At 42.2% G+C, this 127793-nt stretch overlaps 1 protein-coding gene across 1 annotated transcript; it reads right to left on the bottom strand.

Annotated features, from left to right (window-relative positions):
• Positions 1–8187: 8187 nt before the first annotated feature.
• RBM20 (RNA binding motif protein 20) lies at positions 8188–85555 on the bottom strand. Its single transcript, XM_030568859.1, has 14 exons — positions 85461–85555; positions 46713–47916; positions 45784–45845; positions 45531–45622; positions 45078–45175; positions 37496–37639; positions 34765–34896; positions 32289–32368; positions 29699–30386; positions 25886–25984; positions 21724–22387; positions 19357–19476; positions 18343–18464; positions 8188–12222 (listed from the first exon to the last, which is right to left on the bottom strand). Exons 1-14 carry the CDS (start codon positions 85553–85555, stop codon positions 12112–12114), a joined length of 3711 nt encoding a protein of 1236 aa, XP_030424719.1. The 3' UTR covers positions 8188–12111.
• Positions 85556–127793: the final 42238 nt, after the last annotated feature.

Raw genomic sequence — 127793 nt, 5'->3', positions numbered from 1 at the left:
AAGCAGCTCACAAATCAGAGGCACTTCAGCACTGGAAGGAAGAGAATGCAGCACGTACTGTGTGAGTATAGACATCAGCGGAAACATCAGATGTGTCCGCTCATGTGTGGAAAATGGCCCTTAATAAGCGTCCTGCCGATCACTTTCAGACTTCTTGTGCTCCCAGAATGCACATTTCTGTGCTGATCACATGAATATTTGGACACCTTGTATGATGGGCTGCTATGTTTTCACGCACACACAGCAGCAGCTCTTCTCAAAACACTCCAGTTAGACATTAACTCTTTACCTGACAAAACAAGATTGTTCTGTCAACGGGCCAAATAAAGCCACGGAGACAAAGTACAGCTTCACCTCCTCACCTGTTTCAGTGCAAGTCACTTGCAGGCTTCTCAATCCACCACTCCTACTTTCCTCAATTAGGTGAGTGCAACCAGGTGCAAGTGATGGGGAAAACTGGAAGATTCCTACTTGAGCAGGAGTATGTGGTGAAGGGCTGGAGATGAGGTGCTGCCCATGAATGGGTGTGCCTAACAGTTCTTCTGAAAATCAGAAACACCAAAGTAAAAATCAGGACTAAATAAAGTCCTTAAACACCTTATTTTTGGGAGCAAAGGGACAGGAAAGAAGGACATGCCTCTGGGGCCCTTGGCTTCATCACTGACCTACTGCTGGTTTAATATCCAATATATCCTCTCCCTGGGGCCCAAACCACGAACTGGATAATTAGTTAATGTTTCCCATCTCTAATTTCTCTGACTGATGTGAGGAGCTGGAAATAGACATTGGAATTGCCTGTTCAAGACAGTGTCGATCTCCTTGAACTGGAAGATAGGCCTGCATTTTGTTTGCTGTTTTTCATGCTATGTTCCATGTACTTTCTCTTACACATGTCTAATTGTTTCTCTACCTCTGGCCATACCTGCTTTGGGATGAGGTTTGCTTCTGGTTACCCAACTCCTCCTGTGGTCAGAAAGCACAGACACCAGTTCCTGGTGCTCTCTCCTTGTGCATCGAGACAGCAGCCACAGGCCCATCCAAGGAGTTTGGCACTATGCAGTGTATCTATGGGTACAGAACTGGGGGGAGGACCAGGGGGAGACCAGGCAGATTCAGAGGTTAGAAACTTAGCCAGTAAATGTTTCTTTCTTTTCTGAAAGAGAGAGTGAATTGAGTACTGGTGAAAGGCAGCAAACTGGCAAGCCCTCAAAGACTAAATGCCCTAGGGGCTGATTCCTGGGGCTGAGAGTATCTAGTGCATATTCCAGCCTTTGGAGAGGCTGATTCGAATGTCTCACCAATTATCTGGTTTCCTTGTTTCCCGTCACAGGTGTGCAGAGCACCATTTTGCAACACCCCCTGGTTCAAGGTGAAAGTTTGCTGCCATCAGCATGTTGCTATCTGCCACAGATAAACTGGAGCAGACCAACCGGCAGTGCAACCACCACCCAGGCAAGAAGAAACCTGTAAACAAAGCATGCTTCCCGTGCCCTCTAAAAACACATAGGCACTATTTGCAGATGGTGGAACAAAAGAGAGATGTGTTAAAACAAGTCTGAGGAAAGAGGGGGAGAGATCTTCTAATTAGGAATCAAGGGCTCCAAGGCTTTGGGAGTAAACCAGTTAGATAAGCACCATACTAATTAAAGGTCATGCTGTTGTTACTACAATCCCAAGTAAAGGAAAGCTGACCCAGGAATGCTCCTGGCAATTATTTAAAGGTTTAATGAGATGAGCTTTGTAGAGATTTCTCCTGCATGAAAAGCTTTTGAATGTGCAGACGACAGCCAGGTCTACATGCAAGTTTGCAGGAGTTTAGTTAAACCAATTTAGTTAAATGGGTGTAAACAGATGGGGATAAACTAGCCAGGAATAAATTTAGGTTGGAATTTAGAAGAAGACTGCTAGCCATCAGAGGAATGAGATTCTGGAACAGCCTCCCGATAGGAGTAGTGGAGGCAAGACACCTAACTGGTTTAAACACAGACCCTGATAAATTTATGAATGGATTATATGTCGGGATTGCTTATGACAGCAGGGGACTGGACTCAGTGACCCAGAAGGTCCCTTCCAGTCCTATATCCCTATGATGAAACTCTTATTTCAGCTAAAAGTCGCTTATTTCAGGTTAGCTAAAACTTGTTCCTAATGGATTTAAGGTCCACCAAAATAAACCTGGTTTAAGCTGCAATAATAGACTCCATGCAACTTTTTGCATCAGTGTAACTCACTAAAAATCACACCCTACGTTAAAACAGAGCACTTCTGTGTGCAGACAAGCTCCAACATGAGCGTCTTTGTACTATTCAGTTCAGCTCCTTTCCCCTCCTAATCACTCACATAACTCCGATATCACACTTCCACTCCTCAGTGAGCCATTTAGCAGGGAGAAAGCAGAGGAGGAAGAAGACAGATAGGCAGAATGGTGGGGGAAGCTACTCTCTTGGGTTAAGTTCCATCAACCTATGAGTATCAAGTATAACTCCACTGAAGTTATGCAGCTTATGCCATGCACAGCGGATAAGAGCACTCATTAAAAGACGAGGGGGCAAATCCTGGCCCGACAGATGTGAATAGGTGCTTTGCCATTCACTTCTATAGGACTAGGATTTCATCTGTTTTTCACCTCTTACGGCTGCACTACTCTATTGCAGCCCCACCACTACCAGCAATGGCAGGAGTGCTGCTGTGGCCAGGCTCAGGCATTTTCACCACTATGTCATCTAGTTCCACTAAGAGCAGCTCTAGATAGCACAACAAGAACATCTGTACCCTGCCTACCTTATGGCTCCTGCCATTCTTATCAGTGATGGGAACTTTCCTAAACAAATACTAATATACACAAGGCTTAAATTAAGACTTTGTCAGTATGTAACTCATGTGGCATTGCAGATAGCTCCTGATCTGGGGGTGGGTTGAAGTACTTGGAAATATGCCACTTAAACATCCATAGAAAAGCAAAGATAGCATTTTCCCTTTAAAAACCACCATGACTTGTGATTGATAAAATCAGGCCTCACACTTCCATAGCACCTCCTATCTGAAGAGCTAAATGCACTTTAAAAGTGTTAATGAACCAAGCTTTGTATCGCCTCTTTAAGGGACATACTAACACCATTTTACAAATGGGGAAACTGAGGCACTGAGTGGTGAAGTGACTTTGCCTAAGGTCCCGCAGCAGGTCCGTGGCAGAGCTGGGAATAAGTCTGTGGCAGAGCTAGGATTAAGACCTAGAACTCCAGACTCCCATGCTTTAGCCCCCTAATATACTATTAATATATAATATACAATACTAGCCCCTTAATATAATCCCCCCCATCCAATTTTACACAGAGATTAATGGATTTTTCATCAGGATCTTTGAGAGTATTAAGCCAGTCTTTAGTAAAGACTATTTAGAACTCAACCCTGTAGGCAATATGCCCTTGACCATTGTAACACCACATGCTCTTCCAATGGCAGTGTGTCGGGTACGTTGTTTAGCAAACACACCATGAATACCAATCCCTTGTGCTTGCATAGCATTCTGAGGCACAGCCTAGCATAACTGATTTTAGTAGTTTCTGTGTTGGTTGTTCGCTTTCATTATCACCCATAATTAGTGAATACCTGTACAGCGTTTTGAAGATATACAGACTTATCTAAATGCTATTGTTCTTTTCACTAACTCAGGTGCTCATGACACATCTACAGGGTGGAAGGGCAAATGCACGGTACAGATTCATATGTCTACGCTGGCAATTGAACGACAAAACTTTTGTCTTTCAGAGGTGTTAAAAAATAAAATAAAAACCTCCCTGAAAGACAAAAGTTTTGCTGATGACAAGCGCTACTGTGAACAGCACTTTGGCAGCCGCACTCTCCTGCCGACAATGCAAATGCTGCTCCTAGGGGTGGACGTTTTTTGTCCGCAGGAGAGCCAACACACAGCGGCTACACAACATGACTTTTAGCGGCATGACTGTAGCTTCAGAGACTTCTCAGTTTAATCCCTGGAAGAACCCTCACTTGTAACGCCGACAGACCCCGGTCGTCACTGAACCGGGAGCTCTGGAGCTTAGTGAATAAGCCTCTACCGCATGAGCTAAAAGCCAGCTGGCTGTTAGCTAAGGCTGTAGAGCAGACTCGTTTAACTTTCTCTCAATGGTCTCAGTGCCACTAGATGAGACGGAGCACCACACCAGGAGACATGTGGGTTACCCTACCTCACTTCTAAAGCTGCTTCCTAATGTTCTAACTTCCGGGGAGATATCTCTGAGAGTGATGTTGTGATGCTGCTACTGGATTACTTGCTGCTGTGAGGTTATTTAAACATACACAAGATCTTACACTTACGCCGTGCATTTCATATAAGAGGATCCCAAAGGATAATACACTGGGCCAGGGCGTTTGAGTATGTCTCCCTCTTGTACCATGCCCCAATGACTAACACTTACTAGCTCTGAGCTAAAGAAAATGTATTTTAGCTCAGTTGGTAGAGGCCTGTGATTTTGGTCTTGAAGACTCTTGGGTCAATCCATATTGACGACTGTGGGTTTTGTGTGAATGCAGCCATGGTTTACAAGCAGCTATAAAACTTATGCATATACTTATACATACACAGAAAGAAATCCTTAACCCACAAAGCTACACCTGGCATAAAAAGCCCCAGCTGTTTAAGAGTTTAGGATGGAATGTGAAGAATACACCATCCTAATGAAAGTGCAGAGGCCTTTTCAGGAAAGAGCATGTAATTATCCAAAGTGGACTTCAGCCAGGATACCAAGGGCTAACTACTATTGTCAAAAGTGTTAGATTGCCTGGCTAACTTCCAGTCCAGATTTGCACAATAGGACAATCACATTCCTTGCAGCATGAATGAGTTGATGTTGATGAGCTAATTCTCAGCCCTGCTCTTCGAGATGCCAATTCCAAAAATATGACTTACGGGTCTAAACAAACAAACAAAACCTTCCAGTTATCTCACTAATAATAACTCCTTGGATTTGGCTCCAGAAGTTTTGCATCATAGGGCTGATCCACTAGTAATTCAGATGAATTGCTGAGTCTCATCCAAGAGATCTCTCTGGGTCATGAGGGTTAAGACCTCTAAAATATAGATACTCTGGAGCAGGTGAACATAATAGTTCCTATAGAATCATAGAATATCAGGGTTGGAAGGGACCTCAGGAGGTCATCCAGTCCAACTCCTTGCTCAAAGCTGGACCAATTCCAATTAAATCATCCCAACCAGGGCTTTGTCAAGCCTGACCTTAAAAACTCTTGTGCACCAGGCTCTACATTTAATTCCTTGATTAGACTCCAGAAGGAGAATCTCCTGAACCACACTGCAGTACAGTCTAGAAACTTTCAAATGTTGATTGATTTGTCTCCTTGTTGATCTAGGTTCTTATATGGCCTCTGTTGCCATAATTTTGGAATGCCGAAGTAATATTTTCCACATGTACAGAGATCAGGGCAGGAGGAGGCGCCAGCCATTAGAACCAACTTTAGAAAGAATGTGTTAGACATATTGAAGGAAACAAATGAGTCACAAATGGAAGAGTGAGCAAGGATACCTGAGGGCAAACCTGTTCTTCTAGGCTAACCCAATCTTTCCCTGAATGACCTGGCAAAACAGCTAACTAATCCCAGAAGTAGTAACCCCAGAAATAAATAAAAGAGCAAGATTGGATGACTAGCCTCTCTCAAACTCCTTCTTTAGCGAGATTTGCTAACCTGGATCCTGGCTTTATATCCACTCCAAGTGAGCACAGAAAGCCCCTGGTGTAAATCAGAGAACACCTTTGTGGCAATAACAACTAAGTGCTGACATGAACCACAGGAGTACTTCTGGCTTGATCATGCTGGCCTAGCTTATCCATGGAACAAGCATTGATTCAGTACCAATTTGGAGAGAAAAGCATCATCTATTGTGATTCACCAACGTGACTTCCAGCAGAACCTAGGTTTTCCTTGGATGTCTTCTGTTTCATGATCGGCCAAGCCTGGCCATGCTTGGCTTGTGCGATCAGACAAGATCACAACACTTAGGTGACTGCCAAAATGCACTCAATTATAATTGTAGCCTTACTTTTTAAGGCAAAGCTGTCATTTGTAGCTGTGTGCGCACTCGTATTTGGAGCCTATCAGCATTGATAATGTCCCTCTAAGCACAGCAAATAGTGCTGGAAACATGCCAAAATAGACTGAATTTTCAACAGTGCAAACAAGTTGGTTCACGCTCCAACAATGTAGGCATTAAAGGAGTGGATCTGAATAATGCAACTTTCAAAACAAAATGGCAACACACCTAAAATATGACAATAACAACCAAATCACTGATATGAATGCTCCAGCACTTTAGCAAAAGGAAGCATATTTTAAACCAGGGCCAAAATTCTCTTTCAGATTCTTCACTGGAACCACTCTCTGGAAGCCATCCCTGAGAAAAGAACTGAAAATGTTTGTGCTTAAAATATATTACTCCTGTGCTGCAGTCACAAGTCCATCCTTATTTAAAAGAAGTGAAGGCAAAGGATTGAGGAGTAGACCTGGGTTCTAATTCCTGGCTTTGCCACTGATTTACAGCATGATTATGGGCTAGTCACATCGTGCCTCAGTTTCCCATCAGTAAAATGGGGGACAGTTTTATCTAACTACTGGGATGGTATGAATCTTAATATATTCTTTATTTATGCTCTCTACTTTCCCACGCAGACAAATGCTTTCACATTATTTTTCCTGGCTCCACAGCATGGCCACTAGTTTTCAGACCTGGAGGAGAAGGCCTGCCAAAGGGTTTATTGATAGATGACACGAGACACTTCCTCTTTCCCAGTGGCAGAGCACTATTTCTGAAGCACTCCCAGTTCAGATCTCTCACATGGCAATGGGGATCAAGCAAGACTTGCATTATATTCAGTGGGAATTCTGTGAATAATGGGAAAGGAATCCTGGACCTTGAGTTAATTGAATTTTCAGCCTGAACCTCCATGCTCCTGAATGACACAATGAAGAACACCCTTGAGGTACTGTGTCTATTCAATATATTGGTATTATACACATTTATGATGTCATGATATCGTTCCAAAGGATTTACACAGCATGCCTTTTAAGGTGTACTTATGTTCTACAAAGATACTCCGTAACCAGGACAACGGGGTATTCAGACATATTATCCACAAGAAATCTGGCTACTACGTAGAGTGAGTTTGTATTTCAAAGTCAATCTGTATGCTTTGTACATCATCAACTTTTGTCACCATCACCCCACTGATACCGAATCTGCAATCACAACTTTGTGTAATAATTTACTGTACAGCGGAGGCAAACCTGTCTCATCTTACCTTCCCTCTTTCTGTCTTCTTCCTAGCCTGCCCCTTTGTCCTGTTTTTGTCCTATTTTTCCAATTTTTTCAACAGTACAGAAAGACTTATAGATTTCCCCACTGCTTTTGTCCTTACAGCTTTCTTTAACTATTCAGTAGTGATAATAGTAAAGAACGGTTACTTACCCTTAAACTAACTATGATTCTTCACTGAGCATTTTTCCATGTGGATCCCACTTCTGGTTGGTGAAGTTACTCAGAGAAAGGGTTTAGTGAGAGAAGAGGGTGGGACCGTGGGACTTAGGATAGAGCACTGTGGAACCAGTAGGGAAAATGGGAGAGGGGAGTATGATCAACCAAAGAGACCTGGCAGGAGAGCCAGGGAGAAGACCATGTCATAAAAGCCAAGGAAGGAGATGTCAAGCAGGCGAGTCTAATCAACACAGCAGATGGGACAAGCAGGATGTAGGTGAAGTAGATACCTTGAGAGTTGTCTAGAAAGAGATCAGAACAGTTTCAGAAAGTGTGGCAGGGAATCCAGGATGGAGATAGAAAAGAGGAATTCAAGAGGAAACAGCTGTAGATAGCTCACTCAGTAAGTCTGGAGGTGAAGTGTAGGAAGGGAGATGGAAGGGCAGTAGGTGGGTAAGGAATGGCTTCAATCATAATTACAAAGAACCAAATTCTGAGAGGAGCCAATCTCCTTGCAAGTTATTGTGAAACTGGCACAACTACCAGCCATTATTTATGCTCTAAAATTCTCTTTATTAAAATCCTTTTTATGAAACACAACCTGAAACACTTTGCAATCAGTTGCACAGATCAGTTAATACTGGTGACACCACCTACATAACTCAACAAGTTCTAACAAATTCCAATTGTTTACAAGGCAAAACTTAAATTAACAAGATTCTATAAGCTCAATAAATAGTATGTCTGGTCCAGTTCAAGTATAATTAAACAAATCACAGCCTTAATAGAGAATAGAAAAACCCTGAATATAACCAGCCTGACACTAATTTAGTGTTCAAGCCAATATTAAAATGTATTAAGTCTTATGGGGCTAATGTTTAGATTTTTTTTTAAAATTTTTAATCTTGAAGAAAGCAAGATGCATTGTGACATTAAAGACTATTTGAGATCAGCAGATAAAAACATGTTCACTGTTCAGAAAGGCTGCAGCCTTTGTGAAATCTTTGGCTGAGACATGTTGAAATGATTCATAAAGATCATGGAAGCTCTTCTTTAAATAATAATAAATAATTTTTTGGCTAGACTTGAGACTGCCTGGTGCTATACATATATTAATCAGAAATGTAAATTATTGAAGAATTATGCTGACTAGAAAAATACTGCATCTTAGATTTTAAATATAGCAAGTCAAAAGAAAAACAGCACATTTTACAGCAGTTCAAAGAGGCAAATAGCTACCTGTACAGGTGCAGTGCCGCTCAGCAGAATAGGTATTAGAGTGATGTCTAGGAGTTAAATGCCTGCAAGCATTGCCTCTATGGACTGTTTTCATGGAAAGACATTACATTGCAGGTCTCTAATTGCATTGGGATGAAAGCTGATTGCACAGATTGTTAGGCTGAATACTAAGACTTGGAGGTTCTTTTGAATACAGGGATTTTGCAAAATCAAATAAAATTTTCAGGACTACAGCTGCCTTTTTGGCCACACTCACGTGCTGTTTTGTCAGTAGTTAGTCCTTAGGGGCCAGATTTTAAAATCCCCCCTGAAAATACCTGGATTTCATCACAGTTGTATGCTTGTGCACACACAGATCCCTTTCTGGAGGCTCTAAATATTTGCCCCTGCACCTCAAATACAGTAATTAGGCCAGCATCACCCTTGGTTTCTGCCAGTGGAACTCGGGTTTGCAGGCTGTCAGAGGAGGAAACTCCACATGGAAAGGGTTGCCCCCACTTTTACAGGGGGGATTAGGACTAGCCAGCACAAGCAAGGCGATCCTGGCTGGCTGAGAGTTGTGCTGACTCAGCACAGCTCCTGGGCTGCCCGTCAAGCCCCCAACCTTTGGAGCCCTGGCTGGAAACTGAAGCACTCTTCCTCAGGCAAGATCTCTGGGGAGGGAGCTGTAGGATACCACTACCAACCCACAACACAGACGGATTATGCACTTCTGATGCAACTAGCCCTGCGAGCACAAGGTGAAATATGCAAGGAGTGCAGCACAGGAGTGAATCTGGGCCTTAGCGTTTAATATTTTGGGGGTAATAAGTTGAATCACTCATTTAAGTCTGACAATGAGCCCATGGGCAAACACAGGTTTAGTGGTTTTACTCCTGCTGACCAGAATGGTTTCACTGTCACCTCCTACTCCCCCCATTTGTTTGCATCCACCTGTTGTCTCTCACCTTGAGCTCTGATTGTAAGCTCTTTGGGGTTTGGGAAAGTTTTTGTTACAGTGCTTAGAACAATGGGGCTGGAACTTCTCGGTGCTACTGATGTACAAATGGATAATAATAATAATAATAACACTCTTTGTACTTGAGTTTGGCTGGAGATAAGTTGCTAGAGGCGTGGAGATTTGGGGCATTATCAACCCCACCTCCCATCCACTTTAAGCGTAACCAGGTGATCTAAAAATCTACCACCACTCTGGTGAGTGCTCCAGTTCTGGAACAGTCTGAGATCTAAAAATCAGATGCTTGCATCTGGGGTGATTCCCTTCCCCACTTACATCATGTTATAAGGCAATGAGACTAATTCTTCACACTCAATGTATGCATCACTGCCTTAACAGCTATGCCTTGGACAGTAACTACAGAATATTTACTTCCCTTTTCATGATTTTACATCTTGCAATACAAATTTTGACCTAACAAATCTCATCAAAATGTAATAAGAAATCTTGTAGCAAGAAGAATTTGCTTTTCAAGATTTTTTGTTTCAATTAATTGAGGAATAAAAGTCATGTTTTAAATAAAGATGGGCCCAAATCCTGTCACACTTGAAATCTGGTGATGCTCAGATCTATGCCTAAATAGTGTGTCTTCCCTTCTTTCTCTCTGATGCCCCAAGCCAGACCTGGAATCCACAGAATCTCTGAACTTTGGAGAAAAATGAATCCAAGATTTGCAGCTTGCACCCAACGCTAGTTGAAATGAATGGAATGTCTGCACCATCTAACTGAAAGTGAACTTACCAAACAACAAAATGCAGCCCGGAGATATGATACTGAACTGAAGCCATTTTCAGAGAAAGAAGAATATGGCTGTTGGTGCAGGTGATATGGAACAGGTTTTTTGGTGGGAGCAGTTTTGGCAGATTGGCCATTTTGCATTATTTTGCAACATTAATGTTGTTCTCTGTGATGGATAAGCCATTCTGGGGAAAAAAAATTATTTACTGTACACAAAGTCCTATTGTATTAAGTGAAACACCTAATGCCAGAGATTTCAGTGGCCCTTAATATGGTCAATATCAGAGCTGGGCAAAGAATGGTGAAAAAAATCTGTAAATTCTCCCATTCTCCATTTTTCAACCAAATTTCAAACATTTCAAAAATTTTCCTACCACTTGCCTGGAGACATGGTTTGTGGTGCATTTCCTAAAAGCATAACTCCAGGATCAAATCTGGCAGCAGTTTTAGTACATATTCACTTTGCTACACAAAGCCCATTGAAATTAACCAGAAATCTAAACAGTGCATTTCAATGGGACTTTACATTATATTAAGCAACAACTCTGAGTATAAACAATGCCATATAATAATATTTATAGTTGCTGATGCATCCTGTGTTCTCACTGCAGCATTCTGTGAACAGTTGCTGCACTTGCCATAAAAATTCAGGGGAATGAATACAAAAACTGTTAAAACAACATTAAGAGTCTGGCTTATTTCCATAAAGACCAGGAAATTCAAGATGGCCAAGATTAGAAAAACATGTTTTAAACCCTCCCCCCGTCCCCCACAATGAGCATGGATAAAGAATTCTACAAGTTACATAAGCGAAACATCTAGCAGTTATAAAGCTTCTTGTGCGACTTTAATCTAAGACACAAAGTGGACACACTTTTAGAATTTTCCCAAGGAATATTCCCAAACACAGAAATTACCAAAGAGCATCCAGCCCACAGGATATAAAGCACTGGAGAATGAAGGCAAATAACTTTCAGCCTGAACTGTTCTGCCTGTACAGGATTTCAACTGTACGCTCCTAGAGACAGGGCTGCGACTTCCTCCATCTTTGTACATCTTTGTAACATCGAGTACATGGACAGTACTCGAAAATTTAAAAATGATGACGATTATCATCACCAAGCTCTAGGTGCACATATTCTAAGGCCACTGGGGTTTACCTTATGCCATCTAACAGTTAGCACTAGCACAATCGTTTTAGGTCTCTTAAACAAGGCCTATTGTTCACTATACTGAGTGAAGTGACTTAAAATATATTCATGTTAAAAGCTTCATTCAGGACATTTCTTTTCAGATCATTTCCACTGGAGGATGCTAACCTCTTCTAAATACTCAGCCTGACCTACTGTGTGGCATCTGAGAATCCCTGAGAATTCTGAGTTAGTATAGGAAGCCGTTCCAAACACACAGCCTGAGAAAGAATAGCTGCGCTTGTTACAGATACGCCAGGACTGCTTCCCTGTGGGAAACTATTTCAGGCATTATGGTTTTAATGGCACCCTGGGCACAGATGCATAGAATATGCTGTTTATTGTGCTTTCCTTCCTCCTGCACAGTGCGAATTGATCACCACATCATGTAGCTCAACAATGAAATATCAGCATTCACTCATTTACAACTCTTCTAGTTGAGCACATCATAGCTTTTTCTTCTCAAAGTGGGGAACAATCCCAGCAACGTCCTGTGGCAGATTGCTGTCTTCTTCATTCATTTTCAGACTCTCTTCTGCAAGCTGGGATAGATACTTCTGTGACCAAAGGAAAACCAGAGGTGGCATTAGCAAGACTGATAATACTCAGCACAGAGTGCTTTATAGCTTCAAAGCACTGTCACTAAGCCCGTAACAACCCTGGGAGACAGAACCCACAGACATTCTGTCTACACTAAGGAAATTTAAACTGGTGTATCTGTATTAATGTAGATCCCCCAGAGCAAATTTCCTTAATGCTGACAAGACCAGGGAGGTTAAGTGACTTGCTCAGTGCCACCCAGGAAGTCAGTGGCAGAACCAGGAGGACTACAGTTCAGGATATCCTGGCTCCCAGTCCCATACTCAATCTACTAGACCCTTTCTCCTGGCAAATAGAAGCTGATTGCTCAGTTCTGCTCTCACATTGGGGTAAATCAGCAGTAATGCTGCAGAAGTGAACAGAATTACACTGGTATTGAAGTGGTGTGATTGCGGGCAGACACAGTTCCTGATATGACTTAAAACATATGTTACATTTGCAAAGCGTCTGACTTAGATACATACCTTTTGATGTATATAAATCTATTTCTTTAAAGTGGAACGAAAAGTGAAGCCAACAATCATCACTGATAGGATTTAACAATCTGGCTGGAGTATTTGCCTGTACTGACTTGTTTTATTATGATGGCGTTCAAGTGCCTTAAATATCAATAATATAGTGCGATCCTAAAATCTATTAGCAGCCAGTAAAGCTGCTGACTTACTGGCAATGCCCTTGGATGGCAGAGGTGCACACAAAATGGAAGGTGGAATGACACGGGCATAAGAGAGGCATGCAAAAATTTTATACTCAAATTCAACCCAGGTGAATGGCATGAGAGGCAGAAGGGAACAAAACGTCCTCATCACAAGTAAATGTGGTCAGAATCATGGGAGATACCTCTATAATAACACAGAAGGGGTTTTATTAAAGATTTATACATATAAAATCACACTCACATGCATGAGTAACTGATCTGAGTGTTATTAGAGACCATAAATCCAACAAATGGAAAAATGTTCCTCTCTGTGGATCCTGGCCAAGCAAATGCCAGTTACTCAAACTCTTGAAACAGATTAATTAGCACCATCAGTCTACGTACAGCTGCAATGAGAAATCACATGCATCTCTAGCTACGAACAACTGCTCTGGTCTAGGACTGGTCATTTAAAAACACTGCCCCAGGGGGGAAAAACAGAATCTCATTGCAACACTGCAGCAGGCACCCTATTGCCTGCTTTGTGTCTCTCCTTTCAGTGATGCCTGTGTGTGACCTGCTGTTGCACTGTCTATTCAGTACACTGCATAAACTCACAATATGCAGGGCAGGATTAACCTTTTGTGGGCCCTGGAGCCCGCCCAAAGGCCTTGCCCCTGCACTCTGCCCCAAGGCCCCGCCCCTGCACGCCTCCTGAAGGCCCCATCCCTGCTCTCCACTCATGCTCCGCTCTGAGGTCCCGCCCCTGCTTGGCCTCTTTCCCGCCAGGCCCCGCCCATCGCTCACACAGGGGGTGTGTGGAGAGGAGTGAAGTGGGGAGGCGGTGGAGAGGGGCCAAGAGGCGCAAGCGGGGGAGGGGAAGGGTGCGGAGAGGAATGATTGGGGGTGGGGCTTCAGGGGGAAGAGACCAAGTGAGGTCGGGGCCTTGGGGGGTGGCCACAGTCCAGGTGACAGGGCATCTTCTGAGTGTGGGCCCAGCACTATTGTAAACCGAGTACTGACAATGTGGTCTTCCTTTTCTAGAGAAAGGGCAAAACTCTTTATGTTTCATGTGTACAGCTTAGCAGGAGGTGACTCAAAACTATTCTTCAGCTTCCACAGGCAACCTTCCCCCCCCCGCCCTTTTTCCTTTTTTTTTTTTGAGGGGAAGGGGTTGTAGCTGGTCCATTTTTAAACCTCAAACATTGCCTGCCAAGATCCTTAAGGTCAGAAGGGACCATTATGATCGTCTAGTCTGACCTCCTGCACAACACAGGCCACAGAATCTCACCCACCCACTCCTGTATCAAACCCCTAACCTACATCTGAACTACTGAAGTCCTCAAATTGTGGTTTTAAGACTTCAAGGCGCAGAGGAAGGCGAAACCCCCCCAGGGCCTCTGCCAATCTGTCCTGGAGGAAAATTCCTTCCCAATCCCAAATATGGAAAACAGCTAAACCCTGAGCATGTGGGCAAGACTCACCAGCAAGACACTCAGGAAAGAATTCTCTGTAGTAACTCAGATCCCACCCCATCTAACATCCCATCACAAGCCATTGGGCATATTTGCCACTAATAGTCAAAGACCAATTAATTGCCAAAATTAGGCTATCCCATCATATCGTCCCCTCCATAAATTTATCAAGCTTAATCTTGAAGCCAGATATGTCTTTTGCCTCCAGTGCTCCCCTTGGAAGGCTGTTCTAGAACTTCACTCCTCTGATGTTTAGAAACCTTCATCTAATTTCAAGTCTAAACTTCCTGATGGCCAGTTTATATCCATTTGTTCTCATGCTCACATTGGTACTGAGCTTAAATAATTCCTCTCCCTCCCTGGTATTTATTCCTCTGATGTATTCATAAAGAGCAATCATATCTCCCCTCAGCCTTCTTTTGGTTAGGCTAAACAAGCCAAGCTCTTTGAGTCTCCTTTCATAAGGCAGGTTTTTCCATTCCTCGGATCATTCCAGTAGCCTTTCTCTGTACCTGTTCCAGTTTGAATTCATCCTTCTTAAACATAGGAGACCAGAATTGCACACAGATTTGAGATGAGGTCTCACCAGTGCCTTGTATAATGGTACTAACACCTCCTTATCTCTACTGGAAATACCTCGCCTGATGCATCCCAAGACCGCATTAGCTTTGTTCATGGCCATATCACATTGGCGGCTCATAGACATCCTCTGATCAACCAGTACTCCGAGGTCCTTCTCCTCCTCTGTTACTTCCAACTGATGCGTCCCCAGTTTATAACAAAAATTCTTGTTATTAATCCCTAAATGCATGACCTTGCTCTTTTCACTATGAAATTTCATGCTATTACTATTACTCCCATTTACAAGGTCATCCAGATCTTCCTGTATGATATCCCAGTCCTCCTCTGTATTAGCAACACCTCCCAGCTTTCTGTCATCTGCAAACTTTATCAGCACATTCTCACTTTTTGTGCCAAGGTCAGTAATAAAAAGATTAAATAAGATTGTTCCCAAAACCGATCCCTGAGGAACTCCACTAGTAACCTCCCTCCAGCCTGACAGTTCACCTTTCAGTACGACCTGTTGTAGTCTCCCCTTTAACCAGTTCCTTATCCACCTTTCAATTTTCATATTGATCCCTATCTTTTCCAATTTAACTAATAATTCCCCATGTGGAACCGTATCAAATGCCTAACTGAAATCAAGGTAAATTAGATCCACTGCATTTCCTTTGTCTAAAAAAATTGTTACCTTCTCAAAGAAGGAGATCAAGTTGGTTTGGCTTCTTTTGTAAAATCATATTGTATTTTGTCCCAATTACCATTGACCTCAATGCCCTTAACTACTTTCTCTTTCAACATTTTTCCAAGACCTTGCATACAGGAGCACCGCCAGCTTTTTTCCAGCCGAGGCTGCAGAAGGTCCCGCCCTGAAATGCCACCTCAGACAGAGGCAGCCAAAGGTCCCGCCCCCGAAATGCTGCCCCGGACAGAGATGATGGAAGGTCCTGCCTCCGAAATGCCGACAATGACCAGGGGGGCCGAAGATCCAGCCGCCGCAGTTGCCGCCCCCCAAATGTTTAGTGTCCTAGGCGACCACCTAGGTCACCTAATGGGTTGCGCCGGCCCTGCTTGCATACTACAGATGTCAAACTAACAGGCCTATAGTTACTCGGATCACTTTTTTTCCTTTCTTAAAAACAGGAACTATGTTAGCAATTCTCCAGTCATACAGTACAACCCCTGAGTTCACAGATTCATTAAAAATTCTTGCTAATGGGCTTGCAATTTCATGTGCCAGTTCCTTTAGTATTCTTGGATGAAGATTATCTGGGCCCCCTGATTTAGTCCCATTAAGCTGTTTGAGTTTGGCTTCTACCTCAGATGTGGTAATATCTACCTCCATATCCTCATTCCCGTTTGTCATCCTACCATTATCCCTAGGCTCCTTATTAGCCTCATTAAAGACTAAAGCAAAGTATTTGTTTAGATATTGGGCCATGCCTAAATTATCCTTAACCTCCACTCCATCCCCAGTGTTTAGCAGTCCCACTTCTTTTTTTCTTCTTATTTATATGGCTATAGAACCTTTTACTATTGGTTTTAATTCCCTTTGCAAGGTCCAACTCTACATGGCTTTTGGCCTCTCTCACTTCATCCCTAAATATTCTGACCTCAATAAGGTAGCTTTCCCATCTTCCACTCCTTGTAGGCTCTGCTTTTTCTTAATCACCTCTCTGAGATGTTTGCTCATCCAGCTTGGTCTACAATTCCTGCCTATGAATTTTTTCCCCTTTCTTAGGATGCAGGTTTCTGATAGTTTCTGCAACTTTGACTTGAAGTAATTCCAGGCCTCCTCTTCCTTTAGATTCACAAGTTCTTCAGCCCAATCCACTTCTCTAACTAATTTTCTGAATTTTTTTAAGTTAGCCCTTTTGAAATCAAAAACCCTAGTCACAGATCTATTTTTGTTTATCCTTCCATTTAGTTTAAACTGAATTAGCTCATGATCACTCGAACCAAGGTTGTCCCCAACAACCATTTCTTCTACGAGGTCCTAACTACTCACCAAAACCAAATCTAAAATGGCATCCCATCTTGTTGGTTCAGCAACCACTTGGTGAAGGAATCCATCAGCTATCGCAGCCAGGAAAATCTGAGCCCTATTATTATTACTAGCACTTGTCCTCCAGTCTATATCTGGGAAGTTAAAGTCTCTGATGATCACACAATTCCCATTAGTATTTACTTCATTAAAAACATTAAAGAGGTCTCTGTCCATATTGAATTCAGATCCTGGTGGTCTATAACACACTCCAAGCATAAGTGTCAACTTTCTCCAGCGCCAGTGGGTGCTCGCGCCCTCCTAGCCCTGGCCTAACTCCACCCTTTCCCCACCCTCCCTCGCCCCCCATTCCAACCCCTTCCCCAAAGTCCTGCCCCAATTCCGCCCCCTCCCTGCCCCTATTGGACCCCTTCCCTAAATCCCCGCCCCATCCCCGTCTCTTCCCCGAGTGCGCTGCATTCTCCCTCCTTCCCCCTCCCTCCCAGCCATGCAAAACAGCTGTTTTGCAGTGCAAGCGCTGGGAGCTAGGGGGAAAAGGTGGACACACGACGTGCTCAGGGGAGGACGCGGAGCGGAGGCGGAGGTGTGGGTTGAGTTTGGTTTATTTTTGGATATGCCAATGATCTTAGTGCAATATTGTCTAATGTGTGCTTTTATATTTGGAAAAATACCTAGAGCAATGGGTGGGGATTTAAAAGTAAATCTAAATAAATACACAGGACATGGCATTCTTCTTCACTGCCTTCTACAATTGTTATGTAGCATTGTGCTGCACTGTTGGACAGCTGCCACATTCCACACGAGAGATGGCTGCATTTCAGTGGCCTATGAAGCCATCCTCAGATCATTTATGTATCATACACATAATGCTTTGAAATTCCTCAAGTTGAAACATACTATAGAGACTTAAATTGGCACAGAAATAAAATTATACAAATTCTAAAAGGGTAACAAATTTAGCTGCCATGAAATTAAGAAATCACTAGTGGTGGCAGGCTCTGTGCAATCTGTCCCAGAAAAAACTGCCTATGCACTTCAGTCCTCACCTGAAACACTGCTACTATTCCCTAATTTTGGGACTCTTAAGAGGAGAGACTCAGCTGGGCCAAATTGTGTGCTAGTATTTTTGTGATGTGGCTTTCTGACCTCATTTCACTTGTGAGCCATGATTTGAGCATAGGGATCAGAGGTGACAGGCTAGTGTGCTGGCTGGCAGCACTGCACAAATCATTTGATTTCTATACATTTGTCAGCTTAAAAGATTTAAAACTGTCCATTTCCATGCCACTGAATTCTGTGTGTACCATGAAAGTCCTTTTTATAGCACCAGAGAGTTTTACTCAGTCTGACCCATTCGTTAGTAGAAGCAGGACTAAAACTAGTTACACGTGCGTTTTACCTGAAGATTTTTGTAGTGAACAGTACTCCTGCAGTGGCTCGTCTTAGCTGTCTCTTCATTCGTGTAGAAAAGTCCACAAAGCTTGCAGTAAAACCCAGTTCTGGGCACCACAAATTCCACACCTACCAAACAATTTAGAATCACATTAACATGGTTTACTTTCAAAGAGAAAAATATAATTTAGCTCAATGATAAAGAAACAAAGGCTAATCCCAAATCTACTACTTTCAAGTTCACCTGACAGGACATCAAATTCTGTAACACTGATGAATGACAGTGAAAAATTACAATTTAAAACATCATGTACTGCAAATACACATTGTATACATTCTCATAGGTATTATATGTATTTATATATTATCTCAGATAATATATGCATGTATGTTTATTGAGAATACATGACAGTATACCACAAAGGGTTGGGATAGTCCCAGAATTTAGTAGGGGCAAAAGTCACAACTGAGTTATATAGGTCTTTCCTAGCAAGTACCAATAATAGCCTTACATTAGATCACACCACACTGTATTCTGTATGTTCATGATTTATGGTTGTGTAGTGTAATCGATCCATTCGGGGCTAATCACTCTAATTTTTCATGTTACATGCTTAGAAGCTCCTTACTATACAGAGAACTCCCATGAGAGACCTCTCTGCCCTCAAGATTTCCTTGGCACTGACCAATGCTTCTACCAAAGCCCAGATAATTTCTTTATGAATGTGTCAGTCTCCCTATGTTTTAGACCTTGGAATTCAATGGCAGTTATTTCAGCTGTTCAGTGTCATTAATGAATGCATAGTCCATTTATCTGGAATAATAATCAATGATCTGGAATAAAAATCTCAGTTGTTTCAACATTTAACCATGTTTTACTTACTGTTTCTTTTGATTCTCCTTGCATTCATTCTGAGAAACAAATACAATAAGTAGCCTTAAAGTGACACCTTGTTGTATATTCAAGGTATTGCAATGGACAGTGTCTCATGCAGAGAGAGACCTAAAAGTTCAGACATACCTAGAGGAATGCTAAGTTCAGTGAAAACATCCTCTTGTTCCCAGGATGGTGAAGAATGGGGTCTTTTAGATTTCACCTCGGAGAATTCAGGAGATTTCATTTCCAGGTACCTAGGATTTACTTAACAAAGGAATAAATGCATTGAATGGTATATTTCCATCCAATCTGGTTGCTTAATACAGTGCAGCTGCCAATAGCTAACCAAAAAGAAACACCACACACACAGTAAGTACATTTTTTTATCTAGAGACATTTGCATGTTCGTTACTGCTCTTCTGTTTATATTTTAAACTTTTCCATTTTGGTAATTGCCCACTTTCATTAGAGAGAGTGTGTTAAAACTGGAGCTATACTTTATGCATGCCTCAGTATTACAGAATACTGACAAACACTTTTCTTCTGTATTTATGTTAAATCAGTGCAGGCAGTAGATTTAATGCATGAGAAATATTGTGTTGATCTACTGGGAAGGATTAAGGCTGGTAAGAAAGATATCCTTCCTCCCCGTTCCAGACATGTGAATTGCTTATATATTATATATAAAATACAGAGCCACTCAAGATAACCAGATAACCGTACTCAGAGAGTAGTTATTAATGGCTCCCAATCCTGCTGGAAAGGTATAACAAGTGGGGTTCCGCAGGGGTCTGTTTTGGGACCGGCTCTGTTCAATATCTTCATCAACGATTTAGATGTTGGCATAGAAAGTACACTTATTAAGTTTGCGGATGATACCAAACTGGGAGGGATTGCAACTGCTTTGGAGAACAGGGTCAAAATTCAAAATGATCTGGACAAATTGGAGAAATGGTCTGAGGTAAACAGGATGAAGTTCAATAAAGATAAATGCAAAGTGCTCCACTTAGGAAGGAACAATCAGTTTCACACATACAGAATGGGAAGAGACTGTTTAGGAAGGAGTATGGCAGAAAGATATCTAGGGGTTGTAGTAGACCACAAGCTTAATATGAGTCAACAGTGTGATACTGTTGCAAAAAAAGCAAACATGATTCTGGGATGCATTAACAGGTGTGTAGTAAACAAGACACGAGAAGTCATTCTTCCGCTTTACTCTGCGCTGGTCAGGCCTCAACTGGAGTATTGTGTCCAGTTCTGGGCACCGCATTTCAAGAAAGATGTGGAGAAATTGGAGAGGGTCCAGAGAAGAGCAACGAGAATGATTAAAGGTCTTGAGAACATGACCTATGAAGGAAGGCTGAAGGAATTGGGTTTGTTTAGTTTGGAAAAGAGAAGACTAAGAGGGGACATGATAGCAGTTTTCAGGTATCTAAAAGGGTGTCATCAGGAGGAGGGAGAAAACTTGTTCATCTTAGCCTCCAATGATAGAACAAGAAGCAATGGGCTTAAACTGCAGCAAGGGAGGTTTAGGTTGGACATTAGGAAAAAGTTCCTAACTGTCAGGGTAGTTAAACACTGGAATAAATTGCCTAGGGAAGTTGTGGAATCTCCATCTCTGGAGGTATTTAAGAGTAGGTTAGATAAATGTCTATTAGGGATGGTCTAGACAGTATTTGGTCCTGCCATGAGGGCAGGGGACTGAACTCGATGACCTCTCGAGGTCCCTTCCAGTCTTAGAGTCTATGAGTCTATAAGATCCCAAATCACTACAGCATTACAACAGAGATGCAGGATTAAGAATAAAGGGCTTGATTCTGATTCTGCAGTTCTTCCAGACACTGCTGTCCTTACTCAGATATTTTTCCTGACAGCTAAAGTTTTTAATAGGCAGGTATGATTAATCTTACCCTCTGAAAATATTTTCTGGCTTTGTGTTACCATGTGCCTTGCAACGTCAAGTTATATTAGAGGGAACATATAAGAAATAATGGTACTTGGTTAGTACCCACCCAAGTCCCCACACAAAATCACGTGCTTGCATGAACAAGGACAGAGAACATCTACAAACAATTTTCATCTTTTTGTATAGTGGGTAAGAAACACTCATCCTGAGTTTCTTACGTTGGTGGGAGCCACATAGATATAAAAGATCCCTCGGTTATGTGTTGACCTGCAGGAACTGTAGTTTTTCTCATTGACCATTCAAAGTACTTAGCAAGGGGGCTGCAAGAGTTCAGCTCAACTCACATGAACCCAGATGTGACTGCTACAGTTGATTATTGCAAGCTGGTTATCGTATTTCCTTTACACCATTTGACTAAAAGCCTTTAATGGATTAATGGATTAACAGGGCTCTCATGGCAGCAGGGCTCTTTTACTGAGCTGCTCCTAGGAAAATCTTGACACTATTAGCAACATTTATTCTTGTTAGCAGCAGATTAAAATCTAATGCATCTTGCACAGATAAAAGCTCTTCACCAGCAGAAAAGAAAACACAGAAGTAGTTACCCCGGGTCTCTTGACACTCTTGGCTTCCACGCGTTGTTTCTTCACTGGAGTTTTTTACAAGCATTTCCATGACGTCTCTACTCTCTGTTTCTTGTGATCCCATCAGCTTGTAATGATCCATAAAAGTGTCAGAGAGCTGGTGAGTCTCTCCTTTCATTTGATCAGAAGGTATCCGTCCATCCTCCAGCTTCATGTGAATATCAGAGCTCTCCTCTATTTTTCCTTCCTTTTTGTGGTAATTAGAATCCCTAAGAGCTCTGTCTTCTTGTGATTCATCTGGCTTCTGTTCAGTGTCCAGATTTAGGCTTGATGCTTCTGTAACTGCATCATCATCATCATCATCTTCTGGACAGCCACCAGAAGCAGCTCTGCTTTCCTTTGCTGATCTGAAGCTCGTTTCTGGAGCTTCCTGGGCAGATTCGCCTTCACATCTGTTTATCTGGCTATGGTCATTTTCCAGTTCTAATGTGCTAGTTACAAACTGATGCATTTCTGAGCATGCTTTGTCTTTTGGATCAACTGGAACAATTTCTTCAAGTTCGGTTATATCTGGCTCCATAATAAAGTCATCTTCTCCCACTTCATCCACTGTGACCAGTTCTTCCATGTTAGCTGGATACCAGGCCTCGCCTTCCATCTCACTTCCACTTTCCCAGTCTTGCTCCTGCAACAAAGAGGGAAACGAGTTGGGAAAGATGTCATAGTTATACATCATCAATATTAGGGAATGGGCTTTGGTGTAGTGATCACAAGTGATGCTTTGGACTGACCATCCCTCATGTCCTGACCATCTCTCAAGTCCTACCATGTCCATAATTCCACCATGTTTGATTTATTCTGTGTACGTGTAGGGGGTTGTATATGTAATCCATGTGCTAATAGGGAGATATTTCTTTAGAGAAAAGCGGGAGAGGAGTGAGTTGTGTCTGGGTCATTCCTGCTAGGCAGATGCCCAATTAGCACTCCACATCCAGAAGTTTCTGGAATTGGGTGTGGTAGCTGGACTCATAGCCTCCACTGAGGACAAGTAATCAAGGCAGCTTCTTTACAAAAGCACATGTGACCTGCTGGGAGAAGCTTAGCCATGGCAGCAGAAAGCAGGCTGATTTCCCTTAACTCTGAAGCACTGTACAGCAGGTTAGGAGTATTGTTAACTTTCCAACACTGGGAAGCCCCGGCCATGTTAGAAAGAGGAGACTAGGAGGGGAAACTAATGTCTTTCATTTTAGCGACACACCTTGAGTGTGATTTGATTTTAGCCAAACCGTTTTAGTTCAATTGTCTTTACCAGTTCGGTTCAGCAACTTTTTTCTTATTTAAATGGGATGATGGGTAAAGTCGTCCATATCTGGCTATTCTCTGTTTTGTATTTTTCTTGTATAGGGTTATTGATTTATATACTTAATACCGATTGGCTGATTAATTAGCTAGCTAGTTGGGTGATTCCATAGTCCAGTAGAGGAGGAGAACATCTGCTTGGGTTCCAGTTGGAGATTTCTACAAGCAAGGGGAGGGATGATATTGCTACAGAGGTTTTGGCTTAGCAGACTGTATGGAGTCGATAAACAAAGACTCTAACTGAGACAGGTAAACTCAGCCTAAGCTGTTGGAACTCTGAGTTACTTCTCACTGTGTGTTTGTGGGGACCGAGCTGTTTAGATCTAATTTGTTTCTTTTTTCTATATTTATGTATAATTGTGAAGCTAGCATATGTGGATTCTGAAGTAGCCTTATTAGATAGTAGAAATTATTATTGTTTCTTGATTATTATAAGATTATATGAAGTTGGTACTTAAGAATTAAGTTCATTCCCTTTGTTCTTTTTGGACTTGATTGTGGGGAATCCTTGCTGAAAGACCTCCATGGCTGAACTCTGGCTCTGCACGTGCTTTTCTATAGGAGTTGTGTTTAACCACTAGGAGAATTCCCCCACTGTTACATATGCACAGACCACTTTACAATAGCCATATAAATGCTTCAAGCACTGCACTTCTTTGGGGATATTTTGTAACTCTCTGGGCTGCTGAAATCTCCTCATCTCACTCTTTTGTTAATTACCACCATGTGAGCAGTGCCACAGCTGCCCAGAAATCCACAACCTGTTGTACCTAATTCTTTGAATAAGTCTTCCTTCAGGCTCAGAGGAAATTCACTTACCTACCCCTCTGGGGACATAGGAGCCTTACGAGCAGAGACTGCTGGGGGAGTGTGCTGAATTTGTCCACTCCCCATCATCACCATGACCAACCTCTCCCCAACCAACGCAGTCATTTTTTTTGCTTGGCTGCACACTACCTCAAGCTGCTACAGAGAAAGGAAACTTGTGGTTACCTACTGCAGTCACTTCCTTCCACATGGACCCTCTGCCAGAGACTCTGCTGGCAGAAGCTGGGGTAGACCTTGAAGGAAGTTAGCCTTTAGAGCTACACTAAGCTTTTAATCTCCTGGAATACTAGATAAATGCCAAATAAAACCACAGGATGGTACTAATTATAAACTCATTATCCGACAGTGGAGCTTCCTTCCAAAACATTAGCACTGGCTTTCAGAAGTGCACATACAGTAACTCCTCACTTAACGTTGTAGTTATGTTCCTGAAAAATGCGACTTTAAGTGAAACAATGTTAAGTGAATCCAATTTCCCCATAAGAATTAATGTAAATGGGGAGGGAGTCAGTTCCAGGGCAGCTTCCCTTACTTTGCAAGCACCAGGGGCGGGGGCCTCAACCCTCAGCCCGCCCACTCCACTCCTTCCCCCAAGCTCCCACCCTGGACCTGCCTTTTCTCTCCCACCACCTCCTCCCCCTTTACTTCACATGCTGTGTCCTGGCTCCTCCTCCTCCCTCCCCTCTCTTCTAAATGCTGCAAGCCAGCTGATTGCTGCGTTTGGAGGTGGGGGTGGGGATGCATGCTGAGTCCTCGCTCCTCTCCTCTCCCTCCTGCCTGGGGCAATCAGCTGGCTTGCGGCGTTTAGGAGGCAGGAGGAGCAAGGACTTGGTGCAGGTTCCCCCTCCCTCCCCCACTGCCTCCTGCCTGGGGCAATCAGCTGGCTTCTGGCGTTCGGGAGGCAGGGGAGGGAGGGGGAGCCTATGCGCTGAGTCCTTGCTCCTCCCCCTTCCCTCCTGCCTCCAAAATGCCTCAAGCCAGCTGATTGCCACAGGCAGGAGGCAGGGGGAGGAGTGAGAAGACACTGATCTGAGGGGTCTGTTGACAGGCGGGAGGTGCTGGGAGGGGGCATAGGGAGGCTGCCAGCTGTGGAGAAAGCAGGCATCTGACGAAGTGGGTATTCACCCACGAAAGCTCATGCTCCAAAACGTCTGTTAGCCTATAAGGTGCCATAGGATTCTTTGCTGCTTTTACAGATCCAGACTAACACGGCTACCCCTCTGATACTTTAAGTGAGGAGTCACTGTATTAATTACAATGCCTGTTTACTTTTAATGCATAGCTGGAATAAGTTAGATTTCAACTCCCAGAATCATTTTATGTGCATAAGAGATTAAAAATCTGTGTTTCTCTCCTCTTTGGTCATTTTCTAGGAAGCCTGGCAGTGTCCTAGGGTAGACAGACTGTTCTTGATCAGGAGATCAATTTTCTACCGCACCAGATATCGATAGCTACCAAATTCAACCATCAGCTCCTAACTGTAAAGGTATGAAGCTGGAGCATTTCGAAGAATATGTCTCTGTGCTACTGCAACAGGAAGTTTGGAGTGAAATTATTTAATTAAAGAGAAATTTTTAAAAAGAGGTTGTTTACAGTTCATCTAATGCCATCAATCTGAAAAGGCTTCATCTCCTGTCCCATCCTTTGCTGTAGCTCCAGAATGACTGCTTCTTCTATTTTTGGACACACTGTACGGTTATGTGGTCTTTTTAGGCATACGTTCCTTCACATGCATAGCACTTGGCAGCAGCAATTAAAAATAATCTATATGGGCATACAGCAACTAAAAAAATAGTCTCTCAAAACCCTGTCGGGAAAAGCTGTCCATAGAGGCAGAGTTCAATACGAGGTAAGTTAATTTAGACATCCCCTCTCAGAATGTCTGAGAAATGGCATTCAATGGGAGTGTAATATTTCTGTCTGCAAAATTTGCTGACAAACTCATGTGTTGCTTCATTTTATAATAGAGACTAAACCCAGTTAACACACAGTTTACCTTCTCTTTTCTTGTGCTTTCCACAGAATCTGCTGAATCTTTTCCTTGTTTATTCGCTGAAGGTGAGGTCTTCTCTGTAATATGCTCCTCTTTCCCAAGCTAAAACAAATACAATATGTATATCTGTAGTGACACTCAGCAGTAATCCTAAGCAGAGAGATTTCCATTATGGTTCCATTCTGAGTCTTTGTAAGCAAAGGCATTCAGCATGGTCCATTCCTTATTCATCAAATCTGTATAACTGAATTGTACTCTGGGGAAACACCCAGAGTCTGGAGACTTCTATCTAGCACAGCTGGACAGAAAATTGAAAAAAGAAAAGAAATTTTGAGAAAAAAATGGAAATGATTGGAAATTCATGAATCTTCCTTCTTCAGTTTTCCAACCAACCCTGGTTTATAATGATTGAATGGAGTGTAAGCAGAGGGCCCCAACCCATTGATTTGTTATTGTAGGACTGCTCAGGAATACAGTTCCTTGCATAGGTTATATTTTGGAAAAACAAACCACAACATTATATGGTGTTTAAAAAAAAAAAAAAGTAGATGGACTGGAAGTTTGGATCTTTTAAGCTTGAGGGCGTCCCTTTAACCTGATGAGTGACCTTAACCAAAGATTCTCAGAAGGTCTATCGCTAACACTGTTCGTTTAAGATGATTATGTACGTGTGTCCAATTACTGCAGCTTCTCTCCAAGGAAGCACAAAGCGACCACAAAAGGACAATCAAGCCACATCATCTTGGTTGTCACCAGGGACTGAACCCAGGAGTTAAAAGCAGGAGCCTCTGCAGCTTCTGCAAAAGGATTAAGATCCACACTCGGCAGCTGCAGTGGACTCATATCCTCAAAGGACCAGGACAGACGTATGCCTAACATAGAGGAATGACAGCTTTGATGTGGGCTCCTCCCACTCTACTTCTCTGAGACTCCAACTGCATGAGCTTCTGTCGTTAGCAGTCCCTGCAGACTGCCACAAGAGGAGCACCACAGGGCCAGGCAGGAGGGTGCCTGACTCCATAGGGTTACACCTTAGAGAGAGCCCTGCTCCGAGGTATCATTCAGCCACGCTGAAATACACAGGGAAAGAAAAAGGGGACACAAATCTGGTGCAGATAAACAGATCAATTGGACATGGCAGAGCCATCGCCTGCTTGCTACAGAGACTGCTGAGCTACAACCCGGAAACCTGGAAATGGCTGCCATTTTTTCCCTGGCTGAGGAAGGAAAGCAAGGTCAACTAAGGCTTGCTCTGAGCTGGCTACAGATTTTGAAGTTCAGTGGAATCAACTCAAGTCATTGTACCTGGGGAACCAGAAATAGGATATCCAGCAACTTCTGCAAGTAAACGCTCCCCAGCGAGAGACACTGACCACCTACCCATTTTCAAGACTATTGTTAGTTAAATACATGTAAAGCCTTGTTTGCATTCTGTGCAGCATCACACTTACACACCTGTGCTGCAATGTTATCAACCACTGTACACCATGTGGCCGTCATACTTAGTGTCAAAGTAACAAAGAGTTACGATTAGAACTTTTCAGAAGAGCTCAAATAAATTGTGTGCCCAAATCCCACTGGTGTCCCAGTAGTCTCCTTTTAGTCAATGATTTTTGGGGAAGAAAGCCAAAGGTACTGGAGTGAATAACAGAGCTCTCCATAATGCTATTTCTGTTGATGTGGCAAGTTACAAAATGTCCAAGTGGCTTTTTCTCCCTGCTTGGTGTTAATAATGTGAGTTCAAAACTGGCGGGGGTACGTTGCACCCCTAAAAGTGCAACTGCTCCCCAAGAAAGCCTAGAGATACTACACATGACAGGTTCCCGGGTGCATGAATAAGGAAAACAAACTTTTGCTCTCCAAGTTTCCTACTCAGTTCTTGAGCTGCTGTATAAAATGATTGTTCTGTGGAGGGCTGGTGCCGAGAGAAAGGTAGCCCATCCCCTGCTGAAATACACCTTGGACAGGTTTACCTTTCACTTCTATTAAACCTGATGATCTGGATTTTCTGGTCTGAAGCAACACAAAGTGACCTTAAGCAAGCCAGAGATAGCCACTGAAGAATTCCCTCTATGCAGGGGAACACTCTGCAGGCAGAAATCTGGTGGTGGCAGCCCTGCTGCCTCTTATGCCAGCCGTGTAAATTCTGTAAGGACCTTATGCCAGTGGCATACATAGGGCCCTACCAATTTCATGTCAGTGAAAAACATGTCATGGAGCATGAAATAAGCTCTTCCCCATGAAATCTGATCTCCCCAAAATCAACTGGGCTGAGGAAGGACAGGACTTGTTTTTCCCCTGCACAGCTGTTACGGGGGCAGATCAGACCCACCTCCACAGGCGGCGCAGAAGTGAGTGTGATAACTCTCACTTCTGCACTGCAGCAGCCTCAGAGCTAGGCTCCGGACTGCTGCCCCCCATGGCTCTTGTCGGGCTTGGGGCACCCAGGCTTGGGGCTGTCACTTCCCGCGGCTCCTGCTGTGGCTCAGGGTACCCTAGTTCCAGGGCTTCCACCCTCCCCCTGTGGCTCCTGCCTGGGCTTGGGGTGCCCTAGTGCTGGGGTATTTGCCCGCCACCGCTCCTGCAGGGGCTGGGAATTTAGTGGCTGTGGCTCCTGCCCGGGTTTAGGGACCTGGGCTGGGGGCTGCCACTCTCCATAGCTCTAGGCCCCACAGCTCCTGCCCAGCTCGGGGCTCCCCTAGCCCCGTGGCTCCAGCTGGGGCTCAGGGTGTCCGGGGCTCAGGGCTGCTGCCCTCGCAGCTCCTGCTAGGGCTAAGGCACCCATTTTTCAAACTGTCTGGGGCCCCTGGGCATGGGCCCCATGGGTCCATACATTAATCCACCACTGGCCCTGACTAGCAGCTAGGAGCTCCCAGCTGGGGCATTTCCAGAAGCTGGGGAGATCAGACCCACTTCCAGGAACCCCCTCCAGCTGCAGGAAACTCCACAGCTGCTGTCTTCAGAAATGGGCTCTGAAGGCAGCACAGAAGGCAGCATGGCAATCCTGCAGCCCTTCTTCAACAGCTTTGGGACACCACCTCCTCCGGCCCCCACAATCACCCATTGGATCAGGACCCACATGGTTACAACACCTGATTTTCAGATGTAAATATCTGACATTGTGAAATTGACCAATTTTAAGACCCTGTGGCCATGAAATTGACCAAAGTTAACCGAATTTGGTAGGGCTCTAGGCATAGGTTAGGGCAGCCCAGAATATAGGCTGTGAATTTAGGAGCTGCTACCGGGTCCATGAAGCTTTTCCTCTCCATTCCATACAAGCGGAGAATCAAGCCCAGAGAGACTGTAACTTTACCTACCAGCAAAATTTGCTAAGGAATTTAAAACTATGAAGTAACGTGCAAACTGATTCACTGCTTCTGCCTAGAGAGGATAACGAGTCCCTGCCCGGCCATTACATGGAGTGAGAAATTAGTAATATTCATTGTCACAGTCAAGAGTAGGGAATTACAAATACAAGTTACCGATTGTTCTGCCTACAACACCAAGAAAACTGAGTCATGAGAGCCAAAGGTCATTCCCATGCTGACTGCACCACAAATCACAGGTGGCTGTATAGAAAGAGAGTTTCTAGCTAACTGTAAGGGGAGCAAAACAAAACACTTTGCATGCATCCCTTTTACCTGCAAACATCACTGCAGTTTCATTGCAAACAAACAGACAAAGGACAAGTTTGGACTCGCTTCACAGCAATCATAGTAGTTATGAGCCCATTAGAAAAGCCATTATTCCAGCATTACAGCTTTTCACTTTTACATAGTTTCCCCTAGTCTAACCGAAGAAGCTCCCTGTTACCTCATCCTCAGGTGCGTTGCCTTCCTTCACGTCACTGCTTTCAGCCACAGCAGCAGCATCAACTGGGTCTTTATCAGCTTTCTTGATTTTATATTTATCACTTTGCTTTTGCCTGCTGACTTCAGATACCTTGTTGGGCCTTTGTTCGGAAGTTGCCTCCTTATCTAGGTCCTCGCAGTGAGAGTGTTTGTGCTCTCTTAACCTGGCCTCATCTTTTCTTTTAGACTTCATGGGAGCATCCTGCAGCTGCTTTTGGTATCTATCAGATTTTGACTTAGCTGCTTTTCTGTAATAGTCATCTTCCCTGCTCTTATATCCAGGTACAGCATGAAGGGCATTGGGTGAACCACTCTTTAAGTACTTTTCTCTGTGCCCTCTGGCTCCTTCGATCCGTCCATCTAAGTCTAGCTTATCCAGCTGCCGTATATAGTATTTTCTCTCGTGAACCCATGTGTCAGTCCTATCCCTTTTCTCCTCCCCGTTCTCTCTCCAGAGTGCTGCATCTCTTTCTTCCTCTCTTCGGGAATAAGGGGACTGATCCCATGACTCTCTTCCATTTCCCCAGTCTGTCCTGCTGGCACCCAACGGACTGTGAGGTGAGCTGCAGGAAGTAAAGCTCGGGGTGTGGGACCTTGGTGACAGAGAGCGACTTATGGGGCTGCGAGACCGGGGCCTCTCACTCCCATACCTGCAGCAGAAGGAAAGCACACTATTAATCATCTCTGTCTGGAGGAGACCTAGGAAACCTTTAACCTGTTTGGATCCAGCCATACTAAATACTGGGTTTGTACACTGAGGCCAAAACAAACCAACCTGAAAAATTGCACCCACAGATTTTCAACATGTACCCATTTGCACATGCATCTATTTGCACATGTATTGCTCCCTTGCGTGTGCTGGAGCCTGGTTAGGACTGTACTAACGCTCACAGCATTTTCAAAAACTCCACACAGAATCTGTCATGCGAGAACATACTTGTTCTTCCTTAAGAGTGTCACACGGTGTCAGTTTCTAAAGCCTATGACATGTTTAATACAAGCCATTTATGCATCCATGACATCACTAAGGTGATAAGAAATGGCACATGTACCCTGAGTTTTCATGTTTTAAACTTTGTTCCACTTTGTGACTATCCCTCCTACAGAACTACTCACAGCGCAAGGCCCATAAATGCACACAACAGAAAAGAGACATATGGAAACTACCAAACTGGGAGGGATTGCAACTGCTTTGGAGGACAGGGTCAAAATGATCTGGACAAATTGGAGAAATGGTCTGAGGTAAACAGGATGAAGTTCAATAAAGATAAATGCAAAGTGCTCCACCTAGGAAGGAACAATCAGTTTCACACATACAGAATGGGAAGAAACTGTCTAGGAAGGAGTATGGCAGAAAGAGATCTAGGGGTCATAGTAGACCACAAGCTTAATATGAGTCAACAGTGTGATACTGTTGCAAAAAAAGCAAACATGATTCTGGGATGCATTAACAGGTGTGTTGTAAACAAGACACGAGAAGTCATTCTTCCGCTTTACTCTGCGCTGGTTAGGCCTCAGCTGGAGTATTGTGTCCAGTTCTGGGCACCGCATTTCAAGAAAGATGTGGAGAAATTGGAGAGGGTCCAGAGAAGAGCAACAAGAATGATTAAAGGTCTTGAGAACATGACCTATGAAGGAAGGCTGAAGGAATTGGGTTTGTTTAGTTTGGAAAAGAGAAGACTGAGAGGGGACCTGATAGCAGTTTTCAGGTATCTAAAAGGGCGTCATCAGGAGGAGGGAGAAAACTTGTTCACCTTAGCCTCCAATGATAGAACAAGAAGCAATGGGCTTAAACTGCAGCAAGGGAGATTTAGGTTGGACATTAGGAAAAAGTTCTTAATTGTCAGGGTAGTTAAACACTGGAATAAATTGCCTAGGGAGGTTGTGGAATCTCCATCTCTGGAGATATTTAAGAGTAGGTTAGATAAATGTCTATTAGGGATGGTCTAGACAGTATTTGGTCCTGCCATGAGGGCAGGGGACTGGACTTGATGACCTCTCGAGGTCCCTTCCAGTCCTAGAGTCTATGAGTCTATGAAAGTATGCAAAATAAATACAAATAATTTTTTATTTAATGTGTCTCCTTCCTCTGGGTCTTCCAGTGCATTTAACCTGTCTGTCTTTAGATAAGGGAATGTCTTGTAATCTGTGTTTTGTACATCATGCCAAGCATATGGGCAATGCTCAGAATAATAAGTAATTAATAATAAAAACATTATTTTCTTTCATAACAATCATTCCATCTGTCATTGTGTTTCATTACCCAGGTTCTATGATTTACCACAGTATCCATCTGTAATTTTTTCCAAGCAGCAGAAATGAAATATAAGAGACTTCCAAAACATGAGAGAGAGAGAATTAAAAAAGAAAAGTAAATAGACATGCAGTGATTATCCTGCTTGCCAGTCAGCAGGGTTATCAAACCCCCATTTCCAAACCATCCAGCAACAAGGATAATGACACAGTATTCAGAATGTACAGAATTTGCTTTCTATATTGCTCTGAATCAAGTCATTAAAAACAAAGTATGCCCAGCTGACATCATGAGTTACCTGTCGGTGTCACGGTACATATCTCTTTCCTTTTGAGAATGGATGTCCTGGATGATTGCTGCCACATTTTTACCTGGTTTCTAAGCAAAACAAAAGATATCTGTTTAGAATCCAATATGACTCTAAGCTATTTTACGTGCAACATCATCTATGAAGTGACATTCCATGTAGCATTTCATGACACTACACCGCTACCTCGATATAATGCCACCTGATATAACGCGAGTTTGGATATAACGTGGTAAAGTAGCGCTCCAGGGGAGCAGGGCTGGGCACTCCAGTGGATCAAAGCAAGTTCAATATAACATAGTTTCACCTATAATGCAGTAAGATTTTTTTGGCTGCCAAGGACAGCGTTATATCGAGGTAGAGGTGTATTTGTGAAAAATGTTCTGATACAGTGTGTTTCCTACAGTCTTCTCTAAAGTTGGTAGCACGGTGACTGATGCATTAAAATTGTACTGATAGAAGACAGTGATCTGTTACACTACCCCAGGCATCGGCAACCTTTCAGAAGTGGTGTGCCGGGTCTTCATTTATTCACTCTAATTTAAGGTTTTGCAGGCCAGTCATACATTTGAATGTTTTTAGAAGATCTCTTTCTATAAGTCTAATATATAACTAAACTACTGTTGTATGTAAAGTAAATAAGGTTTTTAAAAAGTTTGAGAAGCTTCATTTAAAATTAAATTAAAATGCAGAGTCCCCCAGACCGTTAGCCAGGACCCAGGCAGTGCGAGTGCCACTGAAAATCTGCTTGCATGCCGCCTTCGGCACAAGTGCCGTAGGTTGCCTACCCCTGCACTACAGCATTGTATCTTTATATTTTTTGGCTTATATGATATGACCTGAACACTAGACAATCTCTTTTTCCTGGGCATTCACTATAGAATATTTGCTAGGAATCTCCATGTAACATTAGGCAAATTAGGCCTCTAGCCTAAAACATGGATTAAATAGACATGTCATTCATGTTGCTGCCTCCCTAGGAATAGATTGGTATGGTATTTAATTTCACTGCTTAGCCCATTCAGGAGCATGGTCACACAACAACACGTGTAGCCATGGAACCTTCAAATAAAAAAATGCAAAGAAAGCTTGTAAGTGAAATTTCAACAGATGAAATTTTTTCAAGACCATTTATAAAACATGGATTACAGCAGATCAAAGTGGGCATACCTCTTTAAACACTAACAATAGCTGAACAATATAGTCATATGGGCACTGGCAGCAGTTCATAGCAGTATAAGCCACTCTTTCCTGGATTAAAAAAAAAATCACTTTTGCTACCTCTGAGGGAAAGACTCAGGAACTTCTGAGCCATAAGGCTGCATGCAATTGGAACTGCAAGAAAATTTTTAGAGTTTTCTGAGTAGTTCACATTCAACATCTATCTACCTTGGATGCTTACCAGATCTCCATTACCAAAGTATGTGAGCACCTCACAAACTTTGATGTATATATACCCACAACAGCCTGTGAGGTAGGGAGGAACTATTCTTCCCATTTTAGAGATGGGGAACTGAGGCACACAGAGACTGAAGCATCTTTGGTAGAGCAGGGAATGGAACCCAGGTTATCTGAGTTCCAGGTTTGTGCCCTAACTACTGACCATCATTTTTCCCTAGTCTACCCCCAAACCAATGCTACAGCATACACACAACTCAGCCTGTATACAGTGAAATGAAACCACATGCTATGTGGCTCAGAAAGTGGGTAATGAGCTATGGAGCTTTTCACCTCTACATCACTAGCTCCTTCCCAGGTTAGTCATCATGAAAGTAATTATTCCCTTAGTGTTGGTGGCATATGTGAAATGCATTAGGTTTTCTCAGTCCAGTTCTTAGAGTACAGGAATCAGTACAATGACACTCTCAGTAGAGAGGCCAAAGGCTGAATGATGATTCGGCATGATGATTCCCCATGACAGATTCTGCACTTCAGTCAGATCATCCGCAGAGAGAAAAAACAAGCCGCTGATAAAAATGTTTAAGGTAGCACTGCCACCATAGTTATACATGGAAATTGTAGCGTGGCTCCAGGGTACAATTAGTGAAGCCATATTTAGTAAATCATATCTGAAGAATGACAGAAAGAACAGTAGCCTCTTATTTCTGCCACCACACGGAGTCTGCAATGTTTCATGCGTGGCTGGATATTAGGCTTTCGTTAGACTGAGCAATACCAATGTCTGGCCATAATAAGACAGCTGGGGAAGGAGTTTAGAATTAATGGTGTGACAATTAGATTAAGTAGAAACTCAGCAAATAACTCAAATACAAGAAGAAAGCCAAACAGTCAAGTAAACGTGGCTTGTTAGCATATGTTGGTTAACTTATTTGCTATCATTTCATTTTTTAAATTCTTACTATGGTAAGTAAAAATCAGTGATTAGCAGAGGATTTTAGATGGGTTTCAGAGGGCGTGCCAATAACTCCAGAGTTATAGTACAATCCAGAACATGTTTATCGTTTACCTTCAGCTGAAGCTCCTTGTATCTTTTAGACATTCTGATGAGTAACTTGTCATCATTTATCATAGCGGGTTTCTCTTGGTAGTACTGCACCATTGCCTGTGCAGTCTCAGTGTAAGCCATTTCGAGAAAGGCCTATCACAAAAAAGAAGCAGCTGGTGGATGCTAGACAATATGCAATGAAAGAGAAAAATGTGGCACACCAACTTTAGTTCATAATATTTTTAAGTAATAGTGATAATAAATTGTAAATGCATGACTACATGCAACCGACGAAGTGGATATTCACTCTTTGCTGTTTTTACAGATCCAGACTAACACAGCTACCCCTCTGATCTTAGAGCCATGTAGCTTTTCAGCTTTGGAACTGAAATTGTAATCATGATTATTTTGATCAGTATCCATTTATTTAAAATAAAATGGATTGCCAATTATAAAAGATGAGACCCTATCGAAAACAGAAATGAAGAAACCACTAAGCAAAAAAATAAAAATGACTAACTAAATCTTTCTTGGCATGTGTAAAAGTTAATTCACTTTCTTCCCTTTTTTTTCGTCATCTTCCAACTTTGTGGTTAGTTGGTGAAAGGAAGCAGAGGAACTGAAATACTGTGAGGTGCTGCTCTTGAGATTTCCAACTGAGTTTTGCAGACTCAGTAAGGATCCAGACTTTGGTAGTCAAGACAAATCAAATGTCAAAAAGTTAGGAGATGTGTCTGTCACCATCAAAAGCCAGAAAGAATTAAAAATCAGAGTGATGTTAACAAGCAGGTATATAACAATTTAAATAAAAATATATTTATTAAGTGGCCAGTGTAAACTCATGAATGTAAATTTACTGCATTTTAAAGTATGGTTATGATGAGAAGACTATAAAATCATACATATCCCACTTAAGTGATTTACTTCCATATGATTTTGATCAGTTTACAATTTAAATACAACATAAGATTTTGCTGACAGCCAGAATTATGAGCTCAACCTATGATCTAAAAATCCAGGCTGTGCTTTGCTTTCTGCTTCACCAAAAATGAAGATTCTGTAACCAGCACTTAGCTACAGTGGATGATGAATGAAGCAGAATAGAACACAACTCATTCTTTCCATGGCTAAATCAGCTCTGCAGTGATGAGTAGAAAAAATAAATAGCACGATGACAATACAGAGGGGGCTACTAAGGGTAATAGAACAAGTCAAAATTATTCCAATTTCTAAAATGATAAAGAATCATTTTTGCAAAAATGTTTCACTTATTAATACAAAGTTTTCACCTGTTTTTGCCAGTTAATAGGCAATCAGAGATGCCATGAGCTACAGACACATTTGTAACCCTGATCACATTTTAAAAAACACCTCTTTGTACCTTAATAGCAGATGTAAGCAGAGTCAGGATGAGCTCTGCCCTGACATCTGGTGGTGAATTATGGCGAGTTGTGCAAAAGAACTTCAGGGGCTGATCTTGTTTGCATAGGCACACCCACCCTGACCATTTGAGCCTACAGCAGCTCAAATGGTCACTTTGGCTGCTGTGGGATCCCCAGTTTCTCTGTTATTGAGGCAGGAAGAATAAAGTGTTGTTACCCTGTGAGTCAAGGCCAGTGGAACTGTTTTATGATAGAGGGACTTGCCATCAACTAAGTAGCACTCGCTAGACAAGGGACATGGGTTCCAAAACCCAGTGAATTGAGAGAGGCCTGAGACAGGTATTTGTACCTGGTGGTGTGGTTCTCTCTTTGAGGGCCTGGAACACCAATTGCACCATCTCCTCTCTCCACTGTTGAATATCAGAGCTAATTTTGATTCCATTAAGAGTCTAGTTACAGGCTGCTGAGCTGAATTCACTTTGGGCCAATAGTGCACCAGCACTGGGGCTCCCCTACTCCAAGCTGAAATCACTGAGTGCTGTGTTAACTAGTGAGGGGGCTGAAGACACATTGCTAAGCAGCTGACAGAGCAGAGCAGTTTGTGGGATGGTTGGAGTGGCTCATGGGATGGCTGGTAGAGTTGAGTGGAGTGGAGCAGAGCAGTCTGCGGGGAGTCTGGAGCGGCTCACAGGACTGCTGGTGGAGTGGAGTGGAGCGGAGCAGTTCACGGGATGGCTGGAGCAGCTCGTGGTGAAGGCTGCAGCAACACCCCGCGGAGAGGCAGGGCAGTCGGCCTTGGACCATGTAAGATGCCCCTTAACACCCCCCCCCATTTCCACCCAGGCTCAGGGGGTAAAAACTCTGCTGATAAACTTTTGAACTCTGGGGCTGCACTGACCATGGACAGAGACTTTTGGGGTGTTGGAACTTCGGGGGATTTTTGGGTTGCTGGACTCAAGAACCAAAGTGAAAGGAGGGCCCAATTTGCTGGAGTGGGTCTTTGCTCATGGTTTGGTCTATGAACCCTAGTTGTGGTGTTTTCCAAATTTAATGCTGATGTCATTTACCTTGTATTATTAAAATTTTTCTGCTACACCGAGACTCTGTGCTTGTGAGAGGGGAAGTATTGCCTCTTTGAGGCACCCAGGGGTGTGTGTAAGATTTTCTCAGGCCACTGGGTGGGGGCTCGAGCTGGTTTTGTGTTACGTTGTTGGGAGGGGACCCCTATGTACTGAATCCGGCCCTTGCTGCTATCAACTTGGCCTGGCAGAAGGGTTACACATACTTTGCATATTCAAGCTTCTGTTACGAAGAAATTGCCTTACACAAAGATTAATACATCTCAGTCAATGGCACAAAAGGCAAAATACCTGATTAGTAGATTTCATGAGGATATAATTAGTGACTTTCCCAAAGGGAAGTCCAAGATTAATGACATCATTCTCTGTGCAGCTTCCTTCAGGGAGATTGCAGATGTGTACTACTCGGCCCACGGTGGATTTGCTGTGTAGAAACTAAGAGGAATAAACATAGTTGTATAGAAGGTTTGATAATACAGCACTATATAGGTTTTTGCACAAATGAGATTTTCTAATCAGCACTAAAAAAATTAAAACCAAACTTCCTTCCTTTTAAATATTCTCAAGCTTATAGTTCTATACCAGACCCAAGACATCTCAGGACATTATACAGTGATAGTAATAAGTTCAGGTGAGGGGACTACAAATGAGGTATCGGATAACCATGGGCTGCATTTAAATCCTTCTGTCTCTAACTTAAACTGAATCATGGAGGAAGTAAAGTGAGCCCTGTTTAACTTTTAGGGCAGTCACATGTATTTCATTTTGCAGAACATACAACCTCCCTCTTCCATACTGCGGAGTTTCCACTTCGGGGCCCCTTCTGAACACTGACACAGACACCGAACAAAGTTCCCTAATTGGGTTGGCACAGATTTGAAGCTGGCAGAGTGGTAATCGCGTCGAGATAGTGGAAATCTATTCTGAAATACTGAGGCAGTTTCCAAAGCAGTCTCCTGTCGCCCTTATGTGGAAAAGAGCCTTTACACTCCCTGTTCAAAGAGGCATCGAGCTATATTGAGAGATGTATGTAATGTAACCCAGCTAATGCTACTCGGAAGACTTCTCACTCAGGAGATAACTGGGGATGGACTCTGGAGGACTTATGGTCTTTGCTATGCGGTGAGGGCAGATTTTTCCCAGAGAAGTAACTCTGTCTTCAGTTAGAATGTGTCGTTCAAAGAAAGGTGCAAATCATTTGAGCTAATACAATCAAGTTCTCTGGAGCCACCACAGATGTTTGGCTTGTCACCTGAGTTCATAATTTAGAAAGTTAATGTTGCCCAATTTGCACCTCTGACCCATTACCTTGCCTCCATGCATTAACATATTATCATTTGTTTGTTTTTGTTTTCCATTGCAGTGAAATATAAGAGACACTGTACAGTGCACAATTTATTATCTAGTTGTATCTTAGGTTGCCTAGACACTGGGAAATGAGTGTTATTGCGATTCTATATCTTACCACCAGTGCTGGTCAAATAATATTCATTGAATTATTGAACACAGTGTAACCTTTCCTCCAGAATGGAGAGCTCCTTTAATCTGTTCATTGTCACTCATTGCTTGGTCGTTAGAACAGAAAAGAAAATCAAGACATTTTACAAATGCACTAGCTTTGCAATACCTGGCTTTTCTAGGCAGATCCTTTTGCATTATGAAAGCTGAACAACTGCCAAGTTCAAAAAGCCAAATATTTTCTCCAGCAAACAGAGAGCTAAAGGCCTGATCCTGCAAGGTACTAAGCACTCTCAACTCCCGCCGAAGGGAACAGGAGCTGAGGATGCTTGGCATATTGTAGACACATGCCCAAGGGAACAAAACTGCTATGAGAAGTATTCATTTTTTTAAATCTAAATATACTTCCCCTTAAATTTTCAGTGATAATCCAATGTTGTTTAACCTAATATGGATGTCAAGTGCCTGTATCCTAGTTTTTTCAAAAGCTTGAGGTCTTATGTATTATTTATATGAGATATATTGATAAAAAAGACTTGCATCATATTGATCAGCCAGAAATTTGTCTTGGAATCTTAAACATGTTAAATGTATGGTGTATTGCCTTCTAGTTTGCTAGTATATGTATTGCATTAGTGCCTAAAGGCCCTAATCTGCACCCATTCTGCTAGATGCTCTATGCACACAAGCACACATATATAGTACGAAACAGTTTCTGCCTCAAAGAGCTTACAATCTTCTATCAACAAGGTCCAATTCAAGATCAGCAATTCTGATTTACCAGAGAATTTTTGGGAAAGCCCAAGTCTCATTCCTGACTGAGGGCATATCTACACTGCAATCATGGCGTCTGGTTGCTTGAGCAGACATACCCAAACTAGCTTTAATCCAGCTAGCTCTGGTGACAGACTAGTGAAGCCACAGTGGGCTTCAGCATGAACTGTAGAAGCCCACATGGGACTCTGGGTAATTACTCAGCTGGCTAGCCTATGCTGCCAGGGCTTCAGTGCCCTAGGACCTGAACTAGGCAGATTAAGGCTAGGTTAGGTATGTCTACTTGAGCTGAAATCACACTCCATGGTGGCAGTCTAGACATTCCCCGAGTGACAGGATCTCCCTTTGAAACTGACATTGGAACCGAGCAGAAGCTTGCACTTTGGTGGCAGGACAGAGCTGGGGCTGTGTTGCTGTGCTATTTTGGTTTCATGAGCCACTCTCTACCCCTTGATAATTGTTTTGTTTTGTTAAAAGCCGATGAACAGGTTGTCACTGCCAACATTTCAGGATAATATGATGCTGTATATTCCTTTTAGCAGGCACAGTCACTATAGAGATATATTAAAATAGCCCTGTGTGTGATGCTTTTGGAAAGATGCAACTTGAAACCATGCAAAACTCAGAAAGGTTTGAGTCTTGTCACGAATGCAGACTGTGTTAATTGAAAAGTTATGAAGGTTCATGAACTTGTCAAGCAAACCTGGGCAGATGGATAGCTTTGTATTCTCCATTCCTGTGAACTCTGTAATTATGTGTGGTTGCGACTAGAAATGGGCCCACCTGAGCTTTGATGTAGCTCAGAACCAGAACTCAGATCTGTATCTAAATTCCATAACTAGGTAAAAAACTTTCTACCAATTCAAGCATTCAGGCAACAATCACTATTTTAAAACTTCAACAGTCAACATTCATTTAAACAAAGATTTTGTGAAATTCTTTTTTTGTTATAGCTATTAGCAGATGGTATACAGAGAATGTACAGGGCTTGATGGATTTCCCTCTCCTACTATTTTGAGGATAAAGTCAGCCAATGAGGATGAAAAATACCTGTTCTGTCACGCATGCCAAATCCATACCCTACAGTTTAAAGAAACAGCTGTGCACTGTTGATTAGGTATGGTTTTCAGCAGCATTTTCAATCAACTTTCTTTACAATCCATTTCTACATGTAATTAACCCATAGAGCTGGTCAAATACCATGAAAAATTTGTTGAATAAATTATTTGAGGCATACCTGTGAAATACATCAAACAGTACTAGCCAAATGCTATTTCACCAGCCTTAAAACACTTTTCTTGTATGTTTATTACATTTCTTTTCATTTCTTAGCTTCACTATATACTTTCTCCATCCTTCCCATAATTGATCACGAGGATTCTCTCCCTTAAGTTTTTTCAGCACTGCTTTCCTCTCTCCGACAGCTGATCAGAAACAGAAATTTCATCCCCCCCTGGATGAGGAACTGAGCCAGCCAGAGGACTTGGGTAAGACCAGACATTTACAACAGTTTTCTACCACTCTTGGAACCCGCAGAGGGCCAGAGTTAGCAGACCCTGAATGTGTTAACCTAGGGCTGGAGTGTCTATACTCATTTGTAACCCCAGGTTAGGGACTGTTGATCTCTGAGTCCCAACCTGGGGCTCCAGCATCTACACTGCATTATGTAGGACCGAGTCCAACCAGACTTCCTAGCGCTCTCCAAAAAAGTGGCTGCTTTAGACTTTTGTTTGTGGTGCAGGGTGGGAAAATCTGATTGTCTACTGAACTTGACTGTCCAGAGGACAAAGAAAGTCAGCCTGTGGAATTGTGGGATACTTTTGGCAGACTCCCAGAGCAGGAGTCCAGTGGAGCGGCATCTACGCTGAAAAGCAATAGGGTTTGAACCCTGGTCTTGACTTGACTCAGGCTTGGACCTCCGTTGGGTCCTGGGCCTCTGTGTCCAAGCTCTGGGTTAGTGCAATTGGTATATAGGTGGAAAGGGGGGTGTAGGCTTGCACTTGAGTTTGAACCCTGGGCTTACACTGCAGTGCAAATATATCCCCCAGCTCAAATAATGCAAAAGGGAAAAACTCTCTGACAGATATATCTGGCTCAAGTCAACATCATAGCTCAAATGAATGGCTTGTAAGAAGGAGAGAAAGAGGGCTTACAAGCAGCCAACTTGGGTTACCCACCTCTGATGGTGCTGCAGAATTTATGCCCTGAAAAGAGATGGAGTTATCCAGACCTAATACAAGCCTTTGAGATGCGGTTTGGAGCTAGCCATTAATTTAAGTTGGCCATGGCACAGCTACAGATCTAGAAGGAGAGGGAAAGAAGAAACCCAATCTGAACTGGCAGAAAACCTGTATTCCTGGCCTATCTGGATACAACTGAGGCCTTCCAGGATAGACTGGCAATGAACCAATCTACAGCTGCTCAGCTGGACTTGCAGATCGAGATCAGCAAAAGGAGGCCAAAGACACGCCGAGGGGCTGTGGAAATTGCTACAGAACTTGAATTTTTTTCAGGCAGCAGTTCACCAGAAGAGGAAGCAGCTGCGAGTGAGGAAGATGGAAGATGATCACCATGAGCCCTGTAAATTACAGCTCTGTCTCTGATATGTAGGATGAAAGAAAGGATTCAAACCTGGCTCATGACCATATGGAACGACTGCAACAAATGATAAATTTGGTTTGTAAAAGAGGGAGATGGGCAATAATGCAAAAATGAATGGAAACAGTTCAGTTAAATGCTGGGACTGGGACAAAACTGGATTTTTATCAATGTAAGGTGGGCCAAGACAGCCTATTGCAAATAGTGAAAGCCTCTTTCCCAGCTCAGAAAACAGGGGGACACCAAGCTGAAGAGGCAGAGCTTGGAGGTACAAGGATCACCCCCCCACACTTTTTGTTTATATTTGGGCAAATAACAATAATGGGAGTTTGGCTATTGAGTGTGTAATAGGATCTGTGATGTGCGTAGGGATAACTGACATGGACTAGATGATCACAGTGGGACCTTCTGACCTTAGAGTCTATGAATCTATCAAACTGAACGCACACTAATGTTGTGCCAATATTTTAAAAAGGTAAACAGGATGAGCCAAGTAATTATAGACCTGTCAGCTTGACATCAAACCCTGGAAAAATAATGAACAGTTGACTCAAGTAATAAAGTGATAAAGAAGGGTAATATAGTTAATGCTACTCAATATAGATTTATGGAAAATAGATCCTGTCAGATTAACTTGATATCTTTTTGTGATGAGATCACAAATTTGGTTGATAAAAGACTATGGTGCTGATGTAATCTACTCAGACTCCTGAAAGGGATTTGACTTGGTACCATATGGCATTTTGTTTAAAAAAACTAGAATGATACAAAATTACCATGGCACACATTAAAGGGATTAAAAACTAGCTAATTGACAGATCTCAAAATATAATTATAAATTGAGAATCATCATCAAGAGGGCGTGTTTCTAGTGGGGTCCTGCAGGGATCAGTTCTTGGCCCTACACTATTTTAACATATTTATCAGTGACCTGGAAGAAAATAAAATCATCACTGATAAAGTTTGCAGATGGCGCAAGGATTAGGGGAGTGATAAATAATGAAGAGGACAAGTCACTCATACAGAGTGACCTGCATGGCTTGGTAAACCACGTGCAAGCAAACAATGTACATTTTAATAGGGCCAAATGTAAAGCTGTACATCTATGCTCAAAGAAAGTAGCCCGGCCATACTTGCAGGAATGGGGGGGTCTATTCTGGGAAGCAGTGATTCACTTGGGGGGTATGTTAGATATTCAGCTGAACATGAGCTTGCAGAGCAATGCTCTGGCCAAAAGGGGCTCACACGACACTTGGATGCATAAACAGAGGAATCTTGAGTAGTAATAGGAAGGTGATATTACCTTTGTATTTGGCACAAGTGTGACTTCTGCTGGAACACTGTGTTCAATTCTGGTGTTCACAATTCAAGAAGGATGTTGATAATTGGAGAGGGGTCAGAGAAGAGCCATGAGAATGATTAAAAGAAAACACGGGATGGGTGAAACACTTTGAATAAGGTAAGAACTAACTCAAATCTTCATCCCAGACTCAAAGAGGACTCAAGGAAGGTGAAGGTTAAGGGATGACTTGATCAGAGTCTATAAGTACCTACATACAGAACAAAACTTTGAAAATGATATAACACGATCCAATGGCTACAAGATGAAGCTAGACAAAATCAGACTGGAAATAAGGCACAAATTTAACAGTGAGAGTGATTAACCATTGGGACAACTTACCAAGGGTTGTGGTGGATTCTCCATCAGTGATAACTTTTAAATCACGATTGGAAGATTTTTCTAAAAATATGCTCTAGTTCAAACAGGTATTAATTCAGGGAAGTCCTATGGTCTGTGTTATACAGGAGGCCAGACAAGATGATCACAGTGGTCCCTTCTAGTTTTATCATCTATAAATCTCCGAACATCCATGGCACGAGAAAAACGAGAGCACAGAAGAATAATGACCATATTAAAACAAACAGGGTGATGTTTCCGAAGGTGATAACTCAAAGCAAATAGGGGCAAGATGGGAACAGAGTCAGCTTGGGTTTCCAAGATGCTTTTGACGCCATAATACTCAGTAGACTAGCGCATAACAAGCTGAACAGAAAAACATATTTGGATCTTATTTATTATTTCTATTGCAGCAGCACCCAAAGTGAACCTTTGACTTTCCTATTTTTCACCCGAGCTTTTCTATATTTCAACTCCCATCTCTTTATATTTTTATCATTATTATTATTAGCCCTTTTAAATTTAATAATCAGTTTCAACTTTAGCTTTTGTTTGTATTTAACCCTTGCAATTTTTTATCCATATGGATAAAAGTTCAGGTGACTCGGGTGAGACTGTAACAGGGGAATATTTTTGGCATGTGAGAGGAACAATGATGAATGCAGGGAAGAGTTACAACCTGAAATCATGGAAGGGTGAACAGGGATGTGAACTTGCTGAAACATTACTAATGGCACTAGCTCAAGCAAGTAGCACAGAAAGTTTAACTAACAGAAAACTAGTCCTATAGAGCACATGTTCCCAAACTGGGGGCTGTAACCATTGGGACAGGGACTAAACAGGTATCAGGGACTTGCACCCATCCTGCCTTTCCCATATTGCTAAATAAGAGGGTGTCCCAGTGTGGGGAAGGTTGAACACCACTGCTAGAAAGTACTTTATCAGAAGGATTACATGTTGCATGTTACATGTTGCTCGTAGGGATGGGTGAAACATTTTGAATAAGATAAGAACTAACTCAGATTTTCATCCCAAGCTCAAACTGGACCTGAGCCTCTTTGGGGTTTGAAAATATTCAGAAAACCATTCTCCTGATTCATCCACTCCAGGTTTTATCTGGGCACACAACAAAAATAACCATAAATGTGTAAAAAAGTCCCGACTCAACCAAGACCAGACACATGTAGGAGGTACAGGCAAATCTGAATAAAGAGCTGAAGTTTTAGTTGCTTATCCAAAAGGGACCTTAAAATAGTTGCTTATCCAAAAGGGACCTTAAAATTAGTTCATTGTTGATTTGAGTAAGTGTAGTCTGTTTCTGCAATTAAACCAAGGAAGAAGAGATTATTTGCCTTATATACTCACTTTTACTCCAGATGGAGGGGAAGAAAATGTAGGACCTGGCTGACCAAAGGCTCTTGTTGATACAGTGGTATAAGATGAGCCAGCATTCGATGAGTAATCTAAATAATGGATTGCACACACACAGTGAAAACCTTGTATTAACTATATGTATGTGTCTAATTTTAAAAGACTGCTTCTAAATACATCAGAATTATTATTCACGCTTCTGCACAGAACTACAGATTGCGGTACTACAGCAAAAAACACGAATGAAAGGAAAAACAAATTCATACTTTAAGGTACAATCTCGCTTTCTTGGCTTTAGTTCTTCCATAAACTCCTAGCAGAGAAAGCTTAAAAAGGGACCGCTTGGGATGAAAATTTACAAAAAAAAAAAAGGTGTTCATTATAAAATTACTTTCTTTTTCATTTTAATTTGCATACTCATTATTAATGAATACTTAAACAACTCACCTTCGATGCCAGAAGGGTTGAAAACTGATGTGTTATTTGGAGATGAATGCAACGCTGCCTCTGCTGAACTTAACACACATCGGATGCCAGTGCTTTAAAGGGAAAAGAGAGCTTTACTTCAAGAAGCAGGAACATAACAAACACAATATGTCAACATTTCGGAGGCCCAGATTCAACTCTGGTATAAATCTATTGAAGTTAGTGATGTTACACCAGCATGAATTTGGCACAAGATCTCTGAAACAGTACTTACTTTTCTGAGAAAACCATACATTTTTGGATGTGAAGATTTCCTTTAATGTGCTGATCCCAGTCCTATGTTGAAATAAACAGGACATGACTGATAAATGTACAATAGAGGCTGTTTTTGAAATCGGCTTTTTTCATATACTAGTAGTTTCATTTAACTTTATAGTTCATGGAAAAAACCTGGCAAGAGAATCTGATTCATGAGGTAAGTAAGAATAAAAAGGCTTACTGTATAAGAAGGGTACTAAATGGAATGATTCTAGTTCTACATGGACTTTCATTCCATGCTTACATCAATTCACAGCTTGTAAGTAAGATACTATAAATGGATGTTAAAAAGACTCCAGCTCCTGAAAATCGTCTATGCATGACTTTTCTCAAGCAATTAAGTTTATGAGTATTAAATCAGTTAAGTTAATATAGCTGAAGGCCTCATCCTTCAAGATGCTCAGTACCATCAAATTCCATTAGTGTCCATAAATTCTGAAGGTTCTCAGCACCTTGGAGAACTGTGACCCTGCTCATAAAAATGTTCTGTTTTTGTTCCAGCATGAAACAAAAGCAAATGTCAAGACTTCAAAAGTTGCCTCAAAACAGAATTGATGTCCTCCAGTCAACTCTACAAATTATATCCTCAGTTACACCCAGGTAACTCCAGTCAAGGTTGATGGGGTTACACAAGTAGCATAACTTAGCTTGCAGCATCTTTATTACCAGTGATGATGCACAAGAACCCATCTTGACTCTCAGAGACTAGATAGAGTTTGCGGGACTGGTATTTAAAAGCCAACATAGTCATTTTTACTTGTGAAGTAAGCAAGTTTGATATGATATTAGTGACACAAGATGAACAGAGAACTCCACAGTATGAATTTAGTTGAATCACTCTGCAGAGTAGAATCACCCATTAATGTGTTAGATAGAATCACTTACCTTTAGATCCAAGATCTTTCTGTCACATATTGTGCAGACGTGTGGGAAGTGAAGAGGAGCTATGCCGTGAAAGTCATTTAGTTCATGAGGCTGAAGTGATCTCACTGACAAATCAGATGTTTTTGTGGTCAACTCCTCATTCTGCCTCATTCGGGAACTACTGAAAATTGGTTTACTATTGTTAAGTCTGTGGAAAGGAAGTGTAGTCCCAGCACCAAACTTTGTGTCAGGTGTCGGTTCTTCAGGGTTGTACAGTTCATTTCTTATTTCATACTGCTGACCTGTGGACGGCCACAAGTTGCCACTGACCATGAGGTCAGCCTTGTTCTGGCTGGAGAAATTAGGAGTGTTTTCCCACTGGCTATTTGCACCTGTGTTATGTACCACAGGGCCTGCTTCTCCCTTCTGACTCACAGTGTGATGAGCACTCATCTGTGGCTCACCAGAAAAACCCAAAGATTGTATTCCTGTTGGATGTTGTCCTTTAGAATTGGGGCCATAGAAGTCTTTCTGAAATCCAGGCTGACTGTCTTGTTTTAGTTGGCTGGAAGGACCAAAATGACCTTCATACGGTACCCCTCCTGAGGAGGAGGAGCCTGAGTGAGACCCACTGGTCATGAAGTTGTGCTGATTGCCCTGGCCTGCATCAGCTGTGTATACTTGAGGGGCAGACACATTTTGTTTATTGTAGTCATAAAATCCTCCCGCAGCAGATGAGTGGCCTGTCTCATTGAGACTCATAACTACAGCTGGTTGGCTGGATGTCTGAGCCATTACACCTCCAAAGGGGTGCATGACAATAGAATTTGGGTTTTGATTCTGTATGTTCCCAATAGGCCCCATGCTTCCTCCTGGTACCGCTAAAGCTGGATTCTGTGCTGGAAAAGGTATTCCACTAGATGGAAATCTAGTATTGGCGATCACAGGTCCTTGCTGAGGTCCTCCGGCATGCCCCTGGGGAGTGTTAATCATGGACGGATGTCTTAATTGATTAAACAGTGGCTGAGACATGGCCACTTTGGAGAGAACTTGATTCAGAACAGTTGCAGCTGCTGTGTTGCTGGTGACTGCTGTCTGAGCCAATTTTAGCCTGTGCAGGGTAAGCTGGGCTTGTAGCTGAGCGAGCTGAAGACTTGCGGGAGAAGGAAGCAGTGGATTTGGAGCGCTGACAGAGAATGGATTTTTGTCCAGAAGCTTGGCCGCACTGAAAAGGAACAGGAGATGGTTTCGTTAAATTAATCTAAAAGTTAACAGCAGCCCCCCCTTCTTACCATAATGGGACCTGGGTTAAGAAGCTACATTTTCTAAACTTGTGGAGGGCGAGATGGTGGTTTATGACACAGCAGTAAGCCATCTCTCTTAAGTGTCTAGTGCCATATTCATTTCAATTAAAATGTCATTAGGGAGATCAGTGTTGCAAAGATGGGAAAAAAGCCACATGTTTATCTAGAGTCTGATCTAGGGTTGCCAACTTTCTGATTGCAGAAAACTGAACACCCTTGCCCTGCCCACTGCCCCGCCCCTTCTCTGAGGCCCCACCCCCACTCACTCCATCCCCCTTCCTTCAGTCACTTGCTCTCACCCACTCTCGCTCACTTGCTCATTTTCACTGGGTGGGCGCGGGAGGGGGGTGAGGGCTCTGGCTGGAGGTACAGGCTCTGGGGTGGGCCCATAAATGAGGGGTTCATGGTGCAGGAGGGGGCTCTGGGCTGGGGCAAAGGGTTGGGGTGCAGGGGGGCGGATGAGGTCTCTGGCTTGGAGTGCGGGCTCTGATGAGTAAATAAGGACTGTCCCTATGTTACAGATGGAAAAACTGTGGCAGGAAAGTCAAGTGGCCCACCAAAGTCAGGAGGGAAAGCTACAGTCAGAGCCAGGATGAATGGATGATCAGACAACTCCTCTCCCTTGAAATAGCTGAGCTGTCCTAGGAGTCTCTCTCTCTCTCTCTCACACACACACACACACACACTTCTGTGAAGTCTGCAAATTTTAATCGCAAGGGATGAAATAATTCTACAATCTCACCAGATCGAAATCAAGGTCTACGTGATTTTCACCCCAGCCAATGTTCATCATATACCCTTGTTTAAATAACTTGAATGAGACTCCTAATGTGAGTACGCTTATGCATGTGCTTAACAGCTTGCAGGAGTAGGGCTTCAGTGGAGTGCGTTATTCAGAGCTGGAATGCTTCACGATACAGGGAAGCCTTCAGGAGAGTTGTGGGGGTGGGAAAGGAGGATACTTGATTAACTTTAATTAGAAGGCTCATCCAAATGTAAGGGTGGTATGAAACAAAAGGCATAAAGGGAGCAGCCCAGAGAGAAGGTTGGAGGGAGAATATGTAGAGGGATGTTATGTTCCCGCACAGCCTAGCCCCATGTAATAAAAATCCATAAAAAGAAAGCTAAATACCACGCTGAACAAAAGGCAATAGGGTGTTAATTGAATACTCACGTAAGGATATAAATTACACAAAAAAACCTCTACATTAAAATATTGTTAAGGTTGCAAAGTCAAGCACTCAAAAGTTAGGAAAGGTCAGAATTAAGATTGCTTGTAGAAACTTAACTCTGCCCCATTGTATATATGCATTATGACGCACTTTAGCTACACAATCGCTATTTTTATAAAGAACCACGGCTGCCTGGGATCAAGCAGGGGGAGAACTGAAAGCACAGGACAGTCTCACTGCTTTCAGTTCTTGTGCCCAGCACTAGAACAGCTCCCAATAGGAAGGAGAAGCAATTGCAGGAAAAGTCCTGCTCAGCTCCACAATGCAGCATGCTCAGGATTTTCATGGGTGCACCACAAGGCTTCTCTCTGTCCCCATGGTAACCCTCCTGCTACATTTCACATCCTTCCTCTGAAACATGGAAGCACTAGAACTTTTCCCCAGACAGTTGTGTGAATTTTAAAACACTGGCCAAACAATGCATTTCCCCCTAAATTTGGAAAACAGCTGAACTGTATTTGCAGAAACGTTAAAACAAAACCACAAAACATCACCTCTGTCTATAATGACCATCCTGTGTGCTTCCAGGAAATATGCACGATCTCTGGATGAGACTGCTCGGTGGATGTGCATAATATGGCATCCTCTGGCCACACTCCCTCTATAAGCAGTGCAAGCCCCAATTTGGACAGAGCTGGGCCCTTAGGGTCAATAGACTTGGGCTGACAGAGCTCACACTGGATCTCTAAACATTGTTATCTAGACAGTGCTTTGATGTGGCAGCTCAGGCTGGAGGTTGGGTTCTGAAGCCCACCCCCATGGGGGTGGGCTTCAAAGTGCTGACTACACAGCTTCAAAGTGTTGTCTACACAGCTATTTTTAGAGAGATAGCTCTGATCGTGCTAACCCAAGCCTGTTGACCCAAGCTGGGAGGTTTGCTGCCAACTAGACATACCCTTACAGGCCCATAGCAGAGGAGTGGTTGCATCTATTTTCCACCTCTGTCATGTCACCCTCTTTTCCTTGCCAGGGGCTTCTGCTAACAAACACCACAGATAATCCAGGTGGGTGAGGTAATATCTTTTATTGGATCAACTTGTGTGGGTGAGAGAGACAAGCTCTCGGGAGAAAAGATCAGAGATGTAGCCGTGTTAGTCTGGAACTGTAAAAGCAGCAGAGAGTCCTGTGGCACCTTATAGACTAACAGACGTTTTGGAGCATGAGCTTTCGTGAGTGAATACCCACTTCGTCTGCACGCATGCATCCAACAAGTGGGTATTCACCCACAAAAGCTCATGCTCCAATAAGTCTGTTAGTCTATAAGGTGCCACAGGACTCTTTGCTGTTTTTGAGAGAAAAGATATTACTTCACTGACTTTGTCTCTCTAATATCCTGGGACCGAGAGAGCTACAACAACACTGCATACCACAGATAATCAACACATTTCAAATGGCTGCTCATTCTTTCAACCACTACGCACAGTACTAAGCTGTTGAATAAGAGGAATCCTGTCCAAGACTCATTTTATCTGCACTATAAAAATCTATTAAGTTTTAATTTCAAGGCAAGAACTAACCATCAACTGCAATGCAACATTTGCTGTTAATAATTGGCTGATTTATAAAGATGTAATTAATTTTGATGGCTTGTCAGTATGCGACATTTTAAAAACACAAATTAGTAAAACATCTGGTTAAATCTACAGTACAACTAAAAGAAAATAAATGGGTTTCATATTTAACATTAAATGTCCATTAGCAACTGCAGGGCACATCTGTTTATAGGGATATCAAACAGTATTTCATTATGCAGCAACAGAATTCGCTGTCAGTAGAATAAATGCATATCAGCAGACTTCAGCTCTCTAGTGTCTTTTGTTTTATCTTATAGTGGTTTTACTTTCCATTGCTCATTATCTGACCTGATTTGATGGTAGTGCTTCCTACAGATTCGTTTGCAAAAGGAAGTTACCAGGAAAGCATGGTCAAAATATGATGTACATACAAACAAACCCAATCCTGTGAGAGGCTAAGCACCCACAAATCCCAAGCGGATGTCAACAGGATATGAGGTTGCTCAGTACATTGCAAAATCAAGCCAATTAGCAAAACTGTATTGCTTTAGCATGCAATGCAGTGGTAGAAAACTAGCATACGTTGTTATTACCACCTGAAAATTAGACACACTATTATGCCTAATTACTTACTATGAAAGATATATTGTGTAGCTAGCATCAGGAATATCCTTATTTCTGTTATGCTATGTGGGATTCACTAAAATCAGAATTGTTTTTTCATTTCTTAGCTGCTAGTCCATCCTGTATACTGTAAAAGCAATAAAACTCTTTATAAAAATGCTTTATGAGCATAAAGATGCTTTGCCTAGTAGTTGGAAAATAAAAACTTGAAGGGTTTGTAGTTCCACTTATAATTCTTTGAGATTTTGGAGATCCAGATGAATACTATTTCTAACAGTTTAATCCCAAGGTGCTGAAAGGACATACAATAGCACATACCCATCAGAGAAGCACAACAGCTGCAATGGCTTTGTAACGGCTCCTATTGGCCACATGGAACTAGTTCTCCGGGGAGACGGTAAAACCATTTGTCTCACATGTTATCAAACCATGCCCCAAAAGCACCGGGTACTCGATGTGCCATAAATATAGCAGTTAACTGCTAACAGTGCCCCACAGAAGATTCTACACCGTAATGCCCTGTTATAGCAATTCTCTATCCGTGGGCTGCATGACATTTCAAGGTACTCCGTGGAGCTTGCTTTTGTCAAATACTTGTGAAGTATTTGTCCATTTTAAAGCTGGACAGGAGGGGAGACACAAGTGGACAGCAGAGATCGCTGCCTGGTGTTGCTCTGAGCAGCAACCTCCACTCTCCCTCCCCTTGTGGGGCCACAGATCAGGGGAAGGGTCCCAGAGCTGAGGCTGCTGCCTGAGCCCAAATGTCTACCCTGCAATTTTATAGCCCTGCAGCCTGAGCCACATGACCTGGGCCAGCCAGGGGTGTTTTATTGTAGTGTAGACATACCCTCTGTGTCTGTCTGCAGAGCTGGAGCAGAGAGAAGCCTGAGTGAGATTAAGTCGCCAATCAGCAGCAGCTGCTGCCATCCCTACCTAACACTGTTAGCAAGTGAAAACATGAAGGAAGGTGCAGGGGAGGGACATGGATTGCAAGTTCATTCGGACATTGGCATTTCTAGACTTCGGAATGCTTCATGTTGCAACCTTAAAGTTCTTTTAACAAAGTTCCCTCCTCGCCTCTGCCCTGCTGAGTTCCTACCCCCTCGCCTTCCTTAACGGGATATTTTTAAATGCAGCCAAGCACTGTAGCTAGAACTGGGAAGGTGAGGCACTTGCATCCGGGCTGGGAGGAGGCTGTAGATTAGGAGGCTGAGAGCAGCTGTGTCTCAGACAGGATCTCTGTATTTAAAGAGCAGTTCATGGTAGGAAAAAGTTTGAGAACTTGTGCTCCCCTATGTAATATGGGACCTAGGAGAGGTTATGGGACCTGAAAAATGTATATATAATCATTTTAAATGTTGTTTCTCTATTTCTACAATCTGAGCAAAATATTTACATTTATGACTAGTTCTTGCCAGCACAATTTTACAGTCAACTCCGAGGCACAGATTTAACCAAATATTGAAGATTTTATAAATTGTATAAAGATTTTGCTCAGCAAAGATATTTTTGATTAGTAATGCACCCTATTTGCACACACACACATGGACAAAACAATCCATCTCCTACACGTTATTTGTTGCTGCCAGTATTGCCAAACTTAATTGTTCAAAAATCATGAGATTGGAGATGAAAAACTAATAGTTTTGGGGATTCTTTTTATTTCCCTTCTGATTTTTAACATCTGGGGTATGCAGGTCACATTTTCCATTTTTTTCCCTACAACTATGAGGGCTAGAAATCTTTAAAGGAAAAAAAACCAGAACAATCCCCAAACCAAAAAAATGAAAGCTCTGATTCTCACATACACATTCACATGACTCCAGGAGCTGAGGCTTTAAGAAACACACCAAATATCATGAGATTCACAATAAAATTCCAAAAGCATGCACAACTCGATTGCTACTATTTATTTCAACCAATCTGTTATCTCTGTAATCTTTAGCGTCCAGGAACAGACAGTATCACAGAGTTGTCTGTAGTTAGTATCTGAACACCTGGATTAGTTGAATAACCCCATCTCTGAAAGCGATGAAAAGGCTAAATAGAAAACGTCCTTTAGAAGACTCGAAGAATATGTTGATTGCTTATTCAAAGCCAAAATTGTTCATAAAGTGCGGTTTAGTAAATTACCTTTCTATTCTATTTTGAATTACACTTGTGGAGTGATTTATTTGGATTATGCTTGCTCATGCATATATTTGGACTGTTGCACCTGGTGTGAGATTAAATAGGGTAGGCAAATGTACTGTGCTTCAGAGGTGTGCAAAATTTAATGTTTTGTGGAATTCCGTATGAAAATTTATTGTCTTCTTTAATTATGCATATGAATCTGGCATTACATGTAATTTTGTTGAGATGACATTTTTTCATTGGAACATTGAGAAAACATGAATTTGTGAAAATTTCCAAGGTAAAACTGTTTTCATTTTTATAATATAATTTAAAAATGTGCATATTTTAGCAAAGTTTTCTGAAAATAATGATCCAGTTTAGTGCATAAAAATAAACCAAAACAACTTGAAATTCAGGAGTATGCTAAATATATTTCTATTTTTGATTCTGCACTACTCTACAGTTATGATAATTTATAACAGCTGTGTATGCAAGAGTATGCTATTTTTGGTAAATTACAACTTTTGCCTGAATCAATTTTTTCTAACACAGCAAACAAACTTGCTGTAACTGTTCATTGAGGACTATGTACATGGTGAGTTTGATGACTTTAAAAAAGCCATTTTTGAGTTATCTGAACACAAAACATTATATTCTGTTAAAAGTAAAAAAACATATCTTCTCCTCAATGCTTCATTAGTTCCAAAACAGCTGGACTAATGTTCCTAAACTTTTAAAAAAAATATTCACCATTTGGCTGATGGAGCAAACCAAAAAAAAAAAAAATAAATCCAACCCCATATTATATATAAAGAGCTAACAAAAATCAATACGGTCTTAGGGCCAAACCTTGCCTTCAAATAAATGTGCACAACTTTAGCAATCTTCCATGAGCACTTTGGGCACATGAGGGCAAAATCTGTCCCCTAGAATTAAAAGAGCTCCACAACCATACCTATAACAGTGCTGCGATTAGGGTCACAAGTACAGCGATGATAAATCCAAGTAATATAAAACAGATTAACTAGTAAAATCAAGGTTTATATTCTTTTGTTCTTCTAACCCTCCCCAAAAATGTAGGGTTCAAATTCATTGTTAAATAAGCTCACCACTTACGTCAATAAGGATACGTGCTTTGGTGGAAAAGCGTATGGGGAAACATTTTTCTTCCATTTGAATTATACTCCAGGACCCTTTTTTCCTCCAGAGCTCTACAATAATATTTTCTTTGGTTTTTGCAGGAGGATTTTCTGGGTCAGAAGATTTTTGGACATTTGCAGAAGGGAGAGAAGGGAACTCCACCTTTATTATTTAGGTTCTGAAATCCTATGCAGCAGAAGGTTTCTTGCTGAGCTTTGGTCACAGTAAAATCAGCTAATTATAGGGGCACTGAAAATCTGACCTGCTTTAATGCATTTAAATGATGGGGCCATAAATCCTTCAGAATCCAAATTCTATATTAAAAGCCCAACATTATGTTACTGAGAACTTAAAAGAAAGCATTAGCCAATGCTTACATGGGACCTAGACAGAACAGTCATGTGTGTTTGCCACTGGGGGCAGTACCCTTATCCAGCCTGTTACACAAAGCTAACCATTCAGTGGAGAATGGAATGCAAATACTCACTATTTAATCACACAGCTGTAATGGCTGGGATTTTCAAAGCTGTCTAAGGGAGTGAGATGCCTGACTCCCACAGCAAGCTCTTTAGCCTCCCAGGTTCTATCCCCCACATGGTTTCTGTTTATATGCATCAGCAGTTCTTTACACTTATAGTTGTAAGACAAAAAGTTGCGTCTCATCTAATGCTGCTGAGATATTTCTTATTAACCAGTCAAGTTTATGCAGCACAGGTCTGGGAGTGGCTTATCGGGGAGAACAGACCTTGCAGAAATCAACTAAATGTTTTGTTTTCTTTAAAGAGAGTTCTGTTCAATTTGACTGGCTCAAACCATGAAGCTACTGTCATGGATCACAAGCCAGGGCAGTAGCATAAAAACAACAAAGCAAGGGGTGTGGCATTCAGAGTGTGTCACTATTTTGTTCCCTCATGTTTGATTTACATTCACATTGATGCCAGCACCTTCAGTTTTGCTCAGAAAATGTTCTGTGTTATATGGCATCTGTTTGCGGTGCAATTTCTAGGTACTGTAATAACTGGTTTTTCTTTATAACTCTCTCATGTAACACCCTCCTTCCATTTGAGTCAGAGAAGTTAGAGATGGAAAAGATACTGTTTAGGCAAAGCCAGCCCCTTGTAAGTACAGGATATAGTGTCTCTGATAGAGAATGTGTCAGATATAGAACAGATACTCCATTTACTCTTGAATACTGAAGTGACGTTCATTGTACCACTTTGTACCATTTTTCTCAAAGCAGTGTTGCATGTACTGTCATAGTGTTTGAGGACTATTTTGTAAATATGGATTAATAATATGTAATAATCATACCAATTCCCCCTATTCTGAGAGACTGGCTCTCATCATCTGTGATGCAGGTTCAGGGACACCCATACCATGGGGCTGCATCCCTGACCATCTTGGCTAATAGCCATTGATGGACTTATCCTCCATGAACTGATCTAATTCTTTTTTGAATCCTGTTATAGTTTTGACCTTCACAACATCGCCTGGCAAAGAGTTCCACAGGTTGACTGTGTGTTGTGTGAAGAAATACTTCCTTTGGTGGCAAGAGGCCATTCAGAGTTGCACTGCAGAGAGCGGAACACTTCTCTGAGTACATAGTTTTGTTTTACAAGACAAGACGGATACAGAAGATGGAGGGGTTGAACCCTCCAGTGACATTAAACCTGGAAGCTAAGAATTTAGCTCAGGCATGGAAGAACTGGAAAGAGGAATTTAATCTCTATGTCGATATCGCTAGGGCAGATAAAGCGGAGGCTGTGAAAGTCAAACTGTTTTGTTACCTGATTAGAGAAAGGGGGAGAGGGATAAGTGAGATTCTGTGGGCAGAATTTCCCCGAGCTCAATGCACCGTAGAAGCAATAATGGTCTGGTTTTGATAGTCACTGTAATCCCTATAAAAATGAAATGGTGGAAAGATACAGTTTCTTTAGTTGGAATCAAGCAATTGGGGAGGGTAGAGATAAGCAGAGCAGCAGTTTAAAAGTGCTAGCAGCCTGTTGTAACTTTGGAAATATTAAAGACTCGCTGATAAGAGATCGGATAGTGTGTGGGATACAAAACTCACAAGTATTAGAGCGGTTCTGGAGGGAAGCTGACTTAACTGTAGAGAAAAGCTTGGAGATATGCAGGGCTGAAGAACTGTCCAAGGAGAGGATTAGAACCCTGGAAGGACAGTCAGCAAAAACTACACATGCACTACATAAGAAACAGAAATCAAAATCAGATATGTATCAGAGGGGTAGCCCTGTTAGTCTGGATCTGCAAAAGCAGCAAAGAATCCTGTAGCACCTTATAGACTAACAGACGTTTTGGAGCATGAGCTTTCGTGGGTGAATACCCACTTTGTCGGATGCAAAATCAGATCCAACATCAATAGATGACAATGGTACAGACACATGCATGTATTGTAGGAGAAAACATGTAAGACAGAAAGAGAAGTGCCTGGTTTATGGGGAAAAAATGCCATATCTGTGACAAATTTAATCATTTTGCAGCCAAGTGTTTGTCCAGAGAGAAGAAAAACAAATCCAAGCTACATACAATAACTGAAGAGAGCAACAGTGGTCATGAGGACATTATGTGGCTGACCCAACAGCTGGTAAACACAGTGCAAGGGGACCCTAGTGAGCATTAGAAACAGTTGTATGCAGCCATGTTATTTGGGAGGAAAGCGATACTGTTTCAATTAGATTGTGGAGCAAGTTGTAACATTATCCCAACCAATCTGGTGAACCCAGACATATGTTGGAAGAGACTAACCAGCTGTTAACAATGTACAACCTTACCACTTTAAAGCCCATGGAGAAACGTAAAATTAAATTAAGAAATCCAAGGAACACAAAGAAATACAGACTGGATTTTGTGATCATAGATGACGAGAAAGCAGTACCACTTCTGGACAGCAAGGCCACTGAATCTATTAACTGGATAAAAGCACAGCTCCAGAACATAAAGAAAGGGATATTGGGGGGACTGAAGATAAGTTGGATGGTATTACCTGGGACCAGGAGATGATACAGAGGGAGTATAGACATGTGTTTCAGGGAGGTGGATGGCTAGATGGTGTTTATAAAATAGAGATGAACACCAGTGTGAAGCCAGTTAAAATGCTAAAAAAACCAAGAGTACCTATTGCATTACTACAGCCACTGAAAGACAAACTGCAGAACCTACAGAATTGTGGAATTATACAGCCCGTAGAGAAGAGCACAGACAGGATAAGCAGTTTTATGGTGGTAAAGACATACAGAAGACTGAGAATATGCATAGACCCACAGCCTTCAAACCAAATTTTAGAATGGAACCACTTCCCTCTGACTACAATTGGGGACCTATTACCAGATCTGTCTAAAGTGAGACTTATTCAAACATGTAATGTAAAAATGGATTCTGGCACATCGAACTGGATGAAGAATCATGTTACTTGACAACCTTCGCAGCTCAGTTTGGGAGATACCAATGATTAAGGACGCCAGTGGAAATCAGTCCTGCACCACAGGTGTTGCATAGCAGATTGACCCAAGCATTGGAGGGCCTGATGGGAGTCCACACAACAGCAGATGATGTTCAGACAGTGGCAGAGGGTGATAACTCAGAACAAGTACAATGAGATGACGACTACAAATTACTACATTTTATAACAGAGATGCAAAGAAAATAATACAAAATTGAACTTAGACAACCTCAGAATGAGAGTAACCAACATTTGACATTTGCTGATCTCCAAAGGCCTGAAAGTAGACCCAGAGAAAGTGAGGGCAATTAGAGAAATGTCAAGATTCAGCAGTGTTAAAGGAGTCCATAGATTCCTGGGAATAGTCACATATTTAGCACAGTGTTGCAGCCATCTGTTTGAGAGTTGCAAGATCCTGAGGCAGCTGACACACTGAGAACCCTTACAGGAGTGGATGGACCAACACAAACAAGCATTTTGGAAAGGAAAAGAGATGATTGGGAAGGCTCCCATTTTGAAATATTACAATACAGGGGAACCTCTGATTCTGCAATGTGATGCATCCAAACTACCATGCTGCAAGGGGACAGCCTGTTGCGTTCGCAAACACAGCACTGTTTGTGACAGAGAATACCTGTGCTCAAATTGAAAAAGAGTTGTTACCAATACTCTTGGGAATTGACAAGTTTCACCAATGCACTTACGGTTGCACTGCGGACACACAATCTGACTATAAATCTCTCAAGTGCACTTGGTGTTGGGAGACACGTTGATCCATACATACATACCAGAACCCAGCAAAGAAGTATCCATAGAGGCTGAGGTGGAAACAATAAATATGGTACTTATCTATCTTCAACGAAAGGTGGCAAGAGATACAGAAAAGTACCGAGCAAGATAGAATACTTCAGACATTGAAACTCATGATCCTATAAGGATGGCCAATGACAAAAGACCAAGTACCTGACAGGGATAACACCATTCCTTCTGATAAGAGACAAATTGTGTATACAGAATGGCTTTATATTTTGGGGGAGAAAAACCAGTTATTCCAGCAGCTTTTAGGAATGAGATTATGCACAAAGTCCATTTGTCACATTTGGGAATTGAAGGTTGCTTCTATGATCATTTTAGACTACTTTTCTAATTTCTGGGAGATAGTCTATTTACCAAACACAGGGATCCAGAACTGTCATATGGAATATAAAAGCAGACTTTGCATGGTGTGTGATACCGGACCTCATGGGTGCTGATAACGAACCACGGTTTGTTTGAGGAGAGTTTTGGAATTTCAGTAAGGACTAGGGATTTTGATCATATAACATCTTCACCAGGGCATCCTGAAAGCAATGACAAAATGGAATCAGCAGTAAAAAGTGCTAAAACTGTTGAAAAAAATGAAAACTGCTGAGGCTGACTCATATGTAGCACTACTAGATCACAGAAATACTCCCTCGCAAGGCCTAAATTGAGGTCTAGCCCAAAGACTGATGCACTGTAGAACTAAGACATTCTTGCTGAGGAGCGGAAGGTTGTTAGTATCAGGGTACTCAGGTGCTTCACTTGCTGAGCTGCAGAGAAACCAGCAAAAAAGACCAGTGTTTTACCACAGCAGATCCATGAGAGATCAGCCATATCTGGAGCCAGGTGACAAAATGCATATGTAATCATTAACAAAACAGGATTTGTTCTAGCACAAAGCCACTGTGTTTCAACCAGGAAACCAAAGATCATATCAATGGCAAAAGGGCAATGGACAGTGAGGTGAAAGCATATGCACCCCAGGAAAATAAAGGAACCCTGGACAACATGTTTTAGGGTTCTAGAGCAGGAGAATCCTGAGCTACAGTTGTTCAAAGCAGACAATGTCCAGGGCATACCAGAGGAAAGACAGGAGGAAGAAGGTGTTTCAATGGAGACCCCAGCAACACCAAGCCTAGAGACTGTAGTTGACCAGACTGGAGGAAGAAAGCACCGGGGATCACCAGTGAACCATACTGTACTAGAGGACGGTGGATTGTAAACAGACCTGCTCATCTGAGGGATTTTGTACGATGGACTTCCAAGTTGTACGGGTACATAGGCTAGACAAACTGATCAGGTGATCAATGCAGTAACCTCAAGAGTGGTCAGCATCTGAAAGGAATATATGCATTTATGTTATCAGTTATTGCCGAGGTGTGTTACAGTTTTCTTGAAATGAGAGGGCATGTAACAATATCAAAGTGCTAGCAGACACTTTCAGGCAGCATACTGTCTCCTGAGGGGAATCGTCTGGAAATGACAGCTCCTGGGGAACTATCTGAGAAGCCATATTTTAAGCAGCCACAATAAAGCTGGAGCTTGTGAATTAACCCTGTGTCAATATTAGGTCTTCTGTGGCAGAAGGTCCAAACACAACTAAGTATAAAACAGGGATGATGCCTCTCCCACAACCTCTCAAAACAGGCTCATAGTACTGAGTAGGGCTTTGTTTCTTTTAATGGCTCGCTTCCTACATCCCATCCCCAGAGGAAGACATGCTGCTGCTTTCTGCGGGCTACGTCCAGTTCTGCTCCAGTTGGCTGTCAACACCTCTTACTCAGAATGTCTCACCGCCGAGAGAGATTGGGTGCAGGGTGTGTGAAGAAGGGGTACCAAAGAGTGTTACCTCACCCCAACCCCATTGCAAAGGTAGAGTCCTCAGAGCTATGAGGCACAGGGTATGAGAGACACGAGCAAGAGTGTGCGGAGCAGAAAGGCTAGGAGGGGACAGAATGGCTGTGGGTACCTGGACGTGCAGAAGGATGTGGGAATGCTCTGGGGCAGGGCTTCTGTACAGAGCTAGATGGGACTGAATGAGTGGTGAGGTTCCGGGGAGACTGAAGAGCGACAGAGTGCTATTTGTAGGGGTGGGACAGAGCAAAAAAGTGTGGGGAGAGAGATCCTAGGAAGTGGGAATGGAGCCTCCGAAGGGGAGAGGACTATGGAAAAGCCTACCACAAGGTGGGACAGAGGAGGTCACCCGAGGCCCTGAAGGGAGAAGAAAAGAAGAGGAGGATCCAATGTGAGAGTGACATGGAAAGAAATAGATGGAGAAATCAGGAAAGAAAGGCCCAGGGGTGAACATGAAAGGAAGGGGGAACAGCTAGGAGAGGAAAAGACAGAGACTGGGAGATGCCTATGGGATGAGGACAGGAGCCCTAGGAAGGAGAGAGGTGCAGACCTGGAAAGTGCAAGAAGGATCAAAAAGGGAAGAAGGCCCCCAGAATAGAGATGGAGTGAGAGGGGAGAGACTGAGGAGGAGAGAAGATAATTAGCCAACTACCTGCATTGCCTACTGGACGCTTGCAAGAATGGATGCCAATGTCAGAGTCAGTATCTCCATCTTTAAGTCTCAGTGAGTATTCACAGCACATGTCCCAGAACCCCATCCCACCACCACTAGTAACATTAAATAAAGAAGAGTAGCTTGACACTCCCGATCTAGCCATAGTTGAAAAACAAGCAGAAACCTTTTAACAGAATACAACAAAAACTCTAATTAAAAAATCCCTTCAAGCCTCCTTTATGCCCCATAATGAAGCAAAAAATGGAAAAAACCCAATTTAAAAACATCCTTTGCAACTAGCACTTACTTCTAAGGACATTACCACAGTAATATCTGTAATAACTAAGTAAATATTTTAATATGGATCTTACATACTAATGTTAAACAACAAACAAATATTTCACTATATGCACCTAATAATACCTGAAAGCTTCTGGGCAATTTTTGTTGTATTTAAAAATGGAAGAAGACATGGTGTTGTAAGGGTGAATGATGCCTCATTTTAAAAAATCATATTTATTACTAGTTTGCACTAATATTATGCCTTTCCCCACAGAATCTAAAAGCTCTTTTGCAAAGTTCCTGTCTCTATTTCACTACTACTTTTAGTGTCCAATGTGAGAAAATGAGGAATCTAAGCAGCCAAAAACTGAGGTGCACAGAAGTTGTAAATATGACTGAAAATTTAGACTGGAGTGACTTGCCCAAAGCAGCACAGTTAATCAACGCAGGAAAAAAGAGCCCAGCCTCTCATTCTCATTCTCCAACCACTAGACATTCTGTCTCCCTATTTATTTCTTCACATTTATATAATGTAGCTCTAGGTACCCATTCAGTAGTCTGGGTGCCTATCATAGGTAAACACACAAAATACAAAAGGACTGCTCACAGATGTAATTATCCCATCCTTCAAACCACTTACTCAATACAAAAGGAACAGGAGTACTTATGGCACCTTAGAGACTAACAAATTTATTTGAGCATAAGCTTTCGTGGGCTACAGCTCACTTCATCGGATGCATCCTCAATACACTGAGAAGAAAGAAGGAAACGGGATTTGCAACATGCCTGGCACATTTATAAATCCAGGCTCTGGCAGACAAAGAGTTTGTAATCTTGACAAACTGAAAATCTGTCTAACATTCAGGTATTGTATGTACCAAATGTGCAGAGAATTTGCCTGCTTTTCTAATATTTGTAAGATTTTTTAAAAAAAAGACATATGATTAACCCAGTGTGTGACATTCTTTATAAACACTGTTAGTGTCTTCATTTGGCTCTCAGTATAAACATTGCTGCTTGGGGGAAAAAATAAAATATTACTATGGCTGATAAACAACCACAAGTTGGTAAATAGTCTAAATGATAAATTATATGTACAAAAGTCAATAAATGGCACGTTTAATGAGTCAAACCTACATGAGAATATTTGTCATAATTCATAATACTTCCAGTTTGTTAATAATCACTGCACAATTAATCCAATATTACTACCGCATCCAATAGCAATTTGGTATTGCATATATCTAGCTATATGGCTTTTGGACGTTGAAGTAATACTGGATTAATTATAAAGTGATACATATACACACACAGTATCTAGGTATATATAACATACTAATCAGCATGGTATGTGAACTTCTAAAGAGAAATATGAGAATAACTCCTCTCTATTACAAGCAGCTAATGCAGTGGTTCTCAAACTTTTGTACTGGTGACCCCTTTCACATAGCAAGCCTCTGAGCATGACCCCTCCTTATAACTAAAAACACCTTTTTATATATTTAACACCATTATAAATGCTGGAGGCAAAGCAGGGTTTGGGGTGGAGGCTGAGAGCTTGCGACCCCTCATGTAATAACCTTGCAACCCACTGAGGGGTCCCGACTCCCAGTTTGAGAACCCCTGAGCTAATGGAATTTATTTTGTCCTTGTGACATAAATTTGAAAGAATATGTGCCAACTAGAATAACAGGATGGGTCTATTTTTTGATATCTGAATTTCCGCAGTTTTCTTAACTGATGTTCGTATTACATAATTGCATATTTCGGTATTTTTTAAAGTATTCCTTGTATGTTGTATACTGAATATTTTAAAAATAGATACACATTATCATATATAATTATATATTCACACACATTATTTATACACATACACTATATACATATTAATCGTGATAAACCCAGAACTGATCTGGCTGCAATTGAAATCAACTGCAAAACTCTTCATGAATTCAGTGAGAACAGCATCAACCCTCATGTCTCTTTTTGGTTATGTTTACTTTAAAAACATAAGAATGCACTGAAGAATAGTCTTCTTTAAAGGTCTCTCAATGCAGATTTGATTATTAAGACACGATATCAATAAGATTTCATGGGGGCAAAAGGAAACCCAATTTGGCCACAAGGCTTCACTCTCTGTTTTGTAGTTGTCTGTTATTCAGTTTTCTTAAAAGGATCCAAACTGCAAAGATAAGGCCTTCTTATATACAAGTCTTATGATATATATTTAATGTCTCTCATTTTTTTTAGCTTTAAAGAGCAGTTCATGTGAATCACAGCAGAGTTTAGATAGTATATCCTTTCATGCAGAAAATGCATTATATCAAACTATAATTATCGGAAATCTTTGGCATACAGAATATTATTTTATTGTCTTGAATAATAAAATAAGTGTTATTCAATCAGTTTCCAAAACTAAACATTAAATAGAGTAGTGTTTAAATGCTTAAATCTTGAACACACACCAAATGCATTTTCGACAAAGGAGGCAATTTAATCTAAACTCTGTATTCTAAATTCTATATCATTTACCTTCTTAAGATTTTCCTTTATTTCTGCCTTCAGTGCTAGTTAGAAGTAACTGACAGTTAACATATTCAGAGCTCTCCATGGTAAAAGCAAATAGCGTATTATGTTGGAAAATCAGAAACTGTGTTGCTGAAAATATCTGATTCCACAGAATTGGACGGAGCAGCTGTGGAGCGAAAGAAAAAAAAGAAGTGATGATAACAGTGCTCAGTTTGTACCAGGGCTTGCCGGGGCTGAGTCCCAGCATCTTTAGGGTTGGCAGTTCATAGCCCTGGCACCTCTGGGCTTGCCACATCAGTTATGACAATAAAACAATTTCTTGAGCCCCAGCACCTGTGTTTTCATTACAAATTAAGCACTGTATGATATCAGACATCTCCTTCATCTAATGATTTTACTACATTACCATCTCTCAGAAAAACAAAACAAACAAAGCCCCAACCCCCCTACAGATATTAACTGAAACACTAAACCAACATGATAAAATTGTAAATTGAAAAGACAGTACTTTTTGTTTAAGTATATACTTATTTCCTGTGGGCTATTTTTTGGGGTATGTTTTTCATATTTTTACTTGAAAATACACACTTCTCAATAGCTTTATGTTTATGAAAAAGGACAAGTCTTATTTAGTTCTGTTGGTAACAGTATTAGATTATTATACTTAATTCAGAATACATATTTGATACATCTTTTAATAACAAAACGTTTCTCAGGCCACAGATTGTACTCTCTTTTCTGTTTTGAAAGCACTTTCCATACCGTATGAACTACTGGAAATAAACAATAACGAAACACTTTTCTATAGTATTATATGCTACTTATGTCTCTGGATTTTTCTCTGAAAATTAGAACTCTTCTTCAAAAGTAACTTCACATCCAATACTAGTTGCAAAAAATGTATCATCCTTAATATAATAGCTTTGATATTTCTCTATTCCGAAGAATTCTATTCACAAACATGATGCTTGATCTACATTTAATGAAAGTCTCAGTTCTTTAGCAAATAAGAACATTTCTAAATTCAGCCAACTCTGAAATATTTTTGATGTTCTGATTCATTTTAAGTTTTTTTTAAATGGCTCAGAATTAACAGAATTCTGCCTTTCATTTATTCACATTGTTTAAAATGCTCATCAAAGAGTAATTAAACAGGTAAAATAAATAGCATATGGAATATTTCTTTAAGTATAAAAATCCTAGTTCACAAAAATACAACCACAATCACTACATGAAATGGACTGAATAGTTGGTTTAAAATAAAAGTTAACTGTTACAAGTAAATCTACAATTTTGTCACTTTTTCTTTTGTTATGGAAATATTTATGTTTTAAAATTAAACTTTAAAAAGACCATAAGAAACTACTAAAATACGCCATTATACTTAGGAGATTAAAATACGGCCAGTTTTTTGGAGAGGACAGAAACCAGTGTCACTTCCATGGTAGGAAGAGACATGATGACATTATGCAATCTTACCTTTTTGTAACATTTAAGGGCCAGTAGGAGGTGCAGCCAGTAGCCATTTTTGGTATTATGCACACACCTCCCTAAAACCTCCCATTGACATTCTACCTGCTTTCTGCATGCTGACTATTTACAAGCTTCCTCTTACAAAGTCATTACTTTAGGAGTGGGGAAAAAAAGCAACCCATATCCAGGACTGGAGGACAGGTCACAAGGTCTCTTGCATTACACGCATGGAGTGTAAATGGCAAATAATATCAGTTGACGTTTATGCCATATGTTCTCGGTCTCTTCACATACCAGCACCACAGAGCCAGATCCGTACAGATTCACTCCAAGGAACCCTACAAAGGAGGAGGTCCCAATCCAGTTAGGCAAATTGTGCAAAAAAAAATTGACATACATCGACAAAATATCAGAATTGTTAATTTTACAAGAGAACAATGGGAAATTGTACTTTGGTCCAAAAGTTCAAAAAATAATCTCCAAATAATCAGTGTCGTCAAACTCAAAACACAGAGACTCACATAATGTGTTTCATTTAATATTTCTGTTCCTGATCTAATCAGACATTTTCAAAAGATTTGCGACCTCCCAGTAATTCAATTATTGAGAACAAAAATTAATTACTGTAAAAATAATTACTTCTATGTTGTTAAATGGAATTGCATTCAACAATGTTAATATATTGTTCATTAAATATATGAACAGTATTTAGCATGAGACACAGAACAGTGATTCTGATCCAACGACATAAGGGAACAGAAAGCTGTGCATTTTTAAACCATATTTAGAGAGTTGTCTCATCAATCTTTTCTCTTGACCATTTCATGCTCATAGAACTCACTCCTGAAAACACAAGCTTTTCCTCTTCATACACAGGATAGAACTTTGGTTACTCTTCTCTGGATGTGAAAATTACTGGCTCTCTCATATTTTATGTTGTTCCAAGATTCAGCCAGGAAAAAATGCTATTGTGCTTCCCCCATCCCAAAACTGCAAACTGCACTTTGATAGCGTAATAAAGGAGCTGCTGTCCCTTGTCCAAAGATCAATATATCCTGATTGTGCCTGTGCTCTCTAAGGTGCGTAGAACTCTGGAGTCAATCAGCCCACTCCCTTTACAGCTAATTTACAGCTGTTCAACTTGCCTGCCCCTTTAAGCTCCTGGGAAAAGCAAGTTATTTTTTAGCTTTATTTAGTAACAGTTGTTGGAAGCCCATAAACCTTCCACAACATGGCCGGCATTTTGCAGCTTACAAGGTTTTATCACCGAAGATGCCAGTTCCAAAGTTATGATTTATTAAAAATATAAAAGCAGATCCTATGCTAAACTGAATAGGAGTACCTGTGGCACCTTAGAGACTAACAAATTTATTTCAGCATAAGCTTTCGTGAGCTACAGCTCACTTCTTCGGATGCATAGAAGCATCCGAAGAAGTGAGCTGTAGCCCACGAAAGCTTATGCTGAAATAAATGTGTTAGTCTCTAAGGTGCCACAAGGACTCCTGTTCTTTTTGTGGATACAGACTAACACAGCTACCTCTCTGAAACCTGTGCTAAACTGGAGTATGAGTTTCCATGATTGACTGTTCATAAACCATAGTTTTATAATGCATAAAGTTTACACCAAGCTGAGTACCGAAATGTCCCTATCTTTTGTACCTTTCTTTCTCATTATCTGCTTTTCTGTCTCCTAAGTGTCACTTATTGCAAAACACCTCACCCAATATCTCTCCAAAGAAGAAAACTATTCACCTAATTTAGGACTTCGCTCCCACCAAGCTGGCTCCAAGTTTTTTGCTGCCCCAAGCAAAAAAATTTTCCCGTGCCCCCTAGCCCCACCCCAACTCTACCCCTTCCCTGCCCTATTCCAACCCCTTCCCCAAATCTCTGGCCCCGCCTGCTCCCCCAGGCACGCCGCATTTCCCCTCCTACCCCTCCCCCCTTCCCAGGCTTGCCTGGGAGGGAGTGGGGAGAAGCGGAGCAGCGGCACACTTGGGGGAGGAGGTGGAGGTGAGCTGGGGGGGAGCGGTTCCTCTGCCCCCCCCCAGGGTTACTTCCTGCAGCTCTCCATGCGCCCCCCACTGCTGCAGCTCACCTCCGGCTCCCAGCTTTTTGTGCCCCAAGCCAAAAAAAAAAAAAAGGAGCCAGAATGCCGCCCCTTGGAAAGTGCCACCCCAAGCACATGCTTGGAGCGCTGGTGCCTGGAGTTGGCCCTGGCTCCCACTAAGAAGTCATATCTTTAGAAGTTGGATGGGAGTGTTATAAAAAAGGGGGAGCACCTAACAGATGGTTCAGAGTGTTTCTCTGTATGCACACAACTTCATCGGTGGAAAAGAGCCTAACGTTCTATGGGAGGAAAGGCAATTAGCAAGGCCTAAAGCACTTTTCTAAAGCTTCACTGGGTCTCTCCACTCAGTCTAACTTAATCCTCCCCACTTTATCCTCTGTATATATCAGGGGTCGGCAGCCTTTCAGCAGTGGTGTGCTGAGTCTTCATTTACTCACTCTAATTTAAGGTTTCGTGTGCTAGTATTGTTGTATGTAAAGTAAATAAGGGTTTAAAAACATTTAAGAAGCTTCATTTAAAATTAAATTGAAATGCAGAGAGCCCCGGACCGGTGGCCAGGACCCGGGCAGTGTGAGTGCCACTGAAAATCAGCTCGCATGCCGCAGGTTGCCTACCCCTGGGTATATATACTGTACTAGGTGGGACAAGAAGATGCAAGTCAGCTTTTGTTTAAATCTGAATGATCTTGATCAAAAATCAAAGCAACCATGAATCTGTTTCATGTAAACCTCTCTAAAAACATGGGAAACCCTCACAGAGAGCCTAACCAGAAACTAGGGTCAAGGTCTTTATGTCCAGCAACAAACCCAATCCTCACCACTGCCTGTCTATGATTCACTCCTTCTTGCTTCCAGCTGGTCAGCCAGTCTGTAGCATGGATGTGTTTATTATATCAGCACTGGTTGTGTTTCTCCTACCAAGCCAAAATGGGTGGATGACAGAGTAAAGCAACACAAGTAACGTAAACAATTTGATTGCAGAAAATATTATCCAGTATGAAGGCCGTGCCTGGTGTAGTTATGAGTCTAGCACAGGCAAAGATTCAGCTGTTCAGCCATATAGATGTCCTCAATTTTCCATTGTCCAAATTTTCACCTATTCCCTATTTCCATTTCACTCAATACCTAGGGTTAAAAAGGGCCCTAAATCTAGGATTGCCAACTGGCTAATCACGCAAACCTAAAGGCATTTGCCCTGCCCCTTCCATGAGGCCATGCCACTGCCTCACCCCTTCTCTGAGGCCCCACCCTTGCTCACTTGATCTCCCCTTCCTCTGTCGCTTGCTCTCCCCGACCCTCATTCACTTTCACCAGGCTGGGGCAGGGGTGTCAGAGGGGGTGCAGGGTGCAGGCTCTGGGCTGGGGCAGAGGGTTGGGGTGTGGGAGGGGGTGTGGACTCTGGTAGGGATTTTGGGTGCAGAAGGGGGCTTCAGGCTGAGCCTGGGGCAGGGGTTGAGGTATGGGAGGGGGTGCAGGTGCGGACTCTGGGAGGGAGTTTGGGTGCAGGCCCTAGGCTGGCAGGTGGTTGGGGTGCAAGGGGTTGGGGTACAGTTCCCGGCCAATGGGAGCTGATGAGTCGGCGTTCAGGGTGGTGGAAGCGTGTGGAGATCCCCTGGCCCCCGTCCCCAGGGGCTGCAGGGATGGTGCTGGCCGCTTCTGGGAATGGCACGGAGCCAAGGCAGGTAAGAAAGCCTGCCTTAGCTCTGCTGCTGCACCAGACTATTAGCACCCAAAATCTCCCAGTTTGGCTGAAGTAGCCTCTGGGTGATGGAGCATGATTCCAGGAGACTACTGGTGAAAGCAGGAGGGCTGGCAACCCTCGCCAAATCACAACATTCCAGATAATCCAGCAAACTTCACTGCTGTGGAATGTTGTCTCTTTGCCGAGCTACCGAATTCAAACAAATCTGTGCTGAACTACAGAGGCTGGTTTTATCCCATAGAGAGATCTGCCCCTCAGAATAAAACTGTGTCAAACTGCATTAAAAGGCCTCTTTCCATTCCCCTCGCAGGCTCACTTTAAAAGGATGAAAAAATTACCCTGCAAGACTCCTTGCTTTGTTTTATTTTTGAAGGTTAATCAAGTTGAGAGATGGATTAGTGACCATACAGCCCCATAATCCTTGCTGTGTAAAGTTAGACCTGGGAGCCATTTCACTGTTTTCAGTCGGGAATTGTTGTCTAGTCTCAACAACATCCACACATGTGATCTTCCAGCATGCGTGCCCTTCTGTTAGGGTAATATGGCACCTGCAGGAGTTTGTTAGACTCTGGCCCAAGGGAGTTCATAGGCTCTTCTTCAATTGCAATGGATGTAAGATGTAAGAGAAAGTCATTAAGACCACCTGTAGTGTGAACAAAATGGAAGACGAAGCAATGCAGTACAGGAAAAAGTCAATCCAGCAGAGCAGAAGTCACATATGGAGAAAGAACAAGGAGTACTTGTGGCACCTTAGAGACAAAACATTTATTTGGGCATAAGCTTTTGTGGACTAAAACCCGAAAGCTTATGCCCAAATAAATTTGTTAGTCGCTAAGGTGCCACAAGTACTCCTGTTCTTTTTCCTGATACAGACTAACATGGCTACCTCTCTGAAATCTGTCACAAATGGAGAAGTCAGTCAGCCAAAGGCAGTACAACCAGCTGGTGAAGAGCAGTGGTTGTATGTGAGACACCACACTATTCCCTGTGTAACATTCGGAAAACAAGAAACTTTGCACCTCTTGTTCTGTCTTCTCTTCCACACCCTCCTGAATTAAACTGCATGCAAGCACAGGCAAAGTAACATCAAAGCTGACTAGTGAATCAGTCAGGAAATTTTGCTGAATATATTTTGCATGATTTTTCAGTTTGGAGGGACAGTATTATGCAGTATATTCTCTCGCAAACCTAAAGTCTGGAGGAAATATAAGACCTTACGCTTCAGGGCATAATGTATCCTTTGAATAATGGTAGTTAGGATGAAATTTCCCTATTGGCCTGCAATACCATGCCTACTTCAAAGTTTATTTCACCTTCTTCTGAAGCAGCTGGTACCGGCCATTGTCAGAGAGAGGTTAGTGGGCTGGACAGAATGACAGTTTGATCCACTATAGGAATTCCTATGTTCCTATAGTACATGTAAGCTTGGAAGAATTTGTTTTTATTTATAACTTTGATGCATAATGTCAATGCTTATTTTTAAGCTTTTTTCAGTTTTTATCAATTTAAATTTTCACAGGGGTGGGAAATTACGGGGGGGGTCAGACAATCATTTAATGACAGACACTGAGATTCAAAACAATTTTATAACAATTAAAACAAACTGTCAACATAATATGTCAAAATATACTAAATAAACAGCCTCAAATCAAACTATAATAATATCTTAAGCAACATTTTTCTTACTTTGCCTATCGGTAAATTTTGATTGTTATTAATGGAAATTTTTTTGTCGGTACAGTGAAATCAACGTTTATCTAAATTCACTGATAAAAATCTATCATTCCAAGCATGAGTATATATATTGTATGTAGTTCCTTTGAAAAAATCACAGTAAAAATGTACTAGTCTTCAGACTGTAATTGGGTTTGATCCAAAGCAAGCCCAGCTCCAATTTTAACCTCAATTCATTGATTAGTAATAAAGAGTGTGTTCTGCAAGAGAGAGGATTGGGGGGGCAAATACTCTGAGCAAATTTCATGTCAAACAGTCACACACAGCACAGCACAAAGTCATACTCTCATTGAGTGGTTATCCTCTAGGCTTTCTTATAGTAAGAGATTCAAACAGAGTCTTTAAAAATATTAAAAATATTAATAGCCTTTCTGGGGTCAGTATTGTACCCTAGGCTAGTCTGTCCATGGGACGGCAACCCAGCTGCCTTACACAAACCTTAAACAAACCTCAGACAGACTAATTCCTCATCCAACTTGCTTACAACATACAGGAAAGGAAGAGGGGCTTTCTTATGCATCAATACCCCACACAGTAAATAGCGAACTAGAAATACCATCTAGAGGATTGATGGGATAACAACGGTCATTGTTACATATGTGAACAGGGCCCATACCTGCCCTCAAGAACATAGGCCTAACTCACATTTAAGTAGTCTGTCAAATTTGCATAAGAAGAAAAAATTGGAGATGGAAAATACCATTCAGATCCATTAGACTATCCACAGACAAAACTATGGACTGCAGCTGTTACAACCACTGCAAGCTCTCAGGGCCGCATATTCTGTCTCCTCTGAGCTACAAGGTTGGAATCATATATAATGTAATAATAAGACCTAGCTCTTATATAAATAACTCTATTCATTGGTAGATAACAACATGCTTTACAAAGGAGGTCAGTATTATTATCCCCATTTCACAGATGGGGAAATTGAGCCACAAAGCAGTTAAAGTGACTTGCCCAAGGTCACTTAGCAGGCCAGTGGCAAATCAGGAATAGAAATTGAGAGCTCTATCCACTAAGACATAATACCTCCAGGTAATCTACAGGGGAAACTTGGTGACATTCTATAGCCTGTGTTATGCTGGAGGTCAGAAAAGATGTGTTAGTCTGTATCCGCAAAAAGAACAGGAGTACTTGTGGCACCTTAGAGACTAACAAATTTATTTGAGCATAAGCTTTCTTGGGCTACAGCTTCATGCTTCATGAAGTGATCTGTAGCCCACGAAAGCTTATGCTCAAATAAATTTGTTAGTCTCTAAGGTGCCACAAGTACTCCTGTTCTTTTTAAATTATCAATTCACTAAGAGAAAATTAAGCAGATCTGCAAGATTCTTTCTGCTGACCCGACCCCCATATGCTATCCCTGTGGCTACTACAAAACTTAGTAAACAATAATTAATATTAGGAAAATATTTAATGTATGTTTAGTGTGATTTAGCAACTGAAAACAAGTAGCATTAACATCACATGATCAATCAGCTTTCCATGGACCACCACCAATTGCTCCCAGGATCGCAGGTGGAGATCTGTTACTTTGGAGAAACCAATTCTCTAAACTTTCCTATTAACTATCTGTTTCCATCTAAGGCCAGGAGAAGGTCATCAACAAGTGACATCACAGAATTTTTTTTTTACCATGGCCTGGTGTGAAATCAGATTTTGCAGTAATCAAGACATTGGCAGAAGACAGGGGCTGCTGGAGCTTGCAACCATCACCTGCTTAATAAACTTTCCAAGAAAAACAAGTCTAGAAACTGGTAGTTGGCTAAGCAGGATTATACACAAGCTTTTCCAGGATTCGGGGTGTTAGTAGTTTGCAATTTCGGCAAGAAGATGGAAGCATAGATAATCTTAATTATCATGGAACCAAATGTTCACTAGCCATGAAATGCAAGTGTCTGTTTCCTAGGTAGCCAGATGGACAGTTCTCAGAGCTTCTGATTGGATGACTGGCCCAAATTCCATCAAGGCTGGACATTCTTCTTAATTCTGATACAGACTTGGCAGACTCCACCAAGGTGGTGGACAGAAGGGTGACAGACAGACTGGCATCATAGGACTCCCTTCTTCAGGACACTTCACATTTTCTTCTTATGAAGAGTGACGATCGGGAGCTGAGAATACGGGAAGCATAGTGGAGGGCTTTTCAGCCACCCAAATCTCAGCTGAGGAGAGAGTGAGAGCGAAAGCAGCAAACGATGTATGGGGTTTAAAACCTGATTCTGCAGTTTGAAGGTTTGAGAGGTTTGAAAGCAGGACTAGAGGCAGATTTACAGCTGCCCTAAGAAGGTAACACAGGGGTTAAACAGAAGACAGAAACATCAAAGCATATGTGAGCAAGGTGATTAATGACAAAACATTGTGTTTTTTAAAAACTAATCTTAAGAAAACGTTGTGGCAGTATCTTAGCAGGCTCTCTTATCAGGGCTACCAGCTGAAACTAAAGATGAACTGCCTGACAATTTACTACAAGAAACCTTGGTTTTCAGTGCAGAAGTGGATATACAGATCAGGCTTGTAAAACTGCAAGAGCAGCGCCAGAAACTTGGAAAACCAAACCAAACCTATGCCCATCGTTTTAATAACTGTTATACTGTGATTGTTCTAGAGGGCACTTTTGCTGATAAAGACTGCAAAATCTGATGAGTATGCAATGTGTAATTCTCACATTTTCCCATTTATTGCTAAAGTCATTTAAGAATTTATTATCTGGGATCACACATATTCAACCAATGAGTCTTCTCCAAAGAAATCAGAAAACAAATAGGGATGGCTTGCTCAGCCATAGGCTCCCTTACGAAAGTTTGAAAGATCTGTAGCCTCTCACAATGTAAGAAGGTTTGATTGGTGAAAAGTTTGTTTTTTTCCATAGACACTGAGACTTATGAATGTGAATTCTGGGAAACTAATGCTTCTGACAAGAAGAAAATTGAAACCTTGGAGATGTGGTGCTGGCAAACACTCTTGTGTATCTGGTGGATGGGAAATATGACATGCTTACGTTAGAAATATTATTGGAGGGAAGTGGACTCTGCTGTCAGAAATCAACAGGCACAAACGTATGTGATTTGGTGTAAAGATAGAATTAACTTTGAGAAGGTTATAATGGAGAGAATGGTGTCAGGTCAACATAGCAGGTAATGACCAGCAATAAGATGGATGGATAATGTGCAGCAGATCACTGAAAGGTCAGCTGCTAATAAAAATATAATAATAATAATAGGCGATATACCTATCTCCTAGAACAGGAAGGGACCTTGAAAGGTCATCGAGTCCAGCCCCCTGCCTTCACTAGCAGGACCAATTTTTGCCCCAGATCCCTAAGTGGCCCCATCAAGGATTGAACTCACAATCCTGGGTTTAGCAGGCCAATGCTCAAACCACTGAGTTATCCCTCCCCTGCTGAGTGTGTGAAGTTATCGATGGATCAAGAAGACTTCTGAAAATTCTGCTCTGAGGTCACTAGTACTGAGACCTGAATAAATGGACTTTGCTTAGCTATTTACTTAGCTAAAGTTAAACCAAACTGCATTATCTTCTTTATTTAAAAGAAAAAAATAAACAAGGTATTCATGATTTATGTTAGTACCGTGCAGAACTGAGGAGTTTTTAATGGAAAGGATTATGAGTGAATTAAAGTTTACCTGCATTCTTTGTAATCCAGCCAGACTGAACTGAGATGAATTAACCGATATGCTTTATGAAAACAGAAAAGGATCAACTGACTCCTCTGCACCATAAAAACATCAGAAGACGATTGTTTATTTAGTATTACATAAGACATAACTGAGGAAAAAATCATCTGTTAATTTGTTTTATTATCTTTCCTCCTTCACACTTACTAGTCAATTGAGTGAATTAGGAAAAAAAAAAAAAAAAAAAGAAAGGCCCCACATGTTCATTCCATAGTATCGAGCATCAAATCATTTCCTTTTTCCCAGGCTGTCCATCAGTTTATGAAGATGTATATTTCAATCAGACTTATTCACATTTATGATTGTTTATCGTTATTCGTGTTTGTGAACATGAAACTGAAAAGTCATTTTATTGTCTCCTGTAATGTAACTGATGTTCTAGTTACTAGTGCTTATAATATAAGAGAGGGATCATAAACCTTTGGCACGCAGCCCATCAGGGGAAGCCGCTGGTAGGCCAAGACAGTTTGTTTACCTGCAGCAGCCACCGGTTCGGCAGATCGCAGCTCCCACTGACTGCTGTTCGCCATTTCAGGCCAATGAGGGCTGCAGGACGCAGCGGCCAGCACATCCCTCTGCCCCTGCCGCTTCCCACAGCCGCCATTGGCCGAGAACAGCAAACTGGGGCCAGCGGAAGCTGTAATCAGCTGAACCTGCTGACGCTGCAGGTAAAGAAACTGTCCCGGCCCGCCAGTGGATCTCCATCATGGGCCGCGTGCCAAAGGTTGCCGATCCCTGATACAAGAGATGGTTTGATGATACATGATGTAGTACACACAGCATTTTGCAGGTACAAAGTTGAAAGGATAAATGCACGTTGCGCTAACTGAAATGTGAATAAAAGCAAGGGTTCCTTAAAAACAACAAACACTCGTGATGTAAGGATCTCATTCTATACCCCACTGAAGTCAATGAGATCAACCTGGGAATATGGGTTTCTCTTGACAGTAGTTGTTGGAGGATTATTCCCCAAGAGTACAATCTGAAAGTCAGACATATCTTCCCATTTTGCATTCCCTTTCTCTGAAGAAGGGATAATAAAATATCGAAAGGTCCTAGTATTGTCATCTCTCTCCCTGTTCGTGTCTAATGCCATTTTTACTTCATTCATACCACAGAATTTTAATTTATTTTGGGTGGTATCTTTGTTTTTAAGCCGCTTTACAATCTGATTCAAAGCGACAATATGAAAATAAAAATATAGGTCAGATCCCAGCCATTAAACATCAGCTTAGATCAAATGAGGCGATGTAAACGTACACCAGCTGAGGTGCTGGGGTCACCTGCTTCTTTTATTCTCCTCCTGGTAACTCTCCATTCAGCAACGCCTGGGAGGGCCAAAAAGAGTCACATGCCCCACCCCAGATGTGTGGGAGTGGAGCACATTTCTACCACTTGAAATCGGAGTGCAGCTGCAGACAGGTGTGCATGGAAAAGGTGCCAGCAGCTAACTATCCCGCTGATCCACACTAGATGGTGCCTAGAGCAGGGAAGGGAGACTGGGCTGCCAGCCCAGCTCTCTGCCAGAGGGGGCATGGGAAAACTTTTCTGTGTGTCCCCTTCTGGTCCTGCAGCTGCTCCTGTTACCTGCTGCTCAGGTACATGCCTGGACTAGCCTGCCTGAGTGCCACTGCCTGCGGTGATCAAAGGGAGCTTGGGGAATCGGGGCAATGGGAGGGAAGGAAGGGTATCCAGGGGAGGTCAGGACCCGTGGGAGCTGGAGGAATTATAGGGGGGCACTGGGGGAGGCAGCAGGGACCCGCAGCCATGTGCTCTGGGGGAAGCAGTGGGAGCCAGGAAAGGTGGACGTCTGCAGCAGGGACCACGTGTCTGGGCGTGGGGGAGGAGGTTTATGCAGGGGTGAGAAGCCTGGGGAGACAGTGGGGGTGAGAGGGGACATGAGGGAGGGGAGAGGCAGCAGGGGCCAGGAGCCATCGGACAGATGTTAGAATCTTTGGGGGACTCTTTAACCATAACGCAAATGGGTTTATCTTAGATAGATAGGTGACGTTTTTCAGGTTGTGTAAGGGAAGGATTGGGGAGAGAGGTTCTTATTTTTTCCCTGGTTTGTTTGTCTGTCCCTTAGTACATTATTGGAGCACAATGAATCTCATTGGGTGGAGCAGATGAAAAGAATAACTCATATTTATTGGGCAGTACACGGTGCTGTTAAATAGTGAAAAATACTGTCCCAGCTCCTTATAGATCAGCCGGGGAGGAGTCACGTGGGGAGGTCACATGTCCTCCCCTTTAGCTGGTGTCCCCCCAGTATGGCCCCCCACCAGTCTCCTTAAGAAGATTGCCGAGTGCTGGTCATTCAGCATTGTCTCTGGCCTCGCACAGACACGACAGAACCCTCCTAGGTCATGGTGGATCCACATATATACACGTTTTCCATGACACAGTAATTTCATGATACAATTTCATAAAAATATCCAAAATTCAGAAGGGGGATAGACAAGAGCTCCACTTTGTCAGTGGCCCCAAATTCTTAAAATAATCTGACTTGGTTTAGCAGTAACATCTCACTGAACCTGAAATACTTTGAAGTCTGATTTATTTTTTCACTGTTTGTTTTGAGGGCAGTTTGTGCTTCACGAAGTTTGTACTATGAAACTCAGAGGGGTCTGTTTTATTTTTTGGTTTTCCTGCATGAAGTATAAGGCTATTGTGTTAGGGTTTGCACGAGGTGCAGGTTTAACTCCAAATACAAACCTATTTTAAAGTAATGTAATTTAAATTCATGACATTTCTCATAATTAGTTTGTGTAAAAAAAGTTGTACAAAGTTTGTATTTTGGGCTTACGTTACTTTTTGTTCCTTCAAATGCCACGTTAATAAACACTATGCCTTATGAAGAAACTTGTTCCTTGAAATAATAATTCCACTTCACACAATTGCTTTTAGCTCAACACTTCACTTACGTGCCAATTGGCTGATATTGCCACCCAGCGCTTTTATGGTGATTAACAGCTTAAGAAAGGAGACACTGAAGTATTGGAGAATCAGTTCAGCTTTTGCTAAGGGGATACAGATAATGAGCTTTCATTAGAAAACAAGTTCAATTCACGAGACAATGCTGTCAAAAATAACCAACTGAGAGAAGAAATTAAATGAGCTCTTAGGATTTTATTTGAATATTCTTCCTGATACAAAGGCTTCCCAGATCACCTCTGGGCTACCAGTCGCTGAAAGCAATTCATCTGGACGATATATCATAAGAAGTGAAGACACCAATTCGCCAAGTCCAAAGGACTTCATGAGAAGTTCCCGTCATTGCACATGAAAAAAGGACTGACAACGACCCTCTCACCTACCCTGCATTTGAAACACTGGAAGTAACATGGGCCTGACTCCAGGCAATATTTTGTTTCCCCAGCCATTTAGAAACTAACAAGGATTGACAGACTGAGGGCTACAGAGTTTAGTTTAATAGCAAAACCGTAATTATTTTCAGATGTTGTAATATGCTCAGTATATTGTACACAGAAAGCTGCTTGCTTAACATAGGTCACAAAAGCTTTGCAAGCATCTGTAAAGCTGACTAAAATTTTGGTCATTATCTGGTACAAAGCAAATAAGGGATGGGAGAATGATCAAACCAATTATTTCCCACTCTTAAAATTCACCTATGTAGACAAACAGAAAGGACTTCAGAGAAGAACAACAAAAATGACCAAAGGACTAGGGAGACTGAGACTAAATGTAAACCTTTAGCCCTACTCCTGTAATCAAATCCTCCTGGGCAGAGCCCTTCTGACTTCAGTGACACTGTGCCTTCAGAAATACAATTGCAGGATTGAAGTTTATGTACTAGTAGACAAAGTACAAAATAGATGTCTGAAGGCTGTTAAATAATTCCTCTCCCTCCACGGGCATCCTTGTATTCACACCCTACACACCTTTCTAATAATCTTTGTACAAAATATGCCTTGTAAATTATCATTTGAAAACTAATAACTTGCTGGTCATTATATGTGAAGTTATCAACACTGTACGTGAAGTTATGAACATAAGCTGAAATCATGACTAAAGTGTGTTTCCCAGACAAGTCTGGGGAGTGGGTAAACCTGTTTCTCAAAGACAAAGACAAGAGTTGACACCTCTAGCCAGGTGTCATTAAAGCTGAGGAGCCATCACCTATCAAGTGGCCATTCTTTGGCAAGGAAGCGGGACAGGAACACACAGATCTGCATCTACAAACAACTTAGCAAGCCTCTTCCTCACCAGGTGCCATGTCTCCTTGCTCTCAGCTGTATATACGGGTCACTCTCAGGAAAATGCATCGCAAAGGGAGACTGTGAGAGGCAAAGAACACCCTAGTTTTTCTCTCCCTATCCATCTCTCTCCGTTTACCTAAGAGGACAAAAGAAACAGCCATTGGACTTTGGGAGCAGATCCTGGCCTGAGAGTTTGGTCCGCAATGTACTGAAAATGTGTTAAACACTTTACCTTGAACCAAGTCTAATTTGTTAAGGTCAGAAAGCGTTTTATCTTTATTTCTCTTGTAACCATTTCTGACTTTAATACCTCATTACCTGTACTCACTTAAAATCTCTCACTTTATAGCTAAATGAACTTGTTTTGTTGTTTAATTAAAATGATTCCAGTGTTGTGGCTTTGTTGAGTAACTCACTTTAGGGCAGCAGACTGTTGTATGTTGAGCCCGAGAGGGGCAATGGACCTAATAAATCTGGACTGCCCAGGAGAGAGATGAACAGTGCAGAACACGTGGTTTTGGGGGGAACTCTGGGACTGGGAAGGTGTTGGGGTCGCCAGGCAAGTTGTAACCACGGCTGCCAAAAGCCAGAGGGTGGCTAGTGTTTCCTGATAGGCTTCTGGGGTCAGAGCTGCTGGACCAGGGCTGTGGCTTTATACAGACACTCAGGGTGGGACCTGCCTGGTGTTTGGCTGCTTGTGAGGAGGCTGGGTTGGGAGCTACCACACAAAGCATTGAGAGGCACCCCAGGTTGCAGGGCAAGTGGTGACACAGCTCCTCACTGGTCTGGATTGCACCCTGTAATGCCACTGATACAAAAAGAAGTACTGGAATAAAATTTAGAAAATGAAAATGTAGTCTCAATATCAGGAAAAGTTTCCTGACACTGACACCTATAAAGACAGTGAAACAGTCTATCTGTGTTGGAAGGCTCATCCTTGTAGACAACTAGAATAGAAAAAGTGGCCTGCATCTGCATTAGCATGGGAATAAACTAGGCTTTTGTCATGGCTAACTTGTGATTCACATGTCTGAACTTGCTGCCATGAAATGTATGTGATTGTGTCTTTCCTCTCTGGTGATCTAATAACTCAACTTCTACCTTTGAGTGATGAGATCGCCTTACCTGTGTATGATTCCTTACAGTCTCTGTTGTGCTAGTCAGGAGGGAACTTGTGATTCCAATGTTTTTTCCACCACATGGCCATGTGACAAATCCTAGCCATGTTTCTTGCTCCATTTCTCTTGACTGAATGAACTGACCTGTCACTGAAACAGCAAAGTAGCAAATCCTTATATCTCTAGCAACATGTGGCCTATATTGGTAGGTTGTGGTGAACTGAAGAAAATTTGGACTTTAACATGAAAAATCTAAAATAGTTAGTTTTTCACCAAGAACTATGGAAAAACAAAGCTCAAAAGTGAAATGATTGTCATTATCTTTTGTCTTTGTAAAATGCTACTTAATACTCTTGTTAATTTTGATTGCGATTTCATCATTTAATTAAAGGTTAAGGTTCTATACTAGTTGCTGATCTTATTCTATCTTGCCATTTTGTTGTTTTTCAACAAATGTGGCACTGATTTCTTTGCACAGTCAGGAGAGAGGACTGTTCTCTATTTTCAGTTTGTTTAATGTGCTAGTTGCTTTAATAAACAATTGTTCCTTTTAATAATGCAGCAATTTATTTTTCACATAGGAATCTTGATTTAAGGGAAAAGAATATGCTGCTTTTGCACGCTGAAAATTTCCACAGTAAAACACACTGGAACCCCACTTATCCGATATAATTGGGACCAGAGCCAAATCAGATAATCCAAAATTTGTATAATCCAAAGAATAGGCAAAGAGTTTAAGCCCCACGGGCAGCAGAGCTCAGGCTGCTAGCTCCGTGGGCAGTGGGGTGGCAGGACTCCAGCTATCAGCCCTGAGGGTGGTGGAGGTGACTTCCCGAGCCCCACTGCCTGGTTCAGTTAATACAGGAGCCAGACAATGGAGGCTCGAATAAACGGGGTTCTACTGTAAATGTGTTTCAGATTATCAGTTTCTATCATGAGGTATCTAGGACTCTGTCTAGAAGTTTAACTAACTGAACTAGATCTGGGCTCAGTAGCCAAGGGGAGGACGCAGCATTCAGTTTGCCAAACAAAAGAAAACAGAGAAAAATAACCATTAAAAAAAAAGGAAAATCTAAAATTGTCAGAAGTGAATTGACCTTAACAGCAAAGTCTTAGGCCTGGTCTACACTACGCGTTTAAACCGATTTTAGCAGCGTTAAACCAATTTAACGGCGCACCCATCCACACTACGAGGCCCTTTATATTGATATAAAGGGCTCTTTAAATGGTTTCTGTACTCCTCCCCGACGAGAGGAGTAGCGCTAAAATCAGTATTACCATATTGGATTAGGGTTAGCGTGGCCGCAAATCGACGGTATTGGCCTCCGGACGGTATCCCACAGTGCACCACTGTGACCGCTGTGGACAGCAATCTGAACTCGGATGCAGTGGCCAGGTAAACAGGAAAAGCCCCGTGAACTTTTGAATTACATTTCCTGTTTGCCCAGTGTGGAGCTCTGATCAGCACGGGTGGCGATGCAGTCCCAAATCCAAAAAGAGCTCCAGCATGGACCATACGGGAGATACTGGATCTGATCACTGTATGGGGGACAAGTCTGTTCTGTCAGAGCTCTGTTATAGAAGATGAAATGCAAAGCGTTTGAAAAAAACCTCCAGGCTACACAGTGCTGCGTGACAAGCGTAACGGAAAGCCAAAGAATCAAATGGACGCTCATGGAGGGAGGGAGGGGGTACTGAGGACTCCAGCTATCCCACAGTCCACAGCAGTCTCCGAAAAGTATTTGCATTCTTGGCTGAGCTCCCAGTGCCTGTTGGTTCAAATACATTGTCCAGCGTGGTTCAGGGTATAGCTCGTCTATTTACTCCCTCCCCCCACCACGTGAAAGAAAAGGGAAAGAAATCGTTTCTTGACTTTTTTCAATGTCACCCTATGTCTACCGAATGCTGGTGGTAGATGCGATGCTGCAGCAGTGAAGAGCAGTATCCACTCTTCTCCCCTTCCCGGTAGCAGATGGTACAATATGACTGCTATCCGTCATCACCATCAGCCCGTGAGTGCTCCTGGCTGGCCTCAAGTGAGGCTGGCCGGGGGCACATGGGTAAAAATAGGAATGATTCCTGGTCATTCCCACTAGATGGTACAGAATGGCTGGTAACCGTCCTCATCATAGCAACTGGGGGCTGAGCTCCATCAGCCCTCTCCCTTTCCTGTGTAAAGAAAAGATTCTGTACTGCCTGGACTATCATAGCAACGGGATGCTTGGCTCCTATCCCCCGCACCACTTAATGTTCTGCCTGGACTGTCATAGCAGTGGGAGGCTGCATCCCCCTCATTTTATCTCACTAACAAGTCACTGTTTCTTATTCCTGCATTCTTTATAATTACATGACACAAATGGGGGGGACACTGCCATGGTAGCCCAGGAAGGTTGGGGAGGAGGGAAGCAACGGGTGGGGTTGTTGCAGGGGCAACCCCCATGAATGGCATGCAGCTCGTCATTTCTGCGGGATCTGACAGGGAGCAGCTGTGCTCTCTGATACACTGGTTCTCTAGTACACTTGCCCCATATTCTAGGCAGGACTGACTCTATTTTTAGATACCATAAAGGAGGGATTGACTCGGGGAGTCATTCCCATTTTTGCCTTTGCGCCCCCAGCCAACCTCAGCCAGAGGCACCCATGATAGCAGCAGACAGTACAGAATGACAGATAACTGTCATCTTACTGCCAATTTACAATGGCAGCAGACGGTACAGAACGACTGATAACCATCTCTGCTATCATGCAAAAGCAAACGAATGCTGTTGTGTAGCGCTGCAGTAACGCCTCTTGTCAGCGGCATCCAGTACACATATGGTGACAGTGAAAAAAAAGCTGAACGGGCTCCATGGCTGCCATGCTATGGTATCTGCCAGGGCAATTCAGGGAAAAAGGGCACGAAATGATTGTCTGCCGTTGTTTTCCCGGAGGAAGGAATGAGTGACAACATTTACCCAGAACCACCCGCAACAACGATGTTTGCCCCATCAGGCACTGGGATCTCAACCCAGAATTCCAAGGGGCGGGGGAGACTGCGGGAACTATGGGATAGCTATGGAATAGCTACCCATAGTGCAACGCTCCAGAAATCGACTCTAGCCTTGGACCATGGACGCACACCACTGAATTAATGTGCTTAGTGTGGCCGCGTGCAATCGACTTTATACAATCTGTTTTACAAAATCAGTTTATGTAAAATCGGACTAATCCCATAGTGTAGACGTACCCTTACACAGAGCCTTGAATCCATTCTCTCCCTTGGCTCTGTAAACAGTATTATTACTGACGTTGGAATGATGTGGAAGGAGCGGGGGCTGATCCAAACATAAGAAAATGTGTGTAGGGAGAGTGGGTAGGGGGGCGGAAATCTACAATGTACCTTCTTCTGCAGCTATTGGAATCAATGGAAATTTTGTCATTGCCTCCAACGGGAGTAGGCATGGGCCTCTGTGTCTCTTAATCCAGATACATCATGGCAGAATTCAACCTGGGAGTAGATTATGTGGTTCTGGCTAAAATCTGCATGACAGCAATTTGCAATACTAATTTCTGAGCCTCATGTGTAACACCAATGAAGAATGGCAAGATGAGACCAAAGTGAGTATTTGCAACAGTATACACTAAACCAATAGTATCACATGGAGACCGACAATTTGAAAAAGATTCAGAAGAGAAAGGCCTCGGGTTTTGATAGAGAAGTCAGGAAAGTTAGATTTGTATTCACCAGATGGGTGACTAAAATTCGACACAACTGAGGTGTAGGAAGAAGGTGGATACCCCAACAATATTTCTGAGGTTAATAAGTTCCAACGAAGGATGACACAACTAAAACAAAGAAAGGACCAGGTGCTAAGGGATTCAGGAGAAACTTCTCTACGCAGAAGCTGACGAATGTGTAAGACACTGTCAAAGTTAACAGTAGAACCTCCAGGTGTGAATGCACTTGTAAAAGTGTAAGACATGGAAACATAAAGCATTAAGGCAAACAGCTGGTGTTATAAGGTAAAAATGCTAGGGAGATGTGAATGGGCATATAGGGCCTGCACAGCATCATTCGTCCCCAAACCAGGACTGTTAATGAAGAACTACTCACCACTAGATGGGGATGTCTGACTGAAGTAAGTAGCAAATGCATAAGGATGTTAGCCACTTAAAACAATTACCCTCTTCAATAAGATCTCTGTACACAAGTAAGAAAAATACGGAAGGAGATTCCCTCTGTATGCTACTCCTGATTATTCCGAAAAAGAGGTTAAGTATCTGAAATGCTGCAAAGCATGGATACAATTAAATAATACAGTATGTTAGTAGACAGAGATAGAATATATCAAGAACAAGAGTACTTGTGGCACCTTAGAGACTAACAAATTTATTTGAGATTAAGCTTTCATGGGCTACAGCCCACTTCATCGGATGCATAGAAGGGAACATATAAGAAGAGTATATATATATATATATATATATATATATATATATATATATATATATATATATATATATACATACAGAGAAGATGCCATACCAGCTCTAAGAGGCTAATTAATTAAGATGACCTAATAAATTTGTTAGTCTCCAAGGTGCCACAAATACTCCTGTTCTTTTTACAGATACAGACTAACAGGGCTGCTACTCTGAAACCTGTCAGAATACATCAAGTTACTCTGCCTGTAAGGAGAGCAGAAAATAGTCCCCGGAGAGATGACCTATCAGACAATAACAAACAACTACTACACTGTCAATCTTCTTGAGCTCCTGCTGCTCTTCACAATTATGATCATACTCTCCTCTCCTTTGACAGTTTGTCCTCCCTTGCCTTTTGTGGCTCCATCTTCTCCTGGTTTTCCTCCTATCTGTTGTCATTCCATCAGTATCTCTTTCAGCTAGTTCTCTTCCTGCTCTTTAGGAGTCCCACTATGCCTCTTCCATAATCCCCTCCTCTCCTCCATCCCATGTCCAAATGTATCTGAATTATATTATGGAGGAAGAAGTAGGAACATCTTTTCTTTTTAGCCCTGCAGCTAGAGCTTGTCCAAATGCTCGTCTTCTGTCTTAATTACAGCAACTTCATTTCCTCTCACATCCCCAATCCCCCATATCGCCCCCCCCCCCAATCCATTCAAAACATGGCTGCTAAGATCCTTGTCCACTGATCTGACCATATCACCTTCCTTTTTGAATCTCTGATGGCTCCATACTTACCACTATATCAAGTCCATGCTTTTTATCCTCACTTTCAATGCCCTTCACAGCTTCTTATCCACTCTTGCCTCTTCTCGCATCACCCTCATCTTTTCTACCTCATCAGTGATGCTAGCCTCCTTGTCCACTTCTCTTACAATCATCTTCGCAACTTCTTTCACCCTGCTCCTTCTGCATGGGATGCCCACTCTGAATTTACACATAAGCCTTCCTTGGGTCCCTCCTCATGATTTATTTCTTCCACAATGCCTACAACAAACTGGATAAATTGAGGAGCAGAGCAGTCAGGTATAGCAGATTTTTAAAACACTGTATGAAGTATACATTAAAGAAGTGTATGAAAAGACATTTTGGATATATTCTTTTCTCTCTCTTCCTCCCCCTTTGTATGTTGCTTGTCTTCTTAGACTGTAAATTCTTCACAGTGTAACTGTATCTTCCTGTTTGTGTAGACAGTGTCCATAACATGATAGATGCTATCAAAACATGAATACATTTGATCTCAGGCAGAAGCATGAGAATGTATTTTATCAGTAGAAGTCTGCTGCAGTGCACAAATCTATGTAGGATGGTTTGGGAATTTTATTCATTAATAGAAGTGCAGACCCATTTCCATGTTTTTACAAGCAAACTGGATGTTCATGCTTTGTCGATTGAAAATTATTTATATCACACATGTTGAGAAGTTACAGCAAATGTTATTGGATAGTCTAAAAAAATGGACATACAATAATTTTACCCTTCCGACTGAACATTTTACTATTCAGTTTAAATTCTTTGTCAGATGCTGGTAGATCAAAGGGGTGTGTTCACTAAAGTAATACAGGCCAATAATATTACTGCACTTAAAGAACTATAGGCATCTTCATTAATAAAACACCCCATTTCTAATTTAGGTGTGACCAAATCCCAAAATGTTTATTCAGACCATAGCGAGGCAAAACTACTATGAAATCTGAGTTAAAACCTAATTAAGGACCTCTAAAGTTGACGTATAATCTTTGTTAGCCTCCTATACATATGATGTGCAGAATAGAACTTTCACAAAGTTCCAAAAGAAATGAATACTTGGTTATTAATTATAATTATTAATAGGGCATTTGCAATGCACAATTGTTATCAGCACTATCGTTCAGTTCGGTTTACCACACAGTCAGTTAAGCTGTGGAATTCCTTCACAAGAGGCACAAACTAAATAATTCAGTGCACAACGATTCAGCATGCAGTGTGTGTGTGGGTGGGCACACAGATCCATTAAATAAATGTGAGCATCTGAAAAGACTTCAGTTTAGAGTACCGTGAAAGAGCCTACTCATAGATCTCCAGAGAAATTGTGAATAACCATAGTCCCAAAAGGAAACCTGAGACCATCCTCAGAATTGTAACAGCATCCAATACAGCATAAAATAGCTCATTAGCAGATCTATCAAGTACGGGAACATAATGCCAACTCCAAAGTTGTCACACCTGTCTGTCTCTAGTGCCTGCCAAATTCCACCGGGAAAAGAACCTTTTTCACATTTCTACATCTGGATGCTGCAATGTTAAAAGAACCCCCACCCCCATGTGTGCCATAGATGTGGGTACTAGGGGTGCAGAGGGTGCTGCAGCACCCCTAGGTTTTAGGTGGGGCTCAGCTCCTGGCCCCACACGTGGGCTCCTGGCCCAGGGTCCCGGCTGCCAGCCCTGCACCTGAGACTCCATTCCTGGCCGCACACCCGCCCCTAGCTGTGACCCCAGCCTTGGCCCCCTTACCCCGTCTGGGTGCCCCCTCCCAGAGACACGGCCCTGCTCCTGGCCCCAGCTTGTGGGGGGGCACAGACAGGGGTAAGGGGGCTGGCTTTCAGTACCCACACTATTAAAAATGTTCCAGCCTCAGTGCTGTGTGTTGCAGGTTTTATAGCTGAAGAACAAACAGTTAGAAAAGAGAGGCAAGAGCAGAAGTAAAGGACACGTCCACTGGGGAAGCCGGACACAAGACAAGTTTCAAAATACTGTGTTGTTAGTGAGAAAATGTAGAATGTGATTCCAGGTTTTTGAACTTTAAACAAATACCAAATACCAGGAGGGGGTATTAGTCCATCTTCTACTGCAACCTAGTAAAAACAATGAGGAGTCCTTGTGGCACCTTAGAGACTAACACATTTATTTGGGCATAAGCTTTCGTGAGCTAAAACCCCTTCATCAGATGCACCTAGTAGAGATTCCTCTCAGGCACATGCTGTCCATGTACAACTGAACTATGATTGTCTTGCACATATGTTTTTCAATGACGTAGTTACATAATCACATACTATTATTTCTTCAAGATTCCTACCTCATTCAGAATGAAATTCTCCCTTGGGAAGAGGCCTGTGCAGCAGCTAATCCCACTTCTATAGTAGGACCTTCTAATAGTCCACCCTGACACAGTGAAACTATTTATGATTAGGGTGACCAGATAGCAACTGTGAAAAAACGGGACGGAGGTGCGGGGTAATAGGTGTCTATATAAGAAAACTTCCCCCAAAACGGGACTGTCCCTATAAAAATGGGACATCTGGTCACCCTATTTATAGTGCAACAGGTATCCTAACCTGTTCCTTTGCACTGCAATACGCAAATTGTTAACAAGCAATAAGTGAACACAATAGCTAGTTTAGGATTTCATCACTGCTAAACTCCAGTGCCACCCAACCAAGCCTTAAGTATGACAGAACTGAGCAGAAATTTCACAGGTGTGTCAGAAGCAACATTTTGTTGATAATATATAATAATTCTTTGCTTCATGAGGCATTGAAAATCCTGCATGTCTCCCAGACTTTCTATTTTGTAGGAAAGAAGAGAGATTCTGGTGAAAAATGGGTCTGAGAGAGTGGTCTTTGAAAAAAGATAGTGATGAGACAGCGTACGCTGAACCAGATTCTACCCTATTTAACACCCATCCAACCTGGACCTGTCCACATGTAACAGAACCGCAGCCCAGTGTCAATAAGGATTTTAGTGTTGTTTGATTTTCCCAAGCTATGAATAATACAGCCATATGTATGATGTGGGGGGGGTGCAAATGGATGTGGACTCACACTTATGGGAGTTATGCCTAACTGAGGTGGACACAGCAGCAAAACGAGGACAGGACATGCATGGAAATAAGCAGCAGGATGCAACTTTTATTAAACTTTTAGCACAAGAGAGGGGCACTACCCTCCCATCCCCCACACTTGCCTATACCAGGCATTTAATTGGTTCCAGTACAGGGGTTACGGGGCTCCTTACCATATAACCCATAACCAAGGGTGAAAGTGGGCCGGTGAGGCGGACCAGTAAAAAGTGGCCACCAGTTCCAGCCCGTATGCAGCCGACATTAAAGCATTGCCATAGCAAAGGACCCTGCTTAAAGCACTGCCGCAGTCGTTGCCCCTTTTGCCCCCCACCCCAGGCCACCAATGGGGTGGGCAAAAGGGGCAGCTGCCCCGGGGCTGGCGATTTAAAAGGGCCTGAGGCTCCTGGCTGCCGCCCATACTGTGGCAGCGGCTGGAGCCCCAGGCTGTTTATATTGCTGTCAGAGGCCCAGGCGGTTTAGGCCAGGCAACACAGATGGGCTGGCTAGCTGGAGGAGGTTGACCCCCAACCCTGCTCCTTCCGCCTGTGGTCCCACCCCTTCTGCCTGAGGCCCCACCCCCAGCCTCGATACTGGAAAGTTTTTAATGTTACTTTTACCCCTGCCCATAATGTGGAGTAGTTCTCTCCTCAGTCTATCCCGCCAGGACTCAGCTCTCCCTGAGTTCTCATACCTTCCCCATCTTGAGGGGGACAGCGGGTGCAACATGGTGGAGACCTTGGCAGGCCACAAGGTCTCACCTTATCATATAAGCCCAAGGCCCATCACCAAAATCCCAGGTCTTTTACCTCTGGGAACCGTTCATTTCATTCTCTTAACCACACGGGTAGGATTGCCAACTTTATAATTGCCCAAAATGGACCACCCCTACCCCACCCCTTCTCTGAGGTCCTGCCACTTCTCCAAGACCCTGCTCCTGCTCACTCCATTCCCCCCTCCCTCCGCCGCTTGTTCTCCCCCACCCTCACTCACTTTAACCAGGCTGGGGCAGGGAATTGAGGTGCAAGAGGGCCGTGAGGACTCTGGCTGGGGGTGTGGGCTGTGGGGTGGGGCCAGGAATGAAGGGTTTGGGGTGTGTGGGGGGTATGGGCTCTAGAGTGGGGGTGTGGACTCCAAGTGGGGCCAGAAATGAGGGGTTCAGGATACAAGTGAGGGCTCCGGGCTGGGGCAGGGGTGCAAGGACTCCAGATGAGGGTGCAGGCTCTGGGGTGGGGCCGAGCATGAGGCGTTTGGGAGGAGGGGGGTCTGGGCTGGGACAGAGGGGTTCAGAGTGCATGAGTAGGTGCAGGCTATGGCTGGGGGTGTGGACTCTGGGGAGGGGCTGGGAATGAGGGGTTTGGGGCACAGCAGGGGGCTCCAGGCTGGGGCCAAGGAGTTCAGAGTGCAGGAGGGGGTGTGGGCTAGGAATGAGTGGTTTGGGGTGCAAGAGTGGGCTGGGACAGTAGGTTGGGGCATGCAGGCTCCGGGAAGGAGTTTGGGTGTGGGAGGGGATTCCAGGCTTTGACATTATAAAGGAATATTAAGGAAGACTGATGGCATCTCAAAGAGAAAAGGCTGGAATATTTTTGGATTATTTCCACTCCCACAAGCCATTTGCCCAGCCCTACTAGATACAAACTAAACTTGGTCTCAGAATATAAAACAACCTTGCTTTCAAGTGGGCTGGAATGTCTGGAAGGAAGGGTGAAAGGGAAATCATGCTCTGGAGAGAGGGGGTTTCTTGATAAATGGTTGACCTCTTTGCACTTTCCTTACGGGCATTCAGTGCAACTTGGACTGGAAGCTTCCATTAGCCTTAAAGCCCCCTGTGTAGTCTGTAGACCTAAAGGAAAGATTTATTAATACCTGAGGCTCCTTTCACATCAGCCTTAGACAATGAAGGACCTGCCAATCAGAAGTTTAAAAACAATAAAGGAGCCCCTAACGAAGGGCTGCAGGGTGGCACAGTCTCTGTGTTTGCTTCTATCTTCCTGTCAGCCAATGAACTGGTATGAATCCAACATTTGGCCTGGAAATACTAACTGCATCTTCCAAATTTTAGAACAAGTCAGCAATGACAGGAGGCAAACGAGAGACTGAAGCAGATTTAGGGTGGGAGGGAGGCAGCTGGGCTAGCAGTGGCATAAGAATGCAGTCATTTGAATGGTTGTGTTTCTAGCCATATGGAATGACCTACTGTCCAGTTCGGCGGATTGAAGCTCACACAAGCCTCGCCGGTATGTAAGTGCAGATTTATATACTGCAGTAGCAAACCATGTATCATGACAAATCTGTGCAAGAGAGAAAGGCTTGAGAGCCTTTAGGTTACACTTAGGGGGACGGTAGTCAACCAGAAATGTACTGTCTAGGCTTCCTCTCCCTGCAGTGCAATTCTCCTTGGTTGAAAGGTAGCTTTTCTAACCATTTTCTTCCTAATATTTTCCCTAGTCAACATTTCAGGCAGCCAATCACACTGAACTTTCAAGGACTTCATTTTGCCAGATTCCAAACAGTTCATTTTAGAATAACAATAGCAAGAAATTCACTAAAAAAAAAAAAAAAAAGAAAAGAAAAGACACCAGATAGCATCAAATTTGTATAAGGATCAGGTCAGACTCTGTATAATGAAGAAGCTAAGCTCTCTGGCTATTGCAGGATTTTCTGCTATTTTAAACAGAAATGGTGTTTCCCAATCCTAATTCTCTAATGCAAAAGCCTGTTACTAGAAATATTTTACATGCCCTATTACACCACTCTGACAAACATCCAACAAGTTAACGCAGTAGTTTCTGGTTTCTAAAACCCAGTGTACTGTAACCACTGTATCAGAACTTCAGATCCACTTTATTATTTTGCAATAGAGGACTCTAGATGTTAATCTACATCTTCTTTTTAAAAAATCATTTTGTATGTTTTCAGTGTGTGGTCTATAGTAAATGTTCAGCTATGGAGTAGATTGCAGTGAATTTTCTAAAAGAACCTCCTCTCTTTTCCTAGAATTGAAGGAACCTTTTAATGCATTTATGCATGCCCCAGAATATAAGAAGAACAGAATTTCAGCTCATGCAGCACCCATCTCTTTTTTTCTCAACTATATTTTTTCCTTAGTCACTGTACACGTAGGAGTTTATTTCACATGCTGTATATGCTCAAAGCAGTTTGGTTGCTCTTGGTCTCATAACAGGGCCAATCATTTCCACGTATATGCAGTTTAAAAAATACCAGATGAAGACCAGCTTATTTCAGTGTAACATAATCCAAAAATGTATGGAATTTAAAGCAGAAAGATTGTTTATCACAGCTGTAATGTGTTGACACACACACTGTGCAAGGAGAAAAAACTTGCTCAGTGCTGGTGACATTATGTCAAACAACATTGCAAAAAGAGAGAGGCAAGTTACAGTTGTGTAGACTGCAATTTGAACAGAGGATTTCAAGCTGCCTTGATGTTTCTACTGCAAAAAATGTGCCTCCCACTCCTCCCAGGCTTTTGCAAAGTTGTGAATTTTGCATACTTAAGGTCTCAAGTGCATGCTACTTAGTATTTGCTGCCAAAAGATTGAGTTTCAAACTCTCAAAATGCTCAGCGTCAGGGATTTTACAAATATACACAGTATCTGTGGTCTCAGTCGTTAAGAGCTTGACGTGGCCAGAGACTTTAGACCTCAGGGCCGGCTTTCTGTACTGCAGGGCCTGATTCGGATACCCGGTGGTGGTCTGGGGCTTCGGCAGCACTTTGGCCGGGGGGGGGGGGTTTGCTCTGGGTCTTTTGCGGCACTGAAGGACCCCTCACCGCCAAAATGCAGAAGACCCAGAGCGGACCCCCCGAAATGCTGCTGAAGACCCGGAGTGGACTGGGTGAGTAAAAAAAATTTAAAAAATTTAAAAGGCACCACTGGAGTGGGGCCTGATTCCAGAGAATCGGCCTAAAGCCAGCCCTGTTAGACCTCTATTAGACCGCCTACTCTGAGGTCACATGCAATGTGGTACAGCATCTTAGTCACTGTCTCAGAGTTTGGAGATCAGTTAACATGAATCTTGTCATATATCTCAACATTCCCGACCCAACATTTGTTTTTGTTTTAAAGATAAAACAACCCCCAGTGTATCTGTCTTGACTTTTATCCTGACATAGTTATTCAGAACAGGTACCGTATTATGCAAAGAAATGTCAAGTAAATATTTAATTCCGCAAAAGACCACTGGTGATAAAGTAAGTGTGTTGTGCGGTGCAAAAAAAGGTAAAGGAGGAAGACACAGGAGTAAACCTGTGTGCATAAAGTTGGACAGAGTAGCGGACAAGGAAAAACAATTGGGAATAATGAGCGACTTCTCTTCCTTGCCCTGCCATTTGATCAATTATTCCCCTTTTTGAATCGCTTCATTGGCTTCCTAGCCAATATCATGCCAAATTTAAGTTTCTTGTTACCACCTTCAAAGCTTTACAGAGCTCTGCCCCTCCATGCTTTGCCTCACCTTGTCAAGCTTCATATTGACCCCTGTCGCTGTCACCCATCTGTGAGGTTTTCACGCAAAAATAGATTCACTGTGTTTAAGGTCAGAAGGAACTATTAGAGCATCTAGTCTGACCTCATGTAATCACAGACCATTACATTTCACCCAGTCACCCTGACATTGAGCTTAATAACTTGTGTTTGACTAAAGCACATCTTCCAGGAAGGTATCCAGTCTTGATATGAAGACAGCAAAATGATGGAGATTCCACCACTCTCCTTGGTAGCTTGCGCCAGTGGTTAATCATCCTCACTGTTAAAAATGTGTGCCCTGTTTCTAATTTGAATTAACCTGGCTTCAGCTTCCAGCAACAGATTTTCGCTATGCCTTTCTCTAGATTAAAGAGACCTTTACTACCCAGTATTTTCTTTCCAAGGAAGTACCTACACACTCAGATCAAGTCACTTCTCAATCTTCTTTTTGATAAACTAAACAGATTGAGTTCTAAATCTTTCTCTCTAGGGCATTGTCTCTAGCCTTCTATTAATTTTTGTGGCTTTTTCTGGCACCCTCTCCATTTTTTCAATATATTTTTTAAAATGTGGGCACTGGAAGTGGAAGCAGTATCACCTCCACCAATGCCACACACAGCAGTATAATCACCTCCCTTCTCCTACTCACTACTCCCCTGTTTATATGCTTAAGGATCACATTAGCCATTTTAACTACAGTATTGCACTGTGAGTTCAGGTTGAGTTGCTTGTTCACTGTGAACCCTAAATCCTTTCCTGAGTCACTGCTTTCCAGGACCCCATTCTGCAGGTGTGGCCTGCCTTCCTTGCTTGGAGATATATTAGCATTTGGGTGTATTAAAATGTATTTTCTTTGAATGTGACCAGTTTACTGAGTGATCCAGATCTCTCTATACAACTGCCCTCTCCTCATCATTATTTATCACTACACCAATCTTTATATCACCCATATAGTTTATCAGCAGTGATTTTATATTTACTTCCAGGTCATTGATGAAAATGTTGAATAACGTCAGGCCTAGTACTGACCCATTTGATGATGATTGCCCACTGACATCTACTTTTTGACATCTGTCAGCCATTTAATGGGTACTTTATTGATAATATAGAGTACAATTTTGTGTCAAAATGCCGTGCAGCACTACATCAAACACCTTACCAAATCTAAGAATGCTATATCTGACCTTTATCAACCAAACTTGTGATCTCCTCAAAGAATGAAATGAGGTTTGTTTGACAAGACCTATTTTCCATAAAACCATGTTAACTGGCATCTCCCAATTAATTTTCTTCATAATTTTCCTCAGCTCTGGGAAATTAGCTGCTGTGAAACACCAAGTACATATTAATTGTTGGGATTGCCATCTGTTTGCCCATATCAATGCAGTTTGGCCATGATCATCAACTACTAGCCCAATGATGAATTTATCTTTGTCTGTCATAATGAAGTCCAAACTAGAGTTACCTCCTGGGTGCAATACCTTCTGTGTGAAAACATTATCTGCAATTTTTAAAAATTCTACTGATGTTTTACTATTGGCTGCATGAGATCTCCAGCACATATCTCCCAAACTGAAGTTCCCCATATCCACACATTTTTCTTACCACACCTTACAAACAATGCTTATGCAGTAACTCATCCTGTTCTCTGGTTAGATCTGGTGCTCTACAAACAGACCACCTCCAGTACCTCCTCCTGGCCTTTGTTAGTTAGCACACTGATTCATATGCATTCAAGAGCCTGTTATTCTGAGTTATCAATAACTCTAAAACAGGCAATGGCATCTTAAATGTAGAGTGCCCTACCCATCCCTCCACCAGCCTCCCTCCCACAACCCTCTTGTGAAGCTGTATTGGCAGTATTACGCTACAGGTGGGCAACATCAAGAAGCTACACCTAGTATCTTGGAGCCACATTAGAGCAAATTAAATAGGAGAAAGCAGTGTGGATTAGTGGGGGAAAGTATGGAACAGGTATAGGTCAACACTTCACCAGTGCTTTGGTTCTAGCCAGAGTCAGTAATGATTTACAGCAGTTTTTATCTGCAGGTTATCTTGTGGCCTGTGAAAAATGAGTCAGTGGTTTCAGCTCAGATCCTAGCAGAAAGGAGTCCACAACACACAAAAAGTTAACCCCCCATTACTGGCACCCATGCTGGAGGCTGCAGCTAGGAACCCATGCTTGAACAGCGATGGAAATTGGCCATTGCTGGCCTGTCCAGGTCAAGTGGGAGGTTGGGGAGAAGCTTGCTATATCATTGGCCATATTGTACCTAGTCTGTGGATAAACAGAGTGGAAGTGTTGTTGCATAGTTAATAACACTTAGTACTTTATATGTCCAAAGCAATGTACAAACATTAACTATTTAAACCATGCAACACCCCTTTGAGGCAGGTGGTATGTGTTATTACAGATTACACTGGTCTACAATTTTTGAGAAGTCATCTGCTTCAGAGATAAAATGTGATATTTATTATGCATTTTGATGTGCTGAATTCAAATATGACAATTAAAACAACTGATTGGCTACTGTTTCTAAGATATTTAAGTTTTTACATTTTATGTCTATGTATATTGTGTAGATAGTAGAGTTTTAATCATAAATTGTAAACCTAGGTCTTTTTATGTGTTTATGGTTGCTTTACATGATAATATTTCACCTGTCCTGTTTATGTATCACTTTAAAAATCAGCAAAAGGGTTATATAAATAAAATTTATTATGAAACAAAAGGCAAAAAACTATTATGTACATAGTTTAGTCCTATTCAGTGTCTACTCGGTGCTTCTTGGCTTGTCTCTTGTATTCATTCAATGGAGCATCTCTTGTCACTGTCCAGCAATAGTCTGCAAGCATTGATGGGCTCCATTTGCCCTGATAGCCTGCCAGGAGATTCCACTGCTGTAGTCTGGAGCCCAACTGCTCTGCCTTACTCTTGGGTAGTTCCAAATCCCTGACAAGGTCATTCAGTTCACCTTGTGTTATGAGGTGTGGTTCAGAGGAGGAGGATGGGAGAAAATGTGGGTCCTGTGACATTGATGGTTTAGGACCAGAAGTTTCATCCTCTTCCTCTTCCTCGTCTGACTCAAGTGAGAATGATTCTGGTGCATCAGGAACCGGCAGTCCTTCTCCGTGGGGTACTGGGCGTATAGCTGATGGAATGTTTGGATAATGTACCGTCCACTTTTTCTTCTTTGACACACCTTTCCCAACTGGAGGCACCATGCAGAAGTAACAATTGCAGGTATGATCTGTTGGCTCTCTCCAAATCATTGGCACTGCAAAAGGCATAGATTTCCTTTTCCTGTTCAACCACAGGCGAAGATTTGTTGCACAAGTCTTGCAGCATATGTGTGGGGCCCACCTCTTGTCCTGATCTCCAATTTTGCAGCCAAAATAAAGGTGATAGGCTTTCTTAACCATAGTGGTTATACTGCACTTTTGTGATGCAAAAGTCACTTCACCACAAACATAGCAGAAGTTATCTGCACTGTTCACACAAGTATGAGGCATCTCTGCTCACTTTGGCTAAACAGAAATGTGTCCCTTTGCAAAATCAAACACTGACAAATAAGAGAGCATGACACTGTATGATTTCTAGAGCTGATCTAGGGCAATTTGTTCAGCAGAGTGATGTAAGCTTCGTTATGATTGCATCATCCATGACTTCTAGGAATAACATGATGCAATTCATATCATGTATGACGCAATACCGGCTTCAGATTGCATCATTCATTGTTTTGCCTAAAAAGCAAGTACTGTCCAAACCCAGTCATAGATTTATTCATAGATCCAGTCAAAGATGTATTTTAGTCATTTCTGGTTTAAATTGAGATCTCTTCCCTTTATAACTCACTTCTCTTCCGCCATTCCCGAGTCAAGGGTCGTATATACTGAATATATCAATAGCATATCTTGAAAACTAGAGCCAATCAACAATTTTAAGCATCATTTTCATTCTCAGTGACCCAGAATTAGTAAAGTTGGACTACATTTATTTCAGAAGCATTTTGGCTGTAGAGCAGTGTTACAGAACAGCTTTCCCATTTAAAGCACTTGATTGGGAAGCAGAAACTTTGGGTTCTATTCGTGGCTCAGCCTACAGGGCATTCTATGCAGAAGTACGTAGGGAGACAGGAAGGATCAACAAAACTAATTTGAGTGGCTAGAGAACTATTAAGTGGCAAAAAGCAGGTTAAGAAAGCTAGCAAGGAGGAAAAAATGAGAAAGGGGGTAATGTAATGAAGTTACTTAGAAAACTCTAACATCGACTATGATATAAAAATAAGGGTATTGGATTGACATTTTCCTATCAGAGACACTTTGGTTTTAACTGGAAGTTGGTGAAAAAGCAGTAAAAACTTCAGAATGTAAAGGAGAAGAGAAACCTTATCTGTAGATGAAGATTTGGAATTAACAGAAAACACTCTGGTGGAACAGCAAGTGGGAAAGACTAATTATTGCGTGAAATTAAAAATAATATAGGGAATAAACTGAGATAAATTTGCAGGAGTAGTGTGATGTTCTGCTTGCAGCAGCCAAAGGAATCCAAGATGTGCATTACGCCCCTCCTACATCTCTCTGCTGCCCATCCCACTCAACTAGCATCAGGTTCCCCTCTTTCCTTTAGGCATAATCTCTCCACGGTTGGTAAGAGAGTCTCCAGTGCCAGCCTTCCAAATTCCTCTCTCTCACTGTCTGATTGATTCAGCCCCACTTTTCATATCTGAGCTGGGAGGGAAAATCACTTTCGTATACACCTCTTCAAATAAAAACCAAAGGGATGAGATGAGAAAAATTCACACCCCTGAGTAATGTACTTTATCTGAGCTAAGCCCTGGTTTACATATTGCTAGATAGATGGAAGAATTCTTCTGTTAATTTAGCTACCACTTCTTGAGGGGGTGGATTTACTATAGTGATGGAAATACCCTTTCTGCTGTTGTAGCAGGTGTCTATGTAACCCACACATCTCCTGGGTGTGGTGCTCTGTCCCATCTAGTGGCACCAAGACCACTTAGAGGGAGATTAATGAGTCTGCTCTACAGCCTTAGCTAAGGGCCAGATGGCTTTTAGCTCATGCATTTAGCTTCAGAGGTCCCAGGTTCGATCCCACCCACCAATGATTGGGGTCTGTCGGTGTTACATCTACACTCAGTGGGGTACCTGCAGCTGTGCCGGTGTGGCACTTGCAGGGTAGCCAGACCCTGTGCTAATAAAACTGTATTGTAACCCATTCACACAGCTTAAATTTGAGTAGTGAAAAGTCTTGCAAGACGTTTAAAAAAAAAATCTTGAGATGGCCAAAGTGTTTGTCGTAATGACTGGAAATCCAGTTTGATTTATCTACGAGAAAACATCCAAGTCAGGAAAATCTTAGCAACTCCAAGCCATAGTGAGTTGTCTAAATGTATGTTGTGTATGTGTTTACTAAGCTTTAAGCAATCACTTGTATGACGAAGATTTTGCTTCACACACTATTTCATGTAAATGATGATATACTTGTGAATGATGAGTTTGTTCCAAGAACACTGGCATTCTCAAGATAACAAAAAGCAGTCAAAATAATCAACACCATTGCACTAAATTTCAGATTCTGTGCTCAGTTACTAGGACACTGGGCAGTCTTGAGATACATTAGGCCTGCAGAACCAACCAGCTTCCTCGGCTAGGCGGAAGTATGTAGGGCACTGCCTCTCTACCTTTCCAGACAACTGTACCCCTTTCAGGAGTCCGTTTGTCTTGCGTACCCCCAACTTTCACTTCACCTAAAAACTATTTGCTTACAAAATCAGACAAAAATACACAAGTGTCACAATGCACTACTACTGAAAATTTCATTTTTACCATATAATTATAAAATAAATCAATAGGAATATAAATATCGTCCTTATATTTCAGTGCATAGTACAGAGAGCAATATGAACAAGTCATTGCCTCTATGAACTTTTAGTTTGTACTGACTTCACTAGTGCTTTTTATGTAGCCTGTTGTAAAACCAGGCAAATATCTAGATGAGCTGATGTACCCCTTGGAAGACCTCTGTGTACCCCCAGACTTGAAAACCACTGGTATAGGGGATATTGTGTCAGGGAAGATGGTAGATCTGTGGACCCTGGGAGGTAGAATCAAGTCACAAATCCTATGACGCTCACATGCCAGGAAATACTGCCACCAAACTAGCCCTTCTATTTGCCCCTGATTCTGGGTCCACACCATCTCCCATAAGGAGATAACAGGGGTCTCGGAGAAGCAAAACCAGGAGGGGCAGAGATTTACTGACCCCTTTAGAAGTGGGTCTTCACTGAAGAGGCAGCCAGCAGGGAATGTCAAGTGGATGAGTAGGAGGCTTGCCATCCACTGAGAACAAGCAGCATTCATTCAAGAGAGGAAGAGCCAGTGAGAAGGAAGAGAGCCCCAGGCCTCACCTCGGAATTCTACTGATTCAGATACTCATTTTTATGTAACACATCATAGCAAATCAGCTCTCTCTGGTACAATAATCCTAGATAAACAAGCTTTTAGGGACACATGGACTCATTCTTCTGAATCTCAACAGGGCCCATGACTGGGCATTTGCCTTACAGACACAACTTTGCTCTGTGAATGGTATTCCCATTGCTGCAGCCTTAAAACCTGCTGGGCGTGAACTCTTGCAGATACAGCAGATTTCCATCTGTTGTCATGATCAAGCTGTGGCTGTCAATCCCACAGGCTTCATGGGAAAACCTGGTGTTACCAATCAGCTTGGCCTACTGTGCACACGCCACACAGCAATAAACCATAACATTATGTTTTTTACAAGGGCAGTGGATTTAAAATTGCCCTCCTTAATTCAAGCAACACAGGGCACTTAGACCCCACCACCACCTCCCAAAATAATGCATGATGCGGGATATATTTAAACCGAGTGCTCATGCGAGATTTGTGCAGCTAAGATAAAGATACTTTGTATTTCTGAAAACTTGATACACATTGGCCAAGTGTAGTAACAATTAAGCCATGTACACTAAAAATCCAGCTCTAGGAGCATCACGGCATATGGGCACAGAAGGGCGACAGGTGGGAGAGGCAGGCAGACAGTTATCTTTTAGATGTGTGAAGTCTGTATTTCATTCATGCTATTTGTGAAATAGAATAACATTAGCAACTAGTCATGAGTCCACAGTTTAGGAAATTACATCACATATTTGGCGAGAAGTGCGGGATATAAATAACCCGGCATAGCAAACCTTTCATAGAAACAGACGCAAAAGAGGATTCACTTGCCCCTGCGCAATTCACGCTGTAAAAGTTACACGTCTCTCCTTGTTAGTTTCCCAAGAATCAAGGAAGAGTGAGCAAGATTTGGAAGCATGCACACAAGAAGCACAGCAGGTGCCTGCTACAAACTGCAGAGCTTATTGGAGACGGTTAATCCGGTGCATTATAAAAGCACATACCCAAGATTGTGAAAATACAAATAACTTGTTCCCATTCCCACCATTCCACTATTTAAAGCAGTTAAAGGAATAGAAAACATGCATGTTAATCTGTAGCACTACACTTGCCATGAGGATGAAGTGCAAGTGACCCCCCCGATGAAAAACCACCCACTGCCAAGCACTACAATAGAAACAGAATTTGTTTTCCCTCCTATTTTACTTAGAATTCATTCACAGCTTCCATTTACAGTTCAACACTTGGGGCTCAATTCTGCAAACACCTACACACGAGTAATTTTACTCAAGCAAAATAGTCCCACTGACCTTAATGGGACTAGTCCTGTGTGTAGATGCTTTCAGGATAGGGCCCATGCGGTGCAAAACATTCAAAACAACCTCTGCACAAAGAAACATGTGTTGTGTCTCGTAACTTTCTAATCTAGTGGCTCAGGAGTTGCAGACACAGGCATGTGCAGATTGCTGCAAGACATAGGGCACTGGCCCACATACCTGTCAACAGCTATTGCCCATGTGTATCACATGATCATTCATTAAAGGGGACCATGTGGCTGAGAAGTTTTCACCAGCTGCTGAAATGAAGTTGGTATAATTCTATCAGCAGTTGAACCTTTAAGCTAAGGACATCATGGCTAGAGAACTTCATGTATGTTGAGCATATCGATTCAGAACCAAAAATTCCACATGAGAAGAAATATTGTTGGGAAATACATTTTTCCCAGATGGAGTTTTAGAACTTATTCTTCTTTCGCCGCCCTCACACATCTAAGTGTGGCGGTTTGCACCCTCAGTGCTGTTCCTAGATGGCCACAAATTATCCCTACCCTCCTGGAAATATGATCATAACTCTTTTCAAAGAGACAATAAATTATCAATAAAAATACTTTTCACCTCTCCAGCACTTAGCATGAAAGGCTCATAAAGCAAAGTTGGGGGCTTTTGTTCAGGAACTTGACATTTTGAAGCATTCCTATCCTCTTGCTGTTCATTTCATGAAAGCTGAGCTTTCATTTTGAAATTAGCTTTTCTATGTAAAACAGTCTGCATTGCTGGTGCTACCCTCCCAAAACTGAGCCTGTGATATTTCAGACTTCTATAGGGCCTTCTTTCTTTCCTTCCAAGAATTGCAAAAGTACTTTGATAACATTCCTTAATTTTGTTTTATAGGACTGCTCTGAGTTGGTAAGTATTATAATCCAGTATTACAATATGCATTTTATAGGTGAGAAAAATTGAGGCACATAGAAATTAAGTGACTCACCCCAGGAACAGAACCCAGGGATCTTGAATCTAGCCACTAGACCATGATTTTTCCCTACATAAATCAGTTCAGTACATTAATGCCTATCTACCCACAGATTCCACTATATATCTTACAGCACACCTTCTTCAAGTAAACAAAGATGGCTATAAAATGGTAATAAAAAATGATAAAAGATTTAGAAAACCTGACCTATGACTAGGCCAAGGACTAAAATTATTTGTCTTTTTATTTTATTTCTTTGGATTTAAAAAACAATGAAAAAACCCATATGCAATAGTTTAGGCACTGTAACAGTTAATTAAATAGCAAGATCACATAACAATAACCACCCAACCAGCAGCGTAAGACTAACTTGTATGCGGGAAACAAATTAACCAAGCAGACAACCATACTATTAGAGATTTTGAAGGTGCTACATGTAACCAATATGACATTTTCCTGCAATATCTTTGACAAATCTACTGAACTAATTTAAACTTCACTGAATTAAGTATTTTTAGAGTCCACTGAATTAAAAATGCAAAGTTTGTTTATTATTGGGGGATTGTATGTAACATCTCTGGAGAGGAGACATGGCCGGTGTAAACCTTGGGAAGGGTCATGAGCGTCAAAGGACTATTTTAAACAATGTGTCAGACAAACAAAGTTAAGTAGGGTTCCTGGTGGGAAGTGAGTGCAAATTACCATCTCTGATTATGCAAAGACCCAACTTTTTGAAACTTTTCCCTGAGAAGGGGATCATTGTCTGGCTGATTATTCACAGTCTCTGCGGATCAAAGACCCAAGCTATATGAAAGACACAAATTCATGGGTGTGCTTGTTTTAAGCTAGCAGCTGTTACGGACTTGTGACCACAGAAAAACCCCTTGGTGGTGCTAGCAAGAGCCTTTTTTGGGGCTGGGGTGATCTCTGGCAAGCTTATTAGCATGTGTATAGGATCTTTTATTGTTTTAATGTGTTTTTCTCTGTCATGCTTTCACCTTAAGAATAAATGTGCTTGCTCAGAAAGGGCTGCATGTTATCTTATACCTGTGGGTGATAATATTGTTTATAGCCTCTGGGGAAAAAGGCAAAGCAGGCCTGCTTAGGCACTTTGACTTGCTGGGATATACACAGTGTGGGCAAGGAACCAAGCAGCCTGGAACTACCCGTCAGAAGGGAGGGAGACATGTGTCTTCGCCCAAGAGAGATGACAACTGGGGAGCTGGAAGCTTTAGAGTGGATGCCCTCATTGGACCATGGAGGGGAAATATAGGTGCAGTTGCCCTGAACTGTGATACTATGGTGGAGGGAAATAATTGTTTCCTTGCTTCATGCTTTGCACAACTAGAATTTTAGCATATGATCTAAAAAAGTTTTATACTGCAACCTATCAGCTTTGGCATCAACTTCTGCCACTGGTACACTACCTGTCCTCCTTCATGCTTCGTATTAATTTTGTCTGTTTCGCTGTTTGCACCTTTCTTGTGCTCTAGTAGCTGCATTGCAGAAAGTAACATACTATTTTTGCTCAAATACAAAAGAAATCCAAAAAAAGAAATCATTAAAGTAGACCATCAGGGTTGCTGATTATTTTTAGATAATATGGCACAGAGATGCACTGAAGTGTTTACTAGCTTGGACATAGGTCATATTAAGGGTTATACAGCCAGTATTTTGTCAATACCACAGACCACCTGCAGTTTGGATAATTTATTACCAGAGACAACTGTTTATTACAACCAAGCAGACGTGCATTTAACTCTTTCCTCTCACTCATAAAGCTTCCTAACAAATGTTACACCAATGACCTCCAGGGTCTATCTCAGCTATGAATTTTAATCCTTATGCCCACAGAAATGTACAACTGAAGTGCTGACTTGAAGAGATTTACAAGCTTTCCATGGCCGCTTAAATCCTCAAGCTGAAAGTACCAGTTACGCAAACTGTGCCAAAAGAGCAAAGGAAATTCCCTGATGACAGTGGATAAGTTATCCACAAGATGAAACAAACCCATCTGCAGAATCACTTGCAAGATCAAGGTGGGGTTTCACCGGCTGAGTGCTGATTTTGTGTGCTATTGAACAGGGGCTGCCTTTCACCCCAGAGGGAGCCGTACTTCATTATCAGCTAGACATTTCAATCCCATAATAATAATTAAATTATTTGAGGTCAATTCTTTCCTCCATCCCTTTGTGTAATATTCTATTTAGACCATGACATGTGACCTCTCTGATTTTAAATCTGTATTGTGCCTAGCACATTCTTGGCAATATACCAATATCAGTGTTTACAGTACCTGTTTCAAGACAAAATAAGTCTGCGTGTGGATCATTTCAGTAAATAAAAAGGAGGTTAGGATTTCTTTGTCCTACTCAATCTGAGCAGACTTATTGATTCCTGCCACTTTTAAAGAAATCGTTTAGTGAAGAGCACTGCACTTAAAGCTTTTACTGACATGACTCACTGCAAATAAGCTTCCATCATTTGAGGGCATAATGTAGTAAAATCTCATTCTGTGGGCATGTTATTGACAGGCCAGGGAGGTGTCATTTCATTTGTAAAAATCGACACAATTTGTCGACTGTCACCTCCTCTGCAGCATGGCTGGGGAAACTCACTGCCCTCCCCTCCACCTCATTCCAGGTCCTCCAGTTGGTGGAAATGTTGATATTACCTCCTTGGAAATGGGCTGAGTTGGATATCATTCAAAAACCTGCAAACATAATGGTATCAAACATGACAAACCTAAAACTATTATATAGATATGTATTTGAGAAAATGTTTAAAAATCAACTTTTAAAAATTATACTTTAATGCAGGGATGTGTCACTTACATAAAAAAAAAAGACATTGAGCATTGGTAATGCTAGGGAAGTTAGCCTTAACATGTAGGACACATAACATTTATTCATCAGTCATCATGAGTGTCATCTCCATCTAGTTTCACAGTAGCAGCCATGTTAGTCTGTATTCGCAAAAGGAACAAGTATTTGTGGCACCTTAGAGACTAACATTTATTTGAGCATAAGCTTTTGTGGGCTAGTGAGCTGTAGCCCATGAAAGCTTATGCTCAAATAAATTTGTTAGTCTCTAAGGTGCCACAAGTACTCCTGTTCTATCTCCATTTAGGGCACCACTGCTAGACACATCATGCTGATGCTCATCCATGCTGCACTTGCACATCTCTGCACAAGGCAGGCTGCTGGCCCAACATTTACAGGGTAGTGAGCATCTGGTCTTTGCATGTGAACATTTGATTAGTTGGAGGATTGATTCAGGTGTGTATGGTATATCATGCCTAACGAGTTTGATCAGCTCTTCCCCAAGACCCATCTATGCCTGATAAAAGAGTGTAGTTTTAGATGTGCTTGATCATCCTGGAGCCACTCCACTGCTTAATAATTTGCCCTCTTGACAGTAGGTGTAAATGCACTCCTTGTCAGCGGCAATTCTTCTCCATTTGTCTGCTTTTTAGAAGACATCCACTAACGTAGCTCTGCAAATGTCATAATGTTGGTTTTCAAATGGTAAACTCAGTATATGAATGCCTCTAGTGTACTTATGGCCTCATTAGTGACCATCTTCGCTGTTCCAAGCATCTTCAGAGTGAGGAGAGAGTTTTTGAAGTTGAATCAAATGCCTTCCTGTAAGATAATTTGGTCTTTCATAGACTTATAGAATCATAGAATATTAGGGCTGGAAGAGACCTCAGGAGGTCATCTAGTCCAACCCCCTGCTCAAAGCAGGAACAAACACCAACCAAATCATCCCAGCCAAGGCTTCGTTAAGCCATGCCTTACAGACCTCTAAGAATGGAGATTCCACCACCTCCCCAGGTAACTCATTCCTGTGCTTCACCACCCTCCTAGTGAAATAGTTTTCCCTAATATCCAACCTAGATCTTCCCCACTGCAACTCAAGACCATTGCTCCTTGTTCTGTCATCTGTCACCACTGAGAACAGCCTAGCTCCATCTTCTTTGGAACCCCCCCCCCCCTTCAGATAGTTGAAGGCTGCTATCGCCCCTCATTTTTCTCTTCTGCAGACTAAATAAGCCCAGTTCCTTAGCCTCTCCTCATACGTCATGTGCTCCATCCCCCTAATCATTTCCGTTGCCCTCCACTGGACTCTCTCCAGTTTGTCCACATCCCTTTTGTAGTGGGGGACTCAAAAATGGATGCAATACTCCAAATGTGGCCTCATGCTTGTCAAATAGAGGGGAATAATCCCTTCCCTTGATCTGCTGGCAATGCTCCTACTAATGCAGCCCAATATGCCATTGGCCTTCTTGGCAACAAGGGCACACTGCTGACTCATATCCAGCTTCTTGTCCACCGGAATCCCCAGGTCCTTTTCTGTTGAACTGCTGCTTAGCCCGTCAGTCCCCAGCCTGTAGCAGCGGCCTGCAATCTTCCTTCCTAAATTCAGAACTCTGCACTTGTCCTTGTTGAGCCTTATCAGATCTCTTTTGGCCCAATCCTCCAATTTGCCTAGGCCATTCTGGATCCTATCCCTATCCTCCAGCATATCTACCTCTCACCCAGCTTAGCATCATCTATGAACTTGTTGAGGGTGCAATCCATCCCATCATCCAGATCACTAATGAAGATGTTGAACAAAACCGGGCCCAGGACCAACACCTGGGATACTCCGCCTGATACCGGCTGCCAACTAGACATTGAGCCATTGATCACTACCCGTTGAGCCTGATAATCTAGCCAGCTTTCTATCCATCTTATAGTCCATTCATCCAATCCATACTTCTTTAATCTGCTGGCAAGAATACTGTGGGAGACTGTATCAAAAACTTTGCTAAAGTCAAGACTATGCTGACTTCAGTAGGTGCGTGCATGTGCACACACACACACGCGCAAAGGAGAGTATTTGACCCAGAAAATGTAATGGGTTGGTCACAAAATACTTATGAGGTGTTTTATCAAACATTATTACTAGGGGAAATGCTCTTGTTTAAGACTAAAATTAACTTAAAACTTTATCTTGATGCATATTTTACATTTAAAATGGCATTTCATAAGTCCCCAGCAGAACATACTGTGCTTAACAGGCTCAAATCCAGTGTTTCCAATCCTTTATTTTCAAATATAAAGACCACATTCTTGTCAATATCAGATCCTCATTCTCCTCTTCATCAACCTAATCCTGCAGGATTCAAGGGTGATGACAGTTTCTCAGCATGTACCAGGATGATCAGGTGCTGTATTCACATTTAATCACGGCAGATACTCATATGTGTTCCACACCTGGACAATGAGGCCCATTCTACTACCTTATGTTGTCAGAACTCACATCTGCAGTAAAAAGTGGCTTTTCTTTAAGTACAGTGGACAATTTTACTAAAATAACTGGAGAAAGAAGAAAAAAATTAATGAAGTTCTGCAGTTGTCTTGTAACACTCATTTCAACCATTTTCTAATAGAAATTTATTTGTCAAGCAACCTGTAGATAAGTTGTTTTAATTTTATATTAAATCAATAATAAAAATAAAGACCAGAGATCCATTTGTTATATGGAAATATGCAGAGACTTACATACAGTAAATATTTACACTTTATATGTTTTGCCTTGTAATACACAAGGGTCTTTAAAAATATATATTCATTCTCAATATCTAAAAAACAAGAGAAAAGTAGGTTGCACAAGTCTGATCAATGATAAACATCAATGTTATAAAGACTAGCTGAGTGGCAAAGTTGCTTGAATATAGAAAATACATTGTGTTAAATTTCTCAGTTTGCCTTTGAAAATGCTTCCATCAGTGGGTGAACATCAGGGAATGCAAATCTTTGCACAGGGTCAAAGATGATCAGTTTTTGTTTCATAAACCAATGTTACTATGCACATCTGATAATCACAAAGGTACAGTTTGCAAACAGTTTTAAACAAATGTCTACGTTTAGCAAGAGCTGAGCAGCATACAAGAATAAAATAGTGCTCGCGCATTGTGATAAGGAGTGCCAGAAATTCTTGGTTGGCTGTAATAAATGTCTCCCAAAGGACAACCACACAATGAATGCATAGATACAATTCTTCATCAGTTAATGTCCAGAGTACCCAGGCTTAGTAAGTATTGCCCTTATATAAATCCATGGTATGCCCACATCTTGAATACTGTGTACAGATGTGGTTTCCTCACCTCAAAAAAGATATTCTAGCACTAGAAAAGGTTCAGAAAAGGGCAACTAAAATGATTAGGGGTTTGGAGATTAAAGAGGCTAGGACTCTTCAGCTTGGAAAAGAGGAGACTAAGGGGGGATATGATAGAGGTATATAAAATCATGAGTGACGTTGAGTGATGTTGAGAAAGAGGATAAGGAAAAGTTATTTATTTATTCCCACAATACAAGAACTAGGGGTCACCAAATGAAATTAATAGGCAGCAGGTTTAAAACAAATAAAAGGAAGTTCTTCTTCACCCAGCGCACAGTCAACTTGTGGAACTCCTTACCTGAGGAGGTTGTGAAGGCTAGGACTATAACAGTGTTTAAAAGAGAACTGGATAAATTCATGGTGGTGAAGTCCATAAATGGCTATTAGCCAGGATGGTAAAGAATGGTGTCCCTAGCGTCTGTTCGTCAGAGGATGGAGATGGATGGCAGGAGAGAGATCACTTGATCATTGCCTGTTAGGTTCACACCCTCTGGGGCACCTGGCATTAGCCATTGTCGGTAGGCAGGATACTGGGCTAGATGGACTTTTGGTCTGACCCAGTATGGCCATTCTTATGTTCTTATGATTTGTTACACTTAAATGATTACTAGTTTCTAAATAAGTACCATGACCGTCCATTTCTTGTGGTAGACTCATGGCAATTAAAAACAGCTATTTGGGGCCTCATCCAAAGTCAATGGAAAGATTTTCGATGAGGTCAATGGCATTTAGGTCAGACCCTTTAATCTTAGATAACTTCTTTTGTGACGGGGTTCCCGGGGGCGTAACCTGGAACTGGGGTACCGCTGAAACCGCTGGCATACCAACGCGGGCTCCCTTACTCCCTGTGATGCCATGACAAGCTGCAGACCATTCCCAGTCTTACACTCCCACAAACCTTTACACAGCCAGGGACTCACCCAGCAGCAGTTACATGAAGGCTGTTCCCGCAGCTCCACAGCCTAGGGCCCCAGAGCTGTACTGTCCTACCCTGTTCAAAAGCCTGACCAGTAAGTTTATTCTCCAGTCCGCCCCTCCCTTAATGTGGAGAGGACAATGCACCAATTTTTGCTCCTGAGCAGATTCCCCAAGCACTTCAAGCAAAATACACTGTTTTAGGTAAAAAATATAAAACCAATGTATTAAATACAGAAAGACAGATTTTAAGTGATTGTAAGTAGTGAGGTACAGATCAAAGCAGATTATCTAAGAAATAAAGAGAAACGAAATCTAAGCTTTATAAACTAGATAGGTTTGAATCAAGCAGTGTCTCACCCTGTTAGCTAGTACAAGCAGGTTACAGCTTTTGCATACACAGGCAGGAATTCTTCTGTCCCGCCTGGGATCCCCCTTCCCTAGCTCAGTCTTTGTTCCTCAGATGTTTTTCAGGTGTTGTATTGTAGGGGAGTGAGGCCCTATGATCATGTCACTTCCCCCTTTTATAGGTTCATCCATGTGGAGGGAACTTCATTGTCCCAAACAAAGCCCCCAGCACAGTTTGTGGAAAAGTACAGGCACCAAAATGGAGTTCAATATCACAAGATTTAGTAAATGCCCTCACATGCTTCGATGAGGTCATGGCAGCCATTACCCATATTTTGACTGAAGAGTTGACAGGAAAGCTTATCAGAGGAGGCTAAGCTTTTCCCATGGCCAATTGTTCTAGTAGATGGGCCATTCCCTATAACAGCCCTTTTACACTATGCTGGCTACATGGATGTAGACTAATATGTGGGCGTTACCCAGGAGCAAACACATTTGAAATATAGATGCATAGTCAATATTTATAACTCCAGGTACAAAAATGGTACATGCATACAAATAGGATAGTCATATTCAGCAAACCATAACTTTTTCATTTACACTTCACATGACATTTTGTACAAGATGCAACATAATTATATTATAACCATAACATAATCATATCATTATGGGGAATATGGGATGCAAAATGTCACAACTTTAAAAAGTGTCATCCAACAGCTTTGAGCCCAAACTCTTTAACAATGGAATTGCATATATTAATGGATTTATTTGCATTTATAAAAAGACAAAAGGCACCTATTTTGCACTCTAGGTAAAAACAGAACGCATCAATAATCTATATTAAAAGAATGCAAACAGCACCCACGCAAAGCCCAACTGAATAGCCATACAACACAAATCAAATTCTTTTTTCCCTACACAGCACTTTTCAAGCAATATTCACATCTTCCACAGCTCTCCTACAATGTGTGTGGAAGGTCTACACAGGCTAGGGCCTTTGGACCAAAGAGAAAGGACAGATTCCGAAGGAAAGGGAACCTCGCTGACCATGTTCTGCCAGCAGCTGCCTCATTTACACCAAAGTGGGTTTAGCTCAAGCACCTCTGCAGATCTCAGCTGCAGCCGTTACTAAGGCATGGAGAGAGGCACTCTCTCTTTCAGGTAGAAAGCTCCTCAATCTTTAGCAGATCAATACCAACATTTTCAGTTTCACCTGGAAACCAAAAGGCAGCCAGTGCAGACTGTGAAGCACTGGTTGGATACGTTCATGACAGAGCACTATTTAAAAAACAGATTGCCACATTCTGCACTAGCTTCAGCTTCCAAGTGACTTAAGGTGCAGCTCCAAATTTAGCATATCACTATAATCTAGTCTTGAGATGAAACATAGGAAAATTTCAATAATTTATATATTAACACACACATGCTACTCACAGGGACCTGATGCTTATATCTTCAACACACCCAGTCTTTCACTGGAAATTACTCAGCTATGAAATCTTTTGATCAATAACGAATACTTGCATGCAGCTCATTATTTTATGCTTCTCTGTACATTGCAGCTCTCTTTACTTTCGGAAGCTCTTCAGTTGTAATAAATAAAAAGTTTCAGCATCATCTTCACTAACTGCGGGCCTGATACTGCAAAGCCTCTGTGCAAAGACTTTCCCATGACTCGAACTAATTCAGGCCCCAAGCCTGTGACTTAAAAAAAAAAAAGTTTTTAACAAGTCACAAGTAACTAAATGGTTTGTGTATCACATTCAACTCCCTGTTAGAAGTGATGTTAAAACACCCCAGCAACCTTATGGTGCAGGCATAGCAGCTTGAACTGTAGGATACTCCGGAGGAGTGGGGGAGAACCATTCTTTTTTTTTTTCATAATTTCAAATGTTCCATCATTGATTTAACTTGCACTTTTAAGTCACACTGAACAGAAACCTGATATGTAGATTTTCAGCCTGGTGCAAATATTAATTGTTTTTAATATTTAAAAAAATTAAATCCATGATGCCAGATTTGCTGATGAGATAAACTGCTGCAACTCCACTGATCTCCATATGATTAATTAAGGGCTAACATCATTTAACACTCTAATATTCCCCAATAACTGGGTGAAGAACTGATTTCAGAGCAGCAGCCGTGTTAGTCTGCATCCGCAAAAAGAACAGGAGTACCTGTGGCACCTTAGAGACTATCAAATTTATTTGAGCATAAGCTTTCGTAGGCTACAGCATCCAAAGAAGTGGGCTGTAGCTCACGAAAGCTTATGCTCAAATAAATTTGTTAGTCTCTAAGGTGCCACAAGTCCTCCTGTTCTTTTTGGGTGAAGAACAGCAGTATAGTCTCATAACATACTGTGAGTGCTGCTCAGAATGCAGAGGTGGGCAGAGTCCGGGGGATGGGGGAGGATTCCGGAATCAGGTTCATCAGGAGAAAAGGCACAGCACTTATTAACTTTGCAAGAACTTAGCTAGGTGTGAGTCTGCTAAAATAATCAACAATGAAATAGTTAGCAGTGTTGACATTTATCTACTGATCTGCTCAGATATTTATATTGCTGTTCTCAGCCTCTTTTAAGAAAATAAAGAGGTGGTTCATTGCTGTGGGGTTCTCTCTGCCCACTACCTCAGGATAGTGACGGGCAATTTGTGATTTAAAAAATACAAGTTGCCATCAGTAGCCTTCAGAATCAAAAAAAGTATGGCACTCCTGAGAGTTACTGTCTCTCTGTGGATTCTGAATGACAGCACATTATCTGTTCAAATCCAGAAGGGCCTTTTTCACAATAGCAATTGCTAGTTTTGGGGGAGATGTTAAATTTAAAAGCTTAAAATCTGCCAAAACTGACTGAGCTGCCAGAAAAGTGCTGGCATGTTGTACCACTGCATGGCAGTGCACTCAACCCCTGCGAGAAATAGATATGAGGACATATATTTGCATGGTCACCTCACTCCTTTCCTCCACAGCCAAAAGAAAACAGCTTAAGCGAAAAATGATCAAAAATACTTGAGCCATGGTGAGCTGAAAATCCAAGTTCAAAATCTTCAATAGAAAATCTGTCTCCATTGTGGGCTATTATTATTATTAACAATCACATAGAAGAGAGATCTGCAAGTGGCCAGACAACACTTTTCTTTTGACTCTCCACTAACTTCTGCTAAGGGGAAAAAGGGTATATTTATATAGAAAGAGTAGACAGTGGACTTTTTGATACTCTTCTGAATAAAAGAAATGCCATGTGAGATTGGCAGTAAAAGGAAATCTTAGTCTCATTTAAGCAGGTCAGGACTGATTCAGCTCCACTTATCCTACCCATCCATATCCTTTTGCAATGTAATTAGCAAATTTGTAACTTTCTGAGCTATTGGGAGGGCCTCACATTAGATTCTTGACTTATTGTGTTCAACCCATAGAGGCCTGTTGTATAAACTTGTTGGCTAATGTATCCACCAGGGAATGGGGCACAGACATTATCTGGCACTCCAGTGTTGCAGATCTGGAGCAAGGCAATCCAGCACTGAAGATTTTCAGATCAGGAAGGGATAACAGGAATGTCACAGCCTCCGTTACTGAACATGGGGACATTTATCAAAAAGACAGCTGCAATGAATTCGCCATCTCTTTTTCCTACTGAAGCAGCACAGAGCTTTATTTTAGTTATGTATTTTAACATGCTTTTAAGCTTATTTTCTAAGACTTAACACTAAGCGAGGAAAGAATTTTTTTCCCCTCCTGACCAGAAAATTGATTCTTTGTTCATCCAGTTGAACCAGTCTTTGGAGTGTGGTTACCATCCTCTGATTCTCACACTTAGTCCAATAAATAGACACTCCAGGCAAGTATACAGCTCACAAAATATTTTGACAAATGGCCCAGGTTCAGACTGAAGTGTCCTTTTGAAACATTAGACTGGAACGAGCGACTCCTTGAGGGAACATAAGAACGGCCATACTGGGTGAGACCAAAGGTCCATCTAGCCCTGTATCCTGTCTTCTGACAGTGGCCAATGCCAGGTGCCCCAGAGGGAATGAACAGAACAGGTAATCATCAAGTGATCCATCCTCCATCCTTCATTCCCAGCTTCTGGCAAACAGAGGCTAGGGACACATACCTGTCCATCCTGGCTAATAGCCATTGGTGGACCTATCCTCCAAGAATTTGCCTTGACTTTCACAACATCCTCTGGCAAGGAGTTCCACAGGTTGACTGTGTGTTGTGTGAAAAAACACTTCCTTTTGTTTGATTTAAACCTGTTGCCTATTAATTTCATGTGGTGACACCTATTTTTTTGTTATGAGGAGTATATAACACTTCCTTATTTACTTTTTCCACACCAGTCATAATTTTATTGATCTCTATCATATCCCCCCTTAGCCATCTCTTTTCCAAGCTGAAAAGCCCCAATCTTATTAATCTCTCCTCAAATGGCAGCCATTCCATATCCCTAATAATTTTGTTGCCCTTTTCTGAACCTTTTCCAATGTTTTTTTGGAGATGGAGCGACCATATCTGCACATAGTGTTCAAGATGTGGGCATACCATGAATTTATATAGAGGCAATATGATATTTTCTGTCTTCTATTCTATCCCTTTCTTAATGATTCCCAGGATTCTGTTTCCTTTTTTGACTGCCACTGCACATTGAGTGGATGTTTTCAGAGAACTAGACACAATGACTCCAAGATCTCTTTTTTAAGTAGTAACATCTAATTTAGACCCCATCATTTTATACGTATAGCTGGGATTATGTTTTCCAATGTATATTACTTTGCATTTTTCAACATTGAATTTCATCTGCCATTTTGTTGCCCAGTTTTGTTAAATCCTTTTGTAGCTCTTCTCAGACTGCTTCAGACTCAACTATCTTGAGTAGTTTTGTATCATTTGTAAATTTTGCCACCTCACTGTTTACCCCTTTTTCCAGATCATTTACAAATATGTTGAATTGGACTTGCCCCAGTACAGACCCCGGAGGACAGCACTATTTATCCCTCTCCATTCTGAAAACTGACCGTTTATATCTACCCTTTGTTTCCTATCTTTTAACCAGAAGGGACACTGCTGAGTTCAAGATCTGGACTACCTGACCTTTACAACTAGGAGAGCAGTCAATTAGATGGGTCTCAGTTCTACTATATACATGTGGAGCCCAAGATCTTCACATCTGGTGCCTGAAGATGCACCACATCTGGAGAAGTCAATGACCCAGCTAGGATACTCCTTGATGCTTTACCAGATAAATGTCTATCAGGGATGGTCTAGACAGTATTTGGTCCTGCCATGAGGGCAGGGGACTGGACTCGATGACCTCTCAAGGTCCCTTCCAGTCCTAGAATCTACGAATCTATGAGAGATTGAGGCCAACAGCAATTTGAGCAGGGAGTCTCTACGGGTATGTCTACACTGCAGCTGGCAAATGTCAGCTGACTTGGGCTCGTGGGACACAAACCAAGGAGCTATTTAATTGAAATGCAGACAGTTGGCTCAGGCTGGCTTCTGAGCTCTGGTAATCTCCCCCCTCGTGGGGGAGGGTCCCCCAAGGGCTGAAAAATGTTGGACTACAGCCCTCTATGATGGAATTTCCATTTCAAATCAAGCAAAAAAATGATAAACTAGTAGCAATATTGACTGGAAAACACAAGGCAAAAGAACTAGTGTTTAAACCCTCATTAATAAAGTACTCAGATACATGACTAATTATGGGTCCTCTGGGGCATGCACCAAAAAGGAAAGTGAAGGGAAAAGGTGTCTGGCCAATTTCTTGTGTAGATGCATTGTTGGAATTCCGCAACAGGTGTTTTGAGGCATTAGATCCCTGCCGAATCCCTTTTAACAAGTTCCAGGTCCCTGGTAGATGGTGCATTTCCAATAATGGGTTATCCCAGGAGGTAATTTTAGTAAGTAAATCTTGTTTTTCTCCCTACTTGATCTTTTATTCTCCTCTGTGCCTCTTGTTCTTTCAACGATGATACCGCATTCAATTTTTTTTTCATATGAAAAACAAAAACATTTTCATTGCCCCACAGTACTGTAGCTAGGTCCAGCTCTAGAATTCCTGCTTCTGAGAGCAAGAACTGTCCGTAGGAACAGGACTTGAAGTTGTTCTGCTCTTAGAGCACTACAGTACATAAAATCTGCCGGCACTTCTATAATTCTTGTATTAGAGAATTTAATTTATTATGGCTTCAGCTGGGCTTTTCAATATGTTTCATAAATTGGGTGAACCACTAGACTATGAATAAAACTATTTCTATTTTACACGATCTAACACCATCGATCTGACAAAAATAACATTCTATCAATGTAGTTCAGGGACCAGGCCCATGTAGGATAAATGTGTACCCTGCTTTATTGATTTCACTGTGAGTGACATGGCAGTATAACACATATTCCACATCAGCCTTCATCCTGACTTGGTATCAGACTCCTTGACTAAAGAGTAAACAGTTATAGACTCATAGACTCATAGGTCAGAAGGGACCAATCTGATCATCTAGTCTGACCTCCTGCACAAGGCAGGCCACAGAACCCCACCCATCCAATTTTATAACAACCCCTAACCCAGGACAGAGTTATTGAAATCCTCAAAATTGGTTTGAAGACCTCAAGCTGCAGAGAAACCACCAGCAAGCGACCCGTGCCCCACGCTGCAGGGGAAGGCGAAAAACCTCCAGGGCCCCTGCCAATCCACCCTGGAGGAAAATTCCTTCCCGACCCCAAATATGGCGATCAGCTAAACCCTGAGCATGAGGGCAAGACTCACCAGCCAGCACCCAAGAAGGAATTCTCTGCAGTAACTCAGTTCCCATTCCATCCAACAACTCCCCGCAGACCATTGAGCAGACCTATCTGGTGGTAATCCAAGATCAATTGCCCAAATTAACAATCCTATCATAACATCCCCTCCATATACTTATCAAGCTTTGTCTTAAAGCCAGGAAGTCTTTTGCCCCCACTACTTCCCTCGGAAGGCTGTTCCAGAACTTCACTCCCCTAATGGTTAGAAATCTTCGTCTAATTTCAAGTCTAAACTTCCTAATATCCAGTTTATACCCATTCGTCCTCATGCCTACATTAGTACTAAACTTAAATAATTCCTCTCCCTCCCTAACGTTAACCCCCCTGATATATTTATATAGAGCAAGCATATCCCCCCGCAGCCTTCTTTTGGCCAGGCTAAACAAGCCCAGCTCTTTGAGTCTCCTTTCATAAGGCAGTTTTTCCATTCCTCGGATCATCCTTGTAGCCCGTCTCTGAACCTGTTCCAGTTTGAATTCATCCTTCTTGAACATGGGACACCAGAACTGCACACAGTATTCCAGATGGGGTCTCACCAACGCCTTGTATAACGGTACTAACACTTCCTTATCCTTGCAGGAAATACCCCGCCTGATGCATCCCAAAATCGCATTGCTTTTTTAACAGCCGTATCACATTGGCGACTCATAGTCATCCTGCTATCAACCAGTACCCCAAGGTCCTTCTCCTCCTCCGTCGCTTCCAATTGATGCGCCCCCAACATATATCCAAAATTCTTATTATTAATTCCTAAATGCATAACCTTGCACTTTTCACTATTGTATTTCATCCTATTTCTATTACTCCAGTTTACAAGGTGGTTCAGATCTTCCTGAATAGTATCCCTGTCCTTCTCCGTGTTAGCACGCCCCCCCGCTTCGTGTCATCCGCAAACTTTATTAGCACATTCCCGCTCTTTGTGCCAAGGTCAGTAATAAAAAGGTTAAATAAGATCGGTCCCCAAAACCGATCCTTGAGGGACTCCACTAGTGACCTCCTTCCAGCCTGACAATTCACCTTTCAATACGACCCTCTGGAGTCTCCCCTTTAACTAGTTCCTTATCCAACTTACAACTTTCATATTCATTCCCATCTTTTCCAATTTGACTAACAGTTCCCCGTGCGGAACCGTGTCGAACACCTTACTGAAATCTAGGAAAATTATATCTACCGCATTTCCTTTATCTAAGTAATCTGTCACCTTCTCAAAGAAGGAGATCAGATTGGTTTGACACGATCTACCTTTACTAAATCCGTGTTGCAATTCGTCCCAATTACCATTGACCTCTATGTCCTTAACTACTTTCTCCCTTAAAATTTTTTCCAAGACCTTGCATACTACAGACGTCAAGCTAACAGGCCTATAATTACCCGGATCACTTTTATTCCCTTTCTTAAAATAGGAACTACATTAGCAATCCTCCAGTCATACGGCACAACCCCGAGTTTATCGATTGCTTAAAAATTCTCGCTAACGGGCTCGCAATTTCACACGCCAGTTCCTTTAATATCCTCGGATGGAGATTGTCCGGGCCCTCCGACTTCGTCCCATCGAGCTGTTCAAGTACGGCCTCTACCTCAGTTGCGGTAATATCCACTTCCATATCCACATTCCCATTTATCATCCCTCCATCATCGCAAGGTTCCTCACTAGTCTTATTAAAAACTGAAGCAAAGTACTTGTTTAGATGTTGGGCCATGCCTAGGTTATCCTTAACCTCCATTCCATCCTCAGTGTATAGCGGCCCCACTTCTTCTTTCTTTGTTTTCTTCTTATTTATGTGGCTGTAGAACCTTTTACTATTGGTTTTGATTCCCTTTGCAAGGTCCAGTTCAATGCGGCTTTTAGCCTTCCTCACTTTATCCCTACATGTTCTGACCTCACCAAGGTAGCTTTCCTTACTGATCCTGCCTTTCTTCCACTCCCTGTAAGCTTTCTGCTTTTGTCTAATTCCCTCTCTGAGTTGCTTGCTCATCCAGTTTGGCCTACAACTCCTGCCCATGGTTTTTTTCCCCTTTCTTGGGATGCAGGCTTCCGACAGTCTCCGCAGCTGCGACTTAAAGTAATTCCAGGCCTCCTCCGCATTTAAATCCACTAATTCCTCCGTCCAATCCACTTCCCTAACTAATTTCCTTAACTCTTTAAAATTAGCCCTCGAGAAGTCAAAAACCCTAATCCCAGATCTACATTTGTTTATCCTTCCGTCTAGTTTGAACTGAATCAGCTCATGATCACTCGAACCAAGGTTGTCCCCTACCACCATTTCTTCTACGAGGTCCTCACTGCTCACCAACACCAAATCTAAAATGGCATCTCCTCGTAGGTACTTCAACTACTTGATGAAGAAATCCATCCGCTATCACATCCAGAAAAATCTGACCCCTATTATTCTTGCAAGTACTTGTTCTCCAGTCTATATCCGGGAAGTTGAAGTCCCCCATAATCACACATTTCCCCTTTGTGTTTATTTCATTAAAGACATTAAAAGAGGTCTCTATCCATATCCCAATCAGATCCCGGCGGTCTGTAGCACACGCCAAGCACTATCTCAGGGGAAGCTCTAGTTGCTTTTTTACCCAGTGTGATTTTCTCCCAGACAGACTCTGTCTTATCCATTCCATCGCTTCTTATTTCGCTACAGTTAATTTCATCATTGATGTACAAGGCTACTCCACCACCTTTGCCTTTCTTCCTGTCTTTTCTAAACAGCACATAGCCTTCAATACCCGTGCTCCAGTCATGAGTACTATTCCACCAGGTTTCAGTTATCCCTATAATATCCGGTTTCACTTCCTGCACCAGTAACTCCAGTTCCTCCATCTTGTTACCTAGACTCCTCGCATTAGTGTACAGACCTTTTAATTTTCGGCGTTTGGCGTCAGTGACATTCTTTCCCCCATCGTGCAGAGACCTTTTACCACCAGCATCACCCGTTACTCTGGTTTCTACTCCACTATTCCTCCTTGGATCAATTCTTGGGACCGCAATGGTATCCCCTCTCACTTTGTTTACTTTCCTCTCCAGGTTGTATTCCGGCGTGGAGATCTCCCGAACATCTCCCAACCATCTCCCCCAACTTCCTAGTTTAAAGCTCTCTTGATGAGGTCGGCGAGCCTCCATCCTAGAATTCTATTTCCCTCCTTGCTTAGATGAAGTCCATCCTGAGCGAACAGTCGTCTATCCGTAAACGCTTCCCAGTGACCGTACATCCCAAAGCCCTCCTTATAACAACACTCCTAAGCCATCTGTTGATCGCCATAATCTTGTCACTCCTTCGTCGCCCCGCTCTAGGAAACGGCAGAATCCCACTGAAGATCACCTGAGCCTCGATGTCTTTGAGCCTCTTCCCCAGTCTGGCATAGTCCTCCTTGATACAGTCCAACGAGTAATTAGCCGTATCATTCGTTCCCACATGAAGCACAATCAACGGATTCTTCCCGCTCCCACTAAGATCGTATTCAGCCTCAGGTCCACATCCTGTATCTTAGCCCCATCATATGATCTTGACACATCATAACCCAAGCAAGCTAATTTTTCATTTAGTTTGTGTCCTAGAGGATGGGTTCTTCTGAGGTGCTCCAGAGGAATAAGTGGCTCCCATAAAATAAATATTTTAATTAGAGCTGTTGATTAATCAGTTAACTTACACAATTAACTCAAAAAAATTAATCGCTATTAAAAAAAGTAATCCCGATTAATCGCACTGTTAAACAATGGAATACCAATTGAAATGTATTAAATATTTTTGGATGTTTTTCTACATTTTCAAATATATAGATTTCTTTTACAACACAGAAGTAAAAGTGTACAGTGCTCACTTTATATTTTTTATTACAATATTTGCACTGTAAAAATGATAAGAAAAGACATCGTATTTTTCAATTCTCCTCATACAAGTAATTGTAGTGAAATCTCTTTATTGTGAAAGTGTAACTTACAAATGTAGATTCTTGTTACATAACTGCACTCAAAAAAACAAAACAATGTAAAACTTTTGAACCTACAAGTCCACTCAGTCCACTTCTTGTTAAGCCAATCATAAAGACAAACAAGTTTGTTTACATTTACAGGAGATACTGCTGTCTGCTTCTTATTTACAATGTCACCTGAAAGTGAGAACAGGCATTCACATGGCACTTTTGTAGCTGGCATTGCAAGGTATTTACATGCCAAATATGCTAAACATTCATATGCCCCTTCCTGCTTTGGCCACCATTCCAGAGACATGCTTCCACGCTGATGATGCTCATTAAAAAAATGTGTTAATTAAATTTGTGACTGAACTCCTTGGGGGAGAATTGTGTGTCTCCTGTTCTGTTTTCTCTGCATTTTCACATATATTTCATGTTATAACAGTCTCAGATGATGACCCAGCACATGTTCTTTTTAAGAACACTTTCACTTCAGATTTGACAAAACGCAAAGAAGGTACCAATGTGAAATTCTTAAAAATAGTTATGGCACTGGACCCAAGCTTTAAGAATCGGAAGTGACATTCAAAATCTGAGAGGGAGGAGGTATGGTGCATCAGTGGGGAGGGATAGCTCAGTGGTTTGAGCATTGGCCTACTAAACCCAAGGTGGCGAGTTCAATCCTTGAGGGAGCCATTTAGGGATCTGAGACAAAAATCTATGAGGGATTGTTCCTACTTTGAGCACAGAGTTGGACTAGATGACCTCCTAAGGTCCATTCCAACCCTGATATTCTATTATATGATTCTATGCTTTCAGAAGTCTTAAAAGAGCAACATTCCAATGAGGAAACTACAGAACCCAAACCACCAAAAAAAGAAAATCAACCTTCTGCTGGTGGCATCTGACTCAGATGATGAAAATGAATATGCATCGACCCACTCTGCTTTGGATCATCATGGGGAAAAATATAAGCATGTCCTCTTTTTCACTTCTTTACAATTCTGAAAGTGGCTTGAAAGTTTGCTGTGGTTTTTTTTTTTCAAAAAAAAAAAAGGAGATGTTCTACTTATTCTTTACATTAAATATTGACGTCCTGTCTGAGGTGAAGATTATAATAACTGAAGAACTAGTGAAATGGTGACATCACAAGAAAATGACTGAGCAGTTGAGAAAGGAAGGGGGTTTTTAGTTCAACTTTTTGTTTTCATTTATGTAACCCTTCTGCCTCTCTGAGTTGGCAGCAACAAAGGCCGGGTTCAGTATCCAGAAGTTCCGTTTCAATAACGCAATGCAAAACCGGCTTGAGCCCCCACCCAGTGACCTGGGACAATTACATACCATCCCCCCGGGCGCTTCTAGGAGGCAATACTTCCACTCTCGCAAGCACAGAGTCTGAGTGTAGCAAAATCCTTTTAATAAAGGAGGGAAACAATGTGGCATCATATTGGGGAAACACCACAAACAGGATTCATAACATAAACCATGAGCAAATGACCCACCAAGTAAGTTTTGACAATGTCCTTTTCCCCTTAGGGTCTTAAGTCCAATCACCCCAAAGTCCAACAACCCAAAAGTCTCTGTCCCTGGTCAGCGCCGCCTCAGAGTTCAAAAGTTTATCTGCAGAGTTTTACGCCCCCCTAGCCTAAGTGGAAATGGGAGGAGGGCATACAGGGTGTTAAGGGGCACCTTACGTGGGCTGGGGCTGACTGCCCCGCCTCTCGGTGGAGTTCTGCTGCAGCCTTCACCATGACCAGCTCCACTCCACCAGCTACGCCACTCCTCCAGCTGACCCGTGAGCCACTCCAGCCGTCCCCACAAACCAGTCCACTCCACACGCTCGCTATTCTGTGGGCCGCTCCAACCAGCCCACAAACTGCTCAGCTCCACTCCGCTCACGCTTCCAGGGGCTGCTCCAACCATGCTGCAAACTGCTCCACTCTGCCAGCCGCTTAGCGATAGATCTTCAGGCTCCTCCACTAGTTAACACAGCACTCAGGTCAGTAAGTTTAGCTCTTTTAGTGATTTCAGCTCTTAGTGATTTCAGCTTGTAGTAGGGGAGCACCAATGCTGGTGCACCATTGGCCCAAAGTGAATTCAGCTCAGCAGCCTCTAGATGGACTCCTAATTGAATCAAAATTAGCTCTGCTCTTCAACAGTGGAGAGAGGAGGAGGTGCAATTGGTGATCCAGGCCTTCAAAAGGGGCCCATACCATCAGGTACACATACTAGTCCTCAACCTCTCTCAATTCACTGGGTTTTGGAACCCATGTCCCTTGTCCAGCAAGTGCTACATAGTTGATGGTGAGACCCTCTGTCATAAAACAGTTTCATAGTCCTTCATTCACATAATCAGGGTAACAACACATTATTCCTCCTGCCCCAATAACAAAGAAATTGGGGATCCCACAGCTGTCAAAGTGACCATTTCGGGCTCCTGTGGACTCGTGCTAGGCGGGGTGGGTGTGCCTATGCAAATAAGATCAGCCCCTGAAATTCTTTTCCACACTCACCATAATTCACCACCAGATGTCAGGGTAGAGCTCATCCTGACTCTGCTTACATCTATATCTTTTAAATTTCAATACCAAATTAACATTTTGGATAAAGAAAGCCTTTGTAAAGTATTCGGTATCCTCTCCATTTTAGCTAGGGAGAGTTCACACTGACCATCCCTCAGAGAAGACCAGACTTGAAACTCCTGATACATCCAAGGTTTAAAAACAAAAACAAAAAAAAAGCAGAAAAGAAAAGTACAAGACAAAGCAAACAAAACCTTCCAGGACTTTTTAGATATGATATAGTAACAACAAAAAGGCAAAAGACCAGTTTATTAGGATCCTTTGTAGGTCACCTTTAAACAATACTTTCTAATTCAGTCCTCTTCTCAAGTCTAGTTCTTTCCAGATGTAGGGTTCCATGTCTCCATTTTTTCCCCACCACCACCTCCAAAAAAACATCCAAACAAATGACACACAAGTTCTCCTGACACACTGACATTTGCTTGTGCGAGAGATCACAAGGGGGAGGAGTTCACTATAGAGGTATGATCCAATTTATATTTTTTTCCAATTGCCTCTATACATTAATACTTTTAATACTTCAGCTCAATTTACAGTCTCCTCCTTCCCTCCCTCCAGACAAAAAAGGGATACCACAGTTGGAAGAGAAGTCAAGGAAAAACTTGCAATTTATTGCACAGGCTTACTTTAAAAAAAACACACCCACAGCTGCGGTAGATTAATGTCTTTTATTTTCCACAGTGTCTTCATTCAACTATAACTGTGTATATTTACTGCCATTGGCATTGTGCTGACTCATTCAAGTCCAGAGGCCGCGTGAACCTAAAGCGGTTAGATTACACCCAGTACCACTCCTCTGCTGTGTAAGTGAATATGATGTGAAACTTTTCCATGAAACAAATTTAGCCATGTTCTGTTTTTGTCAACTATTGAAAGAAGACCAAAAAAGCCTGTTATTCTTATAATTTATTTGAATCATGAGACCTCCAAGGGCTGATTCTTTAATGAAAAAATATATAAACATGACTGCTGGAAAATTAATACATTTATTAAGGTCTACCATGACTCAGTTTTCACACAAACATTCCTTTATTAGTCTCAAAGGCCACTTGTTGTTAGTTCCAGTCAAAATACAAATATAAGAGTATACACCTATATTCTATATCCTAACAACAATTCGGTCATAAGCATTGGCCAAAATACTTGCAAAAGGCTCAGGCCTGGGAGACATCTTCCCATCATAGCACGACTCCAGAGGGATAAGGAAAAGCTCTGACAAAGAACTGCTAGAATACCTTGATTTTATTCAATATAACAAACATGTGATGTCACTGCTGGTTATTGGAGTTTAGCCAAAGACTGAAAAAGGAGCATTAGTGCTAAACCCTCCAGCTGGTGCCCAATTAACCAGGTTTTCTATATTTCTATTACTTCAGTCCAGTAATAAGGTATGTCAATAAGCCAACACGGGCATTTCCAGGATCTCTACAAATTTAACACAAGCAACTTCTCTTTCTCATGATCTTTTTATTTTCTTGGGATCACATGCTTTAAGCCTTGCTCATGCCAATATTCAAATGCAATTTAAAACCATTCTTTACTTAGGTCCAATGTAGGTCCATAATCCTACAAGAACCAGAAACTAAAACCAGATCAGTGGTTTGCTGTCAATATTTTAAGCAAGGGGCTACCATAAAATTCTCTTCATTAGCCTGTGATAAACCCCATGTACCCAGTGGGCATGCACTCATCTAAAGGGAAGGGAAAGACTGGGAAACAATCTCATTTGTTTTCCCATTTGTGCACAAATACTTGTAAGAGTAACCAAAGAACAAGGCATCACTCTGGACAAAGTTAGATTAAATACATTATACTGGAAGCTTTACATTATATTCCTGAAAAACATACAGCATACATTGATAGGATAAGCTCAGCATCTCAACTTATATAGTACGGGATAAGTGAAGACTTGGTTGGGGCTGTATGGGGACATCATCCATTGGGATTTTTCACCCCTTAAAATACCTGCCATTTGATGTATTTCAAAGGTAAAAAAATTTTGCTCTTTAAAAGGTATTCTTGTGAGTCCAGCGATTTCTGGAAGGGATAAATTAACAGTATCCACAAGGAGCAATTCCGTGAGAGGCTAGGGATACCACCCCAAGCCTCCTCCTGTCTATGCGGAGGCAGAAGTTTTTCAAGAACTTCCTGCAACACATTACTAAACCAAATAACACGAATGACAAAAATATGGACCAAGCACTGTACCACACTAAAAGTGCAAAATAAAAACCTTATTTTTGAAAGTGACTTATATATTGATCCTCCGGTCGGGGCGGGGGGAACCACTCAAAAAACAAACTACTAAGTCTTGTGGATTCTTTTCTTTTTGGGGATGATAGGTCTACTTTTTACATTCTAGCACTTCTTTGCTTTAGTAAGTATCTTGGGCGAAACTCTAGACTGACTGAAGTAAATGGAAAAACTTTCATAGCCTTCAGTAGAACCAGGATTTCCCCTCTGGGATGTATATGATTGTCAGTCACAAGAAAGCTTTGACAATGGAAATCAATGAAGGGGCAAAAGCAAGGGAAAGCAAACTTTCAATCTAATGTGCTTCTCTGTTTTTTTTTAGTATTTTACACTCCGGGGTGGATGGGGTTGTCAGGGAGGGATAGTACCTCTGATGCGGGAGCAGTCGTACTCTTAGGAGTAGCTCATCCACTTTGGTCCCCACTTGACACCCAGCTCTCACCTGTGGCTCCAAGTAGCTGTCAGCATGCGACAGCTGCCACAACTCGGAAACCGTCTCGACTGACGGGCTAAACCAGGTGAGGGTAGCCGATGAGTCTGAGACCCTCGGTGAGTTAGGGCCTGTCTACCCATTGCATGTGAAGGCTGGATCCAGCTGATTGAGGAAACCTGGTTCAACGGTCAGGAGGGCGGGGACAGCAAGGTGTCCTGGTCATCCATTGCACCCTGCCCTATCTCCAGCCGTCTCGACTCTTGTCCTGCCACTGGATACAGATAGAAGCTGGGAAGAGAGAGTGAGGCTGACATCACGCAACTCTCCCTCACTTTAATTCAATTCACGCGCAAGTCTCGACATCATATCATATCACATCATATCAAGTCCTGTGGCGATGGGCGAGCGACGAAGCAGCAGGTGTGGATACACTGGGAGCTGTAGCCGCGGACCTGCACACGGGCAGCTCAAGTATAATGGTCGTTCCTCACTGACCGAAGCAGCAGTGGAGCTCGGCGTCTTCTTGAGTGACTGAGCAGCCCTATTCAGGATTGCACTGCTCACTTCTGTAGAATGAGGAGGGGGCTAGAAAAGGTGCCCTAAACATTGCCTGTTTCACTTTACCCTGGCCAGCATACCGTGGCTGGTGGGGATCCCACAAAAGTGGTCGAACAAAAATAAAACTTTTAGAGTGACCCCGATCACCATTGGCATATGGACTGTATGCACGCTACTGGACAACATCACGGCAGACAGACCGGAGAGAAGAACAGCACTTGTTACCAGAGAGCTTGCACGCTACAACATTGACATTGCAGCCCTTAGTGAAACTCGCCTTGCTAATGAAGGAGAGCTGTCAGAGTCAGGCGGAGGCTATACATTCTTCTGGAGTGGCCGCAGCAGTTATGGAGCGTCGCAAATCTGGAGTTGGCTTTGCCATCAAGAATCATCTTGTTCGGAAACTTGCCAGTTCCCCCAAGGGTGTGAATGATGGTCTCATGACCATGCAGCTTCCTCTTCAAAAAGGAAAACAAGCTACTTTGATCAGCGTATACGCTCCCACAATGACCAACCCAGAGGATGTGAAGGATAAATTCTATGAAGAACTAGATGCTCTGCTATCATCAGTGCACCGCACAGACAAGCTGATCCTGCTTGGTGATTTTAATGAAAGAGTCGGATGCGATGCTGCAGCCGGGAAGGAGTCATCGGGAAAAAACGGAGTGAGAAAGTGTAACAGCAATGGCCTGTTACAGCTGAAACGTGTGCATTACATGACCTTCTGATCACCAATACGGTCTTACACCTCCCCACCCGTAACAGGACTTTGTGGATGCATCCCCGTTCCAAGGACCTGGCATCTGATCGACTACGTCATCATCAGGAGAAGGGACAGACAAGATGTCAGGATTACAAAAGCTATGTTGTGGCGCTTGATTGTTGGACGGATCACAGGCTCAGAGTATCTAAAATGAAGCTCCGTATCATGCCGAAGAGATGACCACAAGGCTGTAAGGCTCTCAAAAGGATCAACGTGTTGAAGCTGAAGAACAGCCGCATCATGAAAATCTAGCGGAAGACCTAGGAGAATGAGCTTGCTGATCTTCGTATTGAGGATGACACTGAGAAAGACTGGGAGCGATTCCGCAACACTGTCCATACAGCTGCATCGAAGGTTTTGGGGGCCCTTCACACGCAGGCAGCAAGACTGGTTTGACGAAAATGATTGCAGAAATCCAGGCCTACTTGCTGAGAAGCACCGCCTGCATCGTGCATATCAGAACAACCCATCCTCAGTGGCAAAGAAGACCGCCCTTTATCAACGCTCGCAGAACAGTACAGAAACTGACTGCGCAAAATGTGGGACTTGTGGTTGAGAGCGAAAGCAGATGAAATACAGGTGTGTGCGGACAGGAACGACTGTAAGCAGTTCTATGAAGCCCTCAACACACTCTAGGGTCCACAGTCTTCTGGGAGCTTTCCCCTACTGAACTCTGACAGCACTGGCTCCTTACAGAGAAGCCGTAAGATTCTCTAGAGATGGGCTGACATTTTGAAGCAGTTCTCACTGCCCCTCAGCCATCAATGATGAGGCCATTGACAAGATGACCCAGGTTGCAGTCAATGACTCCATGGATGCTTCACCAGCAGAGGACAAAGCGAAGAAAGCCATCCACCAGCTGTCAAGTGGCAAAGTCCCTGGGTCAGATGCCGAACCAGCAGAGGTGTACAAAGTCGGTGGACCCATGCTGCTACGGAAACTCTCTGAGCTGTTTCAGTCCTTCTGGAAGCAGGGATCCATTCCACAGGAATTTAGAAAAGCGTCCATCATGCACTTTTATAAGAGGAAGGGCAATCGCCAGGTATGCGACAATCACCGTGGAATCTCGCTGCTCTCTACAGCAGGGAAAGTTCTTGCACAGGTTCTGTTGAATCGATTGGTCACTCACCTGGAGCAGGGCTTACTGCCAGAATCACAGTGCGGCTTCTGCAAGGGACGTGGGACTTTTCACATGATCTTCGCTGCGCGTCAGCTACAGGAGAAATGTCAAGAGCAGAATCATGAACTCTGCACAACTTTTGTGGACCTCACGAACGCGTTCGACTCTGTCAGTCGCCAGGGCCTGTGGAGGATCATGTTGAAATGATCCTAGTATGAATCCTAATGAGTGTCACTGCATGCGCAGCCTAGTCCTCTAATATCACAAGTGA

Source organism: Gopherus evgoodei, chromosome 7 (assembly GCF_007399415.2).
Source record: "Gopherus evgoodei ecotype Sinaloan lineage chromosome 7, rGopEvg1_v1.p, whole genome shotgun sequence".
NCBI lineage: Eukaryota > Metazoa > Chordata > Testudines > Testudinidae > Gopherus > Gopherus evgoodei.
Note: the sequence above shows the minus strand (reverse complement) of the source record. Positions and strands in the feature narration are given on the sequence as shown.

Excerpts from the sequence above, each read along its gene's own strand:
- RBM20 (XM_030568859.1), bottom strand. The coding sequence starts at position 85,555 with ATGATTGTAAGAGAAGTGGACAAGGAGGCTAGCATCACTGATGAGGTA. Across the intron at positions 22,388-25,885 it reads AAAGCACAAGAAAAGAGAAG|GAGCAAGACTGGGAAAGTGG; the intron begins GTAAACTGTGTG and ends TCTTTGTTGCAG. Across the intron at positions 12,223-18,342 it reads TTCACTACAAAAATCTTCAG|AAGTATCTATCCCAGCTTGC; the intron begins GTAAAACGCACG and ends CTTTGGTCACAG.